General features: G+C 42.9%; 2 protein-coding genes across 3 annotated transcripts in view; one reads left to right on the top strand and one right to left on the bottom strand.

Moving 5' to 3' along the window:
- The window catches only part of RCAN1 (regulator of calcineurin 1), a 60769-nt gene extending 12858 nt beyond the window's left edge, over positions 1–47911 (bottom strand). The window contains exon 1 of the mRNA XM_074996433.1: positions 47786–47911. Coding sequence (XP_074852534.1) covers positions 47786–47872 — 87 coding nt within the window. The 5' untranslated portion in view covers positions 47873–47911. The remainder of the gene's footprint in view (positions 1–47785) is intronic.
- Positions 47912–79413: 31502 nt separating this feature from the next.
- CLIC6 (chloride intracellular channel 6) lies at positions 79414–135804 on the top strand. 2 transcript variants are annotated; one of them, XM_074983432.1, is made up of 6 exons: positions 79414–80445; positions 120385–120494; positions 122246–122371; positions 124462–124568; positions 128696–128877; positions 134442–135804. In XM_074983432.1, the coding sequence occupies exons 1-6, from the start codon at positions 79468–79470 to the stop codon at positions 134562–134564; spliced, it is 1626 nt and encodes a 541-aa protein (XP_074839533.1). In that variant the 5' UTR covers positions 79414–79467; the 3' UTR covers positions 134565–135804. The 2 variants fall into 2 exon arrangements, with proteins under 2 accessions (XP_074839533.1, XP_074839532.1); XM_074983431.1 differs by having other exon boundaries at positions 133924–134576.
- Positions 135805–144179: the final 8375 nt, after the last annotated feature.

Raw genomic sequence — 144179 nt, 5'->3', positions numbered from 1 at the left:
ATGTTAAATTACAGAAGTAGTTCAAAAAAAATTTCAGCATAAAACCCAAAGTTCTACTAAAAAAATTAGCTGGCAAGAAAAATCATGTATTAGCAAATTAAGACTATAAATAAAGAAAATGAAAAAAAACTGTATAAAACATCAGTTTAAAAATTTTGAGTAGAAATCTCATATTTGTACACATCATCGAAAGTAGCCATGAAAGGAATATTAAAAACTAAGTATTTCAGTATCCTGATAGTTTTGTAGCTAGAAATAGAAAGAAAATGGATGTTATATTTGAAACTAAAAAGATTTCTATCATGCGTGCAGTTCCTTATTCATATTTGTATAAAAACAAAAAAGCAGTTCAGTAGCACTTTAAAAAGACTAATAAAATAATTTATTGGGTGGTGAGCTTTCAAGGGATGGACCCGCTTCTTCAGACCATAGCCATATCAGAACAGACTCAGTATTTAAGGCACAGAGAACCAAAAATAGTTATCAAGGTTGACAAAATCAGAAAAGCTGTAATCAAGGTGGGCAAATCAGAAGAGAAGGGGGCAGCAGGAGGGGAGGGGCAAGTCAAGAGTCAGATGAAACAAAGCATGTAAAAGAATCCTTATAATGGGCTAGGTAATTGGCATCCTGGTTCAAATCACGTGTTAATGTGTCAAATTTGAATATAAAAGAGAGCTCAGCACTCTCTCTTTGTAGGCAATTCTTAAAGTTCCTTCTCAGTAAAACACAGACTTTCAGGTCGTTAACAGAATGGCCCACTCCATTGAAGTGCACAGGCTTGTGAGACTATTTGTTCAGTATAAAATTTGGGAGATTAATGATTAAGTATGCTGGAGATATTCATTTTGGAATAAACTTCAGAAAACGTAAAACATTCTGGCAATTTAAGTCCACATAAAGAATGAGTATACCAGTCTGGACTACTTTATTCAAATACTTCTAAAAAGTATCTAAAAATTCTCAGTATTTTGGCAACACCACAGAACGATCTAAAAGAAGTTCAAAGAGTTCCATATTTGCACAATACACTTGAAGTAAATGAAAAACTCAAAATTGTCAAAAAAACCCACCCACCCACCCACCCACCCACCAACAGTACTCAAGGTACTAAAAACCTTCCTAGACAGGAAAACTTCAAATACTCTGATTTCTTGCCTAATTGCAAGCTATAGAAAAATAGCAAAAAGTCTGGGTTTTCTTTGCCAGTAATACCTTCAATTTTCATCATAGAGTGAACCAGAAATATTTTAAGAATTCGGAAAGTAAGAATATCTTTGAAACAAATTGTATATATCCCAAATCCCACTTATTTCAAAAGTGAGAGACTAATTTAACAATTTTTCCTATACTGATACACCCAGAAATCCAGCTTTCAACAATGAATTGAAATCAACTTAAAACACATCTATGATATCAAGCTGACCACAGACAGTCAATTTATTGTAGTTCTTGTTGCAGAAATCTATGTTCACAGTTTATTTCTACTCAGAAGCCTCTTTTCCCGCTGATCACCGCCTTCAGGGCATAATAAGTAAATGAGTAATAGTATGTCCAAACCATGTTGTATTTGAATGTGGGGGGTCAACTAAGCCAAGATTATTGACCATGTAATAAATGTTCCAGATACATAATTTTAGTTTCTAACTGATGTCAATGGGCTGCATTTCTATCGGGACTTCAGTGGAAACAGGATAGTACCTTAATTTTCTATGGAAAAAACACACAGCACTTTCTCACAAATGCAGTTTCCATAAGAGGTACTGGAATTAAGGAGAACTGAGTCCTATAGGAAATGAGGTTAAAAAACCCACCCATCTGTCTTCCTGTGTTCATGTTCCACCTCCTGTCGGAGGCTCAAAATAGGATGATTTCATATTCCCCCTCCCCACCCCAGAAACCAGTCACCCACATTCTGGAGACTACTTCTGAGGTACAAACATGGCTGAAGTTCCTGGGTTACTATAATACAAGACAATAAAAGCACCAACAATCCACAATAGTGTTTACCATTTTTTGGTTGTTTACAGTGTATTCCTTGCATTTAAGCAGAGCATCCTGCTTCCTCCATACATGCATACTATTTTTGTTTCAACTCTCAAACCCACACAGAAATGGGGAGAAATCAGTTCATGTAATCTCCATATTATCCTTCCACTCCAGATAACAGTACATCATCCCTGAGGCCCCAAGGAGTTAACTCTGCTAAACTGTCCTGCTCCAAATCTTCACACACAATGCACAGTAGCCCTGTGAGTTATGTGAGGGTTGTGTTCCTATGCACCCTCACATAACTTGAATTTAGCTAAGCTGGGGGTAGGTTGGAGGGGGAAGTGGAGGACCAGCTGCTGCCTGGTTCCCAGCTCCCCTCCACTCACTGGAGCCAGGAAACTGACCAGGGCTGGTGCCCCGGTCAGTTTCCTGTCCCCCTGAGTTACATGGAAATTTGACTTACATGGGGGGTTGCAGAATGCAATCCCTGCTTAAGTCAGAGGTCTACTGTATGGTTTTTAGAAGAAATCCAAAAATTATAGCAAAATAGCTATTACAACTTCTTGATATCGTGTGACAAAATTTGCTTTGTGGCAATGTTGTTTTATGGCATTTAACATCACCATACAAATAGCACGTCATGAAACAGTGGAAAAAACCTGCAGGATTTCAAAGAATCTGGCTTTGGCTGCAATAATGTAACACCACCTTTCTTCTTCCCCACTTCTGATTAGGAACAAACACAATTTGATACGCCTGCCTCCTCTCTCGGTGCTCCACATAGGCTTGGTGCACCAGCATGGAGACAGGAAAAGGAAGTTAGAGAGGGGTCCCACCTGTCTAAATCACAGTGCCACAACAAACCTTTGCGGCTGAGGAGGTAAGGGCAACACCCATGTAAAGACACTCCAGCTGGATATAAGTGGAACCAAATGAATTTTGGGACTATGCAACAGAGCTATCAAACATGTAATTGGTACGTGAGCCATGAGAAAGATGGCAAGCCTGCCTTCTCAATGTTTTTTTTTCCTAGCCAAAACCTCAGGAATTGTAACTAATGAAGCCCAAGTTTCTAGATGCTCCCTTTGCCATTAAGGTGTGGTGTGAATGCAGAAGTGGCTGGCTAGAGACAACAGCCTCCTATTTTTGCAGCTTCCACTTACTACTCCTCCAAGATACCTAGTTGGTAGAAGTCTGAAGGTAGAAAAGCAGAGCTGAATGGAAGCCCAAACGGCAGGGTTTTTTGCAGGATCAGGGGAGAGAGATGATGGGTCTCAGAGGTCATAAGTGGATAATGGAAATAGGAATAGACAAGTGGAATAGTGGGAACTGAAGGAAAGTAAGGCAACACTGAAAGCCACAGATGATGGGCGCAGGTATATCAAGAATTTCAAGGGATATATGCAAGTCAAATACAGAGATGGGGCAAAAAGAAGAGAAAAACCAGTTTTTAGTTTCAGGAGTAGTTGTGTGAGTCTGTATCCACAAAAGCAAGGAGTGTGGGGCACTCTGAAGACTAACAGATTAATTAGGGCATAAACTTGCATGGGCAATGCAAGCTTACGCCCTAATACATTTATTAACTTTAAAACAAACACACTCATCCTATGAGGAGTCCTGTGGCACCTTAGTTGATACATATAGGCTATCAGTGACTGGGAAACTGAAAAAGACACACTGTTGAAGAAATGTTTGCGCTAGAAACAACAAAACCAAAATTTCATTATGCAGCTGTGGCCTTATTACGGGTAAATGTTTCCATCAAACCTCAAAGGTTGCACTTCATAAGCTAAACAGTTCTGCATTATGTAGTTGCTGATCTTCTATTTGTTACATATACACTATGTAAACTTTAAGAAAATAAGAGTTAAACCCTACCCTGTTGCACTGTACAATGAAATTTCCTAATAGCATTTGTAGTTCCCACCCCCCTCCCCACCAAAATCAGAGAAACAAATTTGTGTGTACGTCTGGTACCGGGAAATTATATTTTTTGTACGTATGTGAAAATTTACTTCAAGCTCTCACCCAAGTTCCACTACAGGAATAGGAATGCATAAGTGCCAGAAAGACATTCTAAAGAGGATGTGATAAACAAGCAGTGTTCCTGTTTTGTATTCTGGATAAGAGGTTATTTTTAAAGCACACACTAAAAAAGGAGCTGAAGAAATTACGCAGGAGGAGAGGCAAATGCAAGTTAGAAAAACATTCAAGCATGGATAGAGCAGTCATCCAAGACAATCTCAACTCTGTAGCTGTATAAATGGGTATCTTGAATACTCTAATCAAATTATCAACATTTTAGTCATACAAGCAACATACAAGAAACCTCTCTGAATGTCTTTACTTTTCCTGTCTGAAGGAAAAAAGAGAGGGGAAAAAGAAACTTTTCTAGAAGGAGAAAAACTAATTTAAAAGAGGCTGCTCTCTTTACATCTTTGTCAGCTGGGTGATCCACAAAAAAGCAATACAGACAGAGAACTAGCAAACTTCTTCCTTCCCATATAGTGAAAGGATCTATGCTGGCAATTACCAATACATGAGGCTTTAAAAAGTAACATGACACAGAAACAGGTATACACGTAAAGAGGGAGATTCTGAAACAGTTTAACAGTCACTTTTTTATTTTTAATCTGGATGCTTTTGTTTTTAATGCCTCTTTTGGCAATTCTAATGGGACTCCCCCCAAACACAAAAACAAATTGGCTAGACTCTCTGTGGGCACCGGACATCCTTGATCTTTTTCATCTAGCAAGGAGAACAGTGCGAAGTTGCACACATCTTAACGCACACATGCAAATATTCAGCACTCAAAGTTATCTGAATAAACTTTAAGTTCCTGCTGTGCCATGCAAAACCATACATCAAAAACCATTACGTGGTGCTTTTTGCAGTTGTTCTCAATTAACACCATAATAGGAGGATAAAAGAAAAGTATATCCTAAAAAACATGGCTAAACAGGAGAGTAAAAAGGCAGCTAGGGGGCAAAACAGGTATCCTTTAAAAACTGCAAATCAATTCTAATGAGAAATATAGAAAGGAACACACACTGGCAAGTCAAGTGCACACATGCAATTAGGCACGCTAAAAAAGAATTTAAAGAACAATTGGTTAATGACACACACATACCTGAGGTATTTTCCCCCAAAATTAATTAGAAGCAAGAAGGCTGCTGAACAGGTAAACGGGGTCACTTGGCAAGCAAGGTGCTAAAGTAGCACTCATGGAAGACAAGACCAATGCAATGCAACTGAATTCTCAACATTGGACTAAAGAGAATATGAAGGAGTTCCCAAACCTGGCTTGACAGATCTGAGCAACAATCACAGACAGAGGTGTCAAAAGAGGTGACTTTGGAGCAAATCAATAAATGCAGATTGTAATTCCTTCATCTAGCACCATGGGAACCTGAGTGGTCCTGAACAAGGGGATTTGCTGGATGCAGGGAGGTCTGTCCCCTTGGGCTGCCTGGAGGAGGGGGTCCCACTCCTGCAAGGCTTCCCCACTGGGCTGCAGGGTTATTCCCGGCACTGGCTAAGGTCCCTGCGGCCACAGGGCTGCTGGCTGGGGCTCCCCTGACACCAACAGCTGCAGGGCTGCCGGCTAGGGGCAGGGCTCCGTGCCTTAGCCAGCTCCCCACTGCAGGGCTGCCAGCTAGGGTTCCCCCAGCTCTGGAGCTGTTGGTGGGGCTCCATGCCTAGCCAGCTCCCTGCCGTGGGTGGCCAGGGTCCCCCCAGCATCAGCTGGCTCCCTGCACTGCCAGACTGCTGGCAGGGCTCTCCATGCCATCCGGCTCCCTGCACTGCCAGGCTGCTGGCAGGGCTCTCCATGCCAGCCAGCTCCCTGCACTGCTGTGCACCCAGCTGGGGCTGGGCTTCCTGCAGTGGGGCTCCCCAACTCCAAGTGGGCTCCCTGTAGTGAGGGTCCCTGAGCTGTCTGTCTGCCCTGGGGCTCTCTGCCACCAGCAGGGCTCTGCTGCACCCTGCAGAGTTGGAGCTCTCTGGTCCAGCAACATCCATTGACCTGCTGGACAAGAGAGTTTCAATCAGTAGTAATAAGTAACCAGGACCAGAGGATAGTCACCAAAAAGAATTTCTGGTTTCTTCAGAACATGAAATTGGTATGTACCTACAGCATAAGTCAGCTTCCTTACCAGATGGTTAGAGAGTAGCTAGTGTATTGCCTGTTTTTTAAAAAGGCTCCAACAGCAGTTCTGGCAATTAGAGGCTGGTAAACCTAATTTCAGTACCAGGCAAATTTACTCAAACTATAGTAAACAAATTATCAGACACATATATAAACACTAGGTGTTGAGGAAGAGTCAACACAGATTTTGTAAAGATAACTAGACTTCACCAATATGTTTGACCCTCTCAAAGAATTTTAATGAACGTGTAGGTTAGGTTGAGTCAAGTTACATAGTGTATTTAAAACTCAGAAAAGCTGTTGACAAGGTCATTCACCAAAGGCTCTTAAGTAAACTTAGAAGTCATGGATATGAGGGAAGTTCTTCTCATGGATCAGCTCAGCTGCTGTTGTGGGGAAAAACAAGCCAGTGGACAGAGAAGGAAGAGGTCCTTTCTCCCCACCATAGCTCCAAGGAAGCCTGCCCTCCAAAACCCTCACGTTTGCCCCCTCCAATGGAATCTGCATCCCCAGCCAGTGCTCTTACCTCCACCCCCCACATCCCAACCCTGTGCCTCAGCCTCGAGCTGCCTCCCACTCTGAACCCCTCAGTCCCTCTCCTGCCACATGAATTATACATCAAATGGCAGAGGCTGGCACCTCCAACAGGACTGAATTAGGGTTGTGACCTATGGCAGTGCTGTATGTTATATGGTAGGGTTATGGTGTGTGCCAGTGGGGAAGGAATTGTATGACCAATATACAAATCAGTTGCAGTAAACCCTTGACTTAACTGACTAATAGGGCAGAAGGGGTGTCTGTTAATGCTGAAAGTCTATTATATCCAAATGGTTATACTCTACGGTGATGCACTGACCTTCCCAACCTATCATTCACTCCTGTCCTCTGTCCCCTCATTCCTTTCCCCCCTCCTGCCCCATTCTTCCCCTCACACCTCCATCTCCATCGCTCTTTCCCAGTTACTGGGAGAGGAGCTGAATACTGGCCTACCTCCTTCCACCTCCTGCAGCTCGGAGCTGCAGCTCCTTCAGCCCCCAGCTCTAAGCCGCCTGCGTGAAGGTAGTGTCGCTGCCCCCAGCCTGCCAGTGGGCAGTAGCCTCCAACGCCATGGCTGCTTCTTGGTGCCACTGCAGGCAGTGGCGGCTGGGAGCCAACATACTCCATGCACATGGGGCTATAGGAGGAGAGCTCCTGCGCCCCACTGCAGCTGCCGCCCATGGTTTCTCTGGCCCTGGGGGCACCAGCTGCTGCGATGGCCCCTCCGGCTCCAGCCGCTCCGGCAGCTCTTCCAGCCCCAGCAATGGCTCTGGTGACTCTCCAGCATTTATTTGGAGGGAGATGGGGGTGAGGGAGGGTTGGCAGACAGCGTCCGTTATATCAGGGTTTGTTAAATCGAGAGTTTAGTGCACTTACCTAAACAGAGTTTGACTAGAGCAAACAGGAATTGATAATATAAACATACTGGTTCATTTTCTGCAAGTACAAAGTACTTCAATAAAGGCAGTAATTTTCCTTACAGGACCTCAGCTCCCATACCACTGTTAAAACAGAAGAAATCACTGAAGTGGTGAATATTGCCATACAATACTTGCAATAAGACTTCCAACATTAACACCTCTAATTTTAATGCTGCATATTTAATATGATAAAACACATGACCACTTGCTGTTTGGAGATAAAATAAAGTAGGTAAGAGAAGAAAACAACAATCACAAATTTCTAGCCAGAGGAGGAAAACAAAAAACTGAAAAGGTTTGGCAAACACCTAATTTTAGATTTACCAGCCTTAACATTGCGTGATGCTTTGACCATAAGAGAGTGCAAAATAACACAAATTAACTGAACTACACAGACAAACTAAAACCAGATTTAATGAACCATAGTATGAAGTGTACAATGATTTCCACACCTCATATCAAGTTAATGTTACCAACAGGGCCATCCATTCCTACCAGTTGCAGTGCCCTACCCAACCTAAGCACCTGCACACACAACCCCCCACACAGGGGGTGGGGGAGGAGGAGGAGTGGCCCCTCCATGGTGGTAGCAGGGGCTGCACTCAAGGGCTGAGGGGCTATTGGCGCAGGCACTGTAGAGGGTGGGCCCCGTAAGAAAGAGCTGAGAGGGGCAGGAGCAGGGTAGGAAAGCAAACCTGAGGATAGGGGAAGCAGGCGGAAGGCATGGACACTGACAGCAACTGTTTTCCCTTCCATGAGTGAAGCAACTAGCGAGCAGCGAAGTTCAGGATAACGTCCCTGAGGCCTGCACTTTGTGCCTCCCTCCTCTTAGGCTGGGGTGGGGGGGGCGGGTCCCAGACGACTAACAAGGGGGTTGGCACTGGCAGCAGGGATTGGGCCCACCCCCCACACTCACTGGCAGTGATAGGAACTGGAGAGGCTGGGTTGGTCCCACAGCTCCCTGTTGCAGCATTTAGGGGAATGGAACTATCCCTGAACTAACCAGCAGTGGGAAGAGGAAAGAGAGCGTGCACACCCACACACACAGAGAGCATCCTGGCTGGGGCCAGGTTGTTCCACTTCCTGACACTGCCAGTGAATGCAGGTGTGGGCCCGATGCTTGATGCTATAGCAGGGCCCCTGCTAGTCCCCTTGGTCATGTTACTCAGGGGAGGAGGCAGGGAGGAAGGCATAGGAAAAGACGGCATGCCCTGGGCTCCACATAGCTCCGCTGGGTGCAGCCCATGGTTGGGGGGAGGGTGAAATGGAGCTGGCTGTTGGAGCCCCATAAACAGCACACAGCTGCATGGGGCACTAAATTTCATGGTGTCCAACATTTTGTGGTCACCTACATGGTTGCATACTTTGTGTACTGGTCGGGATAGCCACAGTTACCAGAGGAAAAAATTTTGTTTCAAAGTCAGCATCAACTCTATTACTTTGCCAGATACACAATCAACTATTCTAGGGTAACAAAGAAACATTTTCCAAGAAAACAGTTCAGCAGAGATTTTGAAAACATCTCTGTAGTTCATCTTGAGATTGATGGGGTTAGGATCAATATACAATGTCACATAAACAGTAACTGAAGATCACACATTCAGAGGACAGGATGCTAGACTTAGGTCTCAGTGTTCTTGAACTGCTTGGAAAAAACATGTTTTGTTAAACTAGCAGACAAATACAAAGCTATTACACAACCGGCTTTGGGAAAGATAAACATAGCATTGTTCTGGAGATTCCTGCTGGACATTAAAAAATTAAATGGTCATGCTTCAAAACATTCTTTTAAGCTTTTGTTCAGAGTCAGTGACAAAGTTAGGGATATATAGAAATTATTTTAAAACAGACAAGCCAATCAAACATGCTTTTCTTTAGAACATTTATATGCTTCTCATAATTTATGCATTATTTCAGCCTGGAAACTGACCTTCTAAAATATTTAGGTATCAACTGATTATAGTGATGGCAAAAGCAGTGTGTGTTTAAAAAGAGGAAATTGCAAAACCACAAATCCTTTGTAGTAAGTTGGTTTTGTTCTTCTAGGATCATATGAGAGTCATAAGGGAACATATAAGTATGTTTGAGAAAATGCAACACCTTTTGAAATAATGGAAACAGCCGATAAGAAGTATGTAGCCAGAACAAAATGGATAGAAATACTTGGGAAAGAAAATCCAGTGACATTTGATGATTTTTTTTCCCCCTCCTTATAAAAATAGAGCAGAACACTTTTATCCTGAAACAATAAATACCACACCTATAAGGAAATTTAAGAGAACGGAACAGTGCAAAGTTTTTTTTTTTCTTTTCTTTTTTTAAATGAGCTAATTACTAGAATTTTAGGCCTTTTCAAAAATCAATGCTCATCTTCTGTGGTAGGGTGAAAATATCCCAAGAGAAATTAATTTTCACCCCAACACATGCTTATTTAGCTTTCATAGCATATTTGGAGAGTGTAAGGTGCTTTAAAATAACATCGATGAGGAAATTCATAGAATAAGAATAAAGATCTGAAAAACCAGTTTCAATAAAGTGTATGCAAGACTACATCATAAATGAACAGAAAGCAGTATATTATAAAAGAGTAATGTTTCTAGAGATATACTGTATCTAAACACACATTTTAAAGCCTCAGAGGTGAACATGTTACTATGCTGTGGACCATAGGAAGCAGCAAATATTGTTCCCATTACTATATCTAGGGGGAAAAAAAATGAAAGTTTGAAAATACAGGTTTAGAGGGTTTAGTTTGACCATCAGGTCAGAGAAAGTTAGACATAATTATTAACAAACTGATATTCGATACAAACTAAATGTTACTAGAAAGAAAAAGGGAGCAGACACAGTATTTAAGAGGAACTAAAGCCAAAATGTGATTGGTAAGAAATCAGAGCGAGGTGGTACACATTGGATAGGGAAAATATTCTCTTTTATAAGGAGTAAACAGCTATGAAATTATTAAGTAAGGGAAACATTCTTTATGACTTAATTATTTTGTATTGCAGTAACATCTAGAGCCCTACTGTGCACAGTGCTCCAGGAACTCTGAATGAAGCAATATTCCTTGCCTCGTGGGTTTCCAATTCAAATTTAGACCATACAGAATTAATTCTCCTTCTTACCAGAGCTCTGTTTGGCTGAAGAATAGGTGTGGGTAGAGAAGATGATTGGGACGGGTGAAAGGGTGGGAGGGTGGCTTCATGTAATCTACTCACTTGATACTGACACATCCTACAGCTGGAACACAGCGCTATGACAGCCTCCCCCTACAACTCCTACACAAAGCTGGTGAGAAGTGTAGGGTCACATCCACATCATCTGAGGAAAGCTCTGTGCTAAGGTTTGTACTCCTGGCAGGGGAAATCTGGCATGACTATGCTGCTCCAGCAGCATAAAGAAGATATATCACTAGGAACTGATCCCCAAGTTCACTGTTAACCATGTTAAAGTTTAAAAATTAGTGCTGAGGTATCTAGACGACATCTTACAGACAAGCACGTGGATTGAGGAGGGGGAGAAGAGGTATGAATTGAAAAGGTAGATGCAAGTCCTACTGCAAAGATGATAGGGTCCTATGAGTAGCTGAAAATTCCCAAAGTAATGCCAGGTCTACACTAATGGCAAAGATGGATTAAAATACATCCACTCTAGCTATGCAATTAATGTAGCTGATGTTGGGTACCTTAATTCATGCTTTCATGTGGTTCACGCTAGGGGAGGTCTACAGGAGCAAATGCTCCTATCAACTTACTTACTCCTCCAGAGGAGAAGTACCACCAAGGCTGATGGCGGGGGGAGGGAGGCACCCTCTGATTTCGATTTAGCACATTCCTATCAGATGCGCCAAGTTAAACTCTGGAAGATTAACTCCAGTGGCATGGATCTTCCGCTTAATGTAGACAAGCCTTAAGAGTGAAGAATGACAGAGGGAGGCAAAGAAGCTCTGTGGAAGCCCCAGCTGGAGGAAGGGGAAGAATACTAGCAGTGGATCCATGTTGGTGTATATTTAATAGTCACACCTAAGCCTAGCCTGCCTTATAGCATCATAGCATTCTGAGGAGTACCCAGAATGAGCAAAGCTCCATAGCACAAGAGAATTTTCAAGCTTCACCTTTCATCGTGTGTGACCCCTTGCATAACAGATCCAAAAAGGTTGTGATGCATTTTGAGTCTTATCTCTTCCATAGCAATTTGGGCTCGACATACCTTAAAAGGTAGTCTGTTCTTTTATTCTCATGTGTGGTTTTTAAGTACAATTTATAAAAAAATACTTTATAGAAAGCTATTAAAAGAAAAGAGGAGAGGTAAGAAATCTAGACCGAACAATGGGAATGGATAGAGTCAAGGCAGTACCTTGACCTTATATTTAAGAACAGCACACAATCTTGCCTTTCTTCTTCAGCAGTGGAAAGCACCTCTGCTCCTCCCCACCCCCACTACCGTTTACAGCAGTGATGTTCAATAGGAATTCAAAGATCACCATACTTGTGATTGTGGTCTTTCTGTTTTTGCCACATTCACCTCCCCACCCCCCAAAAAATAAATGCCTCCCCCCTCCCCCAGAGCCAGGCACTTGCAGCCCCTCCCCACCAGCACTAAATAAGTGGCCTCCCTCTCCCCCAGAGCCAGGCTCCCTCAGCTGCCATGTTCTAATTTAAGGCTGCCAACCCACCAGAGCCTCTGCAGGATCCGCTGCTGACACTGCTGTTGCTACGTGCTTCTCGCACCAAGTGGTGGGACGCATGCATGGAGCGGGTGGATGGTACTCCCTGTGTACGGCTATCAGGAGGAGCCTCACTTAAAGGCTCCAAGAGCCACCTGTGTTTCAAGAGCCACATTCGCCCCACCGAGGTATCCTCTTCCCCACATGTGGTGAGTGGCGAATATATTGGACACCATGGCTTTAAGGGGCATGCATTTAGGACAAAGTTTTTCCACCGATGACTTCAGAAGAGTCTTCCCTAACAGAAGTCTGATACCAGCTTGGTCTAATGTTATGTAATTAGAGTTTAAAAGTAAACTGAATAAACTAAATCTCGGTGTTAGCCTTGGGAGAAGATTCTATTCTATTTTTGAGAAATTATGAAAAAATGGTTTGTGTACCTACCAAGGCTTTTTCATACTGGCACTTCAAAACATTAAAATGCAGATGTCCATCAAATATCCCTTTGTTGTATATATCGTTGCTGCACAAGTATTGGTCCCCAGTGTTGCTATTTCAACACCAATTAATGCCTACTACACAAATCATATACAAAAAAGGTTAAGAGATTCCTATTGCAGAATGAATGGAAAGAATCAGTTTACCTAGACTTGCAATCCAAAAACTAAACAGTTACCACAAAAGCACTGATATTTCAGAAACTCATATGCACATTAGCCAAGAAAATTTTTCCCCTTTTAACATTTTATATAATATGGTTTTGACTCAATATTGATTAGATTAATTGAGTTTTACAACTTGAGCTCGGAGCTCAACTTTCACTAGGTGAAAGACCTTTTTGGTGGGTTCAGAGGCTTACTTTTACTTTTGTCTCCTTGGGAAGACCCATCTGGTACCAGACTTCTGTAATGAAAGATTATTCTGAAGCTATTGTTGGAAAACTGTCTTAAATGCATGCCCGTAAAGAGTAAATGGAAAAAGCAGAGTTACTTGCCACTGCTGAAGGAGAAAGGCAAGACTGTGTTTTGTTTTGTTTTTTTTACTATAAGAGCAAGGTGCTGACAACTCAAAACAGTGTTTTTGAGGTCCTCACCCTAGAATCCATCTTTTGATAATGGCACACTAAATGCTTCCCTTCAGGATTTTGAGAAGTCTTTGGTATTGTTTCCATTCCACTGACATTTCATAAGTGTCCCTGTCTAGATGATTTCCAAGTAACAGAATATGGTCGGGTGTCCATGACGATTCCTTAAATTGTGTGTTAATAACTTTTGAGGGCTGTTTGAAGATGATTTCTGGGTGATTTGGACACGACTGCTTTAGAGGGATTCTACTTTCACGTCTCTTTAAGGATGCAGTTTGGTTTGTGGCAGTTGTTCAATGCACCCCAAATCTCTTTTGCTGGGATACACAATACTATTTCATTACTACTCTTTAGTGTGAGAGGCCATGTTGATTCTGAGACAGTTTTGTCTATGGTGTTAACAACCACCAACCCCTGGAATCCGATCTCTCTTTTCTCCTTTACTGAAAGATTAAATGATTCTGTTAAACTTACATGAACTGCAAAAGCACTTGGCTCTAGTAAAAGTTTACTTGATTACAAAATGCCTTTTTATTTTTGACCAGATTCAAAAGTTTGTTACAAGATTGACCACAACAACTAAAACAAAAGCAAAATCTACAAAATGCTGTCTACTTCCACTGCTAATATTTTCAAAACCATCAGGAACAATTTCCCGCCCCCCAAAAACAAACAGTTTTTTAATAAATCATGTTTATTTTAATAAAGTACTGGGGAGTGTATAATACAAGGATTCAAACGTTGACTGAAGATTGAAGCGTGCCTCAGCAAGATTAATGGGACTCACGTCTGCAAGGGCAAACTTTGGTCCTTGTTCTGCACAACACTACTGTATAACTAATTATCCGGTGGTCAATCCAGTTAGAAGTGAAAAAAATCAAGTGCTCTGATGATGTTTTAATTTCCTTTTTTAAATGCACTAAGTTCTTTCCTTCCTGGAAACACTGCTGCACTTAAAAAAAAAAAATTACACTGAATAGGTTGTCATTAAATTAAACACGATAAAGCACAACAGTACATTTTTATGCTTCAATATATTTTCATATATCCAGAGTATAAAAAGCTGCACTCTTTCACATAAAGTCTGTTTACAGATTGGCTGACCATTAGTTGGAAAATAGTAACATTCAACCAGGAGCAAACAATACCTACAGTGTTTAATTCCTTCCTTGGAAAATCCATGACTTACATTTCCAAGCATTAAATTCCTGTTCACTGACTAGTGATATTAGTCGTAATTTGGAAATTCCACTGCAGAAAATTTGAGAAGCCAGGAAGACATTTATTGAACTCTGCTTTTTTAATATAGCCTTTTAAATGAAAAAAAAAATGTTTCTTCAATGATGAATTTCCCCTTTTACAGAAAGTATTTCCCTAAAATATACATCTGGAGATAGATGGAGCAAATATTTTAATGTAACAGAGATAGCCGTGCTAGTCTGTATATGATCAAAACAAAAAAAGCAGTTCAGTAGCACTTTAAAGACTAACACTTTTCCCATGAAGAAGTGGGTCTGTCCCACAAAAGCTCATCACCTAATAAATTATTTTGTTAGTCTTTAAAGTGCTATGGGACTGCTTTTTTGTTTTGATATTTTAATGGATGTGAGTAACGCTATTTTAATAAGCATGCCTCCTGCACTATAATTTCTGCAAAAAATATCATGATTAGCTATCTTTCCAAACATTCAACACTACATTGTAATTCATATTGTCAAATAGAATTGTGTTTTCATGGGAAAAAATATCCAGAACTTATTTATTAGCAGTGACTTCCTCAATAGACACACACAAATTTTACACTTTTCTTTGCTGATGTGTAAGTAAGCATTAGAACAGAGAAAACAACTGAAGTCAGGGTATCAAAACCAATTATATGCCGGGGGGGGGGGAAATCAATTAAGGATTTTTTTTTTTTTTTTTTTTTTTTTATAAAGTGAACAAGGTCAATGTAATTACAAATAGGTTGTAAGTATCTCTGTTCCATGTCCATACATTAAAAGATTATTCCAGGAACAGAAGCTACAAAAATGCTACGTATATCTGTATTAGCATTAGTGCCGCTGTGTCAAATATGCCATCTGTTGACGTGGCGAACTGGACAGCGCAGTGTGGTGAAGCAGTTTGTTAGCACCACACTTGTGGAACACCCTCCACACCTCCGCCCATGTGCTCCACCACTTGGTGGGACAAACACGTGGCAGCAGCAGTGAAGGCAACTCCTCCTGTGGCCCACTCAGGGTGGTGTGGCTTGGACGGTAGGGCTCAGAAGGGCTCACAGCAGCGCGGCTCCAGTGAGTTGCTGGCAATACGTGTGGGGTATGTGAGTGAATGCGCCTGTCTGGCTGGGAGGGGGTGGGGGGCTATGGTGCCGGGGGCAGAGGGATCTGGGCGGAGGTGGCGATTGCTAAATTTTGTTTTGGACGCCACTGCATTAGTGACTAACTCCACATACCCCAGTAAGTGCCTTTGGAAAACGATGTTGTGCCTTTGTACATCTGTCCTCAAAAAGTAGTCATGCTTTTGGTATAGTAGTTCTTCGTGACCATTATATTAAGCTGATTCTAAACATTTAAACATCACTGACCCATTCCAATATGTGGGAAAAAAAATCATCACTACCAACATGCTTGTGTGTGTCAAAATTTCAAATGACTATATAAGGGTTATGGTGGCACCATTTAATCTCAGGTAATGGCTGTTACAGGAAAGACAGATATTCTGGATCTGATGGAAATCTGGAGACAAATACTAAAGAGTATCGATAAAAAACTTTGTCCTTCTGAGGAAGTACAGACGAAAGTCCAACCAAGGCTGCTAACACCTAGAGAAGTCAAACAAAGGACACTGCCAATAAAGGGAAAAATTTAAGCATTAAAACTTTCAAAGCAATATCCTGCATAGGTTTGAAATGAGAATATTAAAAAAAAAAACTTGTAACATTCAATTCACCCTCCATTTCGGAATAATCTTCTTGAGACAGAGTTTAATCCTAAAAAAAAAAAAAAAAAAAAAGACACTAAAAATAGTTGCGGGGGAGGGGAAGGGCACAGTAAAAGGATTGTATTCCAGTATCCTTTTGAATGGTACCATGTTCGGACACCCTCCCCAAAAGGAAAGGCCCCTAAAAAGACCTGCTTGCAATAGCTTTCTCAAGTCTATTGGGATTTTTAACAGGATTGATACTGATGATATTTTGTAGGCTTATGTCTTAAAAAACCGCAACAATTAATGGTAGCTTCTATAGGAAAAGATATAAAAATTGAATTTCAAAAATCTGCAGTGACTAATCAGTTTCTCTCCCGTCAATCCTCTTCAACTCCAAACAAGGAAGAAACAGAAAATTCTTATATGCCAAACTGTTGGGTTACGATCCTTGAGATCAAGATTAGTGCTGCAAAAAACCAAAAAAACTAGACAATAAGGAGCCTTCTTTCTAAGTACAAGTGGACTATGTCCACAACACAAGGCCTTGATAAAGGAAGAGCCAGAAGTGTGGTGCCAGCTTTGAGTTTCACCACTCAGAAAACGGAACTATAAAACTATGCATAATGGACCCTAGATCTATGGATTGGGAAAGCACCCTCTTGGTGGAGGCAAGATTACTTGTACCGAGAGGAATCTCAAGTAGTAAATCATTTACCAGACAGACCAAAATGATAATACAACAGTGAAGATTCAGGCATTTGATAATAGGAAGTTATTTCCTATGAGGCTGTTTGGTTTTGCATCTCTGAGAAGGGGAGAGAAGTGAGTTCCACAACCAGTACTCAATCACAGCAATGGCTTGATCACTTGCTGGCCTACCACATAAGAGTTGGATCTCTAAGAGGTGTTTTATGTGACTGCAAGATGCCCAGCAGTATGAAAAGGGTGAAGATCTAAGAACAGTCAGACCACACAACATTAGACTCTTAAAAAAAAAAAAAAGCTGTACCTCATTAAAAACAAAAATGGATAGTGTCAAAAAAGCCATGATACGATCATGTCGACTCAAGCCAGGGAGTCAACATACTTTTTCTTTGCAGAAATGATGCAAACAATTGAAAAAAGTCTAAAATGGAAGTATAATAATACACACACAGGGACATGGCATATGTCGCTGGTACAAGGATGTTACAGAGTTGGAAAAAACTAGTGAGGTACAAACTTGTGAGTGTGATAGTATTTTTTTCTTCTTTTCAAAGTATATTCTTGAAAAATGGTTACCAATTGTAATTGATTTAAAAGCAAAAATCTGAATCCGTAGTTATGCATTTTTAAGTCAGGCTCTGAATGGGTCACTAACATTTTATAAAAGAGGTTTTGCTATTTATCATCTTGAGGTAGACTATATCAGTCACATACCACTGAAACTTTTTAAAAAATGAACACGTGATCTTGAAAAGTATATAATTAGAATATATGCCCAGTAATTTGACTGTATACAGTAAGGTCTCAGGAGCACGCGACCCTGCTCTTACGCGACTGATACCTGATCCATACAGTAATCCCCCGCTTTATGCAGCTCCACGTTCACACAACGTGAAGCTGCTGGGCTCTCACTCTACCTACTTGCCCACAGCTGCAAGCAGCTAGGCAGGCTGAGCCCATTCCCTCTGCATTCCCAGAGAGCTGCTAGGCACTGCTCTGGGAAGGTGGGGGAAGGCTTTTAGCCCACAAAGAGGCAGGCTAAAACTCCCCTCCCCATGCTTCCCAGAGTAGTGCCACTTGACAGCTGTGCTGGTTCACCTGTTAACACCCCCCCGCTGGCTCAACCCCAACCCGCTGGCTCAACCCCAACCCCCACAACGCCCTCGCCCCCAGGGGTCCCTGCTCACTTCACCCAGCAGGGGGCAGGCTCCCTCCACAGACTTGGCTCCAACTGCCTTGCCCCAATGCCCCCCGCATGCCCAGGCCCCAACCCCCTTGCATTCCCATTTCACACACCCGCCACCACGTGGCTGGCTCAGCATGTGCAGGGCTCCAACCCAGCCCCTGCTAAAGCACCCCACCCCAATACTGCCCCGTTCAACCTGTCCAGCTCAACCCCCACCCCGTGACCCCAGCTTCAACCCATGTGAGGCTCCAACCCCCTTCCCCCCAACTAAAACCCGCCGGCACTGGTGTGCCCCATTCAACTCCCCTGCCTGGCTCAACCCCCTACCTCCGCACTCCCAGCTTACATCCCCCTGACACTTGGGGCTCTGACTGTCAGCCACTGGCAGCATGTGCAGGGGGGCTGTGCCAGCTCAACTCACTCCTGCCTTGGTGCACCCCATTCAATGCCCCTCAACCCCCCACAGCCCCAGCTCACACTCTCCGGCACATGGGGCTCCAGCTTCAACCTTTGCATGGGGCTCCCAACCGCCAGTGTGCATGTGCAGGGCTACCTGCATACCCATCACCACCACAGCCCTGGCTCCAACCCCCTGGCCAGGCTCAACCTCTGCCCCAACCCCCTGCTGTACATGTCCAACCCCCTGCATGCTCCAGCTCAACTGCACCCTCCCCAGGCTTCACCCCTCCCAGGGCCCCAACCCATCCCCCCCAACTTACACAAAATTCAAGGTATGTGAGGACTGCATGCAATACAACCCTTGCATACCTTGAGGGATTACTGTAGCCCATAAATATTAATTTTCACTGGTTAAACTGCACGTTAAGGGTGTGGCCACACTACCCCACCCTTTCAGAAGGGGCATGTTAATGAGGGAGTTCAGCAAATATTAATGAGGTGCTGACATGAATATGCAGCACCTCATTAGCCTAATGACAGCTGTGCAGTTCAAAAGTGCTTCTTTCAGAATGCATGCCACCCGTGTAGCAAGGGGCCTTTTGAAATAACCCCGACTTCGAAATCCTCTTATTCCTAAAACAAAACAGGAAGAAGGGGCTTTTGAAGTCCGGGGGGGGGTGGGGAGGTCCTGTCAAAAGGCCCCCATCTACACAGGCAGCATGTGTTCTGAAAGCAGCACTTCCGAATCGCACGCAGCTGGCATTATGCTAATAAGGCACTGCATATTCACACCAGCATCTCATTGCATCTTCTGAACTCCCTCATTAACATGCCCCTAATTGAATAAGACACAACCGTCCCTGTGATGGGTACTTCACTGTTTAAAATGAGCTGTTTCCTCAAGTATCAGCAAGTGAGGTTAACACTACCTGTTAAATGCAAGAGTCAGAATTAGAGAATTTGCTTCTTTTTCCTCCCCCATTCATCTTCCAGTGACTTTTCACAAGTAAACGCCATATTGGAAACTGTGCCAATGGGCAACACTGGTTAGAGTGGATGGGAGTTATTCTTACATTTGTTCCTTTTATCCGGTTACTGTTCTTTCTCCAACAGTACCATATCTTGCCAGCTAAAACTATGGCCATGTCTACACTTGCCATTTAAAGTACAAAAAGTCAAATTTTTACCACCCTCCCAAAACAAACAAAACAAGGGAGCTTCCACACTTTGCAACAATTTTCCTGTGGTGAAACTTGGGCAGTATAGATACACCCTATGTTACAGCATTGCTGCCACAGCGCTGATACGTGGGCAGTCTAGTCACTATCACTGTGGGGGAGCAATCTTCCAGTAATTAAAAAAACCACCCCAAATAAGCAATGGTAGCTTTATCACCAGGAGCCACCGTCTCTACAGTCTGATAAGTGATGCTTCTGTGGTGATGTGCAAGTAAAGACAATTTGTTTTTACAGAGCTTTTAGCCTCTGGAGGATATTCCACAGTGCCGAGGCGACCACTCTGGTCAGCAATTCTGACTCTAATCAATACATCTGCCCTTCCCCAGTAAAGCCCTGAGAACTTTAAAGCTCCCCATCCTGTTTTCTTGGCAATTGGTCACTTACCTGGCCAGGTGACAATGGCTGCTCCAAAAATCAATCCTCTGCTTGGAGCAATGGTGAGCTACTGGTGCAGATCAGTGGTTGGAGAGGGGAGCCGTACAAGACAAGTAGAGACATTGCCATTAGCAAAGTTAGGGGTTAAGAATTTCAAAGGAATATCTTTCATATATTTAAAGGTAGGAGTTATTAAAAGTTTGTTAACATTAAATTATTCAGGAAGCCCTGCAAATCACACTCCCCTTTCCACATGGCCTATTGCCAAAATGAAGAGAGATGCTCTACAGTTTAACTGACTTTAGGGTGTTGATTTCAGTGATGGAAGCACTACAAATGTACACACAGACGCCTGTAAAAGTGAGTACACAAATCAGCACTCTTCTTTCACCCATTCACTATCAACAGTGAAATGGGCAACACAAAAAAACTGCAAGTGTAGATGTAGCCTAAATATTGCCCATTTCATTCATCAGAATGATCTGAAGATACTGACATCAAATTAAGGTGTCTAGGATTCTAGCAAAACAGATTAATAGGGTAGTTATAAAATTGATCATAGCTTCATTGCTGAGAAGTCGCCTTTAAATTTATTTGGGTATTTTGGTCGATATTTAAATTAAAACGAATTTTTCCAGTACCACCCTTTCTCGTAGTCAACTTTATTTCATGCATGCTCAAATTTCACTATCAAACTGAAACTGAATAGAACGGATTTATTTTCACTCCAATAACATTTACCATTACATTCAGATTTTAAATTTCAAAAGCCTCGCATATTCTAGCTTTGTTACCAAGACAAACAAATTGTCTAAGTAATTTGAACTATCATGATAGTTGACATTTTGAAACATTTTTTATGTATCTACAGTATAAGAATGCACACACAAGTGATGAACTAAATCCATCCTGATAAGGCTCAAGAAGTTATTTTATGGATGAGTATTTCCTAATAGCTGCCTTTATTTTTTAAAGTGCTTGATTAAAAAAAAGAAAAAAGAGTAGAGGTATCTACTTTGAAATCTTAAATATCTTTTTACTTGCTTTCAAGGCCAATGGGCACATTCTGCAAGAGCTGAACTGGAAACAAACATTCAGCAGGTAAATAAGTCAGTCCTTGAGTGGATCTTCTAAAGCTTAAAGGCAAAGCCCCTGGATGTTTTTTTTAAAAAAACACTATGTAAATTGACCTGCAGTACACACCAAAAATAAGGAAATCAGTTTGGTTAAAGTAATTATGGATAAACTCTACTATCAGAACCTAGAAGATTTTTTCCTTTCCCGTATCATATGCATAATTAAGTGTAAAACAGTTTTGCATGTTGTAAAGATAGCACAATTAAACAGATAAGCAAAACTAAGGCTCATGTAGCACCATTTAATGTTGTACATATAATAAAGGAATATATTATATATGTAGATGAGAAGTTGTACTAACCTGAAAAGCAAAAGAAGGTCACATTGAATTCCACAATAATTATGGAAGTTAACGTGCTTTTTACGACACATGCCAGCCTGCAAACTCACTCTGGACATGTGGTAAGAGGCAGAGGGGAAATCAAACTTCTTTCTTGCTAGGACACACATCACACTGACATCCACCATCATCACCAAAATCCTTCAGCTACATCCATGGAACTCCACTACAATTGAGGGAATTTCTGCTTCACACCTTTAAATAATATCAATAATAATCAATGGAAGAATAAAATTGTTTCCTATAGTTGTGTTGGTTTTGCACTATACTTATTTTTTCCCACTAAGACTATTTTCAGCAAAGTGTACTTTCAGAAAGTGGGGGGGGAGGATTCTGCATGTGTGTAGTGGCATACAATTCCCTCAGAAGTAATGTTCAGAAGATTTTTTTTTTTTTGCACTTCTCTGAAAGAAGGAAATTAATATTTGGCCACTTGCATAAGCCAAAAAGGCCCTTTGTCCTTAAACAAAAAGACAAAATCCACACCCCCAAAGCACAATAGCAATTAAAAACCCTTGCATTTCAGCTCAGATTAAACACGGAATTTCATTCCAAATCAGTATTTTTGGAAAGTTTTGAGCAAGTTAAGAGCCATTGTAACAGCTTGAAACCTTAATCACAGTCTTTTCTTATTATGGCATATGCTTTCAATAAAACTATGGAAAGTCACACTATTTCCTGATAGCAGAAACTGGGGTGGGTCACGCAAACAACTTCTGACTAATTCATTCCATGGCATTTTCCACAAATGATTCAGTTACATTCTACTTTCCTGACTACCTGGAAAACTCTTTCACAAAGTCTGTACATTATGTAAAATAGGACACATTCTTTATTTAGTTTCTGATTGAAGCTTCCCTCTGAAAGCAAACTTATTTTTTAAACAATTTATTCCAATAAATATAGTTCATGAAGTCAAGCATTTCCTTGCCTGGACTAACCACCGCTATAGGAAAAAGTCCATTTTTTGAAAATGAAAATTTCACAATGTTCTTCCAAAATCAGAGTTATGTTTCTCTCTCGGTTATGAATCTTACTCATGTCAAACCTTTTACATCTCTTCTACTCTTACAAGTTATCTTCTGATGTGATGTCATTACTGTTTGTTTATAGCCTAACCTTGCTCCTGTTCAAAACCAACACTATGGGTGTGTCTACAATAGATCTGTACTTCAAGTAGTAAAGGGACTTCGAAGTTGCCCAGGCCACTTCAAAGTACCAGTGGGTTACCTGTGGCTACACGCAAGCTGGTACTTCAAAAATGCTGCGGGGGGAGAATTAGCTTAATGAAGTGCTGAATATGCACTGCAGCACTTCATTAATATCTCCCAACGCTCTACTTACCATGCTCCCTTCAAAGTAGGGAGCTAGCGTAGACACAGCCTATAAATTTGCCATGTAAGTGGAAGCAAGCTCAAGCCCTTAATCAAACTCCTCTGGACAAAGATCTGTCACTGTTTAGAAGCCTGAAAAGCTACTCTGTTTATACTGCAGTGAAGAAGGAAAAAAATCAAGTGTTTGGATTTACAAATTCCTCAAAAAATAAAATAAATAAATAAATAAATAAATAAATAAATAATATATATATAGGGAAGCACATGACAGATTACAGAACTACATACTTTATGATCAAATGATTAAGAAATGGAATAATAATTCAGCTCAAAACATGGAGCTCAAAGTAAGTTAGAGATTTTGCAGCTCTCTCTCACCTAAATTAAGTGAATTGTTTTCCAGTGTTACTGTGATTTTCTCACACAAATGTTCTCCATTTTTTCCAGTTAAATTTTCCATTACATTGTTCAAAAGCAAATTGGGTGATTAATTATGTCACAATTTGTGGGAGTATGGTGACAGTGAACTCAATTTTTATTTTATGAGTGACACTTTTGATTGTAAACTTTGCTGTGAACTTCCTTATGTATTGTAACCATGTTGATTAATGTATCATGTTTGTGTTAAAAGTACCTAGCCATGACAAGATTGGTTTATTGTAGACTCTGTATTGCTCATTATGAAGGGTAGAATTCTTCACAGAAGGCTAAACTTAAACATCAATACTGAATGACTTTTCCTTACTGGAACAATGGGTTTTCTATCCTAGATAAATAGACTTTGAATAACTACACATAAGCTGGAAGGGGGAAGTTACAATGCAGGACACTTGTGTTCCTCCACTGAACCACACGGTATGCAGACACTGAAGCTGAGACCAAGTCTACCTACCTACACAGACTCATGCTAGGAAAGCTATGCAAATATAGTAATGCAGACAACCCAGCTTATGATCACAAATGCACTAGACCCTCTTGGCTTCAAAGCCTGAGCTGGAACCTCCAGATTGTTATTTTCAGTGTATTAGTAAGAATGTAAGAGCAGCCTTACTGAGTCAGATCACAGGTCCATCAAGCCTTGTATCCTGTGTTCCGACAATGTCCAATGCCAGGTGCCTCAGAGGGAACAAACAGAACACGTAATTGGAGATATTTTTAATTGAAGATACACATCTTCTAGAACTGGAAGGAACCTTGGGAGGTCATCTAGTCCAGACCCTTGCCCCCTTGGCAGGATCAAGCACCCTCCCTGATGTCTAGTTGCCCCAATCCCTAAATGGCCTCCTCAAGGATGGAACTCACATCCCTCGGTTTAGCAGGCCAATGCTCTAACCACTGAGCTATCCCTCCCCCCAATAATCAAGTGATCAATTCCCGGTCACCCATTTCCAGCCTCTTGAAAACAGAGGCTAGGGACACTAGCCACACTAGTTCAAGTTTACTACTTGGGCTGACAGGTTCACTCCAGCTGCAGTGTAGACACACCCATAGGCAACAAGGATGGAATTTTAAAAGAGGACTGCTTCTCTAGTCTTTGTACCAGTCCATCGACAGATAGCAGAAGAGGTCTGCCTAGCCCTCTGATGTCCAATATGCTAGCTACATGTGGCTATTTGGCTGGTTGAGTGTAGCTAGTTGGATTGAAAAAAAATGTATTTTCAGAACAACATGGCTAGTTTGTTAATGGCTTTGGAACAGATGGGACACCAAAGGCCCAGACTCTGAATGCTGATCCAACCTCAGTCTCACAATAGGAATCCTTTCTCAACCCTGCTATTCCTTGCCTACCACCCACATTTAACAATGAAGCAATTAACAGAGAAACAAAGCACCTACAGCAAGGTGCAACTTTGAGGGAGTGTGTAAGTTCAGAGGGTCAGAGACAGCCAGAATGCAAACTCCACACTCAGGAAAAGGTGCAAGCATGAAACCCACACCTACAATGTGTCTTACAGACCTGACCTAAGGAACAGAGGTCTTGTCTCTGCCACAACATTCTTCATTTAGAAGCAGGTTGGGACTACTCAGATTGGTTTCCAACCAGACAGGGTTGTGACTGCCCGCTTCTGCTAACATCCAGTCTCACAGAAGTATAGGTCTCTTATGGCTCAGACAGGATTTCATCCATTGCTGTTAAGGACTATTACAACTAGTCAGATAGAGGACCACGAAAGCGTCTAAAAAGCTACTCAAAAACTATCAAATTCTCATCACAACAAAAATATTTGCAAAACATTTTATATGTCAATTTAGAGGTATATTATGGGTCTAGACAAAGTGTTGTGTGGACCACCAGCTAGGGATTGACCATGGAATTTCAAAACAAGAAAACTAAGATAATACTCTGTATAATCAAGAACACTGCTATTATGTGGCTTTAAAGATGCATACTAGTGGCAAAAACATAATTAAGTGATAATGGTCCTGACAGGCTCTTTTTGATAGAGAGCTGAACAGTTTCAGAAATAACTACGGCTAACAATAGAGTCTAATCACCTTATTGCAAGAAGTCTTGAGATAATCCAAAATACTAAAAAATCCAAGCTTTAAAAAAAGAGCATTATGTAAGTGGATATAATGCCAACATGTATTTATAGTTGCTTCTGTGCATACATTCTTAATGCACATCTAAATCCATTCAGACACTGTGGTAACAGCAAGTGACAGACATTTAATTTTATTTGTTTGCCTGAGACCAGGACATGAAATTCTCTTACTTCAAATATATCTATTAGTGAATAAAAAAAAGACATAACATTCTTTGTTGTCTAAATAAATGTTTGTCTGCAATACCTAATTTTACCGTATCATATCAGAATTTACATATCTGAGCATGTGTGGCTGAATCTCCTTGAGCATGTCTGACAGTGTAAACCATTACACGGTCCCCAAAGGTCTACACAGGGTCATGGAGGCACTGGGCTCCTGCAAGCTCCTTTCTGCTGGGGTACCCATAGGCAGGAGTGGTCAAGAAACACTGATTCACATCCATTGCAACCTCCAGTGACAGATACTTATGGAGTCCCTGACAACGCTGGCTGAGAGAACAATGCCTTCCTGCTCCTTTACCCCATAAGCAAAGAAGCCCCCAATGCTTTCCTGCCCCTTTACCTCATGAGCAAAACAGCCTTTGCTGGTTTAACAAGTGCACCAGTATAGAGTTCAACCTAGTCTAGATACTCAAACCTCAATAATGCAAAGATGTATGCATGTGATCCCATTGCACTCCTTGAAGGATCAAGGGCTTAATAAAATTAGTTTGTATTATTTCATAGAGAATTTCACACACAAGACTCTTAACCCCAAATACTTCTTTCTACATGGAATGTCATGTACATTGGAGATATTTAATTTTTTTTTTAAAGGGAAAGTGAAAAACAGATTGAGTCTTGGAAAAAGAAGAAACAAAAGAAAGTATTTTATGTTTCAAAATACCTTATTTTTCAACACTGTCCTCCACTTGATCTTTAAAAAAATCCAATATATAGACTTTTTTTGAAAACACACAATTTTGCAATATTTATTAAAAATTCCAACTTTATTTGTTCTGGCCACTGTCACCTAGGAATATTAATAAAATTTCTACATAAATTATTCAGTAAACCTCTTATTTTATTAAGTTTTTTGGTCTAGTAATTTTAAATGTTTAGGTGTATTCTTCAATACACCCATTTCACGTCTAACTAGTTTGTCTACACTATAAAACAATTAATTATGCATGTTCTGGCTTTCCCAAGAATAGTTTCCATGTTACATTGGAAAACCTTGCCTTGCGTAAGTCTTTAGAATGATATGACGTCACTTACATGACTATCTCATCTAAACATAGGGGCTTGTCCTCACCACATGGAAGACCAAAGCTGCACTGATCAACCCACACGCAGTTGATTTACTGTATCTGCTTAGATGAAATAAATCAACCTCTAAGGGCTGCCCTGAATAGTGAGGGGGCTGTTCAGTCTATCCATCTGATGAGCTAATTTAACTGGAAAAAGTGACCAGCCTCTCGTGCCTCTACATTTAAAGTTACGTCAGAGAGGCAAGGGCATAAAAATCTAAAACAAACATTAATATAAAGCCATGCTAAAAAAAGAATGATGACTGGTAAAGGAATATGTACAAGGGCAGGGAGGGGAGAAGAGAACACTATTAAGGCAAAAATAGTAACAGACAGCGGTCTGGAAAATTCACAAGAAAAGCTGCTTAGTTAATGATAAGAAAGAGCCAACCACCTATTCTGAGACTAAGTAATTGACAATTATGGTAAAAATAAATCAACTTGGTTTCAGTTATGAAGGGATACAGCTATGCCTGAATCAGGAAAGCTGTAAAATGGCACAAGTGCATTTCTTTTATTGCAAAAATCCCACACTTTCGCAGTTTAGCTTAACAGCTGTTAAGCTACTTTCATGTGTATCAATTTTAACATATAATAGTCTAGCTGTTTATTTAGCGATTACTTTTTTGTCCCCCGACCCCAACCCTATATGTGACCTGTTCATTAGTTTGATTTGTGCTATTTTAAAAAGGTAACTCATATCAGTGTTTTCTATCAATCAATCAGATGTATTCCTTTGCTATTGAAATTCTAATTCTTTGCTGTCACACAAAGAAGAAAAAAGTACATGTGCATGTAAGCAGGAAAGAATTGGTTGATTTCTCTTCTAAAAATCCTTACTGGTAGTTTTGTCTTTTGTTACTGAAGGTCACCAGAGCTGTGTGTACACTAGAGAGTTTAGTTGACAAAACCAGTGGAGCATCCACATTTCCAAGATGTTCTGTGGATAGTATGTCAACAGAATGCGGCACTTCTGTCAACAGTGTTCTGCCGCTCCCCTATGAGGCAGAATGACTGTCCACAGCAAGCCAGTCTGGACATTCTTGGGGGGGAGCGAGGGTGGGGCCCTTCTGTTGACAGATCTTCTGGGACACCTGTCTGCTGTGCTTCTGGTTGGCTGTTCTGTCACGAGAGTGGCTGGACTGCCCGGTTGCTCTCTGTTGAGAGAGGGGATCGCTCTTTCAATCTGCTAGGCAGTCTGGCTGTGATTTGTTGACAAAAGTTTTATTGGAAGATACCTCCCAACAGAAACTTCCATGGACAGATCCCTCTAATGTAAACATAGCCCAGGTCAGAGGACACAAACAATAGTGATTTGTTCAAGGTAACCTACCTCGCCTAGTATGTCTTGCTCAAGGTAATAGCTAAAGGGCTGGAAATAAAATCTAATTCTTTGCATAAGATTGTGCCCACTAGACAAACCTCCCTTGCTAGAATATTCTTGGTTTTTTATGTTTTCATAATGGAAACCTAGAGTTTAGGCAGACAATTAAGCAACAGTGACATCTAACAAATACTCGCTTGCTCTCCTCGACATAACGGAAACCTTAAAGGCAGAGTTAGTAGTCTCCACTAAATTTAAAGTTTTATACACATCTTGTTATAAAATTTTCTAATGAATAGTTACTAACAAGATTTTTTTAAAGTCAGAAAAGGAAAGAGAAAACTGGCAATTTCTGATCTACATATGTCATCTGTCATGAGGTGCTTCATTGACATTATTTCTACATGCAACATGATCATTAAATGTTCAATGCAAGCAGCGCCTAGCTTCCTTAGAAGACCAGTTTTCATAAGCTTCATCTCCTCCTCTTCTGGAGTAGGAATTATGACATGTCTTTACAATCCTGGATCTCAGAGATGACCGTGAAGAATGCTGCAAACCTACAAACCACACTACCTAGTTGCTTAGATCAGCATTTTTAAGGGGGCAGGAGAAGGAAGAGTAAAGATTATAGTTGATATTTTAGATCTAAAGCTAGTAAAAATATCTGGAATTTAAAAAAATAAAAATTTGCTTATGCAATATTAGTTCTGAAGATGTTTTTTTAAAAGCAAGAATGACTTCAAATCCAAAAAAGCAGCAACATCATTCACCCATTTTTTGAAGTACACTGACAAGGGAAGCCTCTTGCAATATCTCTTGTGTTAGGCTTCCTGACACTTCAACCATGTTACTGCAGTCTGACAGCAAACAAATCTGTCCTAATGGAAATAGTGATTGCTCCAGGGACATACGCAGAACAGCTGCTGTTGCAAGCAATGGAAATTATGAACAACTATTGCCTGGGGTTGTATAACAAACCCCAATGTGATTATTCTTTACATTAAGTTATCATTACTCTTGACTATTCAGACCACTATTAACTCATATATTCATGCCTCAATACAGCAAATAAGGATTTAAAAAAAAGTTACAAATAGACCCTATAAATAACTGGAGAAAGCCATCAGACATTTTCCTCCTGAGAAGGAAGAAAAGAAAATTAAGTCTGCTGAGAGATCTACCTTTTTAAGCAGTTTTAAAGAAGTTCCAGGTTTTTTCCGGTTATTATGCATGCCCCAGACAAAGAGTAAATGCAGTATTACAAACACAGCCAGCAACCAATATAATAATTCAGTGCAGCAATTTTATGACAGATTTGTGAGTGTTCCCAATTGCCCTCACAGATGCAGCTGTGGTCTTTTTGGTGATATACCAAGGAAGCAAAATAAACCAATGTAATTTACCTTATCAAAATCGTAATGCAATAGAGTAAAGGTTTCGAAGCTCCAACGTAGTGGACTGCAGAGCAAAAGATTAAATAGCAACAAAAAGTTGGAGGCAATGTAACACTGATGAAAGCTTAGGTTTAAAACTAAAAACTGCTGCCCTTCCAGTTGAGAAAACTAGGATAGTTGATGCATTATTTCCTACTAGCAATCCTTTTTTCAACTTAAATACCACCATTTTCCCTTATAAATTAAAATAAATCACACTATAAACATGTCCATAAAACTTAAATACATACTTTATGTAGCACTTAAATGTCACAAATAAACAGAGTTTTGCTCCTAAGACATTGAAACACTGGAATTACCCTACACAGCGGCTTTTCTATTTAGATCACTAGGTCATATGGCATGGTGTCATTCTATTTTTGTGTGTCCAGAAATGTCATCAGAAGTTAACCAAGTACAGTCCTGTCAGATCATTGGTGAAAAAGAAGGGTTAAACAGTAATAGTAGTCAGAGATACAATGGTTCATACAGTCCCTACATGAGAGCTGTTTGCAATGAAAATTACAAAAAAAAAAAAAAAAAATCAAGAGCACAGAATCTTAGTGTCCATTACGCAATTTACCATTTTGGGTCTTCCTCCATCATTAGTATTAAAATAATCTGAACAGAGTAACTGCACGTGGAAAACTACAATTACGTCTTGAAGCTGTTTTGTCCGCTTTATTGAACAACCAAAAATGTTCCAATTCAAAATATTTTTAAACTCACTGTTCTTATTTCACTGACTTCAGTGGAAAAAAAATGTATTTCATTAAGGCTATTGAAATATAAGCCTGACATTTTTAACACCTATTTTGGTTTTCTGATAATTACTATGGCAGACTAATTTTTTCCTTGACTATCTATAATTATAGAGGATGCAAATGAAGAGTGGTCAACAGAAAATAGATACCACAATGACCATAACTTATATGATTGGGCGATGAAAGAAAGACATGGAAGCAAAGGTAAATACAAGCCATTATCTGCATTTGTAACAAAATATGAATCTGCAAGAGAACATTTTAAGGCTGTGTCTAGACTTCAGGGAACTGTCAGCAAAAGATACACAAATTGCACAACACATTTGCATATCTTTTGCAAACAGTTCTGTCAGGAGAGGCTTTTCCAACAATTGGCCCATGTACACGGGGCTGAGTGTCAGAAAAGCCCTGTCTGTTGAGACATCCCTTCTTCCTCATAGAACAATGTGTACAGGGATGTCGACAAAATGCTCCCAAATGGCACATCTCTTCCAAGAGAGCTGCACTGTGGATGCACACGCTGACAAATCTTTTGTCGTCAGAAACCTACACTCTAGACGTAGCCTAAATTAAAACTTAATTTATGTTGTAGTCCCATTCAAAGCCAAAAACCTTGTCACTATACTACATAAAGAATCTGGCAGCAAATTATAGAATATATTAGCATAAACCAGAATTAAACTTTCTAAAACTTGTTCCTGCAGTTATTTAATCATATAGGTGACTGAGACAACTCATACAGGTAAGTGATTTCTTGATGCATTTTGGAGTGGCTAGTCCATAGAACACCCTCAAAAAAACGCTGGCTGAAATCAGGCAACTACTGAACCTGCATGAACTCACACAGGAAAAGTATAAAGACAAGAACTACAGATCACCTGCGAGTGAACATTTTTCACCAAATGACCTCTTTATAGCCGACCTCCCACTCTTCATGCTCAAAAGGGAAAACTGCAAAACACTTTCAAAACAAATGCATAAAAATCATGGAATGAAGACAGACACTGGATATATGACCTATTAAAACAATCTATAACTTGCTAGCCAAATTCCCAGGTAGCTTCTCTGCACTCCTTTCACTCCCACCACACATGATTAATGGTCCCCCAGTGTGCCACTTCACCTTACATGGTCCCCAGAAATGAGCTAACTACTTATGCCTAACCCTCGGTTCTACCTTCTAGTTAGCTTTGACACACTGAGTAGGCTTCCCAGACCCTAAGAAGAGTTCTGTATAAAGGATTGAAAGCTTAAAGGTTATGTCTACACTACAGAATTTACAGTGGCATGTTTTTTGACTCAGGAAGAATTTGACAAACTCCATCCTCCTCCATCTGGTGGCAAGGGACTGTTGGCTCAAAGAGGAATTTTTTCATATTGCATACAGACTGCTTAAGAGGATCCACCTTGCATTCCCACTGAACAATGGTCAGGTTCTGTGTCCTCAGGGTCCCTGAAAAAATATGCTCCACTGTCTTCCTGGAACTGGAGCTGAAAGATTCCTCAAAAATGTCAAGGATGCCAAAATCCAGAACTTGTCATCTGCATGGCACAGCAGAGGGTAGGGATGTAAAATCCCATTTCCATTAGTTAGCTGTTTCAGCTCTGAGGGCTGGAGTGGTCCTTGCCTGTGGCACACCCAGGCTGGACCCACTGCAGACAAGGGCTGCTCCGGCTAGGATGGAACACCCCTGACTGTGGCACACCCACGCCAGGTCTGCAACAGATGGAGGACTGCTCCAGCCCTCACCAGTTAACCATAACTGGTAAGCCTCATTTGTTTAGGGTGAGGTTTACCATTTAAGCATTCAAATCCCAAATAGAGAGGTATGATTTCCAAAGTGCACCCATCTGATGCTCATTAGCTGACACATGGGGACCATGCTGTCATAAAAAAAAAGTTCCCTAGTTCACATGAACACAGTATTACAGTAAACTCTTGCATATCTGATAGCCCCAGGACCAGGAAGTTGCCAGCTACTCAGATATTCTGGATAATAGAAAGTTATACCTGGCAAGGCAGACCATTAAAGAAAAATTAGATTAGATATTAAGAAACAAACAAAAGTGTATGCAAAGTAATTTATTTACCAACAATAGTATTGTACACTGTAAACATATACTCTATTTGCATTTACTTTCACTAGACTATATTTATGGAAAACGTAACTAAAATTTACTTATGATTAAAATGCTGGTTATTTGAGAATTCTGGATGATAGAATGCTGGATATGAAAGAGTTTAAAAGTTTATTTCAAAACTACAGAAACTTTTGTGTGCACAAAGCCAGCTAACATGAACTAGTTAGTGCACAGAACTAAAAAAACTAAAAAGAATCACACCCTCTGTTGCACATTGCTGTTCTGGGTAGACAAGCCCTAAAATTGCTAGAATTCTTACACAAGTTTGTTCAGAGTTTCTTCTGTAATCTCTGAACACCAGTGCCTGATCGGTACATGCTGCAGCTGGACTGGGACCAACAGAAAAAAGGTGATTTAAAGAGCAAAGGAAAGAAAGTGAGCCTGATGCTACTGAGATTGGATGGGATGAGTAAGAGCGGGTGCAGAGGTTAAAAGGGCTTGACTCCAGCCGGGAACTCTTCACTGTTTGCAGTAAGAACAGTTTATACTCTTGAATAGTAACCTTCAATAATAAATAATAATAATAATAGTGACCTTCCCCCCACCCCTCCGCGCTCTGATTTGCTCACCTTGATTATCTTTTTCTGATTTGTCCTCCATGCTTACTGTTTTTGGTTCTCTGTGCCTTAAATATTGAGTCTGTTCTGGTCTGGCTATGGTCTGAAGAAGTGGGTCTGTCCCACGAAAGTTCACCTAATAAACTATTTTGCTAGTATTTAAAGTGCTATTTGACTGCTTTTTGTTTTGATAGTTTACGCTCTTTTAGTGTGAAGGATCACTGTATGAGAGAGTGAGAGTGACTGTGTAAGGAAGAGGAGAAGCATACATGTCTTTTCTGTTGCTGTTATTCCCAGAGGCCAAATAGCTTTCAGAATTTACCTGTCTCCCCTCTGCAACCCCCCTCCCCACCTTTTTCTGGTTTTCCAAAGGAACTGTAATATTTATGAGAAATTAGTACAAGAAATTTTAAAGGAAGATTCATTTTGTTATATATGGAAATAGGAGTTATTTTGCTTCTCATTCAGCAATATCTTTCAGTGGCACATTGTGATGGGGTTCGGGGTCCCCATGCACTGCACCCCTTCCACTGGCAGGAGTAACTCTCACTCAGCATGTACAACAGGAAGTTTATTAGGCAACAGATGCCCAGTTTCTCACAGAAGCGTCAGTACAGCAGTCAGAGACAGTCATTCCAACCCATCCTGTGGAGAGGAGCCCGAGGGGTGCCCCTCGGGGGTGTAGCTTTCCCCCTCCTCAGGCTGGCTGCCTTCCAGCTCCCTTTCCCCCTCGCCTCTAACTGCCGCCCCCCCCCCATTCAAAATCAGCTCGGCTCCACCCTCCTCTTTGTTCAGGGCTGAGGTGTTACCTGCCAACCTAGGTTATAGCCCCAGGGTCATCCTTAGCCACTGGGAGCTGCTCTGCTTGTCTCACACACCCAGCCTGAGTCTCTCACATGCACTCCCCCAACTCCATCACACACATATAATAAATAGCAATGCTATAGGTGATCGTGCAACATTTTATATATCAGTGGTTCCCACCTTTTCAGTAATATGGCACACTTCAATGAAAATTCCATCGCACACCCACTTTTTTTCAGCTGAATCGATTACTTATGTCATTCACGTACATTTACTATGATTATGGTCTTACTAGAGAAGTTTGCAACATAGTAATGCATACAACAAGCTAAACGAGGATCAGATAGAATGTTGACGAATCGAGTAGCTGGTGATATGGTCATTTACTGGTTGGGGAGGAGGTGAGTCCAGAGAGCAGGCTCTCCTTCCTACCAGTCCTTTGGAACAAGGACATGACATCTAAGGTGCATCCCAGCTTCAACAGGCTCCCTCCCTCCCTCTCCTCATGCCCACAGGCTCAGGCCAGAAAGCAGCATCTCAGCTGTCTCCCAGCACAAACATGCTCCTGTGGGGTTCGCATTTCCCCTTGCCATACTTCTGCAAAGAGGCGTGGTGAGGGGAAATGAAATTTAACAGAACACTTGGACAGTTCTTACAGCACAGTGTGCCATGGCACACTTGTTGAAAACCACTGAATCAGCCAGCCTTCTTCACGGGTTGATGTCAAAAAAAGCTAATGAGAAATTCAAGTGGTAGCCTAGAAGGAAACCGAATTGATTTAGTTATGCTTTGATATTCAAGTCACAGCTATTAAGCTAGAAGTATTTAAAACTGGTATTAAAAACAGCAATAACTGTCATTTTACTAGTCTGTATCTGGGAATGGTGCTGGTCTCTCCTTTTCAACGATGCTAGTACTTCATTATGCTAGTACTTCAGAATGGACTTTCTGTTAAAAGTGGATTAAGATACATAAAAATGCAGATTTATTGGTAGCTTTAATTAAAAAAAAAAAAAAAAAAAAAAAAAAAAAAATCACAGAATCTCTGAAATGTAGGGCTGGGGACCAGAAGTTCATCCAGTCCATCTCCCAAACTGAAGCAAGATTAAATATGCCTATGCCACCCCTGGCAGGTATTTGTCTAATCTATTCTTAAAAACCTCCAAAGGCAAATATTCCATCTCCTTAAATAACCTTCTTTACAAAGATTTTCTTCGTCTCCAACCTAAATCTCTTTTGCAGCAAACCAGGAGAATTAGTGCCATCCACAACCACCGGGGAGAGGGGACAGAACCAAACACCCTCTTTGCATTCAAACCTATTTTAAGGTATATTCTTTTTATAAGCATAAAATTTTGTTTTAAATATATATGCTTTGAAAGAGGTTCAACAAACTTCTCTTTAGTTAACCTTGCACTAGAATAAAAATTCTTTAATAGCACAACACTATTTGGGAAGCTGCATTTGTCCAGTACTGTATTTCAAAGGTGTTTTTTCTAGAAGCATATATAACAAGGTATTGGTTATATACTGGACTAATCCATCACCACTCAGGAAAAGAACCATTAATTTGCATATTTATATAATCTAGATGTCCTTTTTCTTAAAGTGTATTTGATTATTGACTGACTTTCTACTTCAAAGAAAGTAGTTTGTATGCTTGCAAAAGTTCTAGATAAGATACCTCTCATACACAAGAGAGACATAGCTTGCTTACTATTAATATAAAAAAACTTCTGTTAAATCAGTCATGTCAGTGTAAGTAAACTGTAACATTTCCACATTCAGGTTAGTTGCCACAAATTACCTGCTTCAGAATTATGAATCCAATAAAGACATAGTGTCTAGTCCAGTTTACTATTAAGTGTGAACACTGACAGCTGAAGATTAATTTTTTTTAATTTCCTCAAGTATAAAAGGAAAGGAAAAAACACAAAAGCAAAACATTCCCACCCCAAACATCAACCCACGTTTTTATATCTAAGGTTGTATCCACACTAGAAGATTTATGCAGCATTGCTCTGGTCCTTCAGGTAAGTGCCTTGAGCAGCGAGGGACTATGCTGACAGGCTTGCTGCTCCATGGCTCCCTGAGGCTCTGCTCTCAGGGACCACTCTTACTTGCTGCCCCTCTCTTCCCCATGGTCATGCTGGAGTATAGCTGTCTCTGTTATCAGAGCCCTCCCTTCCCATGTAATGAAAACAAAAACACACACACAAGCACACACATTCCATGTGCATCCCACTGTCCAGACACAAACTAACCCTTAACTTGCTTTAAATTGAAAGACAAAGCTGCATGCCAAATTTGGGGGTCCTAACTCTTACTGTTTAGAAGGGACCCTTGAACAGAAAAGGCTCAGACAGGTACACATACTCTCTCAAACATATAGCAGGTTATTTACATCACTTGGGGTTGTGAAAAAATCCTCCTCCCTGACTGACATAAGAGACACTGAGCTGAGCACTGGCATTGTAAGGGGGAAGCTCTCCCACCCATACAGCTTCTGCATCTTATAGGGGCTGGAGTAATTAAGCCAATAGGAGAGCCCTCTTCCACTGGGTTGGGGCAGCTACATTACAAAAGGTGCAGTTGCAAGCTATTTAAGCTCCATAGCCTAAAAGTCACTGTCTTGAGAACTGTTCCCATTTGACCACAAGCATACTTGCTTATTTCAGAAAGACAACCGATTCAGATATCTAAACCATACAGATGGGGTTTAATACGACAGTATTGAAAAGGATTAAGGGGAAAACCACAGAAATAGGAAAGCTGGTTACCACACACAATTAAAAATGATTCAAAGGTTAAAGCTGCATCAGCTCTTCTATCTTCATGCACAGCACAGCTAACAACTAAAAGCTTCTTATGAAATTTGAATGTTAACTTGATATACGGAACAGGGCTTTGGACCCCAAAGTTCATCATTAGGTATCAGAACCCTGGCCAGTGTAGGTCAGCACAACTCCTTTTACCTCAGTGCTGTAATACCAGCTGATAAGCTGATCTCCTGTGTACAATCACATTTTTCCATAAATCTTAGAATCATCTATTAACATATTACATATAGCTATAAAATGTCATACTGGTATGGATTCTTTCCCCTTTATTAGAGGCATGATATATATGCATATTGTTCTAGAATTGCCACACGATATCCAAGAGGGAGAGGACATGCAGTAAAAGCAGCAGTATTAATAAACTGAAACCAAATAATCTGATCCAGTCCATGGGTGGAACAGTGCACTTGCATATGCACATGCATATATAGTTTCTTTTTTTGAGCATTTTTTCACACCACACTCTTAGATTACCATTACTCCAATGCTACAGCTTGAAGAGTATCAATATAAACACTAATGAAAAGTGAAATGTATCACATTCATGTCAACAGCCGCTACTAGAAGACTGGATCTTTCAGGACAACATGCCAGTTGGATGATTTAATATTATCTCTGAACAAAATTATTGTTGAAAATTTTGGACATTTAAAAGCTACCGAAGTACCAACTGCCTGAGAAAGTAATTCCTTCCCAGCATATTACATACTTTTTCATACAGCTGTAAACTCAAGGGCTATGTCTACATTAGAGGGTTTTGTAGACAAAACACTCAGGGCACGTACACACACAATGCATTTTATCTACAGAAACAGACAAAAAAAATCATGAATATGTTCTGGGGGCAGGGGCGTCCCTTTTGTTGATGGTGCAGGTCAAAGAGATTGACCCGCTTTTATGTGTAGATGCAATCTGTTGACAGAAGTTTTGTTGGAACATCTCTTCTGACAGGAACTTCTGTACACAGATACTTCTAGTATAGACATAGCCAAGTTGTTTTTCCGTCCTTGACAGCTGACTCCCATTAAAACAGGAGTAGCTTTTACAGGTTTATGCATGCAACCACTTTCATTACTGTAATTCTTTCCCATTGCCACTACTTTATAGCTCTTTTAATAAATGCCTTTTTACTATTACTATTACTGTTACTATTTATTTTACACAGTACATTATGTTCACGTATCAAAGCTATTTGATCAAGACACTTAATAAAGGTATTATCTGTTGATTTTTATGGCCTCTCTGAGCATTTCTGAAATGAGCATGTACGAGGTCTGGGATTCTGAGGGGTGCTAGAAATTACTGTAGTCTGTTTCTAGCAAGTGAACTCCCAAAATGCACTTGGAGTTGCACTTAACTTGCATTAATGCAAACTAAGCACAACTCAAAGCTGCTCCGTGGCTGCCTGCCTGGCCAGCTTCCCCAGCTGGGAAAAAGCTGTGCCTGGTGGGGAGCTGGGAAACAGGTGGCAGCCTGGCTCTTGGTTCCCACCAACAGAGGGGATCTGGGAGTCAGGCTGCTGCCTTGTCCCTGGCTCCCCTCCAGTCGCTGGTGCCCTCGTCAGTTTCCTGGCTCCCTTGCCTTGTGTGGAAGATTTGACTTACGCAGGGGGTTGTGAGAACTCAATCCCCAGGTAAGCTTGGGGTCTACTGTAAGTGGAAGCCTCTATCATGAGAACTACAAGGCTCACCTATGAAACTGTCCTTGCAAAACAAATTTTTTCCAATCTACAAGTGCAAGGTATTCAAGGTATCTTGTGCAAACCCTTATGTTATGCAATCTATTTAGACCCTTCAATTCCAGGCTACTTTTGCTAGGAAGACAGCTTTTTTCCTGGATATATTTAAGAGTAACTGAAAAGCCCCTCTCAAAATGGTGAGCCAGAAAATGACACAAACAAAAGCACTTAAAATGTCAATCATCCCACATTTTAGGGACATCATCCTTTGAGAGAGTTCCCTAAAACTTAACACTTACATACTTAAAATTTAATACAGAGACTTTAATACCTAAGTTAAGGGGAAAATAGCATTTTTAAAACACCTAACTCAATTTTCTGATTGAGATTGTCAGGACAACTCCTTCGTATCCCTATGTGAGAGAAACAGTAGGGTAGAAACCCCTAACAATTTCTGTATATACGCAGGTACTAATTATACACAGAATGAGGATCTTGTCTTCACAACTCTGAAAACCTTAGTTTTTAGGTGTTTCATCTCTTTTACTGCTTGAAACTTTTCAGCAATTATATATGCACAATATAGTGGGACTTTACATTGCATTAGGCTCATAACATACATTGCTATTATGAATACTTTTAGAATTGTGATTATGGAAAAATAATTAAGGATAAAATTTCCCAAAACATTAATTACTTCAGAATTTAAAATCTCAATGACTTTCAATAAACTTGGAATCCTGATTAAATAATATTTTTTAGTCAATTTCACTCGAGGCCTCAATTTTCCAATTAGATTAGAAGACTGCTTTTGCAGCAACATCATTCAAATTATCGCAAGAAAGGCAGTTGCAGCATTATGGTTTATGAAAACTAACATGATCTTAAGTGTCTTTTCATGAATACGTAACACAGGGAGAATTACATGAAAGGGTGTAGTAAGAGAAAGTAAATAAAGGAATCTTAAATATATCACTGACATGAAAATAAATGCACGTAGACGTATTCTATTTAATAAAAACATTGAAATCACAAATTCAAATTGAATAAACCTCTCTCTTACAATAGTAACAGAGACAAAGCCGTGCTAGTCTATATACTATGAAAACAAAAAAGCAGTCCAGCAGCACTTTAAAGACAGGGAATCCACATAGAGTTCTTCTTCTTTTGGTGTTGGGGCGGGGCGGGAGAGGGGGTTGAGAGAGTCAGATTGTTGTTCATAGGTGTGTTGGAAGAATTGTTTTAGATGGAGGCAGCGAAAGAAAGCACCAACGTCACCACAAAATTGTACTAAGTTTGTGGAGGAAGTGGGGCAGAAGGAAATACCCCACAATGAGAGACTCTTTTGCTGGGCTAGTTGGTAGCTGGAAAGGTTAACAATATTGTTAGTTGAGGTGTCGTTGTTGTAGTTGTAGTATCCTGAGGTCACACCACTGGTCATTACCTACAGACCCCAACTCAAACCACTGCAACACATTATTAAAGACCTACAACCTATCCTTAATCAGGATGCCACGCTCCAGAAGGCCCTAGGTGACAGGCCTGTTCTCTCCTACAGACAACCTCCCAACCTTATGAGGATTCTCACCAACAATCACAGTCTATACCACAGGAACACCAGTCCTGGAACTTTTCCTTGCAACAAAGCCCGTTGCCAGCTTTGTCCATGTATCTATTCTGGAGATACCATCACTGGGCCTCACCAGGTTATTCACAGAATCACGGGCACATTCTCATGTTCCTCAACTAACATCATATATGCCATCATGTGCCAACAATGCCCACTTACTTTGTATATTGGACAGACTTCAAACTCTCTTAGACAAAGAATTAATGGGCACAAAACAGACATAACACTCCTGATCCACAAACCGGTCAGCTAGCATTTTAACGGAGTGGACCATTCCGTTAGTGACCTGAAGGTCTGCGTCTTACTGAGGAGACATTTTCACAACAGATTGGAAGGAGAGGCTGCTGAACTCTATTTTATGTTCAAATTCAACACATTAACACGTGGTTTGAACAGGGATGGGAATTTTTTAGGTCATTATAGGGGCTCTTTTGCATACTTGGCTTAATCTAATTCTTGACTTCCCTCACCTTCTGCCCCTCTACTCTCTGATTTGCTCACCTTGATAATATTTTCTGATTTGTCAACCTTGATTACTATTTTTGATTCTCTATCCCTTAAATATTGAGTCTGTTCTGGTATGGCTATGATCTGAAGAAGTGGGACTGTCCCAAGAAAGCTCATCACCTAACAACTTATTTTGTTAGTCTTTAAAGTGCTACTGGACTGCTTTTTTGTTTTCTCTCTTACAAATAAGTATGCTGGCCAAATTAGAAGAGTAATTTATAACTTATGAAGTGCAATGCTTTAAATAGTTCTCCTTATGTAAATCATGACATAAGAGGATTATTGTAAATGTGAGACAAATTACACAAGTGAGGAAAAAGGAAAACCCAAATACAATTTTCTAAAGAAAGGTTTTGTACACACCTCAATAAAAAGATAGCTTGTAAATATAAAGTTAGCTTTATGGGGAATTTCTATGAATATTTAATGAAAGCTTCCTTTAAAATCTGACATTTTAGCACTGTAAATCATAAAAGTTTTAAAAAGCTTGGATCACTTTAAGGGCCTAGCATTTAAAGATCAATTCAGAAATGTCCTTTTCCAAATTAAACTTTTAGATTAGCGTTTTAGAATGTTAACAGTATATGACAGTCATCAACAACATACAGTATGTTTGCCATTATGAACCCCTAGTACAGTACTTCAAATTTGCAACAGGGCAGATCTAATTTACAAACACAAATTGCAATTCTTCATTATTTTAACTAGGACACTAAAAAGGTATTTCTGTTTGCATCTGCCATAGGAAGTTATCTGAGGAAATAAATCTCTCACAAAACCTTTCACCCCTGACTCTCTGCCTCTTACCACTCCAGCAGCTGGGGAAGAGTTAGTATGCACCTTTTAAAAGAAAGAAAGAAAGAAAAAGCTCTTTAAAAGACAACTTTAGTAAGAACAACTGGGTTACCCTCCAGAGTTTGCTGAGACAGCTGTCTTACCATCTAGGTAAAATCCAGTCTTAACCAAGAAGGACAGCTCTGATGGTTATGGTAACGGTAACGATTTTGATTATTAAAGACAGATTTAGCACAGCATTCCTTAATTTGTTTTAATATGCAACAAAATTTCCAAGCAAAAGAAGTCCTTTAAGCTAACTGAAGATCTGCTAGCCTCTGGACTACATATACTGCACAAACACAGAATTCTTCCTGAGTCCACAACACAAGTATTAGACCAAAGCTCATTTTAAAACCCAAAACCATTAAAACATTTATAAGCGACTCACCTGTCCATAACTAATCATAAAGAGAAGCTTTACACTTAGAGATTCCTTGTTCTTATTTACGATCTCACAGTGGGAGCCTAACAAAGCATAAATGAAATTACTTGGCCCCCTTGTGGCAGGACCCAGTATGATTTTTAAAGTTATTTAAGTTTGGTGCAGCCCTCTTTAAGGTATGTAAGGTGCATACAGAGCACGGCTCTCCTATACTTATGTGACAATAAATTCTATAAAATAAAAGACATCTCCTACATTAAAAACTCTAAATGGAGGAGAACAAGCTAGGGAGGCAAGGAAATGAAACCACTGTGCTAAAGTGGAAAAAAAAGATTTTTTTTGTTATTGAGTACTGAGACATTGCATAGGTACACGGAACTAATACGATCACAACCTTATTATGAACTTCAGTGCTTTCCTAAGAAATTCTACTTCTCTATAAACACACCATTACTCACCCACCTATATGGCTGATATTATAGCTATGAGAAAAGTTACTTCAGGGGAGGCAATTTCAGAGGGTCAGAACATCAAAGTGCATTAAATAAAATCTCTGAAGCCTGGGGAAAGACCATTGGGAGAAAACCCTAACTTGAAATGAAGGAACAAAACCACTTTTTAGTAACCTGAAAACTAAGGAGATGTGAGGCAGACCCTACAGAAATTCTTCTAATCAGACATCTGAAAACCCTTGGCAATGAACTTTATGATTCTCAGGAAGATTAGCTATTCTAGAATCCAAGTTGAAGAAATTTCAATAGGACATGGATTCTTTTTGTTCTTTGATCAGCAGCTATGCCCGGTACAGAAAAAGCAGACTAATGTGGATACTTTTATTCAAAAGAATAGGCCAGTCTTTCAAGAACCTTATATCACAAAATAGACTATGAGGATTAGGACTCCCAGGTAGAAATGCAATATTAGCCCTCAGATGTACCAATTCTATAAGTGAAGAGAGCACGTGCACCAACTCCAGGTCTCAGGGAGTTCCTAAATCATGCATTTGTTGTTCTACTGCTACCAATATGGAAATGGATCTGATGTCTTGCTGCTTATTTCAGCACTTTCCCAGAATAGGGGAACTGTGAGAAACCATAGGATGGGAAGAGAGGCACAATTTAACTAAAAACGTCACTTTATGGAAAAGCTATTTTGGAGAAAGATCACTCATTTCAGAGTTAATCAATGTAGCTCTACTGACTTCGGTTGAAGTATGCTAAATTTACACTAGTTTAGGATCTAGCCTTTTATTTTTCTGGACTCCACTTTCCTGACTGGATTTCCTCATTATTTAGCTGTCAACCCGGATGCCCTGGAACAGGAGTGGCGAACTGAAAGTAATTCTTGACTTAAACAGAATTATTTGGAAAGGCTTTACTCTTGGACTTCACTTGGATATGATTCTGGAATCATATTATCTGTCCTAGCACAGGACTTTTTTTCCTCCCCATAAGAAGTAGGGATACCTTCACTTGTGAAAGTTGCAGTATACTGGACTGTAGTGACAGCTCCCTATACAAACCCTTCTCCCTGTGAAGAAGCTACAAAGAATTAAACCAATGATGCTATGTGCATTAATACAGTAAATACAATAAATTAATATAATAACTGCAAAGTAAAAAAAACAAAAAAAAAGGCTCTCCTGATTATTTTCAATAAACGGTGAAGGTCTAAAAGCCCAAAAATAAACTCATATCTAAATAGCAAACAGTACATTAACTCAAAATGTTGGAGAACTCCCTTTAGCGTTCCCCTCCCCCCACCCCAAGAGAGAAGGTTCAGGAGAAAAAGTCAGGAAGACAGTGGTACAAACACACAAGGAAAGTGTGAGGAAACAGAATATGAAAAAAGTTTGTGAATGTCCTAGAGCAAAGAAATCATTGTGTGTACACTGTTCTTAAAATAGGGGTTACAAAAAGTATGAGTTGATGTTATTTATTAAGGACCATCTTGTATTGTGGCTCTTGAATTATTGAGATCTTTACTGAATTGGAACAAGTGGCTACAAGGCATGCCAGCACTTCAAAGTTTGACATTTTAAAGTTGCCACAGGGGAGAATTAGCCTAATGAAGTGCTGCATAAGCACTGCAGCACTTCAGTAGTAATCTGATTAGCACTTCAGTAGTAAGCTGATTGGCATGCCCCTCCTCTTTGAAGGGTGCAAGTGTGGACATAGCCCTAGAGGGCCATATTCACCATGGCTGATGCTATGCACAAACAATCCCAAGCAGATGCGAGATGAATGGGAAGGTAGGCTTAAAACTTTGAGTAGCAAAGGGAGTGATCCTAGCAACTTAAGTTACACTCTCTGTAGTAATTACGCTAACAATGGAACCTCTGTTTTATCAGAGGTGCTGCCATTGCAGCCTTTGGGGGTCTCCCCACCCCCCCAGCCACACACACACCTTGAGCCAGTTGAGGAGAAAGAAAAGGATTTGGGATTACATATTCAGAGAAATCATGTAAACTAGTACTGCATGTGACCTAGCAGATGGATACCACTGACAGCCCGAAGGAGAGCAGAGAATATAAAAGGCAGGCAAGTGCCAGCAAGAAAAGGAGAAGCACACACATTAGGATATAATAGGACTAATCAGGCACCAAAACACATGTTGCAGACTCTGATAGACCTGCAAGTTCAACAATTATGTTCTTATCTTCCTCTTCACCCCACTGAAAACTTGCTTAGCATTTCACATGGCATCAAGAGCCAACGCATTAATCCTACCACTCCACTCTGGGGGATATTAAAAACAACCACAATTTCACAAACTTTGACCCATAAAAGCCACAGCAAGCATTTGAGTAGCTGAAATGGACTTGAATGTTCTTTTCCCCTTCAAAAGTTCTGTTTTGTAAGTTGTAAATGTTATAAAATTGCACTTTTTGCTCTAATTGTAACAGAATAAATTCCCATATTTGGATTATAATTAATTTTATTAGTTCACATATGCAGCATCACTTAGTAGTTTTGAAAGCCAACAATTACCTGTATCACACAACCCACAGGATCATTCACAAACAAAATTAAGAGGTATGAAAAATGGGCTACACATTCAAGAATATAAATCAGCACATAATTTCCACCAGACTACAAAAGAGCAGGGCATAGTAGAACACAAACGGAGGCTTAAACTTAAAATGGTTCTCAAAGCCACCGCGCTGCACAATTCCACAATGAACTCTCAGAAGGCCTGATATCAGACTCCTCAAATTCAGCACATAGCCACTCCACCGCTGCCCTCCACCATGGCTGGGACTTCCCCCTCTTCCCCTCTGCCTCATATATATTATGCAGGACACAGCAGACAGCTGTAACCACTGAAATTTTTTTTCTCACTGTGGTCCAATCTTGTGAATTAATTGCACCAACACAAAAACAACCAAAAAACATTCCAGCTCTCATTCTGCATCCACATAGCCAGTTGTTAATGCCATGGGTGAAAAAAAATCTGTGCTCCAGAGCATCCCTAAATTACTTTTTGGCAAAAAGACCCTCTTCAGTGTGGCAATCCCCAGAGTACACTCTCAGTATGGCAACATTCCTCAGATTCGGCGCTTTCAGGGATTTACCTTAGAGCTCTCAGCATCCCCACTGCACACAATCTATCCCACAATAGGTTCACGGGAACAGGACACGTGGAAAAGCTTTATGCACTCAAAAGGGATCGTGCACCCCTGACATCTGCAGTGGCTCTCAGCCAGTGTTGTAAAAAAAGAAGAATTTGTTGATTGTCCGGAACACAGCAAAAGCAAATTCTGTGCTAGCATACAATCCTCATAATCTGATATTTTGTTCTATAAAACTGTATTTCCAGTAGAAAAAAGTTTCAGTAATACAGTGCTGTAGGCATGTTGCTAGCCTTAGTTTTCCTAAGTCTCGAAAAAGAGCATGTATAATAAGTCTAATTTTCCCTCTGATACGTGCATATTTTATCAGTGGTAGTGACACATTAACAGGATACTAGGCACAATAATTCAGGGAAAATTAAAGTTTCAACTATATAGTCTTTTAAAGTGAATACAACCTTAAACGTAAACACTAAAGTCAGAATTTAATACTGACGTCAGTTTTTAAAAAGGTAGTATCTCATCTTTAATGAGACATAATTGCCTGTGAGCTCAGAAACACACTACTGGTCTACTGCTATGACAACCAGTTTTTTTGTTTTTTTGAAATATACTGTCAAATTTGGCCCATAATATTGAAAAAGATGTTTTCATAAAAGCTAAAAACCAGTACAAATATTTACAGAAGTTTTAAATCCAATAAATACAACTGATTTAAAAACTAAATCTCCTCCGGTGTTTGAAAGGCAGACATTAAAAGCAATACAACCCTAAAAGCAAAATAGATTACGAATGATGAAAATGTGACTTACTGGGTGCACAGCAACAAGGCACATAAGTATTGAAACAACTTACAGCAGGCCCCCGACATATGTAGAGGTTGCATTCTTGCACAACCCCTCATAATTCAAATTTTACGTAACTTGAGGGAGCCAGGAAACTGTTGCACTGGTCAGTTTCCCATCTCCTGTGAGTGGGGGAGAACTGGCACATGTCTCCAGCCTGCCCTCCATGTACACAGTATTGCTGTGCTGGTCAGTTTCCCAGCTCCCCTGAGCAGCAGGCAGCCGGGAGCCAGGTGCCAGCTCCCACCACTCAGAGTTGCATTAATCTGAAATACGTACAGCTTGAGTGCAGGTACCTCAGGGTTCTCCTGAATTTCTCCTTCTTCCTATACTTAATAATCCATACATTATTAGTAACATAAGCAAAGAGATTTGTTTACAAGAGAAGACCCTGGTCCTATCATCTCAAATTTACTCATGAGTAATCCCATCAACTTGAAAGAAACTATTCAAACAAGTGAATTTAAGCATATGAGGTCTGGTCTATGCTAGGAATTGATGGCGGTATAAATGCATTGCTCTGGAGTGTGGAAAATTTGCATCCCAAAGCAAGTTATATCAACCTATCTCCTGGCATGGACAGCACTATGCTGACTAGCAGGCTTGTCCCATGGACAAAGTTACCACTCCTTGGCAAGGTTCTGAAGTACTTCTAACAGGAGAAGCCAGATCATCTGCAGAGGCAGCATCTTCAAATGCTAGAACAGCCTCATTGAAACATTTTAAGGGCAAATAAGCCACAAATAAATTGCAGGGTCCTCGCCTAGTCTATTAAGAAACCAAGGTCTTATGTGTAATTTTTATTTCTTTGTAACAAAATCTTCATGTCAGGAACCTTGCCCTCCAACCTGAAAACAGGTAAGTACATGCTGTCTTTACGCAAAGGAGTAGCTATAAAAAGTTCATGGCCTGCATGAGCTTAAGTTTCAAAATTATTTCGCTTACGACCAAGTAGGTTAAAATATAACCAGTCACTGATGACCATCACCAACTGCCATTTGCTTCCTACACATGAGAAGCAGAACTCTTTCTCTAAGCCTGTGAGCCAGTCACCCTCAGTGGGCACAGGGGTGCTCTGTATCAGAGAGGTAGCTGTGTTAGTCTGTATCTTCAAGTAGCCCTGTGGCACCTTATAGACTAACAGATATTTTGGAGCAAAAGCTTTCATGGGCAAAGACCCGCTCTGTCATGCATCTAATCAAGCAGGTCTTTGCCCACAAAGATACAGACTAACACGGATACCTCTCTGATACTAGACTCCAAAGAGAAACTGCAGAGCTGCGATTTATTTGCAAATGTGACACCATCAACCAAGGATTGAACAGAGACTGGGAGTGGCTTGCCAATTACAAAAGCGGTTTCTCCTCTCTTGATGCGTCTGATGAAGCGGGTCTTTGCCCACGAAAGCTTATGCTCCAAAATATGTGGGAGTCTCTAAGGGGTGCTCTGGTCGCACCGCGCTTGGCGAGGGCCCAGGATCCAGACACGTGCCGCCCGCCGGGCCCCAGCACTCCCGCGGCCCCCCCACCTAGGAACGGCTCCTCGCCAACGGTCTTCCCAACGACCACCAACCGCCCCACGGCTCGCCAGTGAGGCGCCCCACTGTGCTGCACCCTGCCCGGCCCGGCCCGGCCCTGCCGCTCACCCGGCACAGGCTGTCCTGGAAGACGCGCGGGTCCACGTTGCAGGCGATGGTGGCTGTGGGCAGGTCCCGCAGTGCCACCGCCTCCATCTCGCAGTCGATGAAGCTCCAGTCCGACTCGGCCTCCACCACCACCACCACCTCCTCCTCCTCCTCCTCCTCCTCCTCCTCCCGGAGCTGCAGTTGCCCCGAGCTGCCGGCAGCCCCGCTCTCCATAGGCCGGACGCGGAGCCCCTATCCCGGCCGGGCCGGGCCGGGCCGGGCAGTGCTAGGTCGCTCCTCCTAAAGCGGCGCCGCCTCTGCCCGCGGCCCGGCGGTTAACCACTTCCCCGCCACGCAGGCAGTGCGAGCCAGCCGGAGCCAATCAGACGCCGCGGCCTCCACCTCAACAGGTGACCCGCCCATCCGCGTGAGCCTAGGCCGCCATCTTGGATGAGGGCAGCCGCCCTCACCTTCCCACTCCCACCCCCCTAGCCCCGCCGCGGGGTCCCGGCGCCGGAGCGGGGCTCGCGCCAGGCTCGCGTAGCTGCGCGGGTTGGCTCTGTCCGGCTTGTAGCTCTTCGCTGTGATTGGCTGCGGGCTGGGGGTGGTGCTTTGGAACGGGATCCGCCTGGCTTCGGGCTCCCTGCGAAAGTCAGGGTGCTTAGCGTGGGAAAGTTGGCAACAAGTAAGGCCAGCGACCTTTGGTGCGTGTGCGCATTGTCCCGCCTTCTCACGCACTGCAAAAGCCTGGGTTCCGCCTCTGTAACGAAGTAGCCCGCACGTTTAGTACAAACCAGGAAGTACGTTCCTATGCATTGAACGAACTCGTTGCTTTGGGCGTGCTGGCTGGTGACCAGAAGTACAACCAGATTTTTAAAAAAATACTTTGGATAAGTGCATGGAAAATAGGTCCAACTGGCTATTGGCCAACATCGTCGTGTTTGGAGCGATGCGAAACTTCTCCCTTCAAGTCTATATACTGTCAAAACAAAAAAGCAGTCAAGAAACAGGCAAGGAGACGGAGGGATCACGCCATAATAGCTCTCTTCTGTACACTTAGTCCCACTGGAGCTCTGCTGTGCACAGCTATCACAGGAGAGTGGGTTAGCTGGATCACGGCCTGAAGCACTATTTATGTATTGCAATATATTAGCCTTTCTTTGCCGTTAAAATACATTTCTCCTATTTATAGGCAGATGTAATGGGGCAGAGGTGTGTCCTCTCTTTTGAAAAGTCGAGTATGGTAACCCTGTTTATGGTACCTTATTTCTAAGGCAAACTGTCTTTGCTTGCCATGTGTTTAATGGTATTTTGAATTTAAACAAGTGTTGTGGAGGACGGTGTAATTTAAAGTCAACATTATGTTCTTTCCTTCCAGTCTCAGCTATACCAAGCAGAGCAATATAACAACAGAGGATCTGCATCTGTATCTCTGCATTTCCTTTATTTCTTTCCTTTCCCTTCCTTACAAAATACCAAGCATATAAATGCCAGGTTCTCTAAAATGAAGCCAAACTAGAACACTATTTATGCTCTTATTTCTCCCCCTCATCATCTGGACTCTGCTTGGAATTCAAGTCTTTATCAACATAACTTTGAAATAATTCAGCTTTGTGTTACATATCTCTCCAAAAACATGCTCTTTTCTGGGTGCACACATACAACTGCTAGTTTAAGATATTCTGCATAGGTAGGAGAATTCAGGTGCTTCACTGCTCCTCTGTGCTCCAGGAATGGACCTGAGTGATTAGCGCAGGAGTTGGCATCCCCTGGCATGTGTGTCACGAGTGGCATGCAATCCCATTTTCATTGGCATATGAGGCGGGAGCTCAGCCTCCCCCCCGACCCATGCAGCTGGGAGCCTGCACCACTGTCTTTTTAAGGTGTACACCTATGTGGTGATGCAGACAAAATCCAACACTACCTAAGCCCAGCCACTTCCACGGCAGCACTCACTGTCCTGGATGGTGCGCGTTGTGGCTGCTCCCAGGCACAGGAGCTTGAGGAGAGTTGCTGCCACAGGGGCTGTAGCGGGCAAATGGGTTGCCATGGGGGTTGAAGTTGTGAGTTGGATATGTATTGCATATCTTTTAGTATCTATTGTTCTTTGCATATGCATAGTACTAGCAGGAAAACGTATTACTCTTTGACAGTCTCCAGTTTCCCTAGTCTCATGTGCACTAGTCTCATGTTATTTTGAGGCAAAGTCATCAAAATAATATCTATATAGATATATAGATGCTGGTATTAGGAAGAATTGAGTTTCAGCAACTAATGTTAGTGTAAGGGAGTGAGAAGAAGGCCTGGCAGTGCAGGGGCTAAACAGAGCCTGCTGGCCCAATTAGTCCCACCCTGTTTTACCGGCAGCCAGTGTCAGGCCTGGAGGCAGGATAAAAGGAAGGAAGTTAGCCCAATTTGGGGCTGACCTTCAAGGAGGTGGGAGCTTGTTCATGCACCTACAGGGCCTGAGCTGGAGCTGCTCCTGGGTTGGCTGCAGGAGGACATAGCCTCTAAACCCTCCACCAGGCTTGCAGGGAGAGAACCCCTGCAAACCACCCCCTTAAGGAGGGGGAAGAGTAGTTTTTCAAGGCTACACTCCAAACTCAAGTTACAGACTCTAGTGAGTGGGCTGGAGACCTACACCTAGGGCTCGTAGATGTTACAGGGACTTTGCCACTAGTTCATCCTGTCTCTAGTGAGAGCTGCCTACAGATGGTTTCTAAGAAGACAAAGTTAGATGTTTGCTTGTTTCAGCCTTCTTGGACAGATGAATATGGATATGTTCAACATAAAGATTGTGTGGCTTGTACTCTGTGTTGTGAGAATGTTGTTTGCCTCCCACTGAGTGTTCAACAAAGTTTTCAGGTAAAGCATGAGAAACACTTTGAGGATCAGGTGGACAAAGCTGAGTTGATCAAATGGTCCATTGTCAGGTATGGAAAAACAAAGCAATATCTTCACTAATCTCTTTATCATTAAAAATCAAGCCACTGAGGGAAGTTACAAAATTGCAGTTTATTGCAAAGCATGGAAAGCCATTTACAGATGGAGATTATATAAAAGTCTTTTCTTGCTTCTGACTTTTGTTCAATGACTTGCTCTATAATGATGTAGTCATCTCCAGGATAAAATACTTGCCCTGTCCACAAAGTCAGTGGAAAGGCACATAAGTGAAATGGCAGAAAATATTAACAAACAGCAGATAGTGGCCTTAAAAGATGCAATGGTGCTTATTGTTGGGCTTGATGAGTTTGTGGACATGAATGATTCACCGTGGTTAGCAGCTCTTATGAGATACTGTGACTCAGACAAAATTTGAGAAAAAGCTATGCTCCTGAAAAGACATGCATGGCACGACAACAGGGGAAGATATAGTGAAGATGTTTGTTTAATCATTTTGAGGAAAGAGGATATTGCAAAAATATTTTCTGTGACAACTGATGTTGCCCCGCTATGGTTTGGAAAAAAGAAGGGATTCGTAAAGATCATTGAAGCTCATGTTAGCCACACCATGGTGAATTTTCATTGTGTTATTCACCAAGAAAATCTTTGGGCCAAGATTTCTAACTTTGAGCTTAATAACGTGATGACTGCAGTGGTGAAGATTGTGAATCTTCTTGTTTCTTGATCTGCCTTGACACACTGTCAGTTTCAAGCTCTGCTTGAGCAAACGAACAGTGACTACAAGGACCTTCTGCTTCACAGCAGTGTTCATTGGTTAAGCTGAGGAAAGGTTTTGATACACTTTGTGGACTGTCTTAATGAATTAAGACCTTTTTGTCAGAAACTACCCTGACCTGGATGATGACAAATGGATCGTGCAACTAATGTTTCTAACAAACATCACCACTCCTCTCAATCAATGGTGCCCAGCCCTGGGGGTCACGGCTCTTTAAAGAGCCACTTGCAGCTCTGAGCACCACTGCAGCTGACTCCACTTGTGGCTCTGGAGGCTGCTGCTGCTTAAACAAAGCCTACCATTAAAACTGGACACAAATGCAGTCAGCATTGGCAGTAAGCCCTGGAAGAGGAAGCCGGCAGGGCGAGGACCTAAGGCTGCAGGAGAGCTGGTGGGAGGAGCAGCTGAGCCTCCCGTGCCAGAGCCACGCTGAAAAGGAGGAGGCAGGCGGGAGCAGTAGGGAGAGTGTCGGTTCAGTCAGGTAAAACCTGGGGATGGGGTGGGGGATGGGGCTGTGATAGAGGTTAAGGCTAGGGATGGGACAGGGTGTTGGTTTGGGTCTGATGGAGGGTAAAGCTTGAGGATGGGAGGGTGGATTTGGGGGCTGAGGTGAGTAAAGCCTAGAGATGGTGGTAACTTAACTTTTTAACTGGTACAAATTTTTCTGTGTGTGCTATTCTTAAAATAAGGGTGACAAAAAGTATGGTTGGGTGTTATTTATTAAGGACTGTTTCATATTCACGTGCATCGCGGCTGTTGAAGTATTGATTTTGTAAGTGAATTTGAAAAATGTCTCTTCTCGCTAGTTGGGGGGGGGGGTTGAAACAAGTGCAATAAGATAGGGGGCTCATGGCTGAAAAAAGGTTGCATGCCACTGATCTAAATGAACTCAACATCCATCTGCAGGGTGCAAGCCAAACTGTTGTGGGTCTTTTTGAAACATGGAAGGCATTTTTTCTGCAGCTTTTTGTTTTTTCTATGGATGTTGACACCATGACTGTCCACTAAATTCCAACATCTTGAAGAACGATTGAAGCATTGCACCATCAGTGTTGCTGAATTAAAATGTACGTGCAGGAACTCACATCAGAATTCTCTGCCACATTTCAAGATTTCCAACATTTTGGCCTGATGTTTTCCCTTCTAATCAAACTGGACAACTTTGCTGCCAATGACCTGGATTCAACAGTATGTCAGTGGATGGGTGTTAAGGATTTCAAAATTGCAACATTCAGACTTTTGGACCTTGAAGTTTAGGGATCTGTGGTGCACGCTTGAGACTAGCCTTGATTTTGCAGGGATTTTACACACACTGCGCTCAGAATCCATGTGAAAACTTTAAGAGGACATGCATGGTGCTGCTTTACTCTCCCCACCAAACCCATCTCCCCTGGCCCTGTGTGGCACAGCAGCTTGTGTTAACATATGCAATGACTCTTTATACTTCCCATGCTTATTCTAGGTTGCCAAAGGAGATATTAGCCCCCTCAAAATAAGAAGGGATAAGGAAAGATTGCTCATCCTGTGTGGGCACAAGGCTGGGAAATTTGCAGGAATGCTCTGTGGTGTCATGATTCCAGATTACTTACTGGTGGCATGGGGTAGCAAACTGTCTTATTGTGGAAGCAGGAATAAGTCAGGTCTCCCCAGAAATCTCATGTAGAGAATCTAAAAGTACCTGTCTGAGACCTGTATTGAGATGTCCAAGCAGGATCAGCGCTCCATCCCCAGAAATATTAACAAGCTGTTCTAGGGCCAATGGACATATATCCACCCCATCATGCTTGCACCATGCTATTATTAGTCTAAAAAAATAAGCAGACTCGCCAGATGTGCCCTCCTCGTCATCATAGTTTGGCTCCAAAACCTCTGGGCTGAAGGGACTGGCTCCAAAATTAAAAACAAACAAAAATGAACAAACAAAAACTCCTGGCTGTTTGCAGGATCAGCTTCTCCACTGGACTGCAGACCACTCTCATCCACCTCTTCCTCATCCCCCACCTCAGACCCCACTTAATCTTCCTTGCTGCTGCCAGAGGTTTGCAGAGCATTATTTATGAAGGAAACAAGACATTTTTGGGTGAAGTGGTTGGGTCTCTCCGCAGAATAACATCCAGCTGCTCTTAAAAGTGGCATGCTTGGGGAGATGACCCAGACCAACCATTGGCTTCTTTGGTCTTTTGGTATGCCTGTCTGAACACCCTGATTTTAATGCATTGCTGTTAAACCTCCCTGGTGTACTCTTTCTGCAGCATGCCCTGTGAAATCTTGGAATAAATGTCCACATTTGTGTTTTTGGTTCTGATCTGCATCAGGACAGATTAGTCTCTCACACAATGATGAGGTCCTGTATCTCCTGATTGCTCCATGCTCTGGCTCTTTTGCAACCCTGTGAACTCATGGTGAGGTGTGCTGCTGAGGTTTGAAACAGAAAAATGAATAAATTCAAACTTCCTGGGCTGATGACCACTACTTTCTGTTCACCTGGAGAGCAGTGGAAGTGAAAGTGACAACTATAAAGGACACATTGGGGGATACTTCTGCAGGCTAATAAAATCTATCTTATTAAAGCTGTATCACCACTAGCCCAAGGTTGCCATTGCAAATTCAGTTTGGGCATTACTTCTTGTGAAATGGAAATTTACAAAAGTCAGCTTTTGAGCCCCTTAAAATTGACCTAATGAGCCCTGTAGTGAAGACTAATTCTTTATAAAATTGACCTAAGTCCATTAAATTCAAATTTACCCCCTAGTGTAGACCAAGCCTCAAAAGCCCACCTCTTAACAAAATTTGCCTGGGTGACTAAGTACTTAATGCGAGCAGTTTACCCCCATGCAAGTTTAATGTTGTGTACAAGATAGAAGAATGTTAATAAATCCTGATTTTCTACACCTGTAAATAACTGGAAAGAGGTGAGAAAGATCTAAAAAAAAAGTAGAAGAGCTAAATAGTCCAGTGACATAAGACTGGTCTCTCATTCAGGGACCCTTCTAGCAAATATTGAATCCTAGCCATTAACTGACCCTCTCTAGTTATAATGAATTAGCTGAGAAAGGATACTTTTTTGGCAAAGTACCTCTACTTACTTTATAAATATCTCCAGTAAGGAGTGGTGATTCTTTGCAGGCTTAAAGTAGATACTGAGTTTCCATTATAAATTCAAATGGCAAAACTCCTAGAAACACGAGTAAGGAGACAACTTGATCATCAGACCTGCTTAAGGCAGGGGCGTGCAAAGTGGGAGGTAGGCCCCTTAGGGGGCCTGGAATTTCATAAGGGGGATGCAGCATGATGAGCTGCCTGGTGTCAGGCTCATCCATCTCATTAAAAATGTTGAAATGTTACTATTTTTATGCATGTGTATTCACATTTATATACTGATTAATAAAGCTTTTATGTTCTACAGACTTATTTTCTTACCTATACTAAAAGGTTTTTTTTCCCCCCATATTAATAGAACTGAATTCTGTCAGGCTGGATTACATTAGACAGGTTGGAGGGAGCTAACTAATTGCAGGGAAGAAAAGTGGAGCCCAGTGTAAAAAGTTTGCTTACCCTGGCTTAAGGCACCACAGTGCATCTGGCATTCTGTTGTGAGAAGGTATTGATACATACACACAAGATAATACATTGCCTGTTATCAAATTGAACTCATGCTTTATTTCAATTCAGAAATATGCAGTTCAGTGCTGTGTTGTTTCTTATTGCATGACTATAGAAACAAGTTACTTTGTTTAATGTACATTAAAATAACATAATGTAATTGGAGATACACATCTGTTAGAACTGGAAGGGACCTTGAGAGGTCATCTAGTCCACTCCCTTATCTTCTTGGCAGGACCAAGCATCATCCCTGACATCTATTTGCCCCAATTCCTAAATAGCTCCCTCAGGGATTGAGCTCACAATCCTGGGTTTGATAAGTCAATACTCAAACCACTGAGCTATCCCTCCCCTGAACAAAGCTCTCTTAATTACATATTGTGGCAGACCACAGGTTGCATGCTATAAGAGTCTGGTGGAAGGCAAGTATATTGGGAGCTGGGTCAATGCCTAGTGTTTTCCACCAAGGCTCTTAAAGAGTGCAGCCCAGCAGGGCAGGCAACTGAGGATCCTTAAGAATGGCAACAAAGACTAATCAGACACCTGTTGCCAGTTATGGCCTTCTGACTCTTACCCCCAGGCAGAAGAAGAAGGAGATGAGAAGCAGACCTGGTAGAGAGGACAGAGGTTTAGAAGAGAGAAGTGGGCCAGCCAAGTACAGGGGGAGGTACAAGAGGGAAGTGGTGGGTGAAGTGGCCTAGGGAAAGGCTGCTGTATTTGGGCCAGGGGAAAAACCTCATCAGCTGCCTCTCTCATCTAGGGTCCCTGGGCCAGGGTCTAGAGTAGTGGCTGGGCCTGGGCTTTCTGCACCCTTCCCCTGGAGACCCACCCTTGTGGAAGGACAGGAGCGTCTGAAGCTTCTGAAGGGGGCTTGCTCCTCCACATGTGACTTGCCCATGATGAGAAAGGCTCAGTAAGTAGAGACCCTTGCCTCTGGAAAGACCCAAGGCAGTGGAAGGACCACCGTGAGTCTCTGAGGTGCACACTAAAATCCACCAAGAAGCGCAGAACCCTTAGGTGTTCACAGGGGACTTGTCACAATATGTAAAATATAATACAGGGTGTCATAACCAGGCTAAAGGCCTAAAGACTATTAGGGTGCCATATATTTTTTAAACAGTGAACCATTGCTTAAAATATGTTGCTGTGGTAGGAAAATTTTATCTTCTGAAATGTAACATGGAGCAAATGTTTATGCCAAAGCACTTCTAAAAAACTACTAACACATTCACGTCACTAATGATCAATATTGTGTAATGTTTATGGCAAAGACAACAGCCACACTGCTTGACTTACCTCAACTAGTGCATCCTGAAGCAACATGTTGGCCTTTTTTTAAATGATCTACATGTCAAGAGACTTTACAGTGGAACATAGTACTGTATTTGAAACTGGCAAGTTATTGCTTTTAAATAAATCCAAATTCATCCTATTGAGATACAGGAGAGTGAAGAAGATTGCAGTGAAAAAAGAGTAATTTCTTTCCAGGTAAATGGTAAATTTATTCAGATTCAGTCTTCTAGCCTGGAGCACAAAAAACCCTCAGTTTTTAAATCCTCATTTTCTTAGAGATAAAATCATATCCTAGCTATTTCACCCACAAAGCGAATCAGAATTTGATTTGAGATTTAACATAAGCATATTTCTTATATCTAAAAATGCCTCTTCCATATCTAAAACATTATAATTGAATTCAAATAATAATTTCCATTTATACAGGTGAGCAAAGCATTTTTTTCAATAATAGTTGTTCTCAAAGCTACAGACTAACACGGCTACCTCTCTGATAGTTCAATAATAGTGTTTGTTCCTTCCACTAGTAAAGAGTGAGCAGTTCAGCTTCAAAATGCATGGACTGACATCTTCATATTTGCACATTTAATCATACGGGAGAATGAGTCCTCTTGTACTGCACTCATTCTGTCTGAGTGTCCATTGTTTGGTAATTGTAAGTCAAATTCCAGGGTCCTACATGCAGCCATATTATGTGTTGTTTTTGTATTGAAGTACAGATTGAACCTCTATAATCTGGCACCTTCAGGACCTGACCTGTGCTGAATGAGAGAATTTGCCAGTGCACAGAAGGTCAATATCATCTAGCAGCAGCAGCATTACCAACATGGTTTACTGGGCTCTTAGAAGATGTTGGGGTAATTTAGAGCTCAACAACAGCACAAAACACTGAGATTCAGGAGTGGTAGCTGAAAACAAACTTTATGGACCACTGGGAAATTTGGCCAACCCATGATAAGTGGTCATCCAGCTAATTAAAATCATGCTGGATTACTGATGTTGCCAAATGAGAGAATTTCAGATTAGAGAAGTTCAACCTGTAGTGCCTGCAGGTCCAACTGAGATCAGGTTCTTATGTGCTAGACCAGGGGTCAGCAACATTTCTGAGGTGGAGTGTTGAAATTTGACCTGTTGACCTCTATGTATGGTCCAAGTTCCGGTGATTCTTTTTAAAGTCACTAATAGTCCTACTTACAACAGCTTCATTAATAAATAAATAAAGATGCAGAGCTCTACCATTTAGGTGGTGGTTGGTAGCATTAGCTGATGTTTTGTTAATCCACAGGCAGCATGGTGGAGAAGAAGTGGGATTGAGCTCCTGCCTCAAATGCTGATGAAAATTGGCTCATGTGCCACTTTTGGCATGTGTGTTGGGGGCTGCCAACACCTGTGTTAGACGCTGTACCAATACATGATAAGAGATATGTCTGTGAGGCAGAAACTTAGAGTCTAAACAGAAAAGACAAAAAGCATTATCCCTATTTGACAAATAGGGCGCTGAGGCCAAAATTTAGTGACTTGCCCCTGTATCATAGTGAAAGTCTTCAGCAAAATTTAAAGCTGAACCCATATCACCTGAATCCCAGTCCCATGCCTTTAACCACAAGACCATTCTTCTTCCTTTTTGTTAAATATACAAGGAAAACTAACATAGTGAGGGTGGTGAGAATCTTGTAAGATGCACTGGGGGAAGAGAGAGATAGAGAGAGACCATTGAACAGACAATTTCAGATCTGAGGCTTTGTGCAATTCTACCAGAATATACATCTAAGATAAAGCAAAATGATCAATGATACAGGTTCCTTCAGGGTGACAAGTATATTTTCCGTCATAGAACGATGTACATATTCAGTAACAAGTCACTTACAATTGTTTATTGTAAGTACTGTACAGTACGAACAGCAAACACCACCACCTAGTGGCTGATAAAAAAAGCAATGACTATCTTTTGAAAGATTTATTTTTATTCCAAGTGACAACATAAGGTTCTTATCTCTCAAATCCATCACATAAGGAACAAACAAGCCCACTATGCCCATGCTTCTTACTTTTCATTCAGTGTGTTCAGTGCATTTTATGTGAAATCAGATCACAGGACCCTGTGAATGTATGCAGGGGAATGGTACTGTGTGACCTTATCTGTGTGTATTAAGACTATATTTATCCCTATTTGAAAGTCATCAAGATTTTAAATAGAGTAAACTAGCTTATCACCCCTTTTCTGCAATTAGTCAGTTCATTTACTTTGGATGACATTTGAATCCCACTCCTGACGAAATCACCAAATTCATACATCCGTCATCAGATTATTGTTCAGATAAAGATATGCCACATGCAGTATGCAGAAGAATTGAGGGTTCTTCTTCAAGTGATTGAATTCCAATGTAGGCGTGTGCACACATGCATACCCAGTTGCCAGAAGTCTTTTTCCCTTAGCTAGTAGCCAATGGGTTGGTGTGGCGCCCCCAGAGTAGCACTGATATGGTGACCAATATATATACCTCCTGACCCACTCCTCGCTCAGTTCCTTCTCGCCGCGTGATGGTTGTTGGAACTCCCTGTTGCTTGTGTGAGGAAACCTTTCTTCGCTGCTATCTTCTTATCGGTAGATAGTTAATCATTGTTTATAAGTTCATTGGTTAGATAGCAGTTGTTAATAGTTCATTGCTATAAATAATTGCTAGGCCTGAGTTGAGAGGCCGGTTCCCCCTTCTCATGGCCTCATTGCAGTGGCATTCTGGGCGGTGCAGAGTCTCCTGCAGATTATGGCACCCTTTTTGCTGCTGAGGACTTCAGTTCCACCAGTACACATGTGGAGCCATCCTCCTTCATGAGGCAAGCTGGCTATGCGGGCACCCTCTTCGATGCCGTCTGCCCCGACGACGATGACTGCAGTGTTGGCGCAGGTGCCAGTCCAATTGGTGCCGAGGCAGGCGCCTGCGGGTCAGGTGCCTCCCTGGCCCTCTGCTTTGGAGGCATTAGGGTCGGAGTTGGGTTCTTACTTCTCTGGATGAGACAGGAGCAGGCATGGTTGTTCCTCATCCCCCTGGAGCTGACACTCAGTACACGGACAGTTGTCAGAACTGGCAAGCGCTGCCACAGTGGCGCTTTTGGACTCTGTGGGCGTTGCATGAGCCCCAAAGGCAGTTCTTTCCACACCCTGGGGCCCCGTCATTGCTGATGGTGTCTGGGCTACCCCAGTGTCACATGCAGCGCCATTGGCTGCTTTGGGAGCACCACCACAGGTCTCTCCCCCAGGGGAGAGACCGGCCTCAGTGCCATCACCAGCTTCATCGGTGCCGATGCCTCCCACCTCAGTGCTGTATATGTGGGTTCTGTCAGTGCTGGCAACCTTGACGGTCCAGGCACCTCCCCCGGGAGCATCATCCTTGGCACCGCCTCCAGCAGGCGCCATAATGTTGGTGCCTCAACTGTTTCCCCTCCCCTTGGTGGCTGGTGCGGACCCTTCAGGGACCATGGACCTGGGTTTTTGGGGCAGGCTAGCACCTCCTCATCATCCTCCCTGGATGAAGCAGTTCCACTGCTTCTCTGTTATACGATGGTCCAGCTCTGCAGCAGCTCCTCCGCAGAATTGCCCAGAACGTGGGCCTCCAGGTGCAGGTGATTACGGGTAAGGCGGAGTCAATGACAGACATTTTATCCTCTACAGGACCCACTAGAGTGGCCTTGCCTCTTATAAAGAGAATTGTCCAAACAGCTAAAACTGTGTGGCAGATGCTGGCATCTGCCCAACTACCCACCTGGAAAAAAGAGAGGTGGTATTTTGTTCCCTCTGAGGGGAAAGAACTCTTGTTTACCTAGCCCTGTCCCAACTCCCTGATTATCGATGCAGCCAACCATAGGGAGTGACAAGGCTTTCAAGGCCCCTCACCCCAAAATAGAGAAGCCAAAAATTTGGACTTGTATGGGAGGAAGGTTTATTCGGCAGGGGGCCTGCAGTTACATACAGCAAACCAGCAGGCTGGGGTGAGCAGGTACTCTTTTAATACAGTTTCTTCACTGTCTAAATTTAAAGAACTTGTTCCTCCAGATGCTAAACAAGAATTTACAGTGGTAGTGGAGGAAAATAAGTTAATTTCCTGTGCAGCCTTCCAAGCTGCTCTGGACACTGCTGATGCGATACCATGGCAACAGAGGTGGCTATGAGGTATGGGGGTTGGCTGCAGGTTTCTGGCCTGCCCCAGGAGGTGCAGCAGGTGATGCAGGATTTGCCCTTTGATGGACCTACATTGTTTTCTGAAAAGACAGATGAGAAGCTGAACATTCTCAAGGAGTCAAGGGCTACCCTGAGATCTTTGAGGCTTCACATGGCTGTGACTCAGCGCAGGTGCTTCAACCCTTGCCTTCCTCCTAGGCAGCTCCAACATCAACAGCATAGGAACCATAACAGGAGATGGAGTGGCAGTGACAGGAGGCATTCCAGCCAACCTGGCTAGGGTCAGGGACAACAGAAACACCCTCCTGGGCTGAAATCAAACTTTTGAAAGTGTGGTCAGGAGCACCGAACTCTGATCATCGCATAATCACTTTTGCCCAAATTGCCCTTGATCATCAGATTTGCAATCAACTCCTACTCAGAATAAAATCTAAAATGGCTGTCCCCCGTCTTCCACCTCTGAAGCAAGAAGTCATCCTCTCTATACACTGCAAAAACTTGGTCAGCATTGTGTTTTGCCATTTTATTTTTCCAACAGACATCTGATATGTATACTCCTTCATTGCTACCTGGTCATGTGAATATTTTGATGTTTACGTTATTTGTTCTAGAAATGCCTCCTCCTCCTGATCTGCTCGTCCTCTGAACAGCCCTGCCATAACATTGTCTCTGTTATTCCCCCCCACCTTTTATCTTCAGCTAGAAACTTCTCACTGGCCTGCTTCTCACCACCTTCTGGACCTCAGAACAAGAAACTTGCTCAACTTCAAGCATGTGAATAGTGCTATTGAGCTCCTGTATGCAAATCATCCTTGTTGAAATAACATTGCTATTCTTTTTAGAGGACATTTAATGTGAATTACCATCAGTAGGAACACTACACCCCTGACAGGCAAGTTGTGAAGCCATGGACCTCCACAGTCTTTAAAGCCATGGAAGAGAAGCACATGTTGAACTTCTCTAATCTAGCAGCTTCAGGACTGACTGGTGCCAAATGAGAAAATTTGTTGGACTACAGGATCTCCATGTTGTCTAACACATTAACAACAGTTCCACTGCTTACTGGGCTCTTAGAAGACATGTAGGGGTAAATTACAGCTAAGCAGCAGCACAGAACACAGAGAGTCAGGACTGGTGGCTGTAAACAAACTTTATGGGACCAAGGGAAATGTGGCTACACATATGGTAAATGGTCATCCAGCTAACCAAAATCACATCAGATTACAGATGTTGCTAGATGAGAGAGCACTGGACTGGAGAGGTTCAACCTGCATCTGTTTGGTACCCATCCTTCCCCTTACTTCTTGTATGCAAGATAACTGAATTTTGAGAAGGATTTGAAGGCAGAAGAGAGGATTGAGGATGGCACTATTAGCATAGCAGGGGAGGAATGAATAGCTCCTACTATCTTACTCACACTTTGAAGTACATTAATAAGTAACAGAGAGATAGCCGTGTTAGTCTATATACTATTAAAACAAGAAAGCAGTCCAGTAGCACTTTAAAGACTAACAAAATAATTGATTAGGTGGTGAGCTTTTGGTTCTCTGTGCCTTAAATATTGAGTCTGTTCTGGTATGGCTATGGTCTGAAGAAGTGGGTCAATCTCACGAAAGTTCACCACCTAATAAATTATTTTGTTAGTCGTTAAAGTGCTACTGAACTGCTTTTTTGTTTTGAAGTACATTGAAATTCCTGCATCATATTCAAAACCATTGTTTGATTTTATTAAGTATGATGTGGGGCAAGAAAAACAGAGAACTGTGTAGAACAGTAGTTTACTTTTACATTAAACAGAAGAGTTTTTAAACTATTTTCAGTGTGTTCTATTTCCAGTTTTTCAGTATGCTGCAGTATTTTGTACTGAAAACAAAACTTTGTTCTATAGGTTTTGTTAGACAGATGGAGGTACTGAGTTCTTGTAAGAGGCAGCTGGAAAGAAAGATATCTTCTACTGTATTTCTTTCTTCCTTGCCAATTGAGATGGATTAAGCGCCCAGACTTCCATCCCATCCTTTCACCCACCAACCTTTTAGAAATGCCTCATCCTATATTTTGTTCGTGCTTGTCTATTATATAATTTTGAAGTAATGTGAAAAGGATTTCCACCTACAAAATCTATCTTTTTGCACAGAAGACACAATACTACTTTACCAAAACTGCACGTGTAAATAAAGAACATTAAAACCAAAGTAAAAATAAAAGATTATTTCACTGTTGTCCCCTGTTACTCCTCCTTTACTTATGCTACATTGATGACATCTTTATCATTTGGACCCTTGGTAAAGAGACTCTGGAAGAATTCCACAGAGATTTTAACAACCTTCATCCTACCAATAATTTCAGCCTTTACTATTCCACATGAGAAATACATTTCCTGGATACCACAGTACAAATCACTAATGACCATATCAACACCACCCTCTACCAGAAACCCACGGACTACTGCACTTACCTACATACCTTCTGCTTCCATCCAGCTCACACCACATGATCCATCATTTATAGTCAAGACTTTAGATACAATTGCATCTGCTCTGATCCTACTGACAGAGACCGAAAACTACAAGACCTCTATCCAGCATTTATCAAACTGAATTACCCACCAGAAGAAGTAAAAAAAAAAACAAAAAACAAATTGACAGGGCCAGACGAATACCCAGAAACCAGCTGCTTCAAGATAGGCCCAAGAAGATCAACAACAGAACACCACTTCTCATCACCTACAGCCCCCAACTCAACCCCTGCCATGCATCATTAATAACTTACAACCTATTCTGGATCAGGATGCTACACTCCAGAAGGCTCTAGGTGACAGGCCTGTCCTTTCCTATAGACAGCGTCCTAACCTGAGAAAGATTCTCACCAGTAATCACAGGCTACACCACAGTACTACTAATCCTGGAACTTTTCCTCGCAACAAACCCCGCTGCCAACTTTGTCCACATGTTTATTCTGTCGATACCATCACTGGACCTAACCATGTTAGTTACAAGATCAAAGGCACATTCTCGTGCACTTCCAGCAACATTATATATGCCATTATGTGCCAACAATGCCCTGGCGCTCTGTACATTGGATAGACTGGGCAAAACCTTTGCCAAAGAATAAATGAACACAGAGCAAACATCAAGAAACTTAATACATATAAGCCCATCAGCGAACACTTCAGTGGAGTGGGCCATTCTGTTATAGACCTGAGAATTTGTCTCCTAGAGCATAAAGAATTTAAAAACAGATTAGAGAGAGAAATTTATGAGTTGGAGTTCATATTCAAATTCGGCACATTAACAAGTGGTATGAACAGACACATGAATTACCTCATGCACTACAAGGACTGCTTCCCCTCCTTTGATACTCGTAATTAGCTCAGACAGGACAGTTAACGTCCCCTCTACCCCTTAGCCCCCTCCTTCAGTCCTATTTGAATTGTCAGTTTTTAATTGCAGGATTTTTGTTTGTTTGTTTCTTTGTTTGGTCTTCTGTACTTATAAATGTTAGCCTCTATTGGAAATGAGATTGATCTGAAGTGGGTCTGTCTCACAAAAGCTCATCACCAAATAAATCATTTTGTTAGTCTTTAAAGTGCTATATTTCTGCTGCTTTGTTTTTTTGATATAAAACCTGTTTGTCTCAAATAAATTACACTACAATCTGCCTTTTCTTCCTTTTAGGATCAGTCAGCCTCCAACCTCTGTTTACACAAAGGTTTCTTCTGTTGCTGTACACAGATAGCTCTTACTTAGCAGACTGCCTTTAAGTAGCTGTGAAGGGAGCTGATTGCCCCTAATCAGCTTAATGCTGGGGAGCTGAGAACACTGAACACAGATGGCATCTTTTTGTCCTTGTTACCTCATTCTCATAGAAAAGGTATCTATTTTAATTTTGTTTGGCTGAACTGAATACTATAAAATACAAGATGACTGAATACCACTTTAAATACTTGGCTGAAATTAAATGAATTCTAAGAGTGGCAAATCTAAACTTACATACTCAGCAGTAAAGTAAGATTTAAAGTCCTTTAAAGCTATTTAATGGGGACTCTTTTTCTTACCAGCAACCCTATAACATGGGTGGGAGAAGGACAGACATAGCTTAAATTTAAGTATAATAATACTTTGTGCATATAGTACATTTCATCCCAAAGGAGGGGATTGTCTGGACTGTGTTACTGCTGTGGTCTAACAAAGTTGCTCTCAATCTTTCCAGACTACTGTGCCCCTTTCAGGAATCTGATTTGTCTTGCATCCTTCAAACTTCATTTCACTTAAGCAAACAGTTTTTACAAAGTCAGACAGATTACAAGGAAGTGTCACAAAAATTGCTTACTTTCTCCTTTTTACCATATAATTATAAAATCAGTTAGTATATAAATATTATACTTACATGTCCATGTTTTGTATATTAAATTTAGTTGTACTGATTTTGCTAATTTTTTATGTAGTCTCCTGTAAAAATATGCAGATATCTAGATGTATCCCAGACCTCTTTGTACCCTTGGTTTAGAACCACTGGTGTAAAATACTGTTCAACATAAATAACTTGTGATTACTTCAATGGGCCTACCTAGGGGATTAGGTAGTAGTTAGTCCTATTGGTCAGTGTTTCACAAACTAAGATCAACATTTTCACACAGATCCTAGAATTAGCCACTGAAATACACAGTGAGGAACCTAAGTAAATATTGTCTGATTTTCAGAGTTACTGGGTATCCACAATTCTCACATAATTCAATGCAGATGCCCAGTATGTCTCAAAACCCAACAGGTGTCTAATTCACATATTGAAGTTTGGAACTTTTGGCTTGTGACAATGTAGCTTCAACAGTGAATTGCAGTCACCTCTGCAGTAGGAAGCAGATATGAGGTGGACAAGGAGCACACAAGCTACTACTATCGATAGTGAGAGGAAGGGAAGTTATAACTTAAGACAGTAAGATTGAACTGTGCTTCTAAAAAGACACTAAGGCAATTTTTGGTTTTAGGACAAACATAGACAGTATGCAAAAGACCAGCTCCCCACTGCCTTCTCACTTGTAAATAGAAGGCAGTCATTCAATATCTGATAAATTGTAGTATTAAATTAATGCTGTGGCATTTGAACAGTGGTTATAGTTCCGTGATATTTAGGGCACCAAACATCATTTTAATTGATATGATGATATCCTTCACAGCAGAGCCTCCACTTGATCACAGGCGGGTGTGTATGGCAAGTGCCCAGTGGGTCACATGACCCCCTGCCAGCATCAGCCACCACCTCCTGCACTGTGTCAGCACTGTGCTGATTCCAGTAAGTGTGAGGGTGGTCCTGCCTCTTCCCCAAAGGGGTGCAGCATGTGAGCAGTGCAAGCTTCCTATCTCACACTGTTCTCGGGTGGTACCACTCCAGGGGAAGGGGAGAGGAGAACTGCGCCCACACTCACAGGAAGCAGTGTGGCACTTCCACAGGAAGAAATGGGCGGGGCAGAGGAGGGGAGAGGACGTGGCATGGCTAGAGCAGGGGCAAGTGGCTAGTGCCCCTTGGAATCTCTGCACCAGTTGTGGCCACTTGATTGTATAATCTACTATATATTTTAGGGAGTTTGTCTGTTTGATCAAGAACTCGTCCTCCTAAATGCTAACACTTAGGATCACAACATTGGTATATAGCTTTCTTATATCACAAATTAAATCAGTCTAAGGATTTGTTTGTGCCAGGAAAACAGAATGTGCCTGGAATAGGATTACTTCTTGTAAAACCAAATAGAAACGAGGTAGAATCACCAAATCAAATGCAGGCCTCGAAACTGACACAATTTGCTTTAAGTTATGACAAGAGGAAGCTGTCTACTGAGTTTGGTTGTCCTAGCTCTTAGAGTTTAGGAGACATTTTTGATCATACAAGCAAATCTCTTCTTTATTTTAGTTTAAACCCTGTAAATTGATTTGATGTTAACCCAAAACCTATTGCGTAAAGCCCATAGTAAATTATGAATTTATTTAGTATACTTAATTAAATGCTTAGCATCTGTTTTTGTGAGAATCAACTGAATTAAATAAGTGTTGCAAAATTTAGTATCTTGAATCACCAAAGCTATTATTCATTAAAACTTTAAATGAAACAAAAATCAAGTTTCCTATATAGCATTGATTTCCCCCTTGAAATTGTATAACAGGTTGAGTCTTAGAATCAGCTGAGAACTGCACTTGTTCATCTGTTAACCTTGTGTAAAATGTTGGATTAAGCTTTCTTTGTATCTCTCCTCATGTACTATCTGGGTTCTATGGAATCATATGGGTACAGCCCCACAAATCCACAGATACCCATGGGTAACCACATGCGCAGATGTGAATGCTGATGTCCAAGGCTCATTTTTGCAAACATGAATGAAGATAAAAATGTTGTATCTAGAACCCTGCAAATTTGCAGATAACTCTGTATATCTGCAACCTTGAATCATTTTTGCAAATGCAGCTGTGGATACTAATTTTGTACCCACAGAGAGCTCTACATATGAGCTTTCTCAACTTACTAATCAACACTAATAAATTCACCAGAGGTTAACCAGTCTGCGTGCACTAATGAATAAGTTGTTTGCCTTTTATTGCAAAGATAAAATATTCAGATCCTGTTATTTTTTCTTGCAATTCTTATTACTGTTTTTCTTAGGCTATGTCTAGACTGCAGAATTTTTCCAGGAGACTGGAGGCCTCTCAGAAGAGGTCTGCCATATTGGGAGCATTCTCTCGCCATCCTTGTAAACCTCATTCTACAAAGAAGAAGTGATGGCCTGACAGAGAAAGATGTTCCAAAATTTGGCACCAAGTAGACTGGCCAAATTTTGGAAAAGCCTCTCCTGACAGGAAAGTGGAAAAAGATACGTAAATTGTGGTGTGCAATTTGAGTATCTTTTCCCAGCCTTTCTCCATAGTCCAGAGGTAGCATTAGCTATTGGGGTTAAAATGCTCCCATGCACTGTTGCCAGGATAATGGGGAAACAGCCCCATAGATCCTCATGGGGAAGACTTCAAAGGATGATTTTGATGGTTGAATTCAGTTGGAAACAGGTCTTGTACTGAAGTAATAGGTCTATTGTTCTACTGGTCCTCCAGTAGAAACCAATAATATACATCACTTGAAGGACCATAACAGAGTCTGCTGGAATTTCCGCTGGTGAGGTGCTGAGAGTGAAAACCCAGCTCAACAGCATTCCTGCTACTCCCAGAAAGTGAAGTAGAGTCTCCAGCAACCCCAAGAATGACTATAATAATAGTCTGATTTATCTAGGGGATAACACTTTGCCATACCTATGGGCCAATCAAGAATAATGTTAACTAAGCCAAATCTTGATTGAAGTTGCTCAGCTCTGAGCTGGTTTTCTTTTACTCTGCATAATCTTTAAGAAGCTGAATGGGTTCAGAGCCAGGTTGTCTATTGCTAAATCCCTAGTAGCTGGTCAGGGGTTCAGGATCTATGGGTACATATTATCTCCATTCAGCTCCTTAAATATTTGAGCGTAGATGGGAGTCAGCTCACAGAGCTACCATAATACTTCACATTTTGAGTGCCTTTAAGAAACTGATCTGAAATAATTGCACAGTGTAGGTGTAGATTTCACCCTAGCACACACCCTTTGGTCAGGCATGATACCTCAGGTGGGCCCTCATCTTATTTTCTCCTTACTCAGAATATAAACAAGGCCAATCTATTATTAGATTTCTATTATTACAGTGCACCCTATTCAGAAGGTCTTATATAATTAAAAACATAAATAAAAGCTTCAGTCATCCAGACTCTCTCACCTCAGGATTAATCAGTACTAAGTCTTGTCCCTCTGGTCATGGGACACTCCCAGGATGAATTCCCTGCCTGGATTTTGGAGCTCCCCTGGGCATTCAGCCAAATGCTATTCTTCTTCTGTCAGTTCATTGTTCTTCACCAAACAAGTCCCTTGTAGCTCCCCAGGAAGTCCCAAATTCACTTCCTTCTCTTGGGCAACCCCAGTCCCTTAGCTGAGAACTCTTTCTCCGCAGGTATCTTCCTCTCTCCATGAACCTCTTCCATCCTGGAGGGCACCACTGAGAGCAACTTCCTAATTAGTCCCCCTGAGGAGTCTTTCTTCTTAGAGACCTCCTCTGTTCTAGCTTCCCAACTGTAGCTTTATAACCCTTTATTAGGTAAAGTTATACCTTAACTAATTAATTGGCACCCTACCACCTACAGAATTAATTATTCACAGGTGCACCAGGGTTGGCTTATTCTTCTTAACAGAGCCAGTCACAGCTAGAGGAGTGCCCGATCCCCTGAGGGACCAGCTAGCCTGTGGGACACAGCATGTCACTTACAAGCCATGTCTACACGTGCACGCTACTTCGAAGTAGCGGCACTAACTTCGAAATAGCGCCCGTCACGGCTACACGTGTTGGGCGCTATTTTGATGTTAACATCGATGTTAGGCAGCGAGACGTTGAAGCCGCTAACCCCATGAGGGGATGGGAATAGCGCCCTACTTCGACGTTGAACGTCGAAGTAGGGACCGTGTAGTCGTTGCGCGTCCTGCAACTTCGAAATAGCAGGGTCCGCCATGGCGGCCATCAGCTGACGGGTTGAGAGACGCTCTCTCTCCAGCCCCTGCGGGGCTCTATGGTCACCGTGTGCAGCAGCCCTTAGCCCAGGGCTTCTGGCTGCTGCTGCTGCAGCTGGGGATCCGTGCTGCATGCACAGGGTCTGCAACCAGTTGTCGGCTCTGTGTATCTTGTGTTGTTTAGTGCAACTGTGTCTGGGAGGGGCCCTTTAAGGGAGCGGCTTGCTGTTGAGTCTGCCCTGTGACCCTGTCTGCAGCTGTGCCTGGCACCCTTATTTCGATGTGTGCTGCTTTGGCGTGTAGATGTTCCCTCGCAGCACCTATTTCGATGTGGTGCTGCACAACGTCGATGTTGGACATCGACGTTGCCAGCCCTGGAGGACATGTAGACGTTATTCATCGAAATAGCCTATTTCGATGTCGCCACATCAAAATAGGCTACTTCGATGTAGGCTTCACGTGTAGACGTAGCCACAGTGAGCTGCTCAATAACTATAACAAACAGAGCAAGGGATTTACTTGAAAAATATTTCTCTCATCATCTGTATGGTATACCGGTGTGCACTGAGATCTACGTAGGTATGGGTTTGTGGATCTGCAGAAGGAGAAAGGGGAAACATTGGAGGGATGTGAATGCTAAATTAAGTCTGTTAGTGAACTCCTCATTTTAATGTTTAAAATGAAGCCATGTCCCTCCCCCATTGCACATATTATAGAACTTACCATAGATGAATGTAAGAAAATATATTATAGTGGAGTAGGATATACAGGCTATACTGCCATAAGTTAGGGGATCATGCATTACTTGTGAATGATGACAGTGTGACTGAGCAGTTTACAATACGCTATCTGTGCCACATTATTTTACAGTGTATCACACCATCATGTTTTCCCTAAGGAGCTGACAGCCGTACCAGGCCTTTAGGCAAGGTTGTAGAAACTGCTCTGTGCAGCCTTCAGCTCCACCTGGACTGCAACGCTCCTCCTCCCCCACCCTCAGTGCTCTCTGGAGTGCATTGTGCCGGCCTCCAGCAGTGATTTAAAAGGCTGCTGGCCGCCCTCGCTGTTATTTTTGTATTGCAGACCCCAGGGCAGTTGCCTTGCCTCCACTCCCATCCCCAGCTCCCTCAATTGTGGGTCTGGTTCTCCATATATAAATCGCATTTGTAGTTCAGAATAGGCTATTTCAGCATTTGGCACTGTTTAAACAGTGCCAAATGTGGAAATAATGTACTATTTTGAAGCATCCCTTACTTCTCCTGCAACGATGACTACAGGGATGCCAAAATAGCGCAGCTGTTATTTCAGAAAACATTTTAAAATAACGGGCGGGTTTCAAAGACACAGAGTAGCTATTTTGGGATCCTGAGGTATTCAAAAATAGCTTTGCCATGTGGACATAGCCCAAATGATTCATCACCTGTTGCCCATTCTCAGCCTCTGATTCCATCCCTGCCCATTCTGGCTAACAGCCATTGATGGACTATCAACCATGAATTTATTCAGTTTTTTTTAGTCCTGCTATAGTCAGCATTCACATCTTCTGGCAAAGAGTTCTACTGACTGAGTATGTGTTGTGTGAAAAAATGTTTCTGATGGATTTAAACCTGTTGCCTGTTAATTTCATTTGGTGACCCAGGCCATGTCTACACATGTCCCAAACTTCGAAATGGCCACACAAATGGCCATTTCGAAGTTTACTAATGAAGCGCTGAAATGCATATTCAGCGCTTCATTAGCATGCGGGAGGCCGCGGCACTTCAAAATTGACGCGCCTCGCCGCCGCGCGGCTCGTCCAGACGGGGCTCCTTTTCGAAAGGACCCCGCCTACTTCGAAGTCCCCTTATTCCCATCTGCTCATAGGAATAAGGGGACTTTGAAGTAGGTGGCGTCCTTTCGAAAAGGAGCCCCGTCTGGAGGAGACGCGCGGCGGCAAGGCGCGTCAATTTCGAAGTGCTGCGGCCTCCCGCATGCTAATGAAGCGCTGAATATGCATTTCAGCGCTTCATTAGTAAACTTCAAAATGGCCATTTGCGTGGCCATTTCGAAGTTTGGGACACGTGTAGACGTAGCCCCAGAGTTCTTGTTTTAAAACCTCCATATTACTTTCTCCACTTCAGTCATGATTTTATAGACTTCTATCTTATCTTCTCTTTTCCATCCCTTTTTCAAGATGAAAAGCCCCCATTTTATTAATCTCTCCTCATGTGGAATCTGGTAACAGATCCTCAGATGACATGAGTCCCTATACTTCCTTGTAGTTCAAGGGATTACCAATATAGCTCCCTGTAATTCAGCTTGCACCGGCTGAAGGCCTGGTGCCCTTTGTCAGCCTTCTTTACTTCAAAGAGACCTTTGTGGGAGAAAAAAATTCTCACTAACATATTCCATATACCTGTAAAAAGGTACCTGCTCCATATATAAACATGCGGCAAATTTAAAGACCAACATTTCATGGTTTAATAGGGCTAAACCCAAAAACCTTATCCCATTGGAAAAGGAAGATTACTGGCTTTCTAATGTTCTAAAGCTCCAGTTTCAACTGTGATGTGGTGACAGATATTACTCTTCACATCTGTCACCAGCCCAGGATTAAATGTTGCTCATCCTGCTCCTCCAATTTGGTAGTCAAATAATACAGTATTTAACATATGGGTTTGCAATTTATCATGACTATCAGTATGTATAAGGTAAGTACAAATATATCTCATCAACACTCCATTTAGAAACATCTCATTTGCTGACAGCAGGAGGAGATAATATAGAGGATATAAATTATTTTTCAATGAAAAGAATGTGCATTTTAATAACAGATAACCTGATTTCAGTATACATAGAAAGAATGGAGGAAAAGTACGTAAATCAATTTGGGGAAAAAACCCACAAACCATGTCATTAATGTACCTACCCTGGATCCACAAAAGATCTTACTCAACACTTACTCTGTCAATGACCCATCCAAAAATTATTTTCTTTGCACTTGAAGAAATCTGTTCACTTGATATCTGAGAATAATATTGCTAGACCTTAACTCTGTCATGGTTAGAAACATTTATAGGGTTATAATTAGGAAAAACACAATGGGATCTGTCACAGGTTATTTATTAATTTCTTCATAAAATTGCCAGTTATTAAATGTTGTTATAACTATACTCTTCCACAGGGTACAAAGATAATAATTAACAGATTTCCAATGTCAGCTTGTAGTCTTTTTCCACTTTGCCATTGTCTCACTCTCACAAGTATTTAAATAGCTAATCTATGTTGCATGTAAAGCTGCCTAACATTTACCAGCAAACAGTGGTAATCTTTGGAAGTTTTTGTGCTGACCTTGAAATCCAGTGATTGCTTGAAACCCACATACCAGCCTTCAGAAAGATATGGAAATATAGGGAAATAGAAATGAAAACTGATCTACAATGAACAAGCATTTTTTCACATAGTAGACCAAAATCAGCTGGAAGAAGGTGGGTTCAACTTCCTCTGAAAACAACGGGAGTTTCACCAACCTGAGCAATGACAAGTTGCCCCACACTCACCTTTCCAGAATGCCAAGTTGCAAGATATCCTCTTTCATTCAGCTGCTCATTACTAGTATGATGTAAATTCCATTACTATTTTCAACTCACCCAATTTTGTCTATTTTACACTTGCACATAACATATCATTATTGAATAGACCTGTTAGCCAAAGTTCATCTCTGTTCTAAATCCATTATAAACAAAGGGCTTGATTGGGTCCAGATCTGAGTTTTTATGCTCCCATGTTTGAATGGCAATGTGAAGAGAAACTTAAATTAAGACCAAAATGGACAACTGGACATGTGAAGAAGATTTGCTATCCAAAGGACATTTTGAAAGAAGAAGCCTCCTATAATCCTATAAGTTGAAGCGAAAAGGATGCTACATTGCCTACTGCCACACTAAGCTAGAAAAACTTGCTGATTGAAACTGGATTGTCATGGACACTGGTAAGAACTCATTACTAAAGCACACAAAGAGCACAGAGCATGCAATACCAGATTTCAGAAGCAAAGGAACCATTCAGGAGCTATCAAAAGAACACAGGATTTTCTGAATCAGACAGAAGCTTCGAAGTGCAGTGCTGAAGTTGAAGGGATACATTGGCAATGTGTACACTACAACAATCTGTCGAGAGATGTTACTGTCAGAAGACATCTGCTGACAAAATTTCTGTCGACAGATTGCAGCCACACACAAAAGTGGTAACAGCAACGAAGAGTCCTGTGGCACCTTATAGACTAACAGAAAAGTTTTGAGCATGAGCTTTCGTGAGCACAGACTCACTTCATCAGATGCTGGTCTTGGAAATCTGCAGGGCCAGGTATAAATAAGCCAGAGCAAGGGTGGGGATAACAAGGTTAGCTCAGTCAGCAAGGGTGAGGCTTGCTACCAGCAGTTGATCTGGAGGTGTGAATACCAAGGGAGGGGAAGCTGCTTCTGTATTTAGCCAGCCATTCGCAGTCTTTGTTTAAGCCAGAGCTGAGGGCATCTGCAAATTCGATGCCCTCAGCTCTGGCTTAAACAAAGACTGCGAATGGCTGGCTAAATACAGAAGCAGCTTCCCCTCCCTTGGTATTCACACCTCCAGATCAACTGCTGGTAGTAAGCCTCACCCTTGCTGACTGAGCTAACCTTGTTATCCCCACCCTTGCTCTGGCTTATTTATACCTGGCCCTGCAGATTTCCAAGACCTGCATCTGATGAAGTGAGTCTGTGCTCACGAAAGCTCATGCTCAAAACTTTTCTGTTACTCTATAAGGTGCCACAGGACCCTTCGTTGCTGTTACAGATCCAGACTAACACGGCTACCCCTCCGATACTTGACACAAAAGTGGATCACTCTGTCAATCCACTCTGTTGACAGAGAGTGGCCAGACTGCCCGGCTGCTCTCTCAACAGAACAGCCAACCGTAGTGCAGCAGATACGGCTGCCTAGTGTCCCTGAAGCTTTATCTGTCCACAGAAGCCCGTCCCCACCGGAATGTCCACACTTGCTTTCTGTCAAGAGAGGTGTTCTGCCTCCTGGGGGAACGGCAGAATGCTGTTGACAAGAGTGCTGCCTTCTGTCCATTTACTGGCAACAGAATGCCTTTGTAATGTGGATGCTCTGCAAGTTTTGTTGACAAACATCAGTTTTGTTGACAAAACTTTCTAATGTATATGTAGCCATAGAGTCAGGCTGAAAGACAAGCAAGACATCTGAAAGGACATTGGAGTGGTCCATCAGAGTGAACAACCAGGTTGAAGAACCGGAAAAAAAAATTTCCAGAGGTGCCTAAGCAAATGCTCACTCTTTGAGCCAGTAAGAAGTACCAGAGGCAGGGGAAGATCCAGAATTTAGGGAAATTCAGAGTTCAAATTATTAAAGATATTTTTTAAGTTTAAATTTTTAAAAGGGAAAACAAGTAGATTTTTAAGCTTATTAACTTGCTAAAAGATGCAAGGGAAGATAGGGATGGTAATAGAAACAGGTGGGTTTCACTGTGGTATATGAAAATAAATCATTCTCTTAATGTAGGAGAACGGTTTTCTTCTAAAGAAAGATTTTTGATTCTATGATAGACATATATGTACCTGTGAGCTAAAAGGGAACAAGGATACAATGAGCAGGCAGCTACTTCAGCAGCTCGTTTCTCCTTGAGTGTTATTAAAAAGGAGAAATAGTGATACTAACATGTGAAAGGGACGTATTTGAGGGAAAATCATTTCTTCTGTGTTCTAATTATATGTTTAAACAAGTCGACTCTCGGTAGTGCTTTCAGTGAAGTCAACCTGTTGACTTCAATGGCTCTGTATATACTAGAATTTGTCCACAAATATCCCACCATCATTATTGTACTATTGACTATTGCTTCACCATTTATAGCTCTCATGGGAGAGCTAATGTAAACTAACCATCATCCTTTTAGCCACTGCATCATCTGACCTTAGACCAGATCAGACAACATGATGGCTAAGGCTAATAATGGTTTACCTTCACAATAGTCTTTAGCTGTGTTCCATATAATACCGCAAACATATGCAAAATAATTAAGGAAGCAATGCACAGTACGCATTTCAGCTGAGGGACCTGACCAATCTTCACTTAACCAGAAGTAGGACAAATGGAGCATATGACTATGAATTATGAGGCTATAAATTCATCAAAGATGCTAGTGACATGAAAAACTAAGAGAGCACAGCTACACCTGCCCTGCTATTCTTCATCCCATCATTATATTTTTCTTTTTTGTTTGCTATAAAACTTACAATAAGCACATATGTAAACCACTAGTGAGGTATATAGTAACTTATTTGCATCCCTGCTGAATAGTTTCGTGCAGAGTTGAGCTTTCATTTCACCCTGTGATGCATTCCTAAAGATTTTCCATTCTTCCCCGCTCGTACTCTCTCTCCAGTTTTTCTCTCCTCCCATGTCTCCCAGAATCATACGTTCACTCCTCCCCCACCTTCCAGATGCCCTGTTATTCTTATTTTAAATGCAGTTACTCTGATCTTTAAAATGTGGCATCCTATTCATGCAGAACTTTCTTTTTCATGAATCCAGCTGTGCATATAAGAAGATGAGAGGGTGTTTCTGTTAAACTGATCAGCCATGAAATAGTTAATGTTGGCATTCAAATTGTCATCACTGCTTGTGTATGATAACTCCTCTTTGGTCACAACTCTCTGAGATCCTTCATTTTAGATGTCTCAGTTCACATTTGGGAGGCTATCTTTACAATAAAAACAGCTAAAAACTTTGTTAAAAGTCTTCCATGAACAAGAAGAGTCTTCCACGAACATTAAAAGTACCACCATCTCCCCAAAACCCAACAACAAACAAAAAGCCCTGCCAAGATACCATAACAAAATTTATGCACCCTGAGTCTTCAGTGTCCCCACTGTAATTTAAAATTACTGCTAATCCTTCGTTTTATTTTTATATCCATTTCAACTCAGTCTATAAACTCAGAACTCTTGCAGAGCATTATAGTTTTTAACTAGATAACATACAAAGGCTACTTACAGTAAGGATTGCAAAGCTGCTATAATGTTCATTCTTATGATTGAACGCAAATTGGTATTAATTCATGGACCTCTTTATACATGGTTAATATTAATATAAAAGTAGGTTTGCTCCAGAAGGGAGGAAAAAAAAAACATTTAGTGCAGCCCACAAACTGTTTGGGAATATGCTTAAGATTCCAAGTAACCATTGAAATTATGTAAGTGTTCTTTGGCTGTCTTTTTTAGAGTTTGCATAGGACTGGCAGTATTTTGCATTCTTCTGTTTCTCGGAGATCTTTTAATGATTATTTTTTGATACAAGGAGTTTTAGAATTTGCTGTATGTTGCCAAATAGATAAAAATTTCAATGAATACTCTTATCTTTGATATGCTCAACTTTATGCCAAGGCATTGTCATTGTTCTGACTGCAGCCTGTGGCACTGTGGAACACTGCCAGACCATGTACGTAGCTATGCAGGGCAATTTTGTTTCCCTTTGGCTATCACACCACTTCAGCACCACAGTCCATAGCTCACCCACACTTACTTCTCTGTTGCCTTCTATCCACCTTCTTTTTCTTGGTCATATTCTCCAGAGCCTTGAGTTTAGTTCCCATAGAAGTACAGAAATGTAATAAAATGATAAATCAGAGCTCCCAGTATATCCATCAACCACAGTAACCTTGGTGCTATTCTTTTCTCTGTGCCAGCTGTGCCAACATCAGCCTATACCAGTAAGTCTGCCTGTCACCACTTTTGCCACGTTATCTGCCTTCACCATTATCTCTGCAGAAATCTTTAGCTATGTTTTATATCATCCCAATCAAAACAATTTCTTTCCTTCTATGTGACCTCCATAAAGCACAGCTCCTCAGGCTCCAAGGCTCCTCAGGCTCCTGGAGCAGAATGGAGTTTGCATTTTCTCATGCATACAAAGAAGGGCAATCCCACCGCTTGGCATCTCTCCTCGCTCCCTGGGAAGATTAGAATGCAGCCCTAGATTTCCCTCTTCAGTTTTGAACCCCTCCCTGGACATTCAGTGGTTGTCCCTCACAAGCCTCTTTTTAAAGCAGAAATTGCTTAATCTCCCCCAGCCTCCAAAACAACTCATGCTTTTTGGAGCAGTCTTCTTCTATCTCGGCAGCATTAGCTCTCCATTGCTTTTCAAATTGCTTCTGGGGAGGTAGCTTTCTATCTCTCTCTTTCCCCTGCTTCATGTCTGTCTGCCTTGGATACTGTTTGTGGTGAAGCCCAATCATTTTATTATTTGCCTGTGGGCTTGTCTACACTTGCCCCCAACTTCGAAGGGGGCATGGTGATCAGTGCGACAGAAGATTACTAATGAAATACTGTGGTGAATACGCAGCACTTCATTAGGCTAAATCTCTCCTGTCACAACTTTGAAGTGCTGGCATGCATGTAGCTGTAGGCACTTCAAAGTGCCCACGCTGCTTTGAAATCCCTTTACTCCTCAAAGTTTTTCACCTCAGTACTTCATTAGTAATCTCTGCTCGCCTTGATTACCATGGCCCTTTGAAGTTGGGGGCAGATGTAGACCCAGCCTATATGAAATACTTCAAACGGCTACAGTGACATTTATGGCTACTTTCATGGGTTCCTCAACGTCAGGCCATGTGAGAGAATTTGTCCTGGAGGTCCAACCCCAAATGTATGAGGGTTGCTCCAAGGGCTTGTGGTCACGATATGTCCCAGAAATTTGTAGGCAGGCAAGGGCAGGTGGCAGGACATTTGAAGGACTGCCAAGGGCAAGTTGTGAGAACTTGGAAAGCCAGAGCAGGAGCTGGAGAAACAGCAGCAAATGCAACCCCACTGAGAGCTCCGCTGGCAGGTAAGAAAGAACAGGAAGTGTGGTCATGAGAAACCTGTGTTTTGCGGCAGTAGTCTCTTCTGTCTCCCTGCACCCACTCAGTGACCATATGTCCTGCTTTTACCAGGACAGTCCCTTATTTAAGCTGCCTCACAGGCATCCTGATTCTAATAGACAAATTGCCCCATATTTTACAGGGCTCCCATTCCCTGGCACCCTGTGTCTTGAGGGTGGCAGCCTCTCCTGCCAGGGAGCTCCTCCACTGGGTAGCTGACCTGTTCCGGAGCTTTGCACCTTGTGGCAGCAGCTCCTGGTGCAGGGGAGCTCCTCTGTGGAGCAACTGCCCCATTCCCTGGCATCCCATGGTGGCAGCCCCCACTGCTGGAGAACTCCACAATGGGGCAGCTTCCTTATTCCCTGGTGCCCTACACTTAGTGGATGCAGCTTCTGCTGCCAGGGAGCCCCTCCACGGGTCAGTTGCCTCATACCCCAGCCTCCTGTGCCTAGGCAGGCAGCTCCTGCTTCGTTCCTTGGCCTCTCTGCCAGGATGCTTTGTAATACCGCCCCCCCACACACACACACGAGAGGTTCTGGAGCCCCCATCCTCCTTTTCCCTTCATCCCTGGTGCCTTCCCACTGGAGGCTGCAGCGCCCCCATCCCTGGTGCCTCACCCTGGAGCAGCAGCCCCCACCCCCAAGGAGTCCTGACATGGGACAGCAGCCCAGCCTCCATCCCCAGAGGCCCATGCCCCATATTTGCCACAGGGTAATGTGGTCACCTTCCTCCCAAGTCTCTTGCTTCTGCTCTGCATGCAGAGGGAAACTTCCACCTCTGCTCTCCTACCGCCAAATTGATGCCCTTGGCTGGGTGTAGCCTGCTGGGCCCTAGGCAGCAGGGCATGGGCCAGGACTCCTTTTTCACACCCAACCCACCAGGTCATACAGTGCTATGGCTGTGAGGGCACAGTGGCTCTGCTGCCACAGCAGAGGGTGGAGATATGAGCCCAACTGCCCCCAGCCCAGTTCCTTCCCGTACATCTCCCCACTCCTGCTGTGTGTGTGGGGGGTGTCATTGCCCTGTTCCCCTGCAGCTGCTGTATATGGGGGGGTGTCATTGCCCTGTTCCCCTGCGGCTGCTGTGTATGGCGGGGTGTCATTGTCCTGTTCCCCCGGGGGCTGCTGTATATGGGGGGGTGTCATTGCCCTGTTCCCCTGGAGCTGCTGTGTATGGGGGGATGTGTGAGTGCCAACAGCTAACTGCAGCTCCTGAGTCCAAGGAGAACCCTGTCAAGCCCGGGGGCAGCGGGCAGCCCCCCGAGTGCCAGCGCCTGCCGCCCCCTGGTTACACCCCCGCCGGCCCCATGGAGCCCGCCCGCGGGCAAGCCAGGGTGGCCGCTAGGGAGCATGCGCAGCCAGCCCCGGAGCGCGCTCGGGCGCAGAGCAGGTGCCGGGTTGGTCGCGGGCCAGTCTAATCCCCGCGGGTGCAGCGAGGAGTCGCCATAGCCAGCGGCGGGAGTCCCGGGGCAGCGCCGCGCCGCGCGCCGGTCATGGAGAGCGGCTCCCCTCCTGCCGCAGAAGAGCCCCGCAGGGTGCACAGCCCGGGGCCGCCGGAGGGCGAGAGGGAGAGCGAGGGAAAGGGAGAGGCGGCTGCGGCGGCGCCCCCCGGCCCCTGGCGGGAGGAGGCAGCAACTGAAGAGCAGGGGCAGGGGGCGCCGGAGGCGGCAGGAGACGGGAGCTCCGACGGGGAGCCCGGGCAGACGGGGCACTGCCCCGCCGGGGAGAGCGCCGGGGCGGGGGGCGAAGCGGAGGCAGGGGGAGGCGGGGAGGGCGACGGTCCTGCAGAGCCTCCCTCGGAGCAGAGCAGCGGAGCCGAGGCGCCGCAGGCAAGCCCCGCGGAAGGGGGCGCCCCCGCCCAGGCGGCCCCCGGGGCAGACAGCAGCCCGGCCGGAGCGCCCCCTGCAGGGGAGGCAGAGGCGCCCGGGGGAAGCGAGCCGGCGGGGGAAGAGGAGGTGGTGGAGGAAGAGCCGGGGGAGGACGGGGAGGTGGAGGAAGTGCCGGAGGAAGAGCCGGGGGAGGTGGCCCCCCGGGAGGCGGGAGCCCTCGAGGGAGAGGAGCTCGCCGAGGAGGAGCAGGAGGGAGCGGCCAGCCGGGAGGCAGAGGCTGAACAGCCCGAGGGAGGGGAGGATGCGGAAGAGGAAACGGGGGACCGCCCGGGGAGCGCTGAGCCCGAAGAAAGCGGGGCAAGTGAGGAACCCCCCGCGGCGGGGGCCGCTGCAGGCGGGGAGCCGCAGGCCATGGGCGCAGCAGCAGGACACGCCAGCGCAGGGGAGAGCCTAGCGGGGGATGAATTGAGCAATCACCTAGCGGGCCCCCAGGCAACCGGCCACCCCGAGGAGCCGGCGGGAGAGGAGAGAGAGGAGGAAGCCCTGAATGTGAACGGCCTGCAGGCGGCGGAGGAGGGGGCGAGCACGCCCGGAGAACCTGGGGAGGAGGCACAAGAGCATGACATTGCCCTCTTCGTCAAGGTAACACTGCCTGGGCCGCCGGCCCCTTGCAGCCGTGCCCGCAGCCAGTTACGCCGGCTCTCTGCCGCCCATCCTTAAGCTGGGGGAAGGGGTGTTGTGCAGGTCGTGGTTCCCAGGGCAAGGGCTGCTGTTAGCAGTTTTCTAGGCTCGTGGGATGGTTGGGGGAGAGCTAGTTGCCGCCTGATACAGCCCCAAGGAATTTAGTGACTGGTGTCTCCAGCTACAGGTGTGGGGAGTTTTACCAAAACAAGTACCCTTATGTAGTAACAGAGCAGTAGCCCTGTGAGTCTGTATTCTATCCAAACAAACCAGCAGTCACGTAGCACTTTAAAGACTAACAAAATGATTTATTAGGTGATGAACTTTCGTGGGACAGACCCAGACCAGAAGTGGGTCTGTCCTGCAAAAGCTCATCATCTAATACGTTATCATGTTAGTCTTTAAAGTGCTACGTGACTGCTTTTTTTAAAAGTGATCATAGAATCATAGAACACTAGGACTGGAAGGGACCTCTAGAGGCCATCGAGTCCAGCCTCCTGCCCCAATGGCAGGGCCAAGCACTGTCTAAACCATCCCTGATAGACATCTATCTAACCTGTTTTAAAATATCTCCAGCGATGGAGATTCCACAACCTCCCTTGGCAATTTACCCCACTGTTTGACCACCCTGACAGTTAGGAACTTTCTCCTAATGTCCAACCTTCATCCTGTGATGTTATGCTTAGTGTTGCAATAACGCCAGGTAGTTTGAGAGAGTTCACCCTTTTTCCTACCATATTGCATACAGAGCTCAGCTCTATGGGAGAGATGTGTATTTGCAGTTCCTAGTGTCACTTAAAACTGTCTGGTGCAAATCCAGTTTCATTAAGATGTTTTGGTTATCATTTATTTGGGGGGAAAGTTTCTTTGACTTTTCATTCCTTCTTGGTTAAACATCTTTATTGTGCAAAGTCTGCCATTCTCCATTGTGCTGAATATCCTGGTTTCCACATTCTATCACTGTACTTAATGATAACCCCGGCAAGAAAAAGTACTAAACTGGAAGTCAGACAATTTCCTGAAATCTAGATCGGAAATACAGTCAAAATAAACAATTGTAACATTTGTGAAATACTATCTGAAACTAATTTCTGCCTACTGGCCTAGTTCTATAAAATGTAGTCTGGACCCTGAAGTCAGACCAGCAGAGGTGGACCATTAGGCCCACACCATGAAAAACAAGTTCCTGACTGGGTTGAGGTCTACAACAAAATTTAACAGGCACAACGGTGATTAGCATGGAACAATTTGAATGAGTGAGGGCCGCTCTTACAATGAAGAAAATGAGGTCACTATGGCTGTTACGCTACTGGAAGTCATTATTTCCCATGCATAATGCGCTGCTCATCATGGGTCAGTCCAGTTTCTTTCACCAACACAAGAATGAAATAGTAACAGAGAGGGAGCCGTGCTAGCCTATATACCATCAAAACAAAAAAGCAGTCAAGTAGCACTTTAAAGACTAACAAAATAATTATTAGGTGATGAGCTTTCGTGGGACAGACCCACTTCTTCAGACCATAGCCAGACCAGAACAGACTCAATATTTAAGAATTAAATATTGAGCCTTAAATATTGAGTCTGTTCTGGTCTGGCTATGGTCTGAAGAAGTGGGTCTGTCCCACGAAAGCTCACCTAATAAATTATTTTGTTAATATTTAAAGTGCTACTTGACTGCTTTTTTTTTTTTTTGGACAAGAATGAAAGGTGTGTTGTGCGGGGTGGGGTGCTGCAGGGAGAAACCTCACTCCTATCTGGTAATGAATCAGGAAGACCAAGCAAGTTTTGGCTTGAATTCTCCCCCCTTTCTTGAAGCTTAGGACTGCATACATAAAGTTAGCTCTTTGCCAAAAAAGAAAAATCCCAATTTTTACAAGAGCTGTTGAGTTTTTAATATTCAGTATACTATATAGTGTCATACTGGAAAGATAAATGTTCTCTATTTTTATCTCTCACCTCATCTCTTCTCCCTCCCACCTCCAGTAGATCTTCCTTAAAATACAAGTGTGGCTGTGATATAAAATTAATGTTGCTCTAGCATTTTGATCTCCGTTAGCTGAATGCTAAGACTAGAGTTGAAATTTAATATTTCTGAGGAAAAGTGGAAATCTATACAGCAGAAGTTGGGTAGTAAAATTTTACTTTGAAAAGTAACTGTGAGAAAAATTGTTACCTTGTTACTAGTTAGATCTGCTCTCTGTGCATGTTCAGTCCTGTGTCCTTCCTTTACTAATAGTTACATCTTTACTAATGTCTTTACTAATCTTTACTAATGTCAGCCCTGCAGAGCAAACTCAGATCTGGCAGAGAGAACTCCATTCTCTTCTGGCTCACAGGTCAAGAGATCTGCTAACAACCAATTGTGGGGGTACTTATGCAACCTCCTTTTTGTTTTGTATTGTGATCATAGAGCCATCAGTAAATGGAGCAGGGTGACACAGGTGTGACTAAGGTCATAACATGCATGAGTTTCAACAGTATAAAGGAGGACAGTTTCTGTCTTGCAGAAAAAGCCCAGTTTGATTTTTTTTCCTTCAAATCCCAGACAGAGACTGGAGGGCTGCCAGTCAGAAAACATCTTCTTGCTCATCTAAGACTGATAGCATTTTATATGGGTTATCATTGAGACATAAGTGCGGAATCCCTTGTCAACTCTTTGATAAGATCACTTCATAAAGACACATCACAGTTGGAGCATGATTCCAATCATTATAGAGTACTTCTGATGGATCAGAATTGGAGAGCAGGACATAATAAGGATAAGAATGTGAATTATGCATTATAAATCAAAAATATAAGGGTTAAGCATAATTAATTGAAATATATGAACTTCTGAAAGGACGGATGAACATTTTCATGACTGATTTAACATTAGTAACTGAAGAAAGCTGTGAAAATGATGCATTCATCATTCTAATGACTTTGTCCCTACCAGATGTGCAAAATAGAACTCCAGAAGTGTACACATGCCCTAAGTGGTTTAAACTCTTCTTGGTTGAAAGCAGAAGGCAACATGTACTAATGAGAGCAGGAACCAGTGCAATATCCCAAACCAGGTTCTGTTCTCAGCTGCTCTGTAGGTCCGGGAGAACAATTTATAAATTTAGTTCTGTGCCAGTGCAAATGAGAACAGTTTTGCTTATTAAACCAAAAAAAAAAACCAACCCCACAAAAACAATGTGCAATGTTCATTAAAGACTGAAACAAGGACGTTTGTTCCCCCTGAAATTCTTTTCTGTAAAAAGCCTCTGCCAATCTGAAATTTCCTCCATCTCAGCGGCACCATTCTGATGTTGCTGTGTGGGTGGGAAGGTGATCTCTGCTATGATAGATGGGGGACAGAATGAGGGCATAAGGGGGGGAAAATTAGGACTGCAGCTTCAGCGGTGTTATTGGGTATGCTCAGTACAATCCAAGCAGCAAATTAGGTTCTGTGGGCCGGGGGAGGAGGGGGAGCCAGACCTGTCAGTCCTCCCCCTCCCCACACATCACCTTTTTCCAGGAGCTGCTAAGGCAGTTAGCAATTGGTTGGCAGGAGCACTGTATCTAATTCCTACAAAAAAGAAAGAAAATTTAATTCTAGGTCTCTTCAGCTCTAATACTCGCATATTTTGACATCTTCTGAACAGACCCTTAAGGGACAATGGTTAGGCTTAAAATGTTAGTGTGTGTTCTTACGTCATTACTAACACTATGGAGAGAAAAACAGAGTCAGGATACCAGACTCTCTCAGCTCTGTGTGGAGCGGGGTGTCTAGAGGTTTACAGCAGGAGGCAGATTCACCTGGGTACTATATAAGAACGTTAAAATGCCCATGCTCAGTCAGACCAATGGTCCACATGCCCAATATCTTATGTTCTGACAGTGGCCAATGCTAGGTGCTTCTGAAGGAAAGAAGAGAAGAGGCAATCATCAAGTGAGCTATCCCCTGTTGCCCATTCCCAGCTTCTGGCAAACAGAGGCTGGACACCATCCCTGCCCATCCTCCTCCTTGAACTTACTTTGTTCTTATTGGAACCCTGTTATACTTTTGCATTTCCACCATCCCCTGGCAATGAGTTCCACAGGTTGACCACAAAGAAATTATTTCTTTTGTTGCTTTAAATCTGTTGCCTGTAAATTTCATTGGGTGACCTATGTTAGTGAAGGAGTGAATAACTTTTCCTAGTCAATTTTTCCACTCTGTTCATGGCCTCTACCATCACATATCCTGTCCCGCCCGCCACCCCCCAAGTCTTTAGTCTTTTCCAAGCTGAAAAGTCCTAGTCTTTTAAATCTCGTCTCATAGGAAGCTGTTCCTTACCCCTAATCATTTCTATTGCCCTTCTCTGTACCTTTTCAGAATCCAGTATGTCTAATTTTAGATGGGGTGAACAGCTCTGCATGCAGTATTCAAGATGTGGGAGTACCATGACTTTATACAGAGGCAATATATTTTCTGTTTTATTATCTGTTCATTTGCTAATGATTCTCAGTATTCTGTTAGCTTTATAGTTTGCCACTGAACAGGTGTTTTCAGGTAGTTTCACAATGATTGCAAGATCTCTTTACTGAGTGTTCACTGCTAATTTAGATCCTGTCATTTTGTATACATAGTTGGATTATCCTTTTCCATGTGAGTTACTTTGCACATATCAAGGTTGAATTCCTTCTGCCATTGTGTTTCCCTATCACCCAGTTTTGTTAGATCCCTTTGTATAGCTTTACAGTCAGCTTTGGACTTAACTATTCTGAGTAATTTTGTATCCTTTACAAATTTTGCCACCCCACTGTTTAGCCCTTTATTTCTACCCTTTGTTTTCTGTTTTGGAGTACCTGCCAATGTTTTCATGGTCTAATGATCCTTCAGTTACTTGAATGACAAACCTTTTGTTGTTTTAATCACCATTTTCTCCCTCTGTTTTATAAACAAACTCTCTGCTTCAAAGGCAAAGCTGAGAGCAGTGCAATCTCTGCTGCAGTTAAAGCACATTTGCTAGCACCAGACACAGCTCTTAAGCAGAATTTAAGTATGATATTCAGAGGTTCAGACTTCAAGGGATTGGGGAGGGAGCTACAGACAGACCAGACATACAGTAGTTTTAAGGGCCAGATTATTCAATCTCCGTAGGTAAATGAAGATGCAGATAAGTGTGGACTGGGATTTTCCAAAGTGCCTGGGTATCTAATTCCTCCTAGGCGATGGCATTTTTAAGTACTTAAAATATCTGGCCACAAGTGACTTGTCCAGTGATGGAAGTTTGCAGACCTGGAAACATTAGTTTGAGGCAGGTTTTCACATAAAGGATTAAAAAGCTATACTACTTACTTATATTTCTAAATTCCTGAATTACCAGCACTATCATCTGTCAGCATGACACCTTATCATATTTAAAAATATAGTCATTAACCTGCCCTGCATAGTAAAAAATCAGAATTTGTCTCCTTCTAGAGATGATACCTTCATGTATCAGTTGGATTCATTGGTGGCCATACTGTCACCATCTTTAGACATACTGGGAGCTCACTCAGTGAGAACCAGGGATCTGTGACTTCAGGAACCATAAAACAACCATGAAGGGCAAAGGAGATTTTCAAAAACATAAATGGTTGATTAGTAACAAAGAGGAAGCCGTGCTAGTCTATACACTATTCAAACAAAACACAGTCAAGTAGCACTTTAAAGACTAGCAAAATGGTTTATAAGGTGAGCTTTCATGGGACAGACCCACTTCTTCAGACCATAGCCAGACCAGAACAGACTCAATATTTAAGGCACAGAAAACCAAAAACAGTAAGCAAGGAGGACAAATCAGAAAAAGATAATCAAGGTGAGCAAATCAGGGGGTGGGGGGGGGGGAAGATCAAGAATTAGATTGAGCCAAGTATGCAGACGAGCCCCTATAGTGACTCAAAGTTCCCATCACGATTTAAACCATGTGTTAATGTGCCGAATTTGAATATAAAAGCCAGCTCAGATGTTTCTCTTTCCAAAACGGTGCGATAATTCTTCTTCAGTAACACACATACCTTTAGGTCATTGACAGAATGCCCCATTCCATTAAAATGTTGACTAACTGGTTTGTGGATCTGGAGTGTTTTGATGTCTGTTTTTTGTGCCCATTGACCCTTTGTCTAAGGGAGTTAGAAGTCTGTCCAATATACAAAGCATCTGGGCATTATTGGCACATGATGGCATATATGATGTTAGTAGAGGAGCATGAGAAAGTGCCCGTGATTCTGTGAGTAACCTGGTTAGGTCCAGTGATGGTATTTGCAGAGAAGATATGTGGACAAAGCTGGCAGCGGGCTTTGTTGCAGGGAAAGGTTCCAGGGCTGGTATTACTTTCTCATGCTCCTCTACTAACATCATATATGCCATCATGTGCCAATAATGCCCAGATGCTTTGTATATTGGACAGACTTCTAACTCCCTTAGGCAAAGGGTCAATGGGCACAAAACAGACATCAAAACACTCCAGATCCACAAACCAGTTAGTCAACATTTTAATGGAATGGGGCATTCTGTCAATGACCTAAAGGTATGTGTGTTACTGAAGAAGAATTATTGCACTGTTTTGGAAAGAGAAACATCTGAGCTGGCTTTTATATTCAAATTCGGCACATTAACACATGGCTTAAATCGTGATGGGAACTTTCTGAGTCACTATAGGGGCTCGTCTGCATACTTGGCTCAATCTAATTCTTGATCTTCCCCCTCCACCCCTCCACTCTCTGATTTGCTCACCTTGATTATCTTTTTCTGATTTGTCCTCCTTGCTTACTGTTTTTGGTTTTCTGTGCCTTAAATATTGAGTCTGTTCTGGTCTGGCTATGGTCTGAAGAAGTGGGTCTGTCCCACGAAAGCTCACCTAATAAACCATTTTGCTAGTCTTTAAAGTGCTACTTGACTGCTTTTTGTTTTGATAAATGGCTGAGGTGTACTCAACTCCCACTGACTTTGTGTGGGATGTGGGCACCTGATTGCTGTATTTGTCTTTGCAAATATTCTCTGTTAAGTTGAAAATGACCTGGTAAAGGTAGAGGTGGTAATCCAGTCCTATACCAGACTATCCAGTTATGTAGACTCCCTCCTCAAACCCCGTTGCCACCAACACTCCCAGCTGTCTCCGAGATACCACTGACTTCCTGAGGAAATCACAAAATGATGGAAAAGTTCCATACAACACTGTCCTTGCCAAAATAAATGTAGAGGCTCTGTATTAGGTTCAAAACTAATAAAAGGAAATTTTTCTTCACACAGCGCACAGTCAACCTGTGGAACTCCTTGCCCGAGGAGGCTGTGAAGGCCAGGACTCTATTAGGGTTTAAAAAAGAGCTTGATAAATTTTTGCAGGTCAGGTCCATAAATGGCTATTAGCCAGGGATAAAGTATGGTGCCCTAGCCTTCATAACAAGGGCAGGAGATGGATGGCAGGAGATAAATCACTTGTCTTCTGTTCTCCTTCTCTGGGGCACCTGGCATTGGCCACCGTCGGCAGATGGGATGCTGGGCTTGATGGACCTTTGGTCTGACCCAGTATGGCCATTCTTATGTTCTTATGTTCTTATACACTAATATTCCACCTGAAGATGGATTACAAGCAATCAGGAATATCATCCCTAATGTCACCAGAGCCAATCTGGTGTCTGACCTCTGTAACTTTGTTCTCACCCACCATTATTTCTGATTTGGGGACAACTTGTACTTCCAGATGAGTGCAACTGCTGTGGGCACCCGCATGGCCCCACAATATGCTAATATATTTATGACTGACTTGGACCAACGATTCCTCAGCTCCCATCCCCTATTGCCTCTCCTTTACTTGCGATACATCGATGACATCTTTATCATTTGGACCCATGGTAAAGAGACTCTAGAAGAATTCCACAGAGACTTTTAACAAGCTGCACCCCACCATCAACTTATGCCTTGACCACTCCATGCGAGAGATACGTTTCCTGGACACTACAGTACAAATCAATGATGGCCTGATCAGTACCACGCTCTACTGGAAACCCCCTGACCACTATGCTTACCTACATGCTTCCAGCTTCCATCCTGCACACACAACAAGATCCATTGTTTACAGTCAAGCCCTTAGGTACAATCACATCTGCTCTGATCCTACCGATAAAAACCAAAAACTGCAAGATCTCTACCAAACATTCATAAACCTGAATTAGCCACTGGGAGAAGTAAAAAAACAAATCGACAGGGCCAGATGAATACCCAGAAACCAACTACCCCAAGATAGGCCCAAAAAACCCAATAAGAGAATGCCACTGGTCATTACCTATAGCCCCCAACTCAAACCACTGCAACTCATCATTAAAGACCTACAATCTATCCTAAATCAGGATGCCACACTCCAGAAGGCCCTAGGTGACAGGCCTATTCTCTGTTATAGACAACCTCCCAACCTTATGAGGATTGTCACCAGCAACCACAGGCTATACCACAATAATACCAGTCCTGGAACTTTTCCTTGCAACAAGCCCCGTTGCCAACTTTGTCCACACATTTATGCTGGAGGTACCATCAGTGGACCTAACCATGTTATTCACAGAATCATGGGCACATTCTTCTGTTGCTTAGCTAGCATCATATATGTCATCATATGCCAACAATGCCCACACACCATGTATATAGGACAGACTGCAAACATGCTTCTACAAAGAATGAATGGACACAAAACGGACATCAAAAAACTCCTAACTCAGAAACCTGTCGGCCAACACTTCAATGGAGTGGACCATTCTGTTAATGACCTGAAAGTCTGTGCTTTACTGAAAAGGAACTTTAGCAATCCTTTACTCAGAACTCTCATTTATATTCAAATTCAGCACATTAACACATGGTTTAAACCGGGACAGCAATTACCTGGCCCATTATAAGGACTCTTTTACATACTTTGTTTTATCTAACTCTTTACTTCTTCACCCCACACCCACCTCCTACCGCCTCTCTGCTCTTCTGATTTGCCAACCTTGATAACAGTTTTTGGACCTCTGTGCTTAATATATTGAGTCTATTCTGGTATGCCTATGATCTGAAGTGGGTCTGTCCCATGAAAGCTCATTACCTAATAAATTATTTTGTTAGTCTATAAAGTGCTACTTGACTGCTTTTTCATTCCCACGTAGGATATTCATGACATAATTCTACACCTGCTTCATTTAAAAACATACTTGTCCATTCTTCAGATTAAAAGGTTTTGGAAGAGTTCAGATAAGCTTGTATCCTGATCCAGAGCAAAACTAATCATTTGAGATTTGCCTAAGGCAGACGTCAGCAACCAAAATAGCAAGAAGAGCCCCCCCCCCCTTTTTTTTTTCCTTTTCATTTGATTAAAAGCTCAATAGTTCAAAAGCCACAGGGCATGTGAGTAAGAGACAGTCCTTAATAAATAACATTAAACCATACTTTGTCTAACCCCTATTTTATGGACAGCACACATAGTGATTTGTAACGAGATACATGTTTACTGCAGAACTGCCACAAACTTTTTACATGTTCTGTTTCCTCACACTTTACATGTGTGCCTGTGTGTTTGTACCACTGTCTTCCTGACTTTCACTTCCAAACCCAATTTAATGATTCCAATTTTACTTCATGTTTAATTTCCATTTTCTTTCTCAAGGTGCACGTTGCCCTTCACAGCAGGAACACCCCACGCTTCCTTTTCAAAATCAAGACTTCATTGGCAGCATGATTAAAACACAGATTTGCTATCACATCCCACAATGCACTGCACATATTAAAGGAGGAGTTATCCAGTGTTTCGAGATTACATATCACTTGCTATTTAAATAACAAATTGGTCTCATTATTGGGCTTTTAGACATTCACGATTTATCCAAAATAATCAGGTGTGTTTTTTTTTCCCCCACTTTGCAATGATAGTGTCAGGAGCCACAAAGTCCTTGAACAGCTACAGGTTGCAGGCCCCTGGCCTAAGGTGACCGGATTTAGTAAATGCAAAGTCAGAGCACAGCACCATGGAGTATGTAAAAGGAGCGTTTGATTAGGTTTAGACTGCAGGCAGATGAGAAGTTCCTTGCTGCTTTCCTCAGCCTCTGCCCTACAGTTCCAACTCCCCGTTCCACACTGATTTGACACATCTCCTCAATGAGTGCAGCCTGTCTCCTCATTCTCTTGCATCCTACCTGTTCTCTATTTAATTAAAGTCACCAAACCTCATGGAACAAGCGGGCCTGTGTTGTTAACCCTCCATATTCCTCTTTTCCTGGTGATGCTACATCATGGAATGGGGGAAGAAAAGGGCAGCTACCCATCAGCTAGCTTGTTTTAATGAAACCAGAACAAACCCAAACCATGCTTTCATTCAGTCTGGCCATATGTTCATCACCAGGAGGACCATTCCTGTAAAGTAGCCATTTATAAAATATTTGTGTTACAGTTTTAATCTTATATATATTTTGAAGTGGTGAGTTTCAGGAAACTGGTCTATTTCCTTCAAGCATTTACCTTTTCTCAGATGTTTTGTTAGTGGCACTATGGCAATTAAGAAATCCGTAATACAGCTTAAGAGGAGCTGGCATTATGAATTCCTCTCATAACTCTTCAGGGTATTGTGTATACTCTGTGCAGTGATTGCAGTTGCTTATAGATTAGAGTACTTATTTAGAGGTCTTTTTTAATAGTATACTTTTAGAGAAAGAGACTAACATAAATTTGGCAAACAAAACACAAGTGTTGATAAAGAAATATGAAATCAAAAGCCTTTGTTTCAATAGCAGCAGAAACAGTTTATTAATTCTAGAAGTATGGGTGGGTGGAGCTTCAGCTTTTCTTACGGTTATAATTGCTCTTTCTTTCTTTCTTTCTTTCTTTTTTTGGCTTTCCGCAGCTGTTTCTAGAACTTACAATTACACAGATAAATTTACTCCCTGAATTTGTTTACTGAAAAATAGCTTTAAAAGAGATATGCTGAAATTACTTTTTTTTTCCCCGCAGCTTTGCTCTTGAAGGCATGCTTAGACATTATGCTGCAATTTATACTTTGTTTAGGTATACTACTGCCAATCAGGCAACATGCAGCCCAAACCCTGCTTCAAAAATAGACAAATGAAAAGATGCAGCCGCAAAAATTACAGAGGTCTGTTAAAGTGGCCACATATGTGAAGCTCAGTTCGACACAGGGTAGTTTTCTTTTTTTTTTCTTTCAGAATCCCTCCAAACATTTTGAGTGCTCTTTCTGTCCTATAATTTGAGGATTACAAATTATAAGATGTATAGCTTTTGTTTATTTGACTGAATCTTGTAAAGGTCCCAAGATTGGTTTATGCACACAATACTGTAGAGGTTGAACCTCTGTCATATGGCACCCTTGGGACCTGACTGGTGCTGGATGAAAGAATTTTTGGGATGATGGGAGGTCAATATTTTCTAGCACATAGCCAACACATCCACTGCTTGCTGTGCTCTTAGGTGATATTTAGAGGTACTTTATAGCTAAATAACAGCATAGAACACTCAGAGACAGGACTAGTGTCTATAAATCAACTTTATGGGACCACAGGAAACTTGGCCACACCCGTGATAAGTGGTGGTCCAGTAAATAAAATCATGCCAGATTATGGATTTTGCTGGAATTCCGGATTAGAGAGGTTGAACCTCTATCATTCTCCGGCAGCTGTCATTTGTAATATTGCTGCAAGTGAGTTCTTGGTCCAGAATTATTTTAGTCAGAAGGTATTAACATCAAATATTTTATGTCTTCACAACCATATTCTTCAATATTAATTACTTTCACTTACTCAATTAGTGTGTTTTACTTTAAGCATGTGGTTAAATCTCATTGGCTGTAAACACTTTGAACAGTATCAGGGTCCGAATCAAGCTCTAGGTCCTGATTCTATGATCCTTGTGATTGATACTAGTGGTAGTTTTTAATGTCCAAGAAATGCAGGATGAAGTTCCTTGTGACTCAGTCCCACAACCTTAGTTCCTCATGTAAGCATTCTCTAAGGTAAGACCTATTGACTACGGTATGGGGCTGATCCTATAACCTTTACAGACAGAGCTCTCATGGGCAAAGAGAAGAGATTTCCTTATCTCATTGTTGCCAATGCCATGTGCTTGGCAAGGACTAGCCTTGGTTTTGTAAATTCATCTGGATACCCACAACCCTAGCTAACATTCTCTGGTTACCAGGAAGCAGCTGTAGTGCTGTTGCGCTCAGAGCTTTGCATTCGGCTAGTTATTTAATTCTATAGATTGTTATAGTTAAGGGCATGTAGGAAGGGAGACACTTTGTGTAGAAAGGAAGAAAGAGACTGGTGCACACAACTTCTGGCATTCTGAGCTGTACATCACTAGTCTATTGCTGGGGCAAAAGTTAGGCAGTCTTATGGTGATTAGAGTCTCACACAAAGTTATCTTGCTTTAGACGTGTCTCACATGGTGCGTGTGGCGTTGCTTACAGTCATCGCATGTAGTGGCACTGCTGCATTTTTTTGTCTTTTTTATGGTTCAGTGATTTTGTTTCTTACATTTCTCACTCATGGACTTGCACACGCAGAGCCCTTTTTTAAAAGTAAAAAGAAAAAAGTTTTTCTAGTGATTTGAGGACATGCGGAAGATGTGCAGCCTTGCAATAATAATTATGACACTAGAATAGAGAAGCTCATCTGGGATCAGGGTCTTATTGTAGAGCATACTCCAAGATACAGTTTCCATTCCAAAGAGAGTTCCATCTTAAAGACAATATTTGCTTATCCTGTACTATCTTGCAGATGGGGAACTAAAACACATAGGCTACATCTACACTAAAGAGATCATTTGAAATAGGTTCTTCCGGAAGATCTCTTCCGAAAAAACTCCTTTTGAAAGAGCGTGTCCACAAACACAAAAGCAAATCAAAAGATTGATCTGCTCTTTCGTTACAAAGTGTCCACACAGCCCCTGCTCTTTTGAAAGAACGGGTCAGGGATTGAAAAAATCTCATGCCATGAGGACTGCTCTTTTGAAAGATGCACCCCGTGGCCTTTCAAAAGGAGGCATCCTTCCTGATCCAGGAGGGGAAGAGCACTTTCCGAAGAGGCACTGCATTCTTTCAATTTACTTTTGAAAGAAGGCTTTTTATGTGTAGACTCTCCATGGGACCTTTTGAAAGAACTTGCTAGTGTAGATGGGGCCATAGATAATTAGGTTTTGATCCTCCATATTATTTAAGTGTCCATCTTAATAGGAGTTGGGAGCCTAAATATCTATGAGGATTCTAGATCTTACTGACTTTCTGTCACCGCTGGTGTTTTGTACAGCTTTCTGCATTATTGTGATTCTTTAGATCAAAATAAAATGTAATCCCAGCTGGTCACTAATGTAAGATGTGTGCGATTTTTTTTTAAAGTATTTTTAATTTTTTTTAAAGAAAAGAATCACATTTGGTTAGAACACAAGTTGTTGTAAGGAGCATAATTAAATAGTATGTGAAGGTTTATTTTTTGAAGCTGACTAATAGTAAAATGTCATAACATGATAAGGTGTTTGCATTTCCATTTGCTGCAGTTGTTTACTGATAAATGACTCATGAACTTGAACAATTACATACCAATTTATTGTTCAGTAATTTCAACCTTTTTTACTATTTAAGAAAGCTGTTTGATTTTCCAACTTTTCTCTATTTTTGTAAATGAGATGTTGATGCTTTACACAGTAGGTATCATTTTAATTAGTTGTTTAAAACCTGCTTATGAAAATACATTTTAAATGTATATAGCATTCTATATGAATTAATAGTTTGAGGCCTTTTTGATGCTCGTTGTCAGTGTATGACCTAGGATATACAGTAATTTACATGTGGAAGAAAAGAGTCCAAATTTCCCTTGAGAGGGCCTGCTCAGAAATAAACACCCCTTTCCATGGGAGGATCAGCTATCAGACTATGTATTAGGTGAGCCATGGCAGGTGTGAGAAGAAAATTGTTTCTCGGACCATTCAGGGAAGAGTTTTGCTCCTTCCAGCTCTCCTTTTATAAAACCTTAGAGGTACAGAACTGTTTTATATCACTAGCTTAATTACTGGGAGTTACTTATTTCCTTTTTTCTATCCTTCAGGAAAGGCAATATTGGTACTGGCGGACCAAAGCTGTTGTGGTCATGATGTTTCCCTCTCTGGTTTCCAGTCATAAACAGAAATTTCAGAATGTAACAATACAGAATTTCAGAATATAACTACATTTTTCACTTTGGGTCAAAGTGCAGTAGGATTTTAATGGTTATCTCATTAGTTCAACAAAAACAGATGAGAATATTTTGAATGTACACCATCGTTGACATGGGACATGGTTTCCCAGAAATGCTAAAGTAAAATAAGTCTTGTTGTTTTCTTTACTTTAGGCCCTGCTCGCATTAGGGCATATAATCATGTTTTGGTGGTTTGATGCTTTTTTTTTTTTTTCTTAAAGCTTCAGGCTGTGGAGTGGAGTAATTACATGAGAATCTGAGATGTTGTTAAATAAATAAGGTTACTAGCCTTTATGATTATAATAGCAAAGTTTTGCAGTGCATGTTGAATGCACCTGCAATCTTCAGAAGCCAGTAGGCAAACAAGACCCCCAAATTTGTCACTAAAAACCTCTTATTTTTAAATCAAACTTCCAATATTTGGGGCGTGAATCCTGATTTTCGAATGCTTGGCATTAATTAGTCTGTAGCAGGTTCTAGAGCATGTATTTCCTTAACAAAGTTATTTTTTTCGTAATAATCAATCCCCGCAGATTACAAAGTATTTAAAAGGGTGTGGTGGGGAGGAGGGGAAGAGAGAATACACTGCACTAACAGGAGGCAGAGGAAAAAGATCACTTCCTCCAGACTCCTATTACTATTTTGCTTCTCGAGCTATATTCATTACCAATTTTTCACTAGCTAGTGTACCCAGATTTTAACAATGCTCTGTGGGAAATTCTGAGCCTAGTCTCACTGAAGCCAACTGGTCCTTTATTGGTAATATTCCTGCATTAATATTTCTTTTATTTTCTATTCAAAACAAAACAAATGTCCCCACAATCAATCAAAACAACCAGCCTCTTTGTTCATCTCCCCTACCTGGCCCACGTGTACGAATTAGGGTTATCATTGCAGGATTACTTTTTTGTCAGCTTCACCACACCCTTCAGTTTTTTTCCACTCCATAACTTATTCATTTTTTTCCCCTTAGCAGGTTAATTATATTTTTTTCATAAATGTAGATTAAAATAAGGATCTGCGGCACATTAAATATAATGTTAAAACATTGAACAGGATGTGTCATTAAAATGCCAGTTAATCTGTTTTGCCCGGAGCTGTGATGTGTTCCAGAATATAATGCTCTTTTGTTGGGTAATTCTCTTTAAGAATTTAACAAGCATATAAGTTTTTTGTCTTGATGTAAAATGTGCAGCTGGTATTTTGCCATGTTATTAAATACGGATTAGAAATAGCATTGAGGTATTTAAACTATAATTCTTGTAACAGGATAAATAGCTAATAGCATTTAGTTTGTTGATTGTGTACTTGTGACCTGGATATGGTCAAGTCAACACAAATACAGACAAAAACTATGTTGCTTGCTATAAATCATGGAGAATGGATATTCAGGTTTTGAACTATATGGGGTAAAAACACCAGACCCTTTAATCCAGTGATCTATATATGGGTACAGAATTTTGAAATGTTGACAGACCCACAGATTGCTAGCTATGTGCCATTTCAGAGCACTCATTTTTCTGCGGCTGTCATTGCCTATATTTGTGTAGGTTTTGAAATCTAAGAATACAGCCAGGTGAAAAGAATAGTTAAGCAAGCAACTTTGTGTGGTTCTTAAAATGAACACATCTTTCTTTTCCAGGAGGTATATTTTGGCAGCAGTTAAAAGCAGATTGAAACAGGTGGTGTTCCTCTCTCAGCAGCTAAGAAGGGAGAAATGGGGAAGCAATGCTTACCACATCAGGGAGAAGAAGGTTTTATTGGTGCCACCACTCTAATGTTAACACCTGCTTCTGTGAGCCGATGGATTGAATTTTCAGCTGTGTAAGGAAATTAGGTGCATATTTTCCACAAAAATGTAGTGCTTCTCTTTTGAATGATTCATATAGTTCATAGTCATAAAGGAACATTATGATTAATTGATTAGTTAGTATCACCTTCTATCTAACATAGGACTTAGAACTCCACCGTAATTGTGCTTGGAAGTAGAGCACATCTTCTTAATAAATCCAGTTGTGTTTTAAAATCATCTGTGTTGAGTGATAAAAGACTAGATCGCCTACATAGCTTTGGAAAAAATCTTAATCATGGTGCTTAACACATACACATGCTTACAGAATCCATTGTAATATCTGTTCAAAACGGTCATTGAAATGAATGCTGGCTTATGACAGGACCTAGAACAAGCATAGTTAACATGACGTACAAAGTCCTTTTGTAATTAAACTATACTTGTGAGTTTGGCAATAATACTTACAGGCAAATTAATATAAGGTTATTGCCTTTAAAATAATACGTGTTTCTTGCCGATTTTCTAAATACAGTCATAACATCGTCTTTGGAAAAATAATCATGATTTGTTTAATACAGGAGTTGTCTGTAAAAGAATAATGGAAGCGTGTACGTTATGAATGGGAGAAAGGTATTTTATTTGCAGCCAGGATAGTTAAAGCAGCTGCAAGACAGAGTAATTTAATTACAAACTTTTGATTTCTGGATCCAAGGGGTAGTCAGTTACATATTACTGATTACTTCACTCTTACAGTTTGCTCAGTCTGTACCAGCCCATAGAAAACACACTGAAGAGTTTACACTCTCAGAACAACAGAACAATCCATCCTCACAGCAGCTAGACTTGGGGAAGACATCTGTGCGCTGCAGAGTATGGAATTTGTCTCAAATCATTCTTTGGCAACACAGTTGGCTTGTCTTCCCCTTGCAGAATGAGAAGTGCTTTCATGGTGGCTCTTGTAGTCCTGTTGTTCCCAAAACTCTGGCAGAATGACTTCATTGGAGTTGTTCTGCCTAGTTTCCTCTGGCTGTGTCTGTGCCCCCCACCCCGCCACCTCTTTTGGCTGCGAACCGCCATTAAAGGGAGGGAGACTGCATAAAATGGACTTCAGACCTATGCTGAGTTACCTTTGTGAGTAATCTCACTGAGTGGTGGAAGAATGATGGAGACGGACTGATTCCCAGAATGCATCTTGACCCTATAGGTACCTGAGCCATGCTAGTACTGCCATAAAGGCAGCTTGATTACCCCTTTTCCCCAATATAGCAAACGAGAAGTCTTGTTGTGAAGGGAGTCTTCTGAAAATATAGCTGCTAGGGATTATCTGGGTTTCAGTTACTTATAAATAATTAGTAACTTATTTATATCTTGGTCAGAGAAGCAGCAGTTGACTGTGTATTGCTTACTTGTGCATCATGGGCAATGTTGGATTTCATCAAATAGTAGGAGGTGCCCACATTTGCTTAGTTTGACCTCCCATCATGAGAGAGAAACAGGAGTTACCTCTTTAGTCACCGTAGGACTCAAGACGATTTCCATGCAAATTCTGCATGTTCACTAACAGACTGTATACTGTTGTTGACCCTTTTTGAGCTGAGCAGCCAATCAAAGGTTGGGGCTCTGAAGATGCTCCAGCTGGAAGTAGAATTGGTTGAAGTGTGATATGTTTTTGATGGAATATGGTTTGTTTATAAAGAACATAAAAACTCCTGATCTCTGAACATAGAAAGAATCAAGAACAAAAGGAATAATTTTGTCACTTATAGCCCCTAAGTTTCTTAGCCAACACCAGTCCCCACCCCCGCAACACACCAGTTACATGTGTAGACTTGAGGCTACTGCTTTACTTTTTGTGTCTGATGTGTTCTTGCCTCTTCCCAGTTTGTGTGATTCATCTTTTCCATCTCAACAGTACTCAGTCTTCAGTGCGTGGGTGGGTTCTTGTCTTAGGCAGGGCCATTCATAAGGTTTACGTACCCTACACAGGGTGGGATGAGCTGCTGGGCAGGTGAAGGGCAGGGAGACATTAGTTCAGGATGACAGGATGCTGCAATGCCCCACATTTTATGTGAGTTCCTGGCTGCTGCTGGCCCTGGGCTGGGGCCCTGGCTGTTTGCCTGGGGGTCTGTCATTGGCCTCACGCCTACCTGCAACCCCATCTCCCAGCCCTATTCAGGTTCAACCCTCCCTGAGACCTGGCTCTGCTCCCAGCCCCAGCAAGGTGGAGTGGGTGAGTGGCAGCTGGGCACAACCAGCAGGATGGGGGAAGGGGGATGGCTTCCCTTTGGGGGAAGGGGATGGCTACTAGAACCAGCACTGCCCATGCCTTGCCATCCCTCCCAGTGGTGGTGGTGGCCCTAGACATACACAACACAGCTGCTGAAGGTGCCACAGTTGCCTATTCTGTATAGTCCTAAGGATGGTCCTGGTCTTAGATGGAGGCTTATGCCTATGGGTATGTTAATTAAATGGCAAGTTCACACCAGAAGGTTTCATATCACAGTACTATAGCTAGCATGGACTCATTACTCAGGCTAAATCTACACTTAAAACATCATAGTACTATGCCTTCTTTTCTCTAAATGTCCATCCAACTCATAACAAGGCCCCTATCCTGCCTTGGAATTTGCTAGTGTGGCTCTCTGTGCCAGTGCAGAGTAAGTCGGGTCTGTACTAGCAGATCCCAACATACAATTTATATACCAGATTCTCAGTAACTGCCAGTCATATTTATAGATCCTGGCTTTTGTACTTCATTTGAGAGAGAGAGAGAGAGAGAGACAGAGAGCTGCATACATTTGATTTGAAAATAAATGGTTGTTTGAAATACTTTCAATAACATAAAAATCCAGCCAACCCTCTTACTCCTAAAATGTTTTAAACCGACAGCAAGTTGGTTTTGACAGCTCGAGCTCGAGTTTCACAATGAATTTAAAATTTCAGTATTTTCTCATATATGGAATTCAAGGACAACATCTAAGGCTGCTTGAAGGAGCTTAATAAAAAGGAACAGAATCTGCATAGGGACTTTGCTCCAAAATGAAGGCTGAAACCTGTTATTGTTTAATATACAATCAATTATAGAATTAATATTGAAAGTTACCCTTGTATGGGGATCCTAATGGAAGTAAAGCTACAAGGTGGGTGACCTGAGGAAAAGCTTTGTGTAGCTCATAATCTCGTGTCTCTGGCCAACAGAAGTTAGTCCGGCAAGGATATGCCTTCACCCACCTACTCTACCAGCCTAGAAATCTCACAGCTACAGCAACAGTGCATACAATGGAAGATGTTCATTTTAGAACCCCACTAGGTGGCATCAAAACAATTTGACAAAATTTACCTGGCAGCTTATGCCCTAAGCCCCTGGCCTAAATGGACGTTTTACATGCAGAAAAAATTAAGTTGCTTGCCTCTGCCTCACAAAAAACTTCAGTCTGCCCATGATATCACACAAATGATAAGCCTGTATGATGTTATTCTGATGATCACGATGTGTTACTAACATGCATTGTATTTGCAGCCATGTGAACCAAATCAATTTCTAGTTATATTCTATATACCTGTAGGAGTATGGTAAATTTTGCAATTTGGGATGGTAAAGTACTATCGCTACATACATAAATAATACTGCATCAAACATCCACAAATGGCATATAGTTTTATACATGCAGAACTAACTGTATTTCACATGTTTGTATCAGTATCTGTTATAGTAATTTATATTTAATATCACCAAAAAGCTGAAATAAAAAATTACAACTTAGAATGATTGTTGATATGAGAAATATGTACAATATATTTTGACATGGTAGTATAAGTTCCTAGTTAATTTAAAATCTTCTGTAGTATAGAAGCACATAATATAACTCAAGCTCATATAGGACTCTTTCCACAAAAAAAAAAAAAATCTTTGTTCCAGGAATAATAGTAGAGTGTGTGATTTGTATTTTCCTTTCCTTTCCCTCTGATATTTATCATTAGTGTTTCTGTATGTCTGTAATAAAGATAGGCCAGGAAGGGGCTGGCAAAGGTTCTAAGCAGAAATATTGCAGAAAAACAGTGTGTGCATCTTTAGGAATAATACTGTCTTATTCTAATAAAATTTCATACACACAATTACACGAAGTTACCGTTTTTGTGACTCTTTACTTTTTGTAATGTGGTGCAATATCAGAAATCAATGCACTTTGCACCAGCATAAATAAGGACCAGAAAATGCTTTCAGCTTTTCAAAAGTCTCATTATGAGAAGCAAACAGAATGGTCTGATGGTAGGGACGCTGCTCTAAAACCACAATAGCGATTGAATACAAGTGAAGCAGAAGGCCATTGATTCAGGTCCACCAACTGGGGTGTGTGTGTGTGTGTGTATGTGGCAAAGTGAGAAGTTGCCCATGGGCTTGGAGTTGTAAAGGGGCCTGAAGCTCCAGCTACTGCTGCTGCTATTTTGGCAGTGGCGGCTGGGATTCCTGGCCCCTTTGAACTTCTGTGATAGTGTTGCTCTTGCTGGGCTTGACCCCATCCCTTTCAAATTGCAGATCCGGTCCCCCCTCCCATCTTGCCCCTTCATGTTGATGGTGGGGGTCCGAATCCCACTCTGCCACCAGATGTCACAGCATGTGGGGGTCACCAGGCCCAGCACCCTGTCTGCAGTCAGGAGTGACTCACACAGCAGGTAGAACAGAAGGGTTTATGAGTTGACAGGGACACAGTGTAGATCAGCATTGTCAGTACAACAACCAGAAAGAGTCGGTACAATCCATTTTGGGGAGCGGGGTGCCCCGAGGGGGCCCCCTGAGCCAGGACCTTGGCCCCCCTTTGTCTGTCACCCCCAGCCCGGGCTAACTGCCTTCCAACTCCCAGTTCCAATTCAAAATGGCCAAGCCCCTCCTCCCTCCTTTGTCTTGTTTCCTGGGTAACAAAGGGGTCACCTGGTAGCTCACATTGCCACTATGCACTGATGCTGCCTAGAGGGATTTAGAGAAAGTGCAGGGAACAACAGGGTGTCAGGAAACACATGCAATCTAAGCAGGGGAATAAAATTCCCCACACACTCCACTTCATCACATCCTGAGCCCGCAGCAAGTGTCAGGGTAATTGCATATTAGCCATTTTCCTTTGGTGATAAGGAGATAAGAGTAACTAGAATATCATTATTAAGAAGTTTGACCAGAATTTCTTTTCAAAAAGAATGTAACATATGTTCATAAAACAAACCGGCAGTTGTGTAGCACTTTAAAGACTAACAAAATAATTTTCTTAGGTGATGAACTTTTGTGGGGCAGACCCACTTAGATCTGGAAATATGGCCGTGTATGGTCATGTTTTCCTAAAGGGTGCTATGACTTGGAAAAATGTGGAAGTATTGATAGGAGCCCTATATGAAAAAGTAGAGAATTGTCACTTTGGTATCTGTAAGGAAGATTACACAAAACGTTGTGTAACAGTTACGGTTTAAAATAAAACACACAGAAGAATTGCAGTCAGTGTGTGAACTAAAAAGTAGGGGGATAGATGCAGCCATGGCACTCTCAAGTTAGACAGTCCTCTTCTCCCATCAAGTGATAAGTTCCTCTCCACTTTCTGGATGAATTCCCCAGCCAGGCACCAGCCTCCTCCTCCAACATCAGATTCTTCTACCTCCTGCAGCCTTTTTTTATCAGGCACTTATGGGAGATAATGCTGCCTGTATCATTTGCCATGTCACCTGAAGGTGAGAGCAGGCTTTTGCATGCAGGCCTGCTGATGGGGAGCCAATGCCATGGATGGGTTAGTCTCAGGGCCAGTTTGGAGATGTCAGGTTAAGCCTGGGGAGGGGGGGTGGGGGCACGTTTGGGGCTGAGAGGGGTTAAGCCTAGGGATGGGGGATGGGTTTGTGGGTTTGGAGGTAAATCTTGGGAATGGAGGACAGATCTGAGGGCTGAGGTGAGTAAAGCCTGGAGATGGGGGACAGATTTGGGGGCTGAGGATGGTAGATACTGGGAATGGGGTTCCACAAAATTCTTTCAAGTTTAAAAAGGTTTTGTGATCAAAGAAAATGGGGAAACACTGTGTTAGAAAATAAAAAACAACACACTGGGGCAGATCAAAGTCCCACCTAGCCCAGTGTCTTGTTTTCTGACAGGTTAATGCCAGGAGCCTCACAGGGAATGAACAGAACAGGTGAGAACGGGAAACAAGATTGAATTAATTGTCCCATATTACTTATTTCCAGCTTCTGGCAAACAGAGGCTAGGGACACCATCCTTGCCCATCTTGGCTAATAGCCATTGATGGATCTATTCTCTATGCATTTTTCTAGTTTTTTCCTGTTATAGTCTTGGTCTTTACAACATCCTCTGGAAGAGAGTTCTGCAGGTTGTGTGTGTTGTGTGAAGAAATACTTCCTTTGTTTTAAGCCTGCTCTCTCTTAATTTCACCTGGTGAGTCCTAGTTCTTGTGTTATGAGGAGTAAATAACACTTCCTTGTTTACTTTCTCCATACCCATTATGATTTTACAGATCTCTATCATACTGCTCTTAGTTGTCTCTTTTCTAAGCTGAAGATTCCCTGTCTCATTAACCTCTTATATATGTTCTGTATGTAACCCCCATGCTTACTGGGTGTGGCTCACTGCCCCATGGCACTTAGGCCACTTATGGAGAGAAGGCCTGTGTCTTCTCTACAGCCTGACCTTAGAGGCAGAAAGCTTTTAGCTCAAGCTGTAGAGGTTCTTCACTGTACTCCAGAGGTGCCAGGTTCGGTTCTGCGTGTTGGAAGTTACACATGCATCTAATAGTTTTTGATGTTTTTTCTGTACCTTTTCCACTTTCAGTGTATCTGTTCAGAGATGTGGTGATCACATATGCACACAGTATTCAAGATGTGGTTGTACATACTTATATAGCAGTGAAGTTATATTTTCTGTCTTAATGTCTATCCTTTTCCAAAAGATTCTCAACATTTTGTTAGGTTTTAGAACTGCTTCTGTTTTCAGAGAACTCTCCACAGTGACTCGAAGATCTCTTTCTTGAGTGGTAACAGCTTAGTTAGTCCCCATAATTTTATAAGTGTAGCTGGGGATTATTATTTTCCAATGCACATTGCTTTGCATTTATCAGCATTGACTTTCACCTGTCATTTTGTTGTCCAATAAGGTGACCCGAGGTCCAGGTTTTATGGGGTGCTCTCTCTTTTATAGGCACCTAGTACCACCAATCTCCTCTCCTGATTTTTCACACATGGTATCTGGTACTATCTAGTCACCCAGTTTTGTGAGATCCCTTTGGAACCCTTTGCAATCTGCCTGGAACTTAACTTTCTTGAGTAGTTTTGTATCATCTGCAATTTTTGCCACCTCACTCTTTACCTTTTCCAGATCATTTATGAATATGAGTTTATGAATATGTTGAATCGAGCTTTTTTCCATATAATCATCTGGGGACACCACTACAGGTTCAACCTCCCTGGTCTGGCACCCTTGGGACCTGAGCAGTGCTGGACCAGGGTGGTCAATTCTGCCCTCCTGCTGGCCTCAGTCCCTGCTCCTGGGCTCCCCGCCTGCTACTTCCTGACCCCTTCGTCCCCTCCTGCAGGCTCCCCATCCATTGGCTCCTGCCCCCTCCCCCCCGCCACAGCTTCCTTGTGCCGCAGCTTCCTGCCTGGCCCCAGCCCCGGCAGCTTTCTGCTCAGCCCTGGCTGTAGATTCCTGTGGCCGTGGCTTCCTGCCCAAGCCTGGGGATGAGCTGCCGTAAGCCACCACTCCCACAACTGGCTGGCCTGCTTACCAGCAAGGGCCACTGCTCCCTTCTGTGGCTGCCCTGGCCTGGGCTCCTGACACTGTTCTGTCTGGCCCCTCCTCCTCTCAGCCTGGTTCTCTCTGGTCCTGCAAGATCCATGGTCCTGTCAGACAATAGATGTTGCCAGATGAGAGAATGCTGGATTTGGGAATTTCAACCTGTATTTATCTCTCTCCCCATTCTGAAAACTAACCATTTATTCCTACTGTTTGTTTCCTATATTTTAGCCTATTATTGGTCCTGTTATCTTGTGAAAGCTTACTTTACATCTTTGAAATCTTTTTACAGTGCAAATATTTGTAATCAAAGTAATAATGTAAAGTGAGCACTATACACTTTGTTTTCTGTGAGATAAATGAAATTAATAGATTTGAAAATATAAACATTCAAGAATATTCATAATAAATTTAACGTGGTATTCTATTATTGTTGAACAGTGCGATAAAAGCTTCAATTAATCATGACTTTTTAAATCTAGCAAATAATTGCTGCTTTTAAAAGAATTATTTCATATCTCTGGTTAGATGTTTGAACAAAACAAAACAAAGCATAGCACAACAAAACAAACAACCGCCCCAGCAGAAATAAAATTTCATCCCCAGGCATTGGTTAAATGCATAGAAAATTGTAGCTCAGTAGTTGAAAGTTTCAGAAAAATATGAGTGACTGAAATCTGAGGGTTCTAACAGCAGCTGTTACAGAACTTTAGCTGCAGTAATTTCTGTAGTCATGCAACTACATAACACATGGCAGTCCTAACTACTGGGTCATAAGAAAAATTATTTATTTTTTTTGTACTGTATAATATTTGAGCTCACTTATAATATTTTTCATCTGTAGATCTCAAAATCCTTCACATAGGACGTCAAGATGAGCTCCCATTTTACAGACTGGGAAACTGAGGCACAGGGACAGATATGGTTTGCCGTAGCTCATCTAACAAAGTAGTGTCAGAGTAGTGCCCTAATCAGCAGGCCGCACTGTCTAGTAAAAGACCCAGGTTGAAAGCTTAAAACATGATTACACCCTGCTGCACGAACTTAAAAACAAGAGGAAAGAATGGAGCAAGGATCTTCTCCCTTCACTTTGGACCTTTTTGCTAACCCCATACACAAAGCAAAAAATGGGAGAGTAGAACAGTAGAAAAGCTAATAAAAATAGTAGCACATTGGTTAATCCTGCCATTAAGGAAGGGCTCGTGATTACAAATATCAATGATCAAATGACACTGTCACAATATAGAGATCAATGTCTAGAAGAGGACTTAGTGAAAGCTTTTATGCGGGCTTTAATATTTTCCTTATTTGCAGCAGTGATCTTTATAAATGCTTGATTATGAACTCATTAAGCCTCGACATTACTAGGAAAGATATACTTACTTGGCGACCCACCATAATTAGAACATGAATGCCATTTGTTCAAAACAGTAACTGGAATCATTTATTTAATAGCAGAATAACATAAAAACAGCTGTAAACTTAGCTGCGTGAATTAGCACACCCTCATGGGGCAAAACTGACAGATATTAGGCTAGGCTAGTGTCTCATTAGTCACAGCAATTTTCAGGTAGAAGGCGACTTGCAGTACCACCTGGTATTCTTTCTATATTTACATGGATACTAAAATGTATGGCTGCTTGGAAAAATTCCATCTGCTATTTTCTGTGGACCAAAATAAATAAATAAGTAAAATAAAGATAGCAAAATTTCCCTTTCCTCACCAGTATGTCACAGAGACAGCGAAATTGAGAGATGCATTCAGTTCTCTTGGGGCTCATGCAATATTCCCAGAGTTAACAGAAAGGTTTATATGCTGCCTCATTGAAATCAATGACAAACTGGTCCCTAAAGGAGGCTGTGAGAAAGTGTTGTGAAGTTCTGCATGCACACCAAACAGAGTTTGTAAATGCTATTAGTCTGGGCAGATGTACCAGAAACTTGCATCTGACGAAGCGGGTCTTTGCTCATGCAAGCTTATGCTCCAAAATATCTGTTAGTCTATAAGGTGCCGCAGGACTTCTTGTTGTTTTTGAAGATACAGACTAACATGGCTACCTCTCTGATACTTGTTAGAATAAGCTACTGTACAAGGTACGGAGCCATACAATTCTTTTAACTTTGATATTAAGTATGATGACATTTAATTTTTGGGGAAGAAGCTTAAACAACATTGCATTAGCATTTTACCAAGGGTGATGACATATCACTTTCTGTGGTTTGGTTGCTCTGGAAGCTGTGGTGTGTGTGGAGTTCGTGTTGGCTGGGGGAAGGAAAAGGAGCCTGCAATGTCATCATCATCATCCATAACAGTGGGCTCTGCGCCCTTTGGTGTCTGATGCCTATCTCACTATTTCCTTCCATCTTTCCCTGTCCAGTGCAGAGTGGCTTAGTTTCTCTAGACTAGCTTCGCACCAATCTACTATATCATCTATCCATTCTCTGTGGGGTCTGCCTCTCCTGTTCCAACCCTCCATTATGCCCAATACTAGGGTCTTGATTTTTCATTCATCATTTGTTCTGCAAATATGTCCAAATAGTTGTAGCTTCCGTTTTATAACCTTCTGCAGCAGGTTCTCTTTCGGCTGTAACTTCCTATATAATTCCTCATTGGTGACCTTCTGCATCCATCCTATTCTCAGAATCTTTCTATAACAACTCCTTTCGAATCTTTCGTTATCACCCATGTCTCACATCCGTACAACATGCTAATGAATACACACATTTTCAAGACGCTCAGCTTCGTTCTTAAGCTAATTGCTTTGCTTTTTCAAATCTTATCCATTGCCTTCAAACTCGCTCTTACTTTCGCTATTCTAGTCGCTATTTCCTTCTAACAGTCTAGATCATACATTATGTTGCTCCCCAGATATGTGAACTTCTCTACATTTTCTAGTTCAATACCATCGACATTGATCTTTCTTCCTATTTCCTTATCTCCGAATACCATAGTTTTTGTTTTATCGATGTTCATAATCAGTCTGTACCGCCTCCCTTCTTTGTTTAACACCTGCACCATTTTTGCTAGCTTCTCCTCATCTTCCTCAGTGATAACTATATCATCCGCGAACCTCACGTTGTTAATTCTTTTCCCATGCACAGATATCCCTTCTACCTCTTCCTTGATCTTGTCCATCGCTCTCTCCAGATGTGGGATGAAGATACTTGGTGATATTGGATTTCCTTGTCTCGTATCTCTACTTGTTTTAAATCAACTTCCTAACGCCGCGCATGTTCTCACCACTGCCTCTGCATTGTCATTGATATTCTTCAACAACCATATCTGTCTGCTATCCACTCCATATGACTCCAACACCACCCAAGTCACTTTCTGATCTATACTGTCAAATGCCTTTTGAAAATCAACGAAGCAAGTGTATACGTTCTTGTTCTTTTGTTGCGCTTTCTCCACTATCAGTCTTAGTGCCAATATCTGCTGTATGGTGCTTCTATCTTTTCTGAACCCTGCTTGCTTGTCTGCTATATGTTCTTCTATCTGTGATCTTAATCTCTCAGTCAGTATCATCATCAGCACCTTACCTAGATGACTCATTAGGGCAATCATTTTGTAGTTCTTGCACTCCAATGTACTTCCTTTCTTGGGTATTGTCACTAGTACAGATCTTGTCCATTCCTTAGGCGCCTTCCCTTTTTTCCATGCTATATTACAAAGTCGGTGTATTTCCTAAATCTTACTTTCTCCGCTGTATTTGATCATCTCTCCTGTGATCTTATCATTTCCAGGGCTCTTGTTGTTCTTTAGGCATTTCTGTGCTTTTTCTACTTCTTCCTTCGAATTCTTGGTCTTGCTCTTGATGCTTAGGGGAGATATCTCTTTCAATTCTTCAGTCAGTCTCGCTGAGACGCGCAGGTCCAACTGTGCTTTGTACAGATCTGTGCAATATCTCGTCCATCTCTGCACAATCTTTTCCCTGTTCATGAGTACTTCGTTCTCATTTTTGATCGTCATCTGCTTTTGTTGCCATTTCCTATTAATGTTCCTGATGGTCTTATACACCTCCCTGGACTTACATTCGCTGTAATACCTCTCTCTACCTCTCTATATTGCTCCTCTAACCATTTCTCCTTATCCTTTCTGGCTGCTTTCATTACCTCATTGCATTTCATCCTATATTGCTGTTCTGCCATCTCACAAACATCTCTTCTGATCTTCAACGCTCTTTTCTCTTGAACCAACTTCAGTGTCTCCTGGGTAATCTACTTCTTATTGATCTCTTCTTTTTCCGGAACAGCCTGCTCAATTGCCTCTTCTATAGCAATGGCTATCCCTGCGACTCTCTTATCTAGGCCTTTCTCTGTGGCAATATTCTTAATCTTCTCTTCGAGCGCTGTTCTGTATGCATTCCCTGTTTCTTCCTCACATAGCCTTGCTACGTCTCTTCTTTTCTTAAACTGTCTTATATTTTCTTTTGAGTTTTATCTTGATGTTTGCGATCACTAGACTGTGGTCTGTGTCTATATCTGCTCCTTGCAAAGTTCGTCACTGCTGTACTGATGATATCCATCTACTTATCAAAATCATATCTATCATGTTCTTGGACTTCCTGTCATTTGATTGCCATGTTCACTTCCTACAGTGCTTCCGTTGGAATCTCATGTTGCAGATCACCATCTCATGCTCTGTAGCAAACTCTAGCAATTTCTCACCTTGTTCGTTTCTTTCTACATATCCAAACCTTCCCATGACTCTCTCCCAACCTGCATTATCTGTTCCAACCTTCGCATTCCAATCTCCTCTGATGAGCAACACATCTTTCTTCGGTATCTCCTGCACCGTCATTGTCAAGTCTGTATAGAATAGCTCAATCTCTTCCTCTGTACTGTCCAACATGGGTGCATACACTTGAATGACAGATGTTGAAGGGTTTTGCTTTGAATCTCACTACCATCATTCTTGTACTCTCTGGTTTGTATCCTAATAATGCTCTTCTAGCTGTTTTGCTAAGAAGGAATCCAACTCCTGCTTCGTGCTTTGTTTAGTTTCCTGACCAAATGACTTTGCGACCACATATCTTTCCTGATGCCGTCCAATGCATCTCTGCCAGTCCAAGTATATCACATTGGTATCTCTCCATCTCCTTCTGAAGCAGCTCTAATTTTCCAGTTGCCCACAGTGTTCAGACATTCCATGTTCCACTGGATAGCATATGTGTTAGCTGTAATTTTCTTTTGGGAACCAACTTATCGACCCAACCTCGATTGCTCGATTGGTATCGCGGACCTTGTTTATCTGGGTGACGTCCGAGCTGGCATCTTTTAACATTTAATTGTACTGGGATCAGATTTCATTCGTATTGTTGTTGGATGGTCAGCACATTGACACACATCTGACAAACCCTCCTCCTTCATCCAGGCTTGGGACTGGCATGGAGCTCACAGTGGCTTTGTGACAGAGTTGCCTGCAATGTGTTGACCTTAATTAGAGAAATTAAAACCAGAATAATTAAAACTCAAAACCTATTTTTCAAACTGTTTACATTTCCAAGACATTTAAAGCTTGTATAATTCACTGGCAATATTTTATCCTTTATCTTAACCATTTCCATATTATTTGAAGTACATCTCTCATTGGCACTTGCCAGCTATTTGATTGATGTAAAGGAGAAAAAGGAAAGAGATATGCTGTTTGTTATCTTATTCATAATCAGTTACAAAATAGACAAATGGGAAAAACAGTATTATTTCCATCAATCAAGATGACGTCTCCAGGACATAATTTTTTTTAATCATTAACACATTTCCCTTATAAATATCATCATCACATCATAGAACTGGAGGTCATTGAGTCCATTAGCCTGCTAAACCCAGGGTTGTAAGTTCAATCCTTGAGGGGGCCATTTAGGGATCTGGGATAAATACATTTAAAAAAAATCTGTCAGGGATGGTGACAGGCCCTGATGTGAGGGCAGGAGACTGGACTTGATGACCTCTGAAGGTCCCTTCCAGTTCAATGAGATAGGTATATCTCCATATATATAATATAAATGTCATCCTGGTGGCTTTCATAGTGGTCCCAAACACTGCCTATCCCGAAGCCAACTGATAACTATTTTGTTGGTAGACTATTTGTCATTCCAGTTCTATAAGCAATTGATGGACTCATTGTCTACTTTGCTTCTGCATTTTTCATGGTAACATGTCTGTCTTTATCTGGATCCCTGACTCCACCTTATGGAAGGTTACACAGAAGAGCAGGATGGAAGCTGCTCTTCTGTGAAATTTGCTGTTACCAAAGTGATGGAAGAAACAACAAACTGACTATCTATATTCCCTCAGTTTGAGCAGTAAAAGTTAGGAGGCAAACTGTCAACTTTTTGGTCAGTGGAAATTGGTATAGTACCATGAAAACAAGTTCATTCCACTGTGATGGTTGATCACTTAACAATCTGTTCTTTGGTCTGTTCCTCTCAGCCTGACGAGGAGATTTCTTTTGCTGTCAAGCCTGAGTCAGTATCAGATTGTTTGGAAAGGAATAAGTATCTGAATTGCTTTGCAGGAGAGAAAGCCCTTGTTTCTTCAAGGTGCATCAATTTACTATAATTTGAGATTATTTTGTAATGTTATTTTTATTCTGTGTAAATCAAATTCCCTTGTCATAGACACACACCTTCTTTTGATAGGCTTACATGCCTTTTTTACTTTGTTTCTTAGCACTATCTGTAAAATTTTAAAATTCCATTTTCATTTCATTTTGAAATACCACTCTTGATCATTGTCTAGTAGCAGGAGCAGGTGTGGTGATGTTTTGTGGAATATTTCAGATATACTTGTACACAGATAACTAACTTCTGACCCACGATCCAAAATAAAATAAAAATTAACTGACTTGTACACCATGCTCACAACTTTCTCTGCACTATCTGCAAACATGTATCTCTAGAAGAGCCACGCTGTCCTACATGCTAGCCACATACAGCTGTTTGGCCAGCTGAGTGTGGCTAGTTGGCTTGAACAATAAATATTTTTTCCAAAAAATGTGGCTAGTTCGCTGTAGCAATAGCAACTATAGTAGCTACTTTTCCAGAACAGGTTAGACGCCATAGCTCTAGGGACATTAATAGTTCTGTTTTCAGGTCCTGACTTATCAGTTTTTTATAGAAAACAGTGGCTAGTCCTGGCTGCTGTAAATCATGGCAAACTACTTACTTGAAGGAGCTCACAGCCAGTTGAGCATGTTAAATGAAAACCAGCTTGGGTGGGCAGATAGATACCCGTGAATCCATCCTGAGGCTGTTCTACAATAGCACCCCTCTCTAGCGAGAACTTGAGAATGAGAGTTTAGAAGACTGCTATGTAAATTTGTATTATAGGATTTACATCCTATTTAACTAATGCTTCCAAACAAAATTCACCATGGTTTTATGGTGTTGTTTATCAACTTGATGATAACCTTTATAAATGCTAATGCATCCTAGTACTGGAGCATAACCTCACCTAGAAGTTAGGTGTGCTAGTGACTCCTGTCTTGTTTTTGTAAAACCCTCATATGATAGATATGGCAATGTCTTGTCATTTCCTTGAAGACCCTTCAAAATTGAGTCTAAACGTTTTTGAGTTTACTATATTAAAAATGCAAAGTTTATATATTATTGAGGGATTGTACTTAACTTCTCTTGGGAGGAGACATAGCCAATGTAAACCGTGGGAAGTGTTATGAGATGCCAAGAACTATAGTGAATAATGGGCCAGACAAGAATGAACTTTTGGGGGTAAACAGAGTTAAGAGGGAATCTCTAGCAGTAGGTGAATGCAAGATTTAACTTGCTCTAGTAATGCAAAAAAGCAAGCCTTCTGAAGTGGTGCATTGAATATTATTTGTCCCCAGAATCTGAAGATCAAAGGCCCAAGCTGTATAAAGGAAAGAGGACATATCTACACTACAAACTTGTGCCGACACAAATTACGGTGACATAAAGCCACCATAGTTAATATATATTGCTTGTGCATGTGCATACTTGGCTTCCTGCATTGGCATGGCTCATGTTCACCCAGCCAGAACGCATGTGGTGCTACGCAGTGCACAGTTGATGGCATCCCAGTTTGCAATTCATGACCATGTTGCACACTGTCTTTGGGAAGTTTTAGCAGTGCCTGGAGAAATTAGTCACACAGAGGTGACCAGAAGTAAGGGCTCACTTCCCAATGTGCAGTTTTCTCCACATGCGATCATCTCTATCCCATAAATTTTGTGCCTTTTAAAAATATCCCTTGAACCTGCATAATGCTCCTCGCTGTTCACATGCTTCTGTTAGAGATGGAAGTCTGCATTAGTCTGTGATTTTTGTGAGCACTAAAAGCACAGGATGCACAATGGATTTATTTGATCTACTTCTTTACTGCTCTTGGCACTACATCTCAGTTTATGATGTAATATTTTTTACTGTATTTTTGTGTACTGCTGTTACCATGAATCATAACTTGTTAAAAGCCCATGTAATTATTTAGAAAACATTATGTTAACATGGAGTCTGTTTTTCAAAGTTATGGCTATGATTTGAATTTTGTTCATTAGTATATAAAAATATTAGTTATGTGCTGAAAAGCACCTTTTTAGAACACACATTTTAAAAGAAACATTATTGTTCATCAAGAACACAGGTGTTTGAGGAGGGTCTCAACCAGAGTTTCCAAAACTAATTTGGCCTCTGAACACTTTTGGGCTTGGAATATATTGATGGAATACATACATGCTGGTCAGGGGAGGGGTTGGGCCTGGTGGCGTTTCATACCAAAAAATTGCCACACATAATGCTCCAAAATTGATTTAAAAGAGTTAGCTTTTTTAGGTATCTTTTATTTTACAAAGAACAAAAAATAACAGGAGAAAATCATTTGAATGAACAACTAATACCCTCCTGATAGGAGGAAGGTTAGCCATTCTATTATTAAGTATAAAAATTAAAAATTAAGCACAAATCCACAACAAAACGTCCATATAACAGCCATAAGAAGGATGGTTAGTGCTATTCTTTTGTATCCAAATAGAAAGTACAATATTATTCAAAAAAGGACTGTCCTCCTGTAAAGCTTAAAAGACATTTTTATGAAAGAGAAATGCAAAACCAGTTGGGTATGGACAAATAGTTTAAAATGTGTATTTTATAAATTTGGGTTTTATTTTAGAAAACAAGCAAATAAAAATAAGTAAGATTTGGTAGGTTTTTTTAATGGGAAGAGTGTTTCTTCCTCGAGTGTCCCCGTGGGTGCTCCACAATAGGTGTCGGGCTCGCCCCGGCGCCGCAGGTCGGATCTTTCCAGCAGTTTCTGCCGGACTGCGCATGCGCCGGCGCGCGCCGCTCCCTTGCGCGCTCCCGGCCACGTGCGCGATCCGGTCCCCGCCAGTTCCTCTTTAACCGCCATCGGCTGCAGACGGAATCCACTCAGGCTACGGCCAGAGTTAGCGTATTTAATGTTTTTAAAGTGTTTAGAGTTTCTTTTTCAGTCTTTTAGCTTAAGTTAGCTTGTTATTGTTTTCAAAAAAAAAAAAAGAGAGTAAAAAGTAAAGTTTTACAGCCTTAGTAGCAAGCAGAGCAGCGGAGGCCCAGGGACGTAAGGCCATTAGGCCTCCTGCTGCGGCAGGCTGAGTCTGAGAGGGGAACAGGCACAGAGAAGGTGCTAAGTACCCTATTAACAACTCAAGACTCACCACAATGTCCTCTTCAGGATTCAAAAAGTGTGAGTCATGTCGCAAAGCGATGCTGGCCTCTGATGGGCACAGTCAGTGCATTAGGTGCCTCGGGGAATCTCATGTCACCCAGAAATGCTCCTTCTGCGCAAAGCTCACAGCCAGAGCAAGCGAGGACAGAGAGATGTGGCTGAAAATGCTGCTCTTTGACAAGGCTCTCCAGCCAGATGCGCCGGAGCGGCCTCAGCAAGAGGGACCCCCAGGGGCCCATAAAAGGAAAGCTGCTTCCCTAACCCCATCAGCGCAAAAACGGAGGAAGCTTTCACCAACCCGATCCCTGCCGGCAGCCACAGCGAGCGGGACGGGTGGAGCGCATAGCCCCCAGCCGCAGTCACAGCTGAGTGGCGGCGGCGCGGAGACGCATGTGGCAGAGTCTGAGCCTCCGATAATCAAACAGCCGCCTCGCACCATGGGCAGGGCGGCGGCCAGGCAAGCGCCAGAACCGGCGGCACCGCAGCGAGCGGCACCAACCCCCGGGGAACCGGCGGTGCAGAGCTCGCAGGCACGCAGCCTGCAGGCACCGGGGGAGACCACCCGCGTGGCACCTCAGCGGAGTGTGCCGAGCGCAGCGCAGACAGCAGGGCCGAGATCCCCGACGCGGAAAGGGGCGGAGCCAGCCCCACAGGGGAGGGGAAAGGCAGCACAGAAAACCCGGCACCGCAGCCCTTCTCCAGACAGGGCTGCAGGGCTACTCGCTCTAAGCCCTCCACTTATGCTGCGGACTCCAACGAGGCAGCAGGGGTCACCTCCAGTATACCCTGAGACCCCATCCCCGTTCCTACAGCCAGCATCACCATGGCTCGGACCACCATCGCCCTTCCTGGGCTTTGAACCCCTGGAGTACTGCCACAAATCAGTCTCTCCATTATCTCAATCACCCAGACGATCTCGCTCCCCCAGACGCAGGGGGTATGTGCCTCGAGAGTGGTCCAGGTCTCCATCTCAGGAACAGTGCCCATGTTGCCATGGTCGCCCCTATCACATGGGGCATAGACACCATAGGCATACCCCCAGGGACAGATCCCCCCGGATGGTTCAATATCCCCGAGGGCAATCGCGGACGGGGACGGAAACGCAGATATCTCAGGGGGAGTTGATTCTGGAACCCCGAGATTTTCCCTCGCAAGCATCTAGCGAGAGGATGTATCCCCGTCAACAGGACCCAGAGGGGTCCAGAGAGGCTTACCTTAGCGGTTCCTCGCTATCTTCCCCTGACGAGGCCACGGCCCCAGGGGACGTCCCTCCTCCGGACGATCTCAAACAGTTCCAAGAGCTGTTTAAAAGGGTGGCCTTCACGCAAGGCATCCAAACAGCAGAGGTGCAGGAGAAACACCATAAGCTCCTTAAAAACCTGAGACCTCCGGCCCCTTCCAAAATAGCTATTCCGCTTGATGAAGCAATCATGGAGTCCGCCACCACAATATGGCAGACCCCTGCGTCCACTCCGCCTATAAACAAGAGAGCGGATAAGAAGTACTTTGTCTCGGCGAAGGGCATGGAGTTCCTGTTCAACCACCCGCAACCAAATTCTCTGGTGGTGGAATCGTCTCAACAGAGGTTGAAAACTTCTCAGTACAAGACGGGGGGAATGGACAAAGATGCCAAGAAACTAGAGTTGTTCGGCAGAAAGGTCTACTCCTCCTCTACCCTACTGTTGAGAATGGCGAATTACGCAGCGCATCTAGCGAACCATAATTTCGACAACTACTCCAGGCTGACTTCTCTCATGGACTCGCTTCCAGAGGACAAGAAGCCGGTGCTCAAGGCCATTGTGCAGGAGGGCTACGCAGCCTCGAGGACAGGAGTTCAGATCACCCTAGACGTAGCGGATACGGCAGCACGCTCAACAGCTACAGCAGTGGTCATGCGCAGGGAGTCCTGGCTCCAGACATCGGGTATCCCGAGGGATCTGCAGGCGAAGATCGTTGATCTCCCCTTTGACACGCAGAAGCTGTTTGCTGAATCAACCGACTCGGTCCTTCATTCCAGTAAAGATTCAAGAGCTACTCTCAGGACCTTGGGGATTTACACCCCTCCATACAGAAAGAAAAAGTATTACCCCCAACAAAGACGATACCAGTATCAACCACAGCGTCCCCAGTACCACAGGGGCTACGAGCAAGGGTGACATCAACAGCACCAACAGTACAGAACTCCCAGGCGACGTTCCCAACAGAGCCATGCGTCCTCGGGGCAGGGCCAAAGGCCACAAGTTTGACACACAGATCGAGGGCTGCACTATCACTACCATCGCGCAATGTCATCCGAAGCTACTATTCCACCATCTCCTCCGACTATTCTACGACCAGTGGCAAAAGATCACCACAGACAAATGGGTACTGGAGATCATAGCCACGGGTTACGCGATTCCCTTCCAGTTGCTCCCACCGCCATGACCTCCACCCAGACCCCACCTAAAGGACGCCTCCCACGAAGTGAGACTCAGGCAGGAGGTAGACCATCTTATGCTTATAGGGGCAGTGGAAAGAGTGCCGGAGCAACTCCGAGGGAAAGGGTTCTACTCAAGATACTTTCTCACAGAGAAAAAGACAGGAGGCTGGAGGCCCATCCTAGATCTTCGAGGCCTCAACCAGTACTTGCACAAGCAACGCTTTTGGATGATCACAGTCGCCTCTATACTTATGGCACTGGAAGATGGAGATTGGTTAGCAGCCCTCGACTTACAAGACGCGTATTTCCACATAACTATTCACCCGGCTTACAGGCGTTTTCTCCGGTTTATGGTAGGCAAAGAACATTTTCAGTACAAGGTTCTGCCGTTCGGCCTCTCCTCGGCCCCCAGAGTCTTCACCAAGACCTTGGCAGTGGTGTCAGCCTACCTGCACAGACAGGGGGTGTTTATATTCCCATATCTGGACGACTGCCTACTGAAAGGGGCCTCGAAGGAGGAGGTACTTCGCATGATACGCGTCACAGCAGACACGTTCTCTTCGCTGGGCCTGGTCATCAATCTGGCAAAATCAAAGATAGACCCCACACAGGACATAGAGTTCATAGGGGCACGTATAAATTCCATCACAGCAAGGGTTTATCTACCAGATGCCCGCTTTCGTGCCATTGGTTCCCTCGTGCAAGCCATCACCTTCAGCCCTACGGTGCCGGTTCTGATGTGCTTACAGCTGCTGGGCCACATGGCAGCAGCAACGTTTGTGGTACAGAATGCCCGATTGCATATGCGCAGCATGCAGCACTGGCTGGCGAGCGTCTACAAACCGGCAGCACACACCGTCCACAGGGTGGTGTCGCCCACGACAGAGGTGTGCAGATCCCTGCAATGGTGGGTGAACCCCAAGAACATGCTAACAGGGGTGCCCTTTCACCAACCACAAATATCTGTTTTTCTCACTAGCGACGCCTCCCACATAGGGTGGGGAGCACACATGGGCGAAAAGGTGACGCAAGGACTGTGGTCCTCCACGGAACAGTCACTGCACATAAATATACTGGAGCTCAGAGCAGTGTTCAACGCCTGCAAACACTTTCGAGACCATATACAAGGCAAAGTGGTCGGGATCAGTACAGACAATACCTCCACCATGTTTTATATAAATCGGCAAGGAGGAGGTCGGTCCCGTGCCTTATGTGCGGAAGCAGTCCGATTGTGGAACTGGTGCATCGCCAACAATGTAACCTTGAAAGCCTCGTATTTACCAGGTGCTCACAACGTGCAGGCAGACCAGCTGAGCAGGCGCTTCGCACTCACACACGAGTGGCAGATCCGTTCCGATCTGCTACGACCGATTTTTCACGCATGGGGATTTCCCCAGATAGACCTGTTTGCCACTCAACACAACAAGAAGTGCCCACAATACTGCTCCAGGGCAGGACTGGGACGGGGGCCCCTGGGGGATGCATTTGCGGTCTCGTGGAGGGGCCCCCTGCTCTACGCATTTCCTCCCACAGTGCTTATCCACAAAGTCTTGCAGAAAGCCAGGAGAGAGAAAGCCCGAACGATCCGAGTAGTCCCAACATGGGATCGACAGCAACGGTTCCCCTTACTCCTGCGCATGTCGGACCGTCCACCGATGCCCCTCCCGGTGGCGCCGGATCTGCTCATGCAAGCCCAGGGGTCCATAGTGCATCCACACCCCCGAGGCCTGCGACTGCAAGCATGGTTAATCCATGGCTCAGCTCCCTAGAGAGCACGTGTACGGAGGGAGTGCAACAAGTCCTAGAAAGTAGCAGGAGGACTTCCACCAGGAAGACCTATAAGCAAAAATGGACTCGATTCACTGCATGGTGTTCTACCAAGCAATTAGCCCCCCTTGCTGTGCCTATACCGGTAATACTTTAGTATTTACTGGACCTCAAGAGAGGCGGACTCTCCCTATCCTCGTTGAAGGTCCACCTTGCCGCTATATCGGCTTTCAGACATGAAGAGGAAGGGCACACGGTGTTTGCCCATCCCATGGTTACCAGGTTCCTCAAAGGGCTGGTAAACCTATACCCACCTTGGAAACTGCTTCCACCTTCGTGGAGCTTGGACCTGGTGCTTAATGCGCTAACGGGACCACCGTTTGAACCCTTAGCCACGGTTTCCCTCCGTCTCCTTACGATAAAGATGACCTTCCTTCTTGCAATCACGTCAGCTTGCAGGGTGAGCGAGCTTGTGGCAGTTATGGCAACGCCACCCTGCACAGTATTTTCCAAGGAGGCAGTAACCTTACGGCTGCATCCAGCCTTTGTTCCCAAAGTTTCTTCAGAGTTTCATATTAACGAACCTATAGTTTTACCCTCGTTTTATCCAAAGCCTCATAACTCCAACAAAGAGGCGCGCCTACACCTCCTGGACGTGAGGAAGGTGCTGGCTTTCTATATAGACAGGATTAAGTCCTTCCGGAAAACGGATAGACTCCTAGCCTCTCTCTCACTCCCAAATCAAAAGGAGAAGGTCTCTCTTCGCAGAGAATCTCGCAGCACATCGTATCCTGCATAAAAATGTGCTATGAACTTAGAAAGACTCCTTTACTGGCCCCGCCTAGGGCTTACTCCACTAGGGCGGTGGCGGCATCAACAGCCTTTTTCAAGGACATTGCGCTAAAAGACATTTGCAGAGCGGCGACCTGGTCATCCTATGACACCTTCACCAAGCATTATGCCCTTCACAGGGTATTCCAAGAGGACACCCGTCTCTCGACAGCGGTCCTCTCGGAGACAAGCTGCACAGAAACCGATTACCCACCTCTTATCTTGGGTTACTGCTGGGTAGTCACCTATCGTGGAGCACCCACGGGGACACTCGAGGAAGAAAGAGAAGTTATTCACCGTAGTAACGATGGTTCTTCGAGATGTGTCCCCGTGGGTGCTCCACCACCCGCCCATCCTCCCCGCTTCGGATCTCTGTTTAGTATTTTTCAGGAGCATCCAAAGCAGTTGGTCAAGGAACTGGCGGGGACCGGATCGCGCACGTGGCCGGGAGCGCTCAAGGGAGCGGCGCACGCTGGTGCATGCGCGGTCCGGCAGAAACTGCTGGAAAGATCCAACCTGCGGTGCCGGGGCGAGCCCGACACCTATTGTGGAGCACCCACGGGGACACATCTCGAAGAACCATCGTTACTACAGTGAGTAACTTCTCTTTTTGCAACTTTTGACCACAAATCTGTTTGATATTAGGAATGATGCTGGAGAGTTGGATCCTCATATCAAGTGCAACATCACGTGATTTCTCTGAATATGACCCATGCTGAAACCATCTGAATAGACTCTGATTGTTTAAGCACAAGTCGCACAATAACTATACTGTTAGTAATGTGTTATAAATACGAATATACCTACATCTAAATACTATTCAAATAACTTAGTATTTTTCATACACACATCATTTCATATTTAATATTTTAGAAGGAAACACATCCCTAGCATCAACATTTGTTCACGGAACACCTATTCACGTGGCACAGAACGCCAGTGTTCCGCAGAACACAGTTTGGGAAACCCTGGTGTGCAGAACCATTGTAGACAACTATTTCATTGTAAGTAGTTAATGTGAGTTGCACATGCTCACACAAGAATTCATTAGCACTCTCTTCAGGAGTAGTCGGGCAGTGCTTGACCCCTACTGTGCCTTGGTCCCTGCCCCACGGGATTGCTTTCTGCATTTGCTCTGTCCCTTCCCCACCTCTTCCTGCCCTGTTCCATCCCCCAGCATTCCCCACTCCCTCCCCCAGCACCTCCTGCGCCTCACTAAAGAGATAAAGTGCTGTGGGTGAGAGGTGCTGGGAGGGAAGGAGTGGAGCTGGTGGCAGAGGGGCTGCCAGTGGTTGCTGAGCACTCACTATTTTTTCCCCTGGGTCCTGGAGCACCCACAGAGTTGGTGTTTATTTTGTCCATCTTCTTGAAATAAAGGCAACTGACTGACTTTGCTTTTATAAAAATAGATTAGCTAAAAGCATATAATATTGGTTTTCATTGTAGGCTGGTAGTGATGGGGAAAGCATTGGAAATTGCCCATTTTCTCAGCGTCTCTTTATGATTCTGTGGCTAAAAGGTGTTATCTTTAATGTAACAACTGTGGACTTGAAAAGGTAAGATTGCAATCTAGATTTTCATTTTACTCCGGGGGGTGAGGCGGGAGGGAAGTCTGAGCTACTGCACGGTGTAGAATTTTGCAGAAATTAACATGGCCTGCACAGAACGTCCTTTCCTCCACAGAAGCAGGCTGCAGGGCTACTAGACCTGGCAGAGCCCAGCTCACACAAAGAAAACACTGTTGGATGGAGGGGGAAGGAGCTAGAGAGTTAGTGGCACCTGCAGTTTCCAAAGTGCCCTGGAGGAATGAGAGGGTGGCACACAGGAAACTCCATGCACGCGTGGGACTGAATGTCAGGCTTTTACACCCTCACTTCTAGGGGAGTGTTGGGGGAGAGGATGAAGGCACCTGTTAGGGATATTAAAGGTTAACCCATTAATCTAAATGGGTGAGGTTTACCGGTTACGGTTAACCCTTGTGGGCTAGAGTCTCCCGCTGCCAGTCATGAGCAGGGGGTTACTCTAGCTCTGCAGGGTCACCATGGGTGCAGGGCACTCCAGCCAGACGAGGCTGGAGTGCCCCCGCCCATGGTGCTCCCGCATTGGGCCACTGCAGACCGGTCATGTTGGAGCGCCCCCTGCCTGTGGCATTACTGCAGGCAGGGATGCTCCATTCAGGCCAAAGCACCCTGGTCCGTGGTCTGCTCAGCCACCTCCCCATCCCATATAATCAGTTAACCAATTAAATGGGATTTTACATCCCTAGTACCTGGCCCCATGGCTGGGCTCTAAGGAGCGGCAAGGGGGCAGAGAAATACGAACTGATTTTTCATAGGTGTTCCTTTAAGTCTCTACTCTTAAGTGAAATTTTTGTGCCTTACTGTTACAACCTGACTTGCTGACAGGTATTTTGAAATAAATTACAAAAATAATTGAAACCGGTGTGATGATGTAATCTTGTTTTGGCCAATAAAATTTGCAACATTTTTAATTTTTTGTCACAGAATGTCCCTAGTTGTATCATTTTCAGAAGAGCATTACCAAAGTGATTATCTTAAGGAGTGCATAGCTTGTGATAAATTTGAAATACACCTGCAAACCAACAGCTATGTAGCATTTCCATACCTCTTTATGGGTCTACCTCTGATTTTTCTCTGATTTTAAACTGATGTAAATCAGGAATAATTCTGCTTACGTCAGTGGAGTTAATATAATGTAAAATAAGGTTCTATGTGGTGAATACATGGAACAGATCTTAATTAACTAATCCTAATGAACGCTCACCTTCCCTCTGTGAGGCAGGAGGTTGTCTTACCTTTACAGAAACATAAACCAAAGCAGAAAAGAGGAAGTGATTTGTCAAAACCTACACAGGTAGGGATGTTAAAAGGGTTACCTGGTTAAATGACAGCATTTAGCTGATTCACCATTTTAACTTAGGTATTGCTGCCCAGCCCACCACAGCTGTGAGTTGCTGCTCCAGAGTGGCTGTGGGGACCCACTGCCCAGCCCACTGGTCCTTCTGTGGCCGGGGCTGCTCTGGCATGGAACAGCTAGCCACTGCCAGAGTTTACTGGCAAGGGCCAGTTAACTACTAAGCACAAGGGTAAGCCTCATGCTTACTGGTATGTTTACCAGTTAACCCTTTAACATCCCTAGCAAATGTAAGGATAACTTAAACTATTTTATGTGCTTAAAATCGTATCAATAGACGGTTGTGAGGGCAGAATAGATTACTATATTAAGTGTAGGAATTAAAAAATATCTCTCCTTTAATTAGTCACCCAAAGTATTTGCACTCTTTCAGAAAACCTGCAGACTTACAGAACCTAGCCCCGGGAACAAACCCTCCCTTTATGACTTTTGATGGTGAAGTGAAAACTGATGTCAATAAGATCGAGGAGTTCTTGGAAGAAAAATTAGCACCGCCAAGGTACTGTGTTCTTGAATGTCATAATCTGCTTTTAGTTCTTCATGCTGCACTTAGTGACAGAAATCCCACTGTTTTTTGTGGGAGCAGGATCAGGTCCTTGGTTATTTTCATGTCTTAAAACATGTTTGGAATATACTAGTCTGATTTTGCTCTGATTGAATGCAGTGAGTGTTGCAGTTGACCCCAGTAGCAGCAGAAATGAGACCTAGCATAATGGTGGGATTCCTGTAAAGTTGTGTTACATGCAGATTGCTTGACTTTCGGTGACTGAAGCAGTGATTTTTTTTGGTGCTGGTTCTTGCCGGTACTGACTGCTGGCACCTCAGCAGCCCTGGCTGCAAGATCCCAGGCCAGGTGGTGGAGGAACCCCACCAACCCTGTGGCTGGGAGCCGGTTGGGGCACAGAGCCCTGCCGGCAGCCCCAGGCTCAAGATCCCCAGCGCAGGGCTGGGGAAGGGAGTGTGCAGACAGAGCCAGCTGAGTACCAGCTCTCCCCCCTCCCCACACACAAAAATAGCACGGGGATGAAGTAAATGGGAACTGACACTGCTCAGCACCTCACAGGTCTGGACACAATTATTGTAAATTAAATAAGTGATTTCAGTATTAAAATTCTATATTTAAATTTGTTCTTCCAACATTACTAACTCTAGACCAGATCCTCAGCTGGTAACAATTCAGACAGGTTCACTAGTGTTAATGTTGCTGTGCTGGTTTACACCAGCCAAAGATCTGCTGTCTGCACATGCTGTCAGTTAAGGGTGAGTTATCAGAAATTATTAGGTTTCTTAGTCCAAGCAATGGAGGTTAACAACTGATTTGCAATTTCAGTATCAAAACTTTCTTTTTCAAAGGGATGTCAAAATAGCACCTCCCTCGAGTTAATAAGGGGTCTGAGCCAACACCTACTGAAATCAATTAAAAGGCTCCCATGCTGATTTAACTCAGTAGGAACTGGCCTTTATCGCATTACTCAAATGAGGATATCCTGCAAGTTTGTTAGGATGCAGACGTGCCAAGTTTCATGAATTCATAGTGAGTGATGCAATTTCTAAATAAAATCAAGCCTGGCTCATGATCTCCTGAAAGAGCTCTGACATTTGAGAGTTCAGTGCCCAGAGCTTGAGTCAGGATTAATTTTACATAGGAATTGCTGTGGTGGCTGGGGCTCCAACTGCCAGACCGGGAAGGGGCACAGAAGACCCCACTACCACCCCTCTAGCCCTAAGAGGAGCAGATATAAGGTTACAAGGGCTGAAATATGGCCTGGGGAGGGCAAAGTGAAAGGGGGTGCTGATCAGATGGAAGGGTGTGTTGATGATGGGTTCTTAGCAGATGGGGTGAGTGCTGGGAGGGTGAACTGAGGACAGTAGAAATCTAAGGGTGGGGGGTGGGCTAAACTGATGGGAGCTGAACTGAAGGGGTTGGGTGGGGACAGATCTGAGGGGGGACAAGATTAATTGCTGGGAGAAGAGGGGCAGATGTGGAGGTGAAAGCTTCTGCAGCAGGGCTCAAAATCACCTTATCCAGTACCTGTGGGAGAACGGGCACCACCACTTGTCACATGCCGTACCCTGGCCATGGTCAGGGGAAGTCCAAAAATCAAGAGACCTAAAAACCCCCAGTATCACCTTGATTTCTGAGTGTCGACTCACGATTTTTGAGCTCAGGAAATTGGCAGTACTGGTGAAGCTGCTAGTTATTCTCAAAGAGTGAAATACGCTCTAGTGCAGAGAGCTCACAGAAGGACATCTCCACCATTATAGTAACAGTATTTCTCTGTATTTATGCTTTGAAATTTCCCTCATTTTCTTCAAGTTATATATCAATGAAAGTTGATGAGTAGTTGTGGCAAGATGTAGAATTAAACTTCTAGATACAGGGAGTAATTAAAAAAACTATTTGATACAGTTTTTATTCTGCATGGTTTAAGTGGTTTCCTTTTTAGGAATGTTTCCTACAAAAAATACTTAGGCACACTTGTTTGCAATGGAGTGGAATAAACTGCTATTCACACAATACAGAAGTAGCTGAATGACACAAGAGAAGTGGCTAGTTGTATGACATCCTTGTATTTTCTAATTCCTCAGGTACCCCAAACTTGGACCAAAGCACCCCGAATCTAATTCTGCGGGAAATGACGTGTTTGCAAAATTCTCTGCTTTCATAAAGAACACAAGAAAAGATGCCAATGAAAGTAAGTCCCTGCAATCTCTACATCATTACAGCTGATAACTGGAATGAGTTGGGAGGTACAAAATTAAAGGATAAAGTTTTGTGTGTTGTACTAACATTCAGTTTAGAGTAACAAAATTTGTCTGTATTTTCACTACAGACTATTCTAAGCAAAAGTTTTCTGTGCCTTCCCAGGAGTTGGAAGATCTGGAAGGCTGCAAATGCTGAACGTAGAGGAGGGTGACCTGTGCAGGAGGCCCACACATACACACTGTGATGAAAGAAAGAGTTAATAGTTTGTTGCTGTGTCAACAAACTTCTCCATATCACAGTGGGTTGATTGAACAGTAGTTAAGGTGACAATCCTGCAAATGTTTATCTCGCTAAAGATGAGTAGTTTCATTGACTTCAGCAAAATTATTCATATTCACAAGGCAAAGCATGTGCATAAAAATTTGCTGGATCAGACCTATAAATGGAATACAGAAAAGCAAATACATTTTTTCCAATTTTAGAAGAAGTGGTATAAATATAATGAAATGAAGATACTAAATAATATAAGTATATAATACAGTCTAACCATTTTTTGACATTTTGAAATTGAAATAACTGATAAAATTACGTTGGAACAGTCCATTTGTCTAGTAATGGCTTCTCTAGAATGTCTCTGAAGCAATTGGACTAGCTCCAAAATGTAGAAATTCCTATGCCAGTGCAATTTTTTTAAAATCAAACAATTAAAATTTATTCTAAGATGAGAGAATTTTGGGGCACATTTTATAAACAGCCATCATGTTTCATCATCTAGACTAGGTAACAGAGAATTTGACAGAAGTTCCTCAGTCTCTGGACCAGCCACCTAAATTCACTGAAGGTGAAGCCCCATTCCCTCCCATTTCACAAAGCTGAAATACACAAGCTTTAATTAGGAAACCAATCAAAGGCTGGAATTCGCCTTCCTCAGTTTACCAGCATACTGAGGTGCTACAGTGGATGCCACAGGCATAATTCAGAGCTCCTGTTAACCCAGCTACTGAATCCATATGAACAAGGAGCCACTAGCTTAAGCTTCCCTCAGCATCTCCCTTCTTATGCCAGGTGGCGAGGAGCCTGGTAGCATCCCTCTGTTGCTCTGAGCTCCTATCCAATATTCAGGGCCTTGCTTGGTATTGTTTCGTTTGGGAGGAAGAACGGGCGATACAAACCAGGCGTTTCTTTGGTGCAGTTCTGTTTACCAAGAATGTACTGTTTTCTCAGCAGCATCAGGCAGACTCCCGGGTGGCCATCCCCAGCCCCTCCGCTGGCTGCCTTCTCTCTGTGCAGAGGGATGGGGCCCGCTGAGAGCAGCTGGAGGAGCTGCTGGCACTCTGCTCCTTTCCCTGCTGTCCTTCCCCACAGGGAAAAGAGCAGAACTCGTAGGCTTGTCCCCAGCCCCTCTACAGAGCTCTGTCTCTGTGTACGGTGGTGTGTGTGGGAGTGGGGCACAAATAGCTCTGCTGCGGTCTCTACTGACTCTCCCACCGCCAGCCCCCAGCCCTGTCCCCAGGCACAGCGTCTCCATGGCGGGGCAGGGTGTTACACTCCTTTCCCCACTGGAAGGGGCAGCAGAGAAAGGAGCTAAACTCCAGCAGCTGTACTGCCCTCAGACCCGTGCCCCACCACTCTAACTGGGGATGTGTGATGGGGAGGAGAAGGAAAGGGAAGCATGGGGGTCCAGGGCTGGCGCTGAGTCACATGGGGGGTGACACTCTGGGAGGCCCTGTCCCTCTCCCCTCCCACCCCTCCTTAGCGGGTGTACCCTTCTCCTCTCCCCATGCCAAAAGTAACTCTCGTTCACTTGTACCAATTGCTCCTTTTCAGGGCCCTGCTTACAATAGCTTCTCTTGCTGCCCTGTGGCTTTCTCCAGGCACTTCTGCCTCTGACACGAACACGGCTACAACCAGTCCGTTGGTCCCTGCATTTGAAAACGTCGGCCCCCTAAAACTACATGCCTTAGCTCTGATCAGGCCTTGTCAGGTGACCCATTGCCTTGGAGTGTAGCTTCTGTTGCTGCCACCTATATCACTGCATAAAGGGGCTGAGTTGCTCCACTCGTTTAGCCTGAAAGAAAAGGGTGCTTAGCACACCCCGTTGGCTTTTACTAGGTCTGTGAGTCAAAAATCCACTTGATGTCAGCCATTAACTCCTTCCACGGTGATTGTTTTGATCCTTTAATGCACCAGTATCCTCAAATGGGAGCTCTGGTGGTGTGGAAAGCTTCATATCTGTCCCTCTGCATTTGGGGCATTTCCATCCTTCATTAGAGCAGAGTGAAAAGGATTTCTTACCCCACAGGAACATTCTCATCTTTCAGGAGACATGCAAATGACAAAATAATTGGGCCCAAAACTGAAGGGCTTCATAACCCTATTTCCTCTCCCATAATGCACTCCGGTCTTCCTTGGGTGAGAGAAGGGAATTCATGGGAACTCTTCACCATACCCTGTCATTGGAGATGCAGTGTGCCTAGGTAGCCAGCACATATTGGAGAATAATAAATATGGAGATATACCTATCTCAGAGAAGTGGAAGGGACCATCAGAGGTCATCAAGTCCAGTCTCCTGCCCTCACAGCAGGACCTATCACTATCCCTGACAGACTTTTTTAGTTTAATCTATTTGCTCCAGATCCCTAGATGGCCCCCTGAAGGATTGAATTTACAGCCCTGAGTTTAGCAGGCCAGTGCTTAAATCACTGAGCTGTCCCTCCCCACGTGGCTGCCCCATAGCAGCTGATTCAGACTTGTGGATCTCGGGCAAACAAGCTGTCTCGCTGTGTTATAGACGTTTGGGCCTAAGCTGAAGGATCTGAGAGCTGCAGCTCACCCCTGAACATCTACACAGCAATTAAACAGCCCATTAGTCCCAGCCCAATGAGCCCAGGTCAGCTCATGGGCCAGCCAGAAGCTTTTACTGCAGTGTAGACATACCCAAATTTCAGTTCTTACGGACCATGGAAGCATTTCCAAATCAAAATCTTGGGTTTTGGTCTCAATCTGTGGTATCCAGTATGCTCGTTGTTTGCCACAGGTGGCGAACTTGACACTGCAGTGTGGCAAAATGCGGTTCCTTAGAGCCGCACATGTGGAGCGCCCTCCCTCAGCTCTGTGCATGTGCCCCACCACGTGGTGGGAGAAGCACATGGAGGCAGTGATGGCAGCTTCTCCGGTGGCCCCAGCATGGCTCCAGCTGCAGAACCAGTGCGGCTGCTGGTGAGACTCCAGCTGCGGGGCTGGCACGGCTCCAGTCCTGGGGCCCGGTGCAAGTCCCAGCACAGATGCAGCCCGGGGGCCCGGCACAGGTCCAGCTGCGGCAGTGGCTCTGGTGAGTTGCCAGCAGTTTGGGGGTGGGGGGGGGCATTTATTTTGTGCGGGGTGTGTGTGGCAATCCTTTAACTTCTATAAATGCACCTCCCCTGAAACTGGTGGCATCTCACCAGGGCCACTGCTGCTGCTGCTGGAGCTGCTCTGGGTCCCGGGGCTGGAGCCACGCCGGAGCTACAGGAGCCCCAGCGGCTCTGGGCTGCAGCTGCAGGAGGAGCTGCTGTTGGTACCACCACGCACTTGTCCCACCAAGTGGTGGGGTGTGTGAACGGGCTGGGCACAGGGTGCTCCACGTGAGCCACATTTCGCAGCACCATGGTGTCCATTTCGCCACGGAACGACAGGCGTATTGGATGCCGCGGCTACAGACTATACAAGGATAGCTATCCTGAGAAACCTTTCCTAGCGTAGACTAGAAATCCTACATTTCAGATAGGGTTCAATTCACAGCAGAAATGGGCCGACGAGGTGGATGATTTCAGATAATAAACTGACTATTAGGAAAATAAAACAGAAGTTACAGCTCACGTGTTGCCTAACTATACAACGTCAGATGGAAATGGTATGCAACTGTCAAAGGACTGGTAGCTTTCAGGAGGGATTTCAATTAGGATAACGGGCAGGTTTTTGAATATCACGGAGACTTTTCCTGTGCCGTGAAATAGGCATGGGAGGACGTCATTGTGATTGGGTTTAGTGTCTGAAAATATTGAACCTTCTGGGTTTCTTCCACTTTTACAGTGAACTCAATTCACTTTTCCCCAATCTCTATTTTTATAAATTTAGATTTGGAAAAATCCTTACGTAAAGCTCTAAGGAGGCTGGATAACTATTTAAATACCCCCTTGCCTGATGAAATTGATGCCTACAGCACTGAAGACATCACTGTTTCCAGCAGGAAATTCCTGGATGGAGATGAGCTCACCTTAGCAGATTGCAACCTCTTACCAAAGCTCCACATCATTAAGGTTTGAAGCTTTTCTTCTATAACGTGCAAAGGCCAGTCACTCTGGTGTACAAGTGCTTTTAAAAATGGCCCAAACCCCCCCACATCTGTACTAAAACAGGCACACAAATGCTGTCTCAACCCAGGAGTACTAAATCCTGACAGATGTGAACTGTGACCTTATATCTGTGCTAAGGAGGCCTCATGTTCAAGATCCAATGGATAGTGTACCTAGGCCATGTCTGCCCCACAAAATTACGTTAACCCATTTTGTGCTAGTGTATAGCCACCGCAGTTAGTAAATCACTTGTGTGCATGCATTCTTGACTCCTTGTATTGACAGAGAGCATCTCACCAGGAGGGCTTGTGTTAATTGTATTGTCAGTAAGGGGCATCGTAGGACAGCTGCAGAAAGCCATTTACAGTTGATGTAAGCTTTGCACTAAAACAGTGGTACCTTAATTTACATCAGCCAGGACTTTATGCCATTTGAGAAGGTGAATTGTTATGTTGCCCTAACCACGTTGTTTAGACCAGGCCTTGGGTGGTTATATGATCATCACCATAGTCTCTGAGCACCTCTTAAATGTTAACGAATGGGTGTATTTCACAGTTTTCCCCATGAAGTGGGGTAATATTAGCATTCCCATTTCACACGCAGGAAACTGAGGAGCAGTAAAATCTATTCCTGGTCTACACTGGGAACTTATATCAGTGTAACTATGTTGCTCAGGGATGAGAGACATGGCTGGGCCATCCTAACCCCCACTGTAAACAGTGCTCTGTCAGTGGAGGAATTCTTCCGTCAGTCTAGCCGTCGCTTCTCGTGGGGGGTGGATTAATTACAACAGTGGGAAAGCCCGACTCACTGGTGCAGATAGCATCTCCCCTGAGGCGCTACAGCGGCACAACTGCAATGCTCCTGCTGCACCACTGCAGTGGTTTAAGTGTGGATGTGCCTTAAGTGATTTACCCAAGGCAAAGCAGGAATTCAGTGGCATGGGTTGAAAGGGGGCCCTGGTCTCACTTTTAGGCCATGTGGCAGCCTGCTCTGGTTCTAGGATCCCCAAAAGCCCTGGGAGTCCCAGCTCTGGGGCAGTCCACTTGGCCAGTTGCCTTAGAGCTGGGAGTCTAGGGGCCCAGGGTAACAATGAGCCATAACAAAGCCCAGATTCTCCTGCACCCCATCAAGTGTGCAAGTGAGCTGGCATTAAAACAGGTAAGTTTTCAAAAGAAACCTGCCGTGTCACTAAGAGTTCCTTTTGAAAGCAGCCTGCTTCCCATCAGAATGCCATCTAAATAAGGGCGTTCTCACAGAACATTTCGGTTTTGTTTAATTAAAATGGTCCCTCAGAAAGTTTCCATCCTGCTGTACCTATAACCCCATTCTGAGGCAACCTGTTCCAAGAGGTGGCATGGATGAGACTGTTCTGCTGGCAGGTGCAACAGAAGAAGCATTTTCCCATGGGGCTAGCCACTTGTTTGGCTCAATGGGACACTGACAAGCCAGGCCTTATACAATGGTACCTGCCATGAGTCAGGTATGTTGCAATTTATTTGGAGAATACTTCAGAGCAAATGTCAAGCCATTCTCTACAAGAGTGCTTTAGCTACAGGCCAAGAGTGGATTTTCTTAGCCAGATATAGATGTTTTGAATTGTTAATTTACTTTTTGTGTTTCACTTATAACTTCTCAGTTTGTGTTTAGTTTTTGTTGACAGTGTGTGGGTTTTCACTGTCACAGCTGTACTGGCTCTGGCCAGGGAGCCTACACAGTAGATCTCAGTCAAATTGCCCAAAATAACCAATAGTGAAGGTACTCGGCCAGGGTTGTTGTAATAGTCAGTACTTTTTTACTAGAAAAAGGGTGGTGGAACTCAAGCCCCCAACCCCCTCCCCACCTGCCCCTCACGAGAACTCAGGCTCCAAAACATGCACCCCGCAGCCCCAATCCACACCCCCTCTTGCCCATCTTAACCCCCTTGGAGCTCTAAATTGCCCTAGGCTTCACCCCTCCCCTGCAGTGCTAGCCCCCCCCCATGCTAAATGAATGCCCTCCCCCTCCCCTAGAGCAAGGCACCCCCAGCCCAGCTCTAAATAAATGCCCTCCCCCAGAACCAGGCACCCCCAGACCCTCTCTACCCCAGGCCCCTGCTCTAACCCCAACCCCCCTCCCCTCCCCGAGAGCCAGGCACCCTCAACCCCCCACTGTAACCCCATGCCCCCCGCCCCCAGAACCAGGTACCCACAGCCCCCCTCCCAGCTCTAAATCAACGCCCTCCCCCAAAACCAGGCCCCTGCCCCCCTCTAGCCCTCTCCCCCTCCCCCGGAGCTAGGCACCCCCAGCCACCCTTTCTAATCCATCTCCCTCTCTTCCCCCAGATCCAGGCATCCCCGGACCCTTGCTCTTACCTCATCCCCTCCCGCAGAGCCAGGCACCCCGAGCACACACCCCACCCAACTGTATATTCTGGCAAATTGCTGATGGAATCACTGATGGAGCCAGGGATGAAGAAGTTGTGCTGGGCCACTGGGGCTGTGCTGGGCCGAGGCAGCATATGTCGCACTGGGCTGCAACCGCCCAGGCAGCATCAGGCCACAGAACTCACACAGCTCCTGGGTAGAGCTGGAGGAGCCGCACTGGGGAAATAGCGGAGACAGGGGCCACCTCCTCTGCTTCTGCCACAAAGGGTGGGATGTGTGCATGGAGGGGCCCCACACCAGCGGCTCTCCTCAGCCGCTCTTTTGCACACTGCGCCCAGGGGCAGGGGCCAGTGCACAGCTGGCCAGCGCATAGCTGCCGGGCACAGCCTCTTAGCGAGTGCCAGGCTCAGGCTGCACCTCATCACCTGCCTGCCATCCGGCCCAGCCCCACTTCGCTCAACCCACCGCCATCAAAAAAGGTGGTGGAACGTCATTCCACAGCGTTCCATCAGAAAAAAGCCCTAGTAACAGTGATCCATCAACTCTGCAGGGGTATTAAAACAGATACACCCGTTGCACTGGACTGGGCTTGGTGAACAGCTGGCTCCTCTGTTCCCCCTTTGGCTGGAAATAGACTATGGTTCTATGATTCCTCTTTTACACACCAATACAGACAAGTTATGTGTTGTCCATGTCGTAGCTAGTTAGTGTCCTTTGCCATGTACATCTTGCTTCTGTCAAAACATCTCTGTCCATCACCCTGTCATTCTGACCTACTTTACGCTGGCATCAATGAGTCCCTGTGTGTACCCTGTTCTGGTAATACACTTCTGGAAAGTGTTTACATGAATACATAGGACCTGGGCATGCTTGTGTTTTTGTAGTGCTAGCCCTGGTCTTACCAATTTCATATACTGGACAGTGAACCTGCAAACAGGCATCTGCCTAATAATAGGGCTAAGCCTGACATTAGGTTGGGCCTTGAGCCTTACACCCAAGCCCTTATACAAGGCTTTATTTCTCAAGCGCTCTCTTTTTAATCATAATTTTATTGAACCATTTGGCCTAATTTTGGCTTAGTGACTTCTGCCTACTGTCCCAATGACTTCACTTGCTCTAAGAGGCACTTGGGCAAGAGAGAGTGAGTCTGAGAGAGACTAAAGTCTGGTTGTTTGCAGACTTATTGAGGATGTGGGAGACGTAGAACCCTGACCTCCTGCTCCAATGTGTCTTTCACTATTTATTCACCATTCAGCAGCTTCTGAAGGTGAGATTGAGGAACTTTCCACATCAGAATGTTCATAGCCTTATAGCTGGAGAACTCTCTTGGGAGGTGGCAGATCCCTGTTCAAACCCTTTCCCCCCGAGGGAGAAGCAGGAGTCTCCCTTATCCCAAATGAGCACCCTCACCCTTGAGTTAAAAGTTGAGGGAGATCCCCCTCCGCCCCCACCCCTTGCTTCTGGGCCTTTTGTGCACTTAGGCCCAGACTGCTTTATTGGATTCAAGTTGCAGGATCCCAAATGTTTCCTAACCTACAAGGTTGGAGCAGCATTCAGCTCTCTGGCACACTCCTAGGGTGCGGATTAAGTGTCTACTACCTTTTCTTGGGCTGTGGAACCTGGAGGTCCGGTGGCCAGAGGCCCAAGACCAGTGCTGATCTCCCAGGTCTTCCTCAATAGCTCACACACCCCTTCATAAAACAAAATGAAAGCCCATAAGATGACAGATTCCCCCAAGTCTCTCTCACATAAGGCCATTTTGGCCTTACATGCCTTCCTAGGTCTGCCCGCTTCCCTGAGGTGGAGACTGTGCCCCACCCAGCAGCCATATGTGGACTGATTCTAGACATTTGTTGCTCCTTCATTATTCCCTCTTCATAACTTTGAGGCTGAAATTTGAAGTGTGAGTTCTTCAGTGCTTTTCATAGGCAGTGGACTCTATGCCTGGCATCTTCTCCTGCCAGTGCCTAAAACCATGCAGATTAAGAGGTGTCAGTCAGCAGGACTCAGAGGAACAGATGTTGAACTTTACCAGACCAGGCAAAGTCTTTCAATGAGGGTGAAGGTTCAGCTGACACAGTATCTGTGAGTATTCAAAATGGGGCTTCCATCTTGGGTCTTAGGTCATCTCTAGTAAGGTTTATTTTTCTCATATCTTTTTCTCCAATTTCAGTAGATAAGGTAAATACTAATTAAAACTGGAATGTGTCATTAGTGAGAGATTTTCCAAATCAGCTGTTGGCCAGCCAAACAATAGAAGATTTCTGTTCATATGCATTTGGCTTTTCACATCCACCTATGGAATTTGGGTATCCATTTGGGTAGAAATCAATGGGAATTGGGCAGCCAAAATCCTCCTGTAGCTTCAAAAATCTCCGTTATTTGGTTTTGTAAAATATTTTCATCCCCAAACCCTACATTTTGAGCTTAAACTACTTGACTGTCCCTCTCTAACCAGTTAGCCCCCGGTGTGTTATTTTTCTCCTCTTTGTCTTTTTTTCAAAAGTTAGGATATCAAAAATGGATTGCTAAAACAGAATAATGGAAGAAATCTTTTAATTTACTAGCATCATATGCACTTTAATTTCACAGCTAATGCCTCTAGCAATCTTTGTTTTCTCTCTTTTTTTTTTTTCCTGCTAAGGTGGTGGCAAGAAAATATAGGAATTTTGAGTTTCCACCTGAAATGACAGGGATCTGGAGATATTTGAACAATGCCTATGCTAGAGATGAATTCACAAATACTTGTCCAGCTGATCGAGAAATTGAGTTTGCATATTTGGATGTTGCAAAAAGAATGAAGTGAAGGATTAGAAGCAGTTTCTGTTCTACGTTTCTTCAGAGTGCTAAATGGAAACAAACCAAGATAATAACAGAGTATATTATGCAACATAATTTCAAGTACTGTGACTGGCCAATCCTTTTTTCTTCCCTTGCATTGTATTAAGCTCACTAAATTGTTTGTATGTCTGCTTGGGTGTGTTGCACATTCTATGTTAAAGATATCAGATCAAAATTCCAACATTTATAGAAATTACAATAATGGGCTGGGCACACAATTATTAAAGTTCGTCTTGTTACTCTTGGTAAAAATATTGAAATTGAGACTAAAGTTCTATTTTTACGCATTTAACATAATTATTGCCACCTTTAATTTCTCAGTTTATTTCAGTGCTGTTGTCAAAACTGACACTTGGTTTAGACAGAGGTCTTTCTGAGAGCCAGAGGACATTTTTCTCTCACTATGTACCTAACAAAGTGTCTGTGACCTTCTGGATTGCATAAATCTCGCGGAACCACAGGAATGCTGATGGCTGCACAGCAGGCTGCTTTATCCAGGAGGAGGGTCTGTTTTGATATGTAACCAACCTCTCTCTTTCGAAAGCTCCAACTTGCATTGGGGAGGTGTGGATCAGCTCATCAAAAACACTGTCACAGACTACACACGTCCCTATTCAGTACATGTCTAATCCTTTTCTCCCTGAGAGCTGCACCATCTGGGGGACATGCTCCAGTCCTAGAAGTGGAGAGACAGATATTGCAGGTAACCTGTGGACTATGCAATAAGGTTACTTGATATAACTGCAAAAGAGGGGTCCTGACCACTGCACTCAGAGAAGAAATGGAGAACCTTTCTCCCGTATTATTGAGCTGAGGCCCCCTTCTCAACTCTACTAGGTATTTGAAAGCAATGAATATGTAGGAAGGAGGGCTCTTTGGGGGATGTAGCTCTTTCTTTCTTCCTGACTAAACTCCAGACTGTGCTGCACAATCAGTCCCGGTGAGCCTATCCAGCTCCCTTGGAACAGGGAACATACCATCAGAGGTCTATGGAACATGAATGGGCTGTGGTCACAGAGGCTGCTTTCAGCCGGTACAGCCCTCAGGCACAGTCCATGCAAATCACAGCACCAACACTTGCTGAAGAGCAAGAGCTCCTGCCCAGTTCTTGGAGCTGTGTTAGCCTTGTGCTCAGCAGGGAGTCTGTCTCTGATGCTTTTGCACACTGTATTTTTGATAGGGTTATGTGTGTCTAAAGAAGCTGTAGATCAGTGCATATTACATAGATATGAAATGGACCAAAGTGTCTAATATAATAACCATGTGTAAAAACCTTCTTTGAATAGAGAACCTATATCAAGAAAACATATACTTTTTTACCAATTTTATTTGATTTCCAATTCTCAGATATACTTTGTCTGGACTATTTAATTATAAAAATACTCAGTCCTGATGCATATCTTGTAGTAGCTATTTTGAAACAGTGTTAAATATGAATTTTTATTTTGTTTTTCTTCAGAGAAAATGGACATTTAACTTGTTTTATAGTACAGAGCTTAAATACCGGGGTTGATAGCTGAGCAATTATTCACCAAATGTAACTAACTGCTGCTTTGTATTTTCCAAAACACATCTTCTATATAATGTTTTCACATGCCTTACTAATTTGAACAGAAAATACATAAATTAATAGGTAAAACTGAATGATCTCCTGTGTTTATTTCAATGCCAGCTTCCTGACTATGCAATCTATGCAGCCTGGATTTTGAGAGGGAATGATGAAACTAACTAAACCTTGATTTGTCTTCAAGAACTGGAAAAAAATTTGGCTCTGCAGTCAGACCCGCACACATGCCAAGAGCTGCATACACAAACTCAATTTCAAGACTTGATCCCGGTCATGCTGCTCAGACGTTTGTGTATCATTTGTTGTTGCTGACTTTAATTACCGTAGACAGTCACGATTCAACTGATAATGGTTTATTGGTTTTAATCTTTATTGATTTGAAACTAGTAGCGATCAGCTTTTATCCACCTTTAATCATGAAATGTAACATTGCCATGTAATATAATCTGTTGCACTGCAATATTATGTACGCCCCCTCCTTTTTTTTTTTTTGCCTTGAAGTCACCAGAGGTTTAGACACAAACCATCCTCAAGCTTGCGCCTTGTGCTCTCCTGAGCCTCCTTTCAGCCAAAGGGGAAGTACCCTGGATACCTAGACAGTAATATGCATTTAAAATTCTACACCATTCTGAACAGTCTCAGTGGGGTAGCTCTGGCTGTTGCTGGCCACTTTACCTGGTGGCTCCTGCTGCCCCAGCCAACCCCAGGAAGCCTCTGCCCAATGGGAGACCAGGGAGTGCTGATGGCCGGTGTACGTGCCCTCCCCAGGGCGAAGCTGGTGGTGGGAGTGTTTCCCTCCATGGGCCAGCCCCAGGAAGAAGCTGGTGGGCAGGGTGCTGCTCTGTCACTGGGGACAAGCTGGTAGTGGGGTGCATGGCTCTCCCTACCGCGGCCTGGACATGTGGAAAAACTGGAGGGCAGGTTGCACGGTCCCTCCTGCCCTGGCAAGATGCTGGCAACCACCCCCATCCTTGTCCTGAGCCACCCCACCCCACCCTGAGCTCCCCCTCCTCCCAGCCAGCCCCTGAGTCCTATACCCCCACCCCTTGCCCTGAGTCCCTCCTCACTCCCAACTCTGATTCCTGACCTCTACAAGGCAGGTGTGGGGGAAGTGGGGACGGGGACCCATTCTGGGCACTACCAAAAATTATACAAACCTGCTGCCCCCGAGGTGATGTCTCCAAGCTGGAGTCAGTTGACTCACACTTTGGGCCTCACTGTCACCAGGGTGTTTGTGCAGCATAGAAGTATATTAGTAGATTTTGCTTCTTCAACACGGAATAACACCACTTGATAAAAGATGAATGGAAAAAGGGAACACTGTCATCTGAAACAATATTTCCTACAGTTTGATTTTCGGAGGTGTGGAGCACCTGCAATTCCCCTGGACTATGGACAGAATTGAGGGCACTCAGCCTCTCTGAAATTCAGGGTCACAGGGCCTGAGCCTCCCAACATGTAGTCACCCAAGCAGTCCCACTAGCTCGTTCACTAGATCCAGAAGCATAAATCAGTCTCTTTCTTGCCACATTTCTGTCTCCAGACCTCATGGAACATCTGTGTGCAATTGCCAGGGGAGAAGCGGGTGAGAGTTGGCAGGATGGGGGAAAGGACTGAGTGGACCCAAAAGGGGGAAAAGAAAAATTCAGCCCTGGGCAGTTTCAAGGACAGTGGAGGTGGAGAAAGTCTCTACTCTGAAGGAACTGCATGGGGGATCTGCGAGACTCTAACTCCATGAGATATCCTCATTTGCAGACATCCTCTGAGCCACCTCCTGCTCATATTAATAAAGGGAAATAGTGTCCATCATTGATTTCAGTCAGATTAGTGGTATATCTAGGGCTGCAGATTCAAGGTCATGCTTTACGAATGTATCTGAAACTTCATCTATTATGAGAGCAGAAAGAAATTCCAGCTTCGTATTTCTTTCAAAGAGCAGAACAAAGCTTCTCGTATATTTCCCCAGGATACCTACACAGCTTATTAAGGTAAGAGATCTTTTTCTACAATCCTGCTTGTACAAAATGCTATTATTTTAAATACAAATATTTACATTTTTCCTTTAAATACATATTATACGCAAGGCAAATGTGGTCAAGTAGTTATTTTATTACTTGCTGTTTAAGCACTTGAGTTGAAGAAGCTTCAGACTATGAAGATTTGTCTTGGTAAAAATTCCTCAGTCACCAAAACGGTCTGTTGATTGAAGGGCTAAAATCTACTTGCTCTGAACACAGTATTTCCAAAAGCAGGCTGAAATTGGACAAAATACATAGTTAAAGTACACTGCAATGTCTTTTACCTTGTGCATTCACCTTTGAAATAAATTTAAAGCAATGAAAAAGCCCTGCATAATTGCATGTTACCTAAATACCTTTTTCTCCATGTTATTTGAATAGACATAGGCTACATCTACACTGCATTTTGCTTCTGGAAGCAGAATGCAAAGGAGTGAGATCAAAAATGCAAATGAAGGGTGAATTTACATATTGTGTGCCTCATTTACATATTCTCACATGCTCAAGCTTCTGGAAGAGGCTTCACCAGAAGCACAAACAGACATGTAGATGTGTTCCTTCAAAAACAAACCCCATTTTCAAAAGAACCCTTCTTCCTATTTTGTTTCGGGAAAACAGGTTCTTTCAAAGACGGGGTTTGTTTTCGAAGGAACCCGGGCTACATGGCTGTTTTTGCTTCTGGGAAAGCATGATTGTGTGAGAATATGCAAGTGAGGCATGACATATGTCAATCTTTGCTTCATTTGCATTTTCGATTTCATTCATTTGCATTCCGCTTCCGAAAGTGGAATGCAGTGTAGCTGCAGCATACTGAATTTTTAAAATTCGCCAACTCTTTGCAACTCGATGGAGTTTATTTTAAATCTCTCTAATAAATTCTAAGTTCTCCTGGAGAAAATGACCACTAATAACTGCCAAGGTGAGAACAGACTCTTAAAGTTCACACCATCAAAAGATGTCCAAAACCTTCTTGAGAACCTAATTTTTGGGAGTAAATCTTAATGGGGTTCCTGGCAGGGAGCTGCAAATCACCCTGCATCTGTCAGCACCCCAAATCCTGTTTTAACGGCAAACTCACCCCATTCCCTGTTCTACAAAGTCTGCAGCTGGGTAAGCAACCAGTTTGCCCTATTCGGGGGTTCCCAACTTTTTCACGAGTGTTGCCCTCCCCCCCCCGACATCAAAACCAATTCTAGCTGCTGCATAACACTTCATTATATGAAAAATGAAACTACAACAGAGATTTTTGGACAACAATTAATAACACTATTGGAAGTTATTTAATTTAAAAATAATTGTAACTTTGCAACTGTGATCATTTTTATTTATCTTTTACTGTTTGCATGGACTCCTGGCAATAATTTCAGAGACCCCAAGTCTCCGCAGACCCCAGGTTGGGAACCACTGGCATAAAAACAGGAATAACTTTTCCAGGCAACCTTTAGTTGGGATGTGGAACAGTTGCAGGCACAACTGATGACTTACAGAGATGAAACAAATGCATGTGGGCATGAAGTTATTGTGTTCACTCTAATTAGCAGCATGTTTTGTAGGAAGCAGGATTGCGATTATTTTTTCCAGCACACAAGCTCTGACCTAACTGTACTCCCATTGAATTCACTAATGGGAGCTCAGTTAGGTCACAGGTAGGAGTAGTTAGAAAATAGAACGTACTGTCTGTGAAAAAGTTAGAAGAAATTTTCCTTTTATTTGAAAACTTACAGATTTTTCAGGCTTTTGACTAAAATGACAAACTAAAAAAATACCAGTTTTCAAACAAACAATTTTGTTTTTCCTGGTGTTTTTGCTCTCTTTCTCTCCCTTTTCTCCACCCTCCTTCCCTGACCCCCAATAGAAAAGAGAAGGAGGGGGAAGGAAGAGGTGTGAGGGGCAGGGGAAGGAAAGAAACCAAACCAGTTTCAATTGTCAAAATTCAGTTTTTTACTGGGTGAAAAAACTCAACTAGAGGTTGAATCTGTCTTGCCTGGTGCCCTCAGGACCTGACCGGTGTCAGTTGAAAGAAGTTGCTGGACCACGTGAGGTCGATATTGTCTAGCAGCACTGCCAACACTTCTGCTTGCTGGGCTCTGAGAAGACATTTAGGGGTAAATTACAGCTAAATAACAGCACAGAACATGGAGAGCCAGGACTGGGGGCTGGAAACAAATTTGATGGGATCACAGGAAACTTGGCCACACCCATGATAAGTGGTCATAAGGGCTAACTAAAGTCATGCTGGGTTATGGCTGTTGTTGGATGAGAGAGTGCCGGACTAGTGAGGTTCAACCTGTAAAACAAAAAATGTGCTTGGAAGCCCATTTTCCCCTAAAAACATTGTTTAGGTGAAATTTCTTCAACCTGCTCTGGTCAGCACTGAGTGCTGTTGAAAATTGTGCCTATCCTCATGAGCGAACAGTTATGCTGCAGTTAAACAGCTCTTGAGTCTCAGTCAGCTGACATGGGCAGGTGAGCCAACAGCCATGATGGGGCCCTGAGCAAGGTGATGGGGGGCCGAGGCAGCCAGTCAGCCTGCAGCTTCAACCAAACTGCAGTGCCCTCCCCACACAGCCCTAAGCTGCAGGGAGCACAGCAGTGGCACTGTGGTGGTGATTTACAGGGTTCCTGGTGCCACTGAAGCAGCGGGTAAAGCCCCAGGTCCCCGGGCAGCTCACTCCTTTAGCCCCTCTCCCCCTCCACCCCACCGTCAGCCAGCCTAGGCACGGGGTAGCCACAGATGGCTACGGTGGAGAAAAGCCGAGCAAGATCTGACAGAGGATTAATGTGCAGCTAACTTCCGAGCCATGACAACATGTATTTTGGGTTTTCAAATATTGTTTTGCTTGTCGTTTGCCTTTTTTACTCTAGTTATATGTTAGGAATACAGTCCGTTGTGTTGAAGTGCTGTATAGTTGCACTCAGTCACCACAGCTTCAGTTTTTATCTTCCAGAATCACCAGCCCTGTGAATTCAAAACATCAGAACTTCGAAATGTAGAAATTGTCTTAAAATGAGCAGATATTAAAAGTATTTATTTGATTTCTGGAGCCTTCAGACTGCACTTAGATTACGGATTCAAGTTTTTCTCTGCAACCTCAAGGATTAGACATGTATTTTTTGAAGAAAAAAAACGTATTGAGAGCCTTAATCCAAGACATGAAGAAGCAAACCTTATATGACACATGATAAAAATCACATTGGATTATTCTAATGCTTCACATAACAGTTCATATATGATCTACAATATAGTACAATGGGTTTACAAGTCTCTAGCTTCACAGTGCCAACCTCTGCTGGATGGAATGTCTTTATTAAATGAGGTCAACTGTATGCGATTAATTATGGTCTATTAAGTCTGCTGAGACATAAACACTGGCAGGCTACATCTACACTAGAGAGTTTTGTAGACAAAACTGGGGTTTTGTGGACAAAACTTGCAGAGCATCTACATGCAAAATGCATTTTGTCAACAGAAACTGGCAACAAAAAGCCATGTAAATGCTCCTGGGGGCCCTTTTTGTTGATAGAGCAGAACAAAAGATCAATCTGCTTTTATGTGTAGACGCAGTCTGCTGACAGAAGTTTTGTTGGAACATCTCTTCCGACAGTGATTTCTGTAGACAGATGCTTCTAGTGTAGACATATGCTGGAAGGACAGACATTGTGAAAGAGTGGAAAAAGGGAAGACAAAGGAATAGGGAAGTGAAAAGGAGGAAGATAGGGAGCAAGGAGGAGGAAGAGAGTGGAGCTATTTCTGATGCTATAATCCCTCCAATCTGTGAGCACCAGGTCATCTATTGTATAGGCTCCTACAAATATGTATGTGTAACACACGCATTTATAGAAAATATGCTTGTCAGATGCCTGCTGCTATGAACCTGAACTGATCGTATCTATCTAGCTAAATGATATGATGAGATCCACATGGGAACCTGACTTTTCATTTTACTGGATATTTTTTTAGTCCAAATGAAGCACAACAATTTCAAGATTCCTTGTGAAATAAAATTCTGAAAAAAATTGTTTTGGGTCAAATCATTTTGTTTCAATAAAGTGGAAGCAATTTTGCCAGATTTTCACAGGTTAAAATGTTTTTTATTTTTTACATGAAATAAATTTTGAAACAAAAAATCATCAAAATGTTTTATGCCAAAAAGTTGAAAAGGGGGTGCTGGTACTTTTGAAATACTTCATTTTTATTTTTTCTTCAAAACTAATTAGTATCTGAGACTCTCACAGCCTTCAACTTGCTGTTCATTGGTTTCTATATTAAATGGATTTGGTGGTTTCTCTTCAATTTCTAGAATACAGATGCTGATCTCACAGAAGAGGTCATCATAATTGCTTTTCAGCACTTTCTGCAGTGAGACCAAAGAAGGGATGGCCATAGGGGTGAACCTAATTGTTTGATTCTTGAAGCCAGCATGGAAGTCAGTTAGTGAGAAGGAGGGTGGGGATGCTTCTGCTTATGTTCTACTGTTCTGTGGCTAGAGAAATACAGTATCTAATGTTATTCTAGTGCCTTTCACAAGCACCAGGTTACAATGAGTTTGCAATGTATCAGATAGCAAAGTGGCCTGACGCCACAGTGAACAGCATACTGCTGGCAAGCCTACCTTGTGGGATTTCTTGTGGGATTGTGGTGCTGACTTCCTGACGTTCTTCCCACTCAGAAGATTTAGTTCCAGGACATCCTTGCTTAACTCACTGGCTCCTTCTCGATGGGCAAGGGGATTGAACTGACCTTCATTTAAACCTTCCTGCCCCAAACAAAATACAAGAAGTACAATTTGAATAATACAGTTTCTAAGATCTGGGAACGCAAGCAATCCAGAGAAGCCATGGAATAAATATCCAGCCCTGGGTTAACTGGCTGCATGATGAGGAGGTGAATTTCAGAAGTATTACATGACAACTAAAGCTGAAAATTAAGAAAATATAACATTGTTCTTACCATTTTGACTTTCTCCCCAAACTTCTTGGCATAAGCTGAAATGCATAAGAGAGGAAAATATTCAGTCATTTTCTTTTGTGAGATGGTATCTGCTTTCTTGCAAACTTAACTGTGACCCATCTTTTGACAAAACTGCTGGTAGAAACCTGTTTTGGTGGGGGGACATTAAGGAGAATAGATAGATGGAAGGGGCCTACCATGTAAGGCAGGGGTGGGAAATAACAGCCTATGGGTTGGATCCGGTCCATCAGTGTTAGTCCCTAGTGGGCTCCCACCTCTCTATTTACCTGTACCTCCACAGCTGTTGGGTGATCATAGCTCTCATTGGCCATGAGAACAATGGAATGTGGTGTCCCAGGCTGCATTGCTTCCTGCTGCTCCCGTTGGCTGCGAACAGTGATTCGTGGCCAACGTGAGCTGCGATCGCCCAATACCTATTGAGGCACAGGTAAATATAGTGGTGGCAGCTCACCAGGGACTAACCCTGGTGGGCTGCTGCTTTTTTATTGCCCACCCCAATGTAAGAACACCAAGCACTCAATCCTGCAAGCTCCTGCAGGTGGGAATTGTCCATATGCACCCAGTGAAATCAATGGGCCTACTTGTATGAGTAAAGAGCTGCAAAACAGGGCTCCTCAGCACAGCAAAGGCCTTCCATCAAGGCAGTGATCCTATTTCCTGCACTTCTTTTTCTGTGTTGATTTAAGGTGTATATTACTGCCCAGCCTCATTCAGTAAGTGGTTGGGTCACCCTTTTACAGATGAGGAACATGGAGAGCAGCTAAATGACTTGCCTGAGGTGACAAAGGGCATTAGTGTTAAAGCTGAAAATGCAGGCGTGTTTGGCTCCTGTTCTGGAAATACTTGTCCTAATGCACCCCAGATATGGCATTGGATATCTTCCCATCCCATAACACAACAACTAGGGGTCACCAAATGAAGTGAATGGGTAGCAGGTTTAAAACTAACAAAAGGAAGTTTTTCTTCACATGGTGTATGGTACGCCTGTGGAACTCCTAGCCAGAGGATATTGCGAAGACCAGGATCATAACAGGGTTCGAAAAAGAATTAGATACATTAATGGAGATTGGATCCATCTATGACTATTAGCCAGGATGTGTTGGAATGGTGTCCCTAGTCTCTGTTTGTTGCTGGATGGAAATGTATGAAAGGAAAGGGATCATTCGATAATTACATGTTCTGTTCACTCCTTCTGGGGCATCTGGCATTGGCCTCTGTTAGAAGACAGGATACTGGGCTAGATGGACCTTTGGTCTGCCCCAGTTTGGCTGTTCTTACATTCTTATCCTACTGGGTTTCAGTGCAATAAACTAAATACTTATGAATTAAACTTCCATTCATTGGGCTGGGCTCTTCTCTTGCCCTTGTAGCTCAGGAATAAGCAACGAAGTTATACTGGTGTGAAACCAGAAAGTGATAGAAGGATGGGGAATCGTTATCTGGTTAATCGACATAGGAGCTGTGATGCCATGCAGCACATACGTTTTCCTTCCGAAAGGAGC

Source organism: Carettochelys insculpta, chromosome 1, assembly GCF_033958435.1.
Source record: "Carettochelys insculpta isolate YL-2023 chromosome 1, ASM3395843v1, whole genome shotgun sequence".
Classification (NCBI taxonomy): Eukaryota; Metazoa; Chordata; order Testudines; family Carettochelyidae; genus Carettochelys; species Carettochelys insculpta.
Note: the sequence above shows the minus strand (reverse complement) of the source record. Positions and strands in the feature narration are given on the sequence as shown.

Bases quoted from the DNA above. Each gene is read 5' to 3' on its own strand.
- CLIC6 (XM_074983431.1), top strand. From the start codon at position 79,468: ATGGAGAGCGGCTCCCCTCCTGCCGCAGAAGAGCCCCGCAGGGTGCAC. The intron at 122,372-124,461 runs GTACTGTGTTCT...CTAATTCCTCAG, and splicing joins GAAAAATTAGCACCGCCAAG to GTACCCCAAACTTGGACCAA. The intron at 124,569-128,695 runs GTAAGTCCCTGC...TTATAAATTTAG, and splicing joins AAGAAAAGATGCCAATGAAA to ATTTGGAAAAATCCTTACGT.